The 121,896-nt window shown below is 42.8% G+C and overlaps 3 protein-coding genes, 1 long non-coding RNA gene and 2 pseudogenes across 6 annotated transcripts in view; 3 read left to right on the forward strand and 3 right to left on the reverse strand.

The window, feature by feature from the left end:
• Positions 1-3,414, reverse strand: part of TP53INP2 (tumor protein p53 inducible nuclear protein 2) — an 8,844-nt gene extending 5,430 nt beyond the window's left edge. For both annotated transcript variants that reach the window (XM_059897415.1, XM_059897414.1), the window contains exon 1: positions 3,172-3,414. The gene's annotated coding sequence lies outside the window, so the exon portion shown is untranslated. The remainder of the gene's footprint in view (positions 1-3,171) is intronic.
• Positions 3,063-6,650, forward strand: LOC132349202 (uncharacterized). The gene is made up of 2 exons (XR_009497630.1): positions 3,063-3,212; positions 6,302-6,650. It is a non-coding gene; the product is annotated as an uncharacterized LOC132349202 (long non-coding RNA).
• An 8,677-nt stretch (positions 6,651-15,327) lies between these two features.
• PIGU (phosphatidylinositol glycan anchor biosynthesis class U) lies at positions 15,328-118,272 on the forward strand. 2 transcript variants are annotated; one of them, XM_059897768.1, is made up of 12 exons: positions 15,328-15,478; positions 24,060-24,124; positions 39,538-39,597; positions 41,167-41,229; positions 45,279-45,388; positions 47,593-47,693; positions 72,154-72,251; positions 87,468-87,622; positions 89,244-89,387; positions 92,113-92,237; positions 98,627-98,769; positions 117,835-118,272. In XM_059897768.1, the coding sequence occupies exons 1-12, from the start codon at positions 15,349-15,351 to the stop codon at positions 117,946-117,948; spliced, it is 1,308 nt and encodes a 435-aa protein (XP_059753751.1). In that variant the 5' UTR covers positions 15,328-15,348; the 3' UTR covers positions 117,949-118,272. The 2 variants fall into 2 exon arrangements, with proteins under 2 accessions (XP_059753751.1, XP_059753752.1); XM_059897769.1 differs by lacking the exon at positions 117,835-118,272 and adding an exon at positions 99,566-100,134.
• Positions 31,119-31,616, reverse strand: LOC132349366 (ATP synthase subunit d, mitochondrial-like; annotated as a pseudogene).
• Positions 60,965-62,909, forward strand: LOC132349018 (heat shock cognate 71 kDa protein-like; annotated as a pseudogene).
• Positions 118,273-118,458: 186 nt separating the features above from the next.
• MAP1LC3A (microtubule associated protein 1 light chain 3 alpha) lies at positions 118,459-120,161 on the reverse strand. The gene is made up of 5 exons (XM_059896502.1): positions 119,940-120,161; positions 119,561-119,616; positions 119,375-119,481; positions 118,900-119,069; positions 118,459-118,625 (listed from the first exon to the last, which is right to left on the reverse strand). Exons 1-4 carry the CDS (start codon positions 119,977-119,979, stop codon positions 118,907-118,909), a joined length of 366 nt encoding a protein of 121 aa, XP_059752485.1. The 5' UTR covers positions 119,980-120,161; the 3' UTR covers positions 118,459-118,625; positions 118,900-118,906.
• Positions 120,162-121,896: the final 1,735 nt, after the last annotated feature.

Genomic DNA, 121,896 nt, shown 5'->3' on the forward strand with positions numbered 1-121,896 from the left:
TAACTCTAGGAAGTGGGTATAATTATTATCCCTTTTTTATAGGTGAAGAAATTGAGGCTCAGAGATGTAAGATAATTTGCCCAAAATCTCAAAGCTAGTAAGACACAGAGGATTTTAACCCACGCAGATTCCAGATCACTATACTCCATTGCCTTTGCTGGGTATCTGTCTGGATTAGGCATTTTTAACTTAGTGGCCTGGGGCCATGGTCCATGTGTATTTTTCTGAAAAGAAGGACCTTGGTTTTCATCATGATTTCCTAAATAGCGGTCCTTGACCCCAGAGATTAAGAACCACTACTTGAGCCTGTGTGGCTTGAAAAGTGCTCGCTAGCAGAAATCCCACAGAACAGCTAGCATCCTCACCCTGTGATCGCATAGGCCTCAATTGTGTCTGTCAGATGAAGATCCTATTCCCACAGGCCCTCCCCCCTCTTACTCCCTATTCCCAAGCTCCTGCTCAAGGGCAGCATCCCTAGCTAGGAGGAAGAAGATCAGGTTGCCTGGCCCCAGAGAGACAGCAGGTCAGTAAGAGCTGATGATGGAGGGAGGGAGCTATCAGACCCCAGGAGCCCTTAAGTATGAGGACTGAGGGTTTGACCAGGACTCAAGCCCTCAATCAGTCCTTCCCTCAGTGAAGATGAGGAAGGAAACCCCCTGCTCCAGGAATATAAACACCAAGCCTACCTCAGGACTAGACCTGGGCTAGGGGCTGCTGGCCAGGCCCCCTGGATGTCCCTAGAACTTGACTCTCCACATGTCCCCAAAGATAGCCAACAGTTTTGCTACTCAGCCACTTGTCACCTTCCTCTAAGGAAGTTTCCACACTTTCTATAAAACTCCCTGGGGGCATGTCCACACTTCCATTCCCTGGAGGCATTCTACTCTTATTGCTAACCCACCTGGGGTATTTCTTATGGTTGTTACTACCTCTAATCCCTGGGTATATTTTCACACTTGCCACAGAATCACCTAAACTCTATGCCCTGAGAGTACTCATACATTTGGCGGATCCACGGTGGGCTCCAGAAGGAAGTGCTGCCTGGGCGTTGGCCTCCCTGGTGGTAGATCTTCAGGGATTATGAAAGGTTGGGCCACTCTCAACTAGTGCCTGCCCAGCACAAGCCACATATCCCAGCCCATCTGTAGCCACAGGGAGTTAGTGACTCAGTTACCAAAAATCCAGAGAGTGTGGCCCCTCCTAAAGGAAGGGAAGACTGGGGCCTTGTTGAGGCACACCCTCTTTCCAAGGACCATCAAGAAAATGAAAAGGAAATTAATAGGTGTTTCAGGAGCCATGATATTCACCCAGCCCATTTTGCAAGCTGAGGATCAGAGGACATAAGTCTATCCAAAGACACACGGCTAGATGGTGGCAGAGCAGGCCTAGCCCCAGGTCACTGAGCATTCAGTCCAGAGTGAACACAGTCAGGAAGCCCTCAGTAAATCCCCCAAAATATAATGATGCAGGGGACACGGGGAAGTCAGACAGGAGTCAGACTTTGATCAAGTCACTGCCTCTCTCAGCTATAAAAGGGTCTGAGGTTCCTGGCACCAAGATTCATCCTGCATTTTCCAGAGCACCCACTGTGTACCAGAGTCTACTCTGGGCCTCCTCAAATTACAAACAGATTGAGGTAAGGGAGGCTTAGCGTGGGGGAAGCTCCCTGCCTGAGGTCACACAAAAAGTCAGTGACAGAGCCAGAACTGACAACCTCACCAGCCAGCCAGTGCCCGCCCCCTCTCATGACCACTGAGGGAGGCTCCCAGGATTTTTCTTTCCCAACCCTGCCAGCTTCCTGGTTCTTACGTTCCCAGCTCTGCTCCAGGGAGAACCGTTCCCTTTAATAACTATAGCAGCTGTGCCCGGAATAACACTTGAACCCCAAGCCACCTCTATCCCATCCAGGCCACCCTTGAGCAAAGTCTAGGCTGGGATGGGACTGCTGGTCCAGCCCATAGGCCCATCTATTTGGAAAGTCAGAGGCTCTCCTTCTCCCGCTCCTTCTCTGGTCCCTCTCTGTGAGCAGAAAGGGGCAGCACAAGCCTTGTAGTCCCCAGCACTAGGCCAGGTCAGTCCTCTCTAGCTGACAACTCTGGGGCTGGGAGGTGAAGAAGAGCCAAACAGAGGGAACTCTCACCTCCACTCCATCCCAACATTGGAGACACCCTGAGGCAGGCATTGACTCACATTTCTGTGGTCAGAACAGCTAGGAGGCAGTGATTTTATTGGGCTCGGCAACTCCAAAGAAGAGAGTGAGGGTCAGGGCCTCAAAAGGGGACCCAGTCTCCAGAGACCTCCTGGAAAAAGATCCAGGAGTGAGGAAACCTAGGAGCTCTATCAAATTTGGATGGTGCTTAGCCCAAGGTAGAGTCTTCAGTGGAAGGAGGATGTGTAACTTGTTACTTGTAATGAGCTCCTACTAGGTATGTGCCCATGGCTAATGCATCTGCTACTCACTAGGTAGGCATGACTCTAACTGGCTGCATGACCTCGAGTAAGCCATTTCCCCTCTCAGGGCCTCAGTTTCCCTTCCATGAAATGGGGTCTAAGACCCCTCGTTTGGGGGCTGGGAATGACGTCAGCTAAGGCGCTTCACACATGTCAGGGATTCGGAGAAAGTTATGATGTTAGTCCCAGGGGTGCAGAACCTGGAGCCAGAGGGAGCGGGTAGTACCACCATCTGGCGCTGCCCCAATGACCTGGATCCGAAGCTTCAGGGGCCCCTGAATTCCTGACAACCCCCTCCCCGCAGCCTAGACTCAGTAGCGCCTTCGGAACCTCTCTCAAGTCGCAAGACGAAAGTAGGGGATCAGAGGCTTGACCCCAGCTCCTGGATTAGCCCAGGAAACTGGAGGACCCTCTGGTCCCGCTGCCTTTCAGCGTCACTCACCCATAGGCCCAGCCCCGACCCAGCGCCAAACGGGTCACCGGAGGACAAGCGACCTGAGCCGAGAGGGGGTGGGGGGGCGGTGCCGGCCTTGGTGACGTCTCAATGTCATATGCAAATCGGGAGACGTCATGGTCTACCGGGCTTGCGGCAGCCAATCCGGAGACGGGAATGCTGCCCTGGCGGCCGCCGGCGGAGACAGACAAAGACCCGGGAGCTGGGGGCGCGGGGCGTGTCCCCAGGCTCCGGGAGCCCCCTGGCCAAAACCGGTCGTAACTCACCTGGAGACTGGGGCGGAGCGGCGGGCGGAGGTGGCTCTGAGGTAGTTGTGAGGCGGGGCGTCCCGGGGTCGGCGGCTGATCACAGGCGCGGCCGCATCGCGGGGGCTGGGCGGGAAGGTGGCTGGGGTACGTGTCGGACACTCAGGGCGCTGCGCTCGCCCGCGGGGCTTTGGGTCTGTGCAGCCGCCGCTGCTGGGCTCACGGCACAAATTGGAACGTTCGAACAGCTGATTGTGATGTCACAAAGGGGCCCGCCCGCCTCGCGTCACCGACCGGCGGAGCGGCGGCCAATCCCAGGTTGCGGATCCCCCCTCCCCGCCTCCTCCACGGTTCGCGGGCTAGTTAGTGGCTCCCTCCCCGGGATCCCGACTCCAATCCTAGGGGCGGCGGCCCGGAGAAGCCACTGCTGGAAGCTTGGACCCCCTACCCCTGGGCGACCCACGGACCTCTCAAAGAGGAGGGTTCCCACTCCTTCCTAAGAGATCCCCATCTTCCTGCACTCCCCCCGCATATCTCAGCGCCCTCACCTCTCGTACTGCCCCTCTTGTCCTTTCACCTGCATCCTATTTCCAAGTCCCTCAATCTCTACCCTTTTCTCAACTCCACACCACGTTCGTGCACCTCCCTCCTCCTCACCAACCTTCTCCCTGCTCTCCCTTTTCTGTCTCACCTTCTCAGCGTACGCGTTCGCTGCTTTCCCACCCCATTTTTCCTCAGCCGGGCAGGCTTGAGAGGTGGGGGACATCCCTTTCTCTGGTTCCAGGGGAGCACCCGGCAGTATAGAAGAGTTGGTTAGGCTGGCAGGAAATTTTGCGGAGTAGGACTTGGAGAGGAATTGCTCTGGGCTGAATAACCATTGAGTGCTCAGCACTGGAACGTTTACACACCTTATTAACCCATTCTGCTGCAGGGGCTGGACAGAAAAGTGACAGGACAGGGACTGGTTATTAGCCCGGATTTACACAGACGGAAACAGACAAATCTCACTGTTAGTATGTGGATTCATATTCAATAATACACTCAACAGAAACTATTGCCGCTGCCAGACCAGTAGCTGACATTTATTGAACACTTACTGAGTGCTAGGCACTGTGCTATACTACTTTATATGTGTTTTGATCTTCACAACAATCCTGAAAGGTGGGTGTTATCCTCCTTTTCCAGTTGAGGAAACAGCCTCAGACAGCCTAAGTGACTTCCCAAGGTCACACAGCTATAGTAAATGGCAGAGCCAGGATTTGAACCCATAGTTGCTGGCTCCAACTCTCTCCACTCTCTACATGCACCAGATTATCAAAACCCCAGAGCGCTTCAGCCTTCCCCGGGAGACCTGGGCACAGTCCTGATTTCCCCCAAACTTGCTGTGTGACCCCAAGCAAGTCATGTTACCTCTCTGGGCCTCAATTTCCTTTTTTTTTTTTTTTTGGCTGCGTTGGGTCTTTGTTGCTGTGCGCGGGCTTTCTCTATTTGCGGCGAGCAAGGGCTACTCTTCGTTGCGGTGTGAGGGCTTCTCATTGCGGTGGCTTCTCTTGTTGCAGAGCACGGGCTCTAGGTGCATGGGCTTCAGTAGTTGTGGCACACGGGCTCAGTAGTTGTGGCACACAGGCTTAGTTGCTCCGCAGCATGTGGGATCTTCCCGGACCAGGGATCGAACCCGTGTCCCCTGCATTGGCAGGCGGATTCTTAACCACTGAGCCACCAGGGAAGTCCCAAGTTTCCTTTCAGATATTCTTTCAAACTCTCCATCCTCAGGTTTCTTCCAATCCCATATTCTAGGCCCCCAGCATTCCCAGTGGCCTGGGAAATGCCTGAAATACTACAAATACACATCCTCAGAGTCTCCAGAGGTTCTGGGTCCTTTCTTAGTAGAGCAGGGCTGGTGGGGACGGGTCTGAGAGCTGTCCATCTGGTCCATCAGGAGGAGGGGGTGAGCTAGGCCAGAGCTTCTGCTCTGGTGATAAAATCCCAGCCTAATATCAAACCCTAGAAGGACTCCTCAGTCCTAGCAACTAGGAGAAGGATCCTGGAAATAATACCCAGAGGCTTGGCTGGGGTGTAGGGGATGTAGAGCAATGTTTTGGCCCTTGGAGGGGTGTCCCCAAAGCATCCTCATTCTTTGCAACCCTGAGTCTCTGCCCATCACATCTGCTTCCTACTAACCTCATACCCTCTCTTGACCTCTCGCTGACTTAAACTAAATAATCCCTAACATGCCTCTCTTGTCACACCACTTGCCTGCTCTAAAACCTTCTGTGGCTCCCACAGTACCATGCTCCTTAATACAGCATTTGTGGCCTTCCATGATCCAGCCCCAGTTCTCTCCAGCTTTATTCCCCTTCTTCACTTACACACACCTTGTGCTAAGTTCAAGCTCCTCATTGTCTCTTCAACTCTCTCCCACAGCCACACTTTGGCTCAAGCTCTTTCCTGGAATGCCCTCTTCAGCCCTTTCTGAATTCAGAGCTTTCCTGTCTTCAAGATTCTACTCACCCCTTCTTCCTCTAGGTAGCCTTTCCTGTCCTCACCCATGGGTCCAGAGCTACCTTGATGGGCAGTACAGTTATTTATTTGTTCAATAAATAGTAAGTCATGGTGACTAATTGTGTGTATGTGTTTTCCCAAGTAGATGGTGGGCATCCCAAAGGCAGGATCTCAGTCCATATACTCCCATCACTCAGCCTGTGCTGGGCCTGGCATAGAGTAGACTCTAATCAAAGGCTCAGCGATTAAAAGCTGGGGACTTCCCTGGTGGTGCAGGGGTTAAGAATCCACCTGCCAATGCAGGAGATATGGGTTCAAGCCCTGGTCCAGGAAGATCCCACATGCTGCGGAGTAACTAAGCCCATGCGCCACAACTACTAAGCCCGTGTGCCACAACTACTGTGGCCTAGAGCCCGTGCTCTGCAACAAGAGAAGCCACCACAATGAGAAGCCCGTGCACCGCAATGAACAGTAGCCCCTGCTCACCGCAACTAGAGAAAAGCCCACGTGCAGCAATGACGACCCAACACAGCCAAAAAATAAGAAAAAAGAAGGTTGATAGATACTGCCAAATAGCCTCTAGGATGTACCAATTTATACTGCTTGTAGGTTCATTTGTTTTTTTCTACATAAATATGTCATATGATAGGACTTCCCTGGTGGTGCAGTGGTTGAGAGCCTGCCTGCTAATGCAGGGGACACAGGTTCGAGCCCTGGTCCGGGAGGATCTCACATGCCGCAGAGCAACTAAGCCCATGCGCCACAACTACTGAGCCTGCACTCTGGAACCTGCAAGCCACAACTGCTGAGTCCACGTGCCACAACTACTGAAGCCTGTGCGCCTAGGGTCCATGCTCCGCAACAAGAGAAACCACAGCGATGAGAAGCCCGCACACCACAAGGAGCAGCCCCCGCTCGCCGCAACTAGAGGGGGCCTGCGCGCAGCAACGAAGACCCAATGCAGCCAAAAATAAATAAATAAATAAATATTTTAAAAATGTCATATGATATACTCTGTCCTGCAGACTCACATATTTCACTCAGTAACATGACACAGGAGTTCTACCTATGTCAATATACACAGATCTTCCTCATTACAAACAAAACCAAAAACCATCTTACAGTTTCCCATTGTATGGCAGAAGAAAGCTTATTTAGTTTATCACATATTGATGGACATTTGGGTGGCTTTCAATTTTTTGCTGCCACAAATAATGTAACAGTGACTCCTCTTCTATGAATAGAATAGAATCAGAGAAGTGAATTGCAAGATTGATAGATATACATACTTAACATTTCAATAGGTGCCATCAAATTGCTCTCCCACAATGTTGTACTAATTTAAACTTCCACTAACGGTGCATGAGAACCTTAGGTTTTCATCTTGAACTGGCCCCTGTGCCTTCTCCTGGATCAAAGCTCAAAGTCCCAGTTATCACTGGGATCATCCAGACCCTGAGCCCTACTCTGCAGAATCTTGAGTGGATAAGCCAAGTGCTGGGAGGAATGAACACAGAAAAGGGGCAGGCTGTCCCCCACTTGCCAGATGGTCACCCAGGTGACCTTTCCAAAGGAAAGATTACTTTGGGAGTGGGAGAAATTGAGCTCCCCTTCAATACGAGTGTCTGAGCGGAGGTTTGGTATCAACAAATGCACTGAACTTCTACTCTGGGGGGGATCTTAAGCTGGGTGTCTTGACGTAGAGATGAGTCAGACCCTGTCTCTGCCCTCTCAGAGCTTGATGCTCATGGAGAAAATAGACAAGTAAACAGACAGTGACAGTTCTAAGTATTGAGGTGGACTTCCTTTTCTGACAATATCTGGAACTTCCTGCTACATAACACATGGAAATGCTGGAAATAAAAACAATAAACATCCTTTTATTTTTTTAATTTTTTATTTTTTTATAAATTTATTTATTTTTTGGCTGCGTTGGGTCATTTTTGCTCCATGCGGGCTTTCTCTAGTTGTGGCGAGTGGGAGCTACTCTTTGTTGTGGTGCGCAGGCTTCTCATTGTGGTGGCTTCTCTTGTTGCGGAGCATGGGCTTCAGTAGTTGCAGCACGCAGGCTCAGTAGTTGTGGCTCGCGGACTCTAGAGCACAGGCTCAGTAGTTGTGGCGCACAGGCTTACTTGCTCTGCGGCATGTGGGATCTTCCCGGACCAGGGCTCAAACCCATGTCTCCTGCATTGGCAGGTGGATTCTTAACCACTGTGCCACCAGGGAAGTCCCAAACATCCTTTTAAATACAATCATTTAACACTGAATGGACCTGCAACCATTTGGGTTTTAACAGACATTTGGGGAGATGAAGGCTTGGGCTTACATGAAGTTAGGGATTGGAACTGAGACCCTTGATAAATCTAGGACACTTGAAGGGCTATACCCACAGTGAAAGTGCAGACTAGGGGAAAACAAACAAACAAACATCTGAGTACTAGCAAAGAAGACAAAAAGGATATATGTCCATCCTGACCTGGTCTTAGGATGGGGGAAAGAAACTATCTTCTGAGAATTTGAAACTGCATGCCTGCCCTTGATGAGTATGGGGTGATGAGTGTGGGGTTCATATTTACATCACCTGCATGTCTAGGAATCTCCAAGGCTGAGAAATTAACAATCAAAGGAGACCTACTCCAAAAGTATCTCTCAGATGCCTAGCAGAAACTAATGCAAATCCTCTTTGGATCTCCTCCGTGGACACCCCCCTTCTTCCCCCGGCCATTGCAGGTTACACAGAATTCCTGCATATAAAGCCCTTCTAAACAGCTGATAATCCACAAGGAAAAAACTGATGAAATACCCAAGGAAACAATCCACCATGAATAAGATTCAGTAGACACCATGAAGAGAAGAATCAGACTCCCAAGAACTTCAGGTAACAGAATTATCAGATAGTGATCATTAGAGTGCAGGTTAGAGGCAGCTGCTAAGTGTTTTGGAAGCATATAGAAAGAACTGACTCCTGGATGAAATCAAAATCTTCCTAAGAATGAGCCTTGAAGGATAAGTGGGACTTTGCTAAGTGAGGACAGATGCTGTTGGGTAGCTGGTGGGGTGTACAAAGCATAAAGTACCAAGGCAATGACCACTGATAGTTTATTTTTTCAGATGCAAATAGTGCAGAAAAGTAGGGGATGAGGCAAGAGAGGTAGGTAAGGGGATAGATCATGCTGGTCCTATGAACTGTCTCAAGAACTTTCATTCTTTTTTTTTTTTTTTTTTAGAACTTTCATTCTTCAACTAAGTGTAAAAGAAAGCCAGTGAAGGGTTTTAAGTGAGAGGTTAGTGATATTCATTCATTCATTTGTTCATTCATTCAACAATAAATGTCAGGCATGGAGAATGGTTGGAGAATGGAGGGTGGCATCAGGAGACCAGTCAGGAGAGAATAGCAGACATGTAGGTGAGAAATTCTGGTGGCTTAGACCAGGGTGGTGGCAGTGAAGATGGAGAGGAGTAGGTGGATTTGACTGATATTTAGGTCAAAGCTTGAAGGTATATAAGGGATGGGAAAGTGGGAGGTATCAGGGCTGATTCCTAGGTTTTTGGCTGAGCAACTGAAAGATTAGTGCTGACATTCACAGAGATAAGGAATTAAGGAGGAAGAGTGAGTTGTTGGAAAGAAGACACTGAGCTCAGTTTTAGATAGTTGGAGTTTGAAGTGACTTTATGATAACCAGGTGGCAATGTCTAGGAGGTAGTTTGATGCATAATGTCTGAATCTCAACAAGAGAAATCTGGAAATTTCTGAGCTGGAAATAAAGATCTGAGAGTCATCAACATACAAATGGTAACTGAAGTCAGGGAAGTATACGAGAGTCGAGAGTCCTTTGGGAGGCTGAGTTCCATCTTCTGTTGTATTGGTTAAGAGATTTTGGTTGCAAGTAACTAATGATCCAACTCAAACTGGATTAAATTAGAAAAGGAATTTGGTCGAAATGTCCATCAACAATTGCTGCAGGCAAGGCTTGATCCAGTGGCCCAAATAATGGAACTAAGATCTAGTCTTTTCTAATTTCTCCAAAACACTTCCTAGGAGTTGGCTTAATTTTTGACAGGCCCTCTCTTTGTGACCACAGTGATACTGTAAGGGAATGCCTCTGCCATGGCACCACGATGACCTTGCATGTATTCATTCATATAGGCCACACTGGCAAAGGTATGAAAAGCTTATCTAAGTCTTGGCAGAATGCCTTGTGATCCTCCCAGAACATGAGAGAATGGTAGGCTTGTAAGGCAGTGAGGCCACCTTCCACTTGCCTCCCTATCTCTCCTGGGAGGCTGCCCTGAGACGGTTTTCTTATTGCTTCCCAGGTTCTGATGAGCTATGGGGCTTTCTGCCCTCCCTACTCAGAATGGAGCTGCAGAATATAAAACCTGTTAACTGCACTCTAGGATTGGCTCCTCAGCAATAGGGTATCCTACAACCCATGTTACAATTGTTCAGCCCCTTTTGTTTCAGTGTCATCCTTTTTGGTGTGTGGAACAAGGATCACAGGAAGCTGGCTTGTTCTTCTTGCTGTCTCTGTAAATAATAAACCATTTAAATCAAAAACTGGCTCGTTGTATCTTTACTGGTAGAATCAGTCAGGCCTTAGCCTTGGCCTTGCCTTACTTTGTCTTATATGTATAAGTTACCAGCTGCTCCTGGGTCTGGGTGCTTCCAAGCTCAAACCTGCAGAAAATAAAAGGCCTATTGCTCAAATGGCTCAGTCCAAAATTCCAGAACTGAGTCTTGTTGGCTCTGATTGACCTGATCTGGGTCATACGCTCATGCCTGAACCAATCACTGTGGCTAGGGATTTGGAACGTATTGGTCAATTTAGGCCATTTAGGGCTCATTCCTGGAAATGAGTGAGAGAGTGATGTCAATCTCACTCAAATCACCTGGCTGAGAATTCAGGGTCCTGTTAGGAAAAGGGAAAGAGGAAATGGATACCAGAAAACAGTAAGCAAAGCCCACTATACCTGTCTCCTTTCCCAGAGCAGTGTGTATTTGGGGGGAGGGCATGAGGGGTCTGGATGCATAATTATGGAGGGTGTGGCTCCTGAAGAGTGATAGAGGTTCAGAGAGAAGAGGCTGGGGGAGGGAGAGCCAATCTTTAGCCTTTGGAGGCCTAGTTTGCATCTTGGTTTTCCTAACAGGATGGCTTTTGCAATAGTGGGCAGTTGTGGTAGGCGACATGAAGGAAATTGAGAGGGCTTGAGGTACTAGCTCCCGGAAACGTGTCCCCAGGGCATTATGTAAGACCAGATCTCTGGTTCCTTTTGGGCCCTTACAATACTTGGGTCCAAGCGTTGAGGGGGGAACTGGTGCGGATCTCCCAAGGGGCCTCACCAGAGACCCAGCCCAGGAGTAAGAGGCAGCCAGCATAGGAGACAAATGCCTAGAACCATGATTTCTGGGCCTGGTGCCACCACTGACTTGGTGTGCGATCCTGGGCCAGGCACTGCTCCTGCCTGGGCCTTAATTTCCCACTCTGTACGATGAACTAGACCAGATCTTTCTTACTTTTTCAATCTCAAGGATGCCTTCATTTTTCCCTACATGTCGCTGTCTTCAACTCACCCCCGCTTGTTGAGTTGTTATTGTTTTTAAGTTTTTATATAATTTACTGTCTTCTGGTGAAAAATCTGCACAAACACAGATCAAGTCAGTGCTGTATCTTTAATCCTTCCTTTCACTTTTATAGCAACCCTGACTTTTTTCACTCTGTTCTTATATTTCTTTTGCTGATTTTCTTGAGTTCTTTCCTTCTCATCCAGGCCATATCTTACAAATCTCTGTTCGGGTTGATTTCTCTTTGCATAACCCAAGAAATTGTAAAATTTATAAAAGTCTGTTGTTTTGCCACCACCAAAGTGGCTTCAAATCTGAAGACAAAGACATCTGGTGTGTTCTCTTGGTTACATCTTGGTTAGTTTTTCTCAAATTCTCTCTTAGGTACTGTTGCCTTCCTAGGATAAAGGACCACTATGACCATTTGTTTCTGCAGAAACAGTTGGTATGTCATGAACTTCCTTGCCTGGCTGGTTACTGTGTCACATAATGGTGGCTGCTCGGGACTTCCTGGGTGGCTCAGTGGTTAAGAATCCACCTGCCAATGCAGGGGACATGGGTTTGAGCCCGGTCTGGGAAGATCCCACAAGCCAAGGAGCAACTAAGCGCGTGTGCCACAACTACTGAGCCCGTGAACCACAACTACTGAAGCCCGCGTGCCTAGAGCTCGTGCTCCGCAACAAGAGAAGCCACCGCAATGAAAAGCCCACGCACCACAACAAAGAGAAGCCCCCACTCGCCGCAACTAGAGAAAGCCCGCGCACAGCAACGAAGACAAACGCAGCCAAAAATAGATAAATAAATAAATTAATTAATTTAAAAAAACATTAAAAAGAAAATGGTGGCTGTTCATCAGGCAGCCAGGGAGGAAAAAAGCCCTGTTTAAAGATTTTGTATACTCCTCAATCTGAGATTGTTGCTCTAAGTTTCTGTCTCAATTTTTTATTAATGAAAGTCTCAGACCTTTACAGGAGCCAGGGTCTGAGTGCCGGGGGTAAGAAATAGGGGAATTTGGGAAACAATGGATCAATGCTCCCTCCAAAATATTTCTTGAATCCACCCTTGAATCCTCCTGAAGTCTGGTTCCCCAGGCTTCTCTTTCACCCGGTTGAGCTCCCTCATAGCCTCCTAGTTAATTTCCTTTATGGTAAAGATGGCCAAAATCAGTTGGCTATTTGGAGTAGAAAAAAATGTACTTGATAAATTGTAACTCCATAGCCTAGTGCAGGATCTGGCAATGGTGGGTGTTCAATAAATGCTAAAAAAAAACCCTACCCAGGTGTGTGGCTTAAAGCTGGTTACTCAGAGCCTCAATTCCTTCTTCTCTAGGTAACCCATACATCATCTGGGATGTCAGGAGAGAAATCACCTTGTTTGCTCCTTTATTATTTCCCTCACTTCAATTCTCTACCCTTCCTTCTCAGCTACAACAACAAAACAACCCAACCTAACTCAATTCAACCCAACCCAAATTCCTCTCATTTTCTCACGCATAGAAGCTTAACCACAACATCTGGATCCTGGTTCTGCCACTTATTAGCTGTGTGACCCCAGACAAATGACTAAATCTCCTTGTGTCTTAGTTTCCTCATCTGCGTGTGGTGATGGGGAAATTATAGTACCTGTAGTATGTGTGTGTGTGTGTGTGAGCGTGTGTGTTTGTATATGTATAATTATATACATATATATGTATATAATTTGTATTGTAAACAGCATGTAAAGCACTTAAAATAATACTTAGCACACAATACGCACTGAATATTTGCTAGCTATTATTACTATTTTCATCTTTTTTTGCATAAACTACTGGATACCTAGGCCTTCAGGGTAATGTTTTTCAGTGTGTGGCTCCTGAACCACCAGCATCAGGATAATCTGGAGAGATTAAGAATGCAGGTTCCTGGGCTCCACCCCAGACCACAGTCTCTAGGGCAGAACTAGGATATTTACATTTAAAAAATACATTTCCCAAGTGATTTTTAAAAATTAATTAATTAATTAATTAATTTTGGGCTGCGTTGGGTCTTCATTGCTGCGCATGGGCTTTCTCTAGTTGAGGCCAGTGGGGGCTACTCTTCATTGTGGTGCACAGGCTTCTTCTTGTGGTGTCTTCTCTTGCTGCGGAGCACGGGCTCTAGGTGCGTGGGCTTCCGTAGTTGTGGCTCGCGGGCTCTAGAGCGCAGGTTCAGTAGTTGTGGTGCTCCGGCTTAGTTGCTCCATGGCATTTGGGATCTTCCTGGACCAGGGCTCAAACCCGTGTCCCCTGCATTGGCAGGAGGATTCTTAACCACTGCGCCACCAGGGAAGCCCTGTCTTTTGTCTTGTTTGTGGTTTCCTTTGCTGTGCAAAGGTTTTTAAGTTTAATTAGGTCACATTCACTTATTTTTGTTTTTATTTTCATCACTCTAGGAGGTGGGTCATAAAAGAGCTTGCTGTGATTTATATCAAAGAGTGTTTTTCCTATGTTTTCCTCCGAGAGTTTTATAGTGTCCAGTCTCACATTTAGGTCTTTAATCCATTTTGAGTTCATTTTTGTGTATGGTGTTAGGTAGCATTCTAATTTCATTCTTTTACATGTAGTTGTCCAGTTTTCCCAGCACCATTTATTGAAGCGGCTGTCTTGTCTCCATTGTATGTTCTTGCCTCCTTTGTTATAGATTAGGTGACCTTAAGTGCATGGGTTTATCTCTGGGCTTTCTATCCTGTACCATTGATCTGTATTTCTGTTTTTGTGCCAGTACCATACTGTCTTGATTACTGTAGCTTTGTAGTATAGTCTGAAGTCAGGGAGCCTGATTCCTCCAGCTCTGTCTTTCTTTCTCAAGATTGCTTTGGCTATTCGGGGTCTTTTATGTTTACATACAAATTGTATAATTTTTTGTTCTAATTCTGTGAAAAATGCCATTGGTAATTTGATAGGGATTGCATTGAACCTGTAGATTGTTTTGGGTAGTATAGTCATTTTCACAATATTGATTCTTCCAATCCAGGAGCATGGTATGTCTCTCCATCTGTTTGTGTCATCTTGGAGTTCTTTCACCAAGTCGTTCTTGATTGTGCAACCTGTTTCATTTCTTTCACAGGTCTTAAATTCCTTATATATTTATTTAATATTTTAATTACTATAGCTAACATTTAAGCACTCACCATAAGCACTTTTCATACATTAATTAACGAAGTGGTGTGCTACTTATGCTTATCAATGGCACTCCAAACTCCAGAAACCCAATTTGTACCGTTTGCCCATTTCTATGGTGTAAAGACCCCCATAGGTTGGGATTTCAAACTATCAACCTGAAGTCGCTGAATACATATAATACCATTATACAGTATTTGCCATAGTGATAATAGCAGTGGTAAATAAACTCAAGACCACAGATAAAATGAGAGTGTAGTAAAATAATTAAGAAGTGATGTGTTTTGAGTATTTATTATCTTGTTTTTTACATAACTTGTTTAATTGTAAGCTTATATAATTTAATTTTTGATAATGGCTGTGTTTAAAAGCAACTAGCAACATTTCTAAGCATTCCTCAATCGTTTCTAGCTAGCCCACAGCAAGCCAACAACCAGCACATTCTTCAGATGAGGGACCTGAGGCAGAGAAAGGTTAAGCAACTTGTTCAAGGCCGCAGAGCTAATAAATCTGTAACTGTATCCTCAGAACCCAATACAGTGCCTGGCATATAGTTTGTAGTCTATCAACAATTGTAGAATAAATAAATGAACACATATTTAATACTCTTAAAAACATAAAAAGGGAAACAAACATTAAAAACATACACACAGGAGTGAAATTAACATCTCTTTAAAACTCGCTCACAATCCTAGAACGATTACTTCCTTCACCTATCTACTTTCAGCAGCACTTCGACTCCTGGGCGCTTTTGCAATTCACCTGCTACCTTAGGAGACGTCGCCCAGCACTTTGCTACGAGCTCGAGCCGCCCGGCTTCCCGTCGTCCCGCCCTATTTCGCCGCAAGGCCTCCTGGGAGTGGTAGTCCCCAGTCTCGCAGCTCCGGCGGCAGCAGCTAGGCGCGCCAGGACACGGAACTACACGGGGCGGTGCACAGGTCGAGAGGCTCTTCCACGTCGCTTTTCCCTCCCCGCCTGCGCGCCCGCCCTAGCTATCATGGCGGCTCCCTTGGCCCTGGTGCTGGTGGTGGCCGTGACCGTGCGGGCGGCCTTGTTCCGCTCCAGTCTGGCCGAGTTTATCTCGGAGCGGGTGGAGGTGGTGTCCCCACTGAGCTCTTGGAAGAGAGGTGAGGCCACCGGCTCGAGTAGGCGGCTAGGCCCCGCCTGTGCGCTCCTGGCCTCTGTGAATGGGAGGCGGGGGCAGTGGCCGCAAGCTCAAGATTCTGGGGGAACTGACCCGCTCTCGCGTCCTCAGAGAGGGCGGGAGGGCGGGGCCTGAGAGCTGGCTGCTGAGGGGGTGGGCGTGGGACTGTGTGGTGAGGTTGGGGCACTAGGGGCCGGTCACCTGCGGGGTGGCGATATGAGGGGGTGTGTCCCACTCGGGTCCTGAGCTGAGTAGCGTGGTCTGAGGAAGGGTCGGGATGAGGAAAGGGCGTGCTGGGTGGAGTGGGATTTGGCGCGAGATCGCAGTGTGATGCTCCTCTGGGGTGTGGGATGGTGTGTGACGGGGGCCCGAGTGAGGGGACCAGTCCTGCCTAAGCGAGGAGAGTGTGTGAGTGAGCGTGCTTAGACGCTTCTTCTCAGTCTGGGACTTGGAGTGCATCTTTTCCTACTGTGTCTTTTTAGTTCTTGAAGTTCTTCATCAAACACTGTTTTACGCTGGCGCCTACAAAGAGACAGAATTTGGGCCAAAGGATCCACAGGCTAGTGGGAGAGATAGATAATTATAATCATTTGTGAAAAATGTACTTCCTTTGTACGTCCAGTTCCTCCTTTGGAGTTCTGACCCTGAAGAAGGGTCCCCTCCTTTTCCAGCTTCTTAATGCTGTGGAATTCGAGCTAACTCTTGAAGGATGCAGAGTTTGGAAAGGGAGATTAGAAAAAGGGGAGTTCCAGGTAGAAGATAAACAGGACCAAGAAATGTTGAAGGATGTGAAATGTCCGAAGTAGGGGAGTAATGGGATGGGGGTTAGGTTAGGGCCAGAGTTTGAAGATTTATTTTGAAAACTTTCTTCCTGAAGTATGGACATGTAATAAGTGTAGAGCTCAAGGAATTTTTACAAACTGTATATGCCCATATAGCCAGGACCCAGATTAAGAAACAGAACATTACCAGCACCCCAGAAGTCCCCCTCATGTCCTCAAACTTTAAATGCTAGAGTTTTGATGTTGTCCCATAGATATTTTGGAATGGCGTAATGAATGGATGTTTTATGAATAATTAGAGCTAAGTTTCCTAAAAATACTTACTATATATCAGAGACTATGGTAAGCCTCATTTTATCCTCCAGTTTTTCTTTGTGCTAGATGGTGTTATTTTCCCCATTTTACCGATGAAGAAACTGAGGTTTGGAGAAGTTAAGTAATTTTCCCAGGTTTCCCAGTTGACAGATGGTAATAAAGATAGTTGTAATTTATATGTGTGATGGTAAGAGCTTAGACTTGATATCTTTGCATATAATATTCTCATGTAATTATTTGTTGAACAAACTGAATTGTTTGTTGAAGCCACTTGTTTCCAGCTTTCTTCTGGATTCCAGAAGATCCATCCGTTTATTTGATAGTGCAACTAAAATTTATACAAATTTGTTGCTTGATAAAATGCTTGACAAAATGTGCTTCTCAGTCCAATAAAAATAATAATAACTAACACTGATGTAATGCTTTCCACATGCCAGGTACTGTTCTAAGCAGTTTAGGTATGTTAAAAAACATTTAATTTCTACAATGGCTTTTTTAAAAAAAATAAATTTATTTATTTATTTTAGTTTTGGCTGCATTGGGTCTTCATTGCTGCGCACGGGCTTTCTGTAGATGCGGTGAGCAGGGGCTACTCTTTGTTGCAGCGCATGGGCTCTAGGGTGCGCAGACTTCAGTAGTTGCAGCACGCGGGCTCAGTAATTGTGGCTCGCGGGCTCTAGAGCACAGGCTCAGTAGTTGTGGCGCACGGGCTTAGTTGCTCCGCAGCATGTGGGATCTTCCAGGACCAGGGCTCAAACCTGTGTCTCCTGCATTGGCAGGCGGATTCTTAACCACTGTGCCACCAGGGAAGTCCTCTACAATGGCTTATGATGTAAATACTATTGTTAGCCCCACTTTATAGACGAGAAAATTAAAGTACAGAGAGATTGTTACTTGCCGAAAGTCACATAGATAATAATATTATGTGACTAGCTAGCAATCTTTAGGCATGGCTGTTCCACCAGAGTTCACCATATACTATCTTGTCAAGAATAATTTTGGGGGGCTTTCCTGGTGGCGCAGTGGTTGAGAGTCTGCCTGCCAATGCAGGGGACACGGGTTCGAGCCCTGGTCTGGGAAGATCCCACATGCCACGGAGCGCCTAGGCCCGTGAGCCACAACTACTGAGCCTGCGCGTCTGGAGCCTGTGCTCCGCAACAAGAGAGGCTGCGATGGTGAGAGGCCCGTGCACCGCGATGAAGAGTGGCCCCCACTTGCCGCAACTAGAGAAAGCCCTAGCACAGAAATGAAGACCCAACACAGCCATAAATTTAAAAAAAAAGAGTATAAGCAAAAATTGTCAATTAAAAAAAAAAAAGAATAATTTTGGAACCTTTCTGTCATATTTTGGTGTTTCCTCAGCCTTTGGCCTAAAGATTGGGAATTATTATGGGCTTATCTTCCTGAGTCAGGATAGAGCTCAAACTGTTAGTGATTGTTTAGAAACCCATTTCCAATGCAGCTGTGAGAGTCAGGGTCAGGAGGAACACTTCTGATAGCACTACTTAAAAAACAAAAAACAAAAAACAACTTATTGCTAAATAAATACAGAATTAGTAAACTACGCACAGCAGTGTATTGCACAGTGCATTATGAGGCAAACACTTTTGTAACCATCATCCAAGTCAAGAATCAGAACTTTGCCACTTTGCCTAGAAGCCTTTCCATATACCCCATCTCAATCACAGCCTGTCATCCCCCTCATAAGTAACCATTATTCTGTTTTTTATAATAATGACATCTTTGCTTTCTTTTTGTCTTATTACCCAAATGAGCATCCCTAGACACTATAGCTTAGTCAAGGTCTTCAAAAAAAGTTTATGTATGTCTTTTAAGTCTCCCTTAATTTTAAAATTCCCCATCCATCTCATCCTTTTCTTTAGTATTTATCTGTTTAAGAACCTAGACCATTTGACCTGTAGAGTTTCCCATAGTTTGGATTTTCCTGATTGTATATTCATGGTACAGTATAACACATATCTGCCTGGTTTCTCCACTGCAAAATTACTATTTTCCCTTTTTATTTTTATTTTTTGGCCATGTTGTACAGCTTGTGGGATCTTAGTTCCCTGATCAGAGATTGAACCCAGGCCCTGGCAGTGAAAGCACCAAGTCCTAGCCACTGGATGGCCAGGGAAGTCCCTGTTTTCCCTTTTCAAGTAGTAAACATTTGGGGGATATACTGTGGGGCTCTGTAAACATCCTGTTTCTCTTTAACTTTTTGCCCACTACTTTTTGCATTTATAGTTTGGTCTTCCCTGCAGTAATCATTACTGTGGTGTTCTAATGGCGACTTTTCTATTTCCCTCATTCCTTCTTTTTTTGTTTTATTTTTATTTATTTACTTTATTGAAGCATAGTTGATGTATAATATTATGTAATTTATAGGTGTATAATATAGTGATTCACAGTTTTTAAAGGTTATGCTTTATTTATAGTTGTTATAAAATATTGGCTATATTCCCTGTATTGTAGAATATATTATTGTAGCTTATTTTATACATAATAGTTTATACCTCTTAATGCCCTACTCCTATATTGCCCCTCCCCCCTTCCCTCTCCCCACTGATAACCACTAGTTTGTTCTCTGTATCTCTGAGTCTGCTTCTTTTTTGTTATATTCACTAGTTTGTTGTATTTTTTTAGATTCCACATATAAGTGATATCATATTTGTCTTTCTCTGACTTATTTCACTTAGCATAATGCCATCCAAGTCCATCCATGTTGCTGCAAATGGCAAAATTTCATTATTTTTTATGGCTGAGTAGTATTCCATTGTATATATACATATGCCACATCTTCTTTATCCATTCATCTGTTGATGGACACTGAGGTTGCTTCCATATCTTGGCAATTGTAAATAATGCTCCTATGAACATTGGGTGCATGTATCTTTTCCAATTAGTTTTTTTTTTTTTTTTTTTAAATATATACCCAGGAGTAGAATTGCTGGGTCATATGGTAGTTCTGTTTTTAGTTTTTTGAGAAACCTCCATATTGTATTCCAAAGTGGCTGCACCAATTTATATTTCCACCAACAGTGTAGGAGGGTTCCCTTTTCTCCACATCCTCATCAACATTTTTTTTTTGTTTTCTTTTTGATGATAGCCATTCTGATAGGTGTGAGGTGATATCTCATTGTGGTTTTGATTTACATTTCCCTGATGATTAGCCATGTTGAGCATCTTTTCATATGCTTGTTGCCCATCTGCATTTCCTCTTCGGAAAAATGTCTATTTAGTTCTTCTGCCCTTTTTTTTTTTTTTTGGCTATGCCACACGGCTTGTGGGATCTTAGTTCCCAAGCAGGGATTGAACCCGGGCCACGGCAGTGATAGCGCTGAGTCCTAACCACTGGACTGCCAGGGAATTCCCATATTTATTTATTCAATTATATTTATATCAGTGTGAACTCATGGGTATTTGTTTTATTCCCTGGATTATAATCCATACTACTTTGGCCATTGGGACCTCTTTCAGGTTGTCTCCTTTGTCCTTTTGACATACCTCCCTCCTACTTTTTTTTTTTAAAGCACTGTATTACTTTCTGTAACCACAAGATGCTTCAGGCGTATCTTGTATTTTTCTTGGTCCAGCCCTAGAATTGACCACTTTTCCAAGGAACCCTTGTTCCTTTTATTGGATAATATCATTTAGAAACCAAGATCTGTATGCTAGGTGTGTTTATTGCTGCTGGGATGACACTGTTTCTTGGGTCCTTTAGGCTAGAAATATAAGGATACCACTTGTTTTGAACAAGCTGAATGCTTACCCTTCTTGGTATGGGAAGCTCAAAGACAATGTTTGTCTTCTACTAGATTATGCTTTTATTATCAGCCATAGGAAAAGTACATCAAGGTAACTAAATAAGAAATTCTTGCTTATCTGATTTATGAGTTAAGAGTTGAGAGACTTTATGAAAAAAAAGCAACAACACTGATGTTTTAGAATAATTGGCCATGATTAGTTAGCTTTTATGGTCAACTATTCTAAAACATTAGTTGTTAGATATCATCTCCTTGGGTCTCCAGTAAAGCTGTTAGTGAAGGGTTTAATAGTTGTGTTACACAGCAGCCTCCTTATGCGGCTCCATGAGGGAAGTTTCTCTCTGGTCCTAGGATAAGGACCAGTTACAGTTGTCTTGAGCATCGGGCTTTGTTTTATTTTATAGACATCATGAATTATGTAAATGATAGGTTTCCTTTTAGGGTGGATCTCTAAAATTTAAAGCCATACTTATGGCTCACTCATTACAAATAAGTAGTTTTTTTAAAAACAGTCTTTGTAAGTTTGATTTTGTTCTATTTACTTATTTTTGAATAGGTAATTCAGTCTTATGGTTCAAAAATCAAAGGTGCAGAAGTCTGTATGACTAAAAGGCATCTTTCCACCATTTTCCTATACCACCCATTTCTGTTTCCTGGAGGCAACAGTTTCTTATGTATATCAGTTTTCTCACATATACTTCATGCATTTATAAGCTTACACTTTATAGGTTTTTGTGGCTCTGTTTTATGTTTTTCACATTCTTTTTCACTTTTAAAATTAGTTTTCTTGTTTCTTATTAATAATTATAAAGTAATACATGCTCATTGCTAAAGACTCAGAAACTGAAGAAAAGATAAAAGAAACCAAACATCTTCTATAATTTTATCACCCAGAGATGGTCACTGTTAACTTTTTATTTGTTTGTTTATTTTTATTTGTTTTATTTAATGTTTATGTTTTGTGCTTATTTTGAGGCATTTCTCATTGAATACATATTCATTCTCTCTCAAATAATTAAAGGAATGCTGATTAATATTTAAAATAAAATTTGATCATATTTTACATGCTGTGTTATGACCTGTTTTTCATTTTAGAATATTTCATTGACATCTTTCCTTCAGTAAATATAAGGTTGACCCTTGAACAATCCAGGAGTTAGGGGCACTGACCGACCTTCTGTGCAGTTGAAAATCCAAGTATCATTTATTGTCAGCCCTCTATATACGCTATTCCTCCGTACCTTTGGTTCCTCCATATCTGAGGTTCCGCATCCACAGATTCAACCAACTGCGAATTGTGTAGTACTGTAGTATTTATTATTGAAAAAAATCCGCGTATAATTGGACCCATGCAGTTCAAACCAGTGTTAAGGGTCAGCTGTAATATACTTCTTTATTTTAACTCAATTTTAAAATAATTTTTGATTTTCAAAAAAGTTGCAAAAATAGTACATAGTTTGTTTACCCTTCACCCAGCTTCTTTTACTGTTAATATCCTACATAACCATAGTACAATGACCTAAACCAGAAAATTAACACTGATACAATACTACTAACTAATCTACAAACCTACAGGATTTTTACCAGTTGTTCCACTAATGTCCTTTTTCTGGTCCAAGATCCAATCATGACCCCGTATTGCATTTAATTGTTATGTATTCTTAGTCTCTTCCCATCTGGGATGCTTCCTCAGACTTAACATTTTTAAAGAGTACTGGCCAGTTACTTTGTCTTTCAGTTTGGGTTTGCTTGATGTTTCCTCATGATGAGATTGAAGTTACGCTTTTTGGGGAAGGATACCACATTTTTGGCATAAGGACCACAGAGGTTTTTTTTATCCCCATCTTGGTGAATCATGTCAGGAGGTACTTGATGTTGATAATGTTAACTGGTCAACATATTACTGGTGATGTTAATGTAGGTCACTTGAGTAAGATAGTGAATGCCAGGTTTAGCCACATAAAATCATTATTTTTCCCCTTGCAAATACTGTTTCCAATCATTTTTACCAACTAATTTTAGTATCCATTATTGATACTTGCCTTTCAAGATTATTACTGTGGGGTCTGCCAAATGGTGATTATCTATTTCCATCTTTCCTTCTACATTTGGTACTTATAGTTCTCTTTAAGGAAGAGTTTTCTTTTCTCTTTCACTTGTTTATTTATTCAGTTATTTATAGCATAGTATGATTTTTAACTATAAAGTGCTTCTATCTATATATCTATCCACATATACATATATGTATATACATCACAATTCATTTACATAAATCTCCATTAATGAACGTTGGGGTTTTTAAAATTTTTTAGTACTCTGAGCATGAGAGTGAACATATTTCTTTGGGCACCTGTCCAATTATTTCCATAGGATAAATTGCCCTAAGAGCAATCGTTTCTGGGGCAAAAGGCACACATTAAAAAAGTACCTGTTGGGGCTTCCCTGGTGGCGCAGTGGTTAAGAATCTGCCTGCCAATGCAGGGGACACGGGTTCGAGCCCTGGTCCAGGAAGATCCCACATGCTGCAGAGCAACTAAACCCGTGAGCCACAACTACTGAGCCTGTGCTCTAGAGCCTGTGAGCCACAACTACTGAGCCTGCATGACACAACTAATGAAGCCCATGCACCTAGAGCCCATGCTCCACAACAAGAGAAGCCACCACAATGAGAAGCCTGCACACCGCAACAAAGAGTAGCCCCCGCTTGCCGCAACTAGAGAAAACCCGTGTGCAGCAATGAAGACCCAACGCAGCTAAAAATAATAAAAAGAAAAAAAAAGTACCTGTTGCCTGTAGAAAAATTAATACAAATGTCATTCAAATAATCAGCATATGAGAGTGGCTTCCCATTTTCCTTCTCTGTGGACATTTCTCACATCTTCTAATTTGTTATCTTATTGTTTTTATTTATTTATTTTTTGGCTGCATTGGGTCTTCATTGCTGCGTGCAGGCTTTCTCTAGTTGAGGCGAGCAGGGACTACTCTTCGTTGTGGTGTGCAGGCTTCTCATTGCGGTGGCTTCTCTTGCTGCGGAGCACGGGCTCTAGGCGCGCGGGCTTCAGTAGTTGCAGCATGCGGGCTCAGTAGTTGCGGCACATGGACCCTAGAGTGTGTAGGCTTCAGTAGTTGTGGCGCACGGGCTTAGTTGCTCCGAGTCATGTGGGATCTTCCTGGACCAGGGATCTAACCCGTGTCCCCTGCACTGGCCACCAGGGAAGTCCTGTTATCTTATTGTTTTTTGGAATGGGGCAGAATATACATAAATGAAACACTTTTTAAAAAATTTATTTTTTTGGCTGCACCATGCGGCTTCCAGGATCTTAGTTCCCCGACCAGGGATTGAACCTGGGACCCTGGCAATGAAAACGCCAAGTCCTAACTATTGGACCGCCAGGGAGTTCCCAAACAAAACACTTTTTAGAGTGGCTGGAAGTTACAAGGAGATCGAAGGAAGTTTATAGTTTAATATAAAATTTTCTCATAATGAGTGCTGCCCCACAATGAAAAGAGATGCTCTGTATAGAAAAAAGTTGACCATCATCTGAAATCAAGACTTAAATTCACTCTCTGGGAATGAGGTAAAGGGGGTTAGACAAACTGTGAAGCCCTTCTTGTTCCTGGGAGTATCTAACACTTTGGTTTATGGCCAATCTGCATATGTCTCTAAAGTAAGAGTGAACTTGGATGTCTTACTTTTCAGTGGTTGAAGGCCTCTCACTGTTGGACTTGGGAGTGTCTCCGTATTCTGGAGCAGTATTTCATGAAGTAAGTGTTCTTGTTTTCTTTTTTGGGTACTAAGAGTAGTTTATAGTCACAAATGCCAAAGCCTAACTCTGTTTTGTACAAACATTTAAAGAGATCTATTTTTGAAAACCATATTTAGAAACAGCCCTTTTTTAGATGCCCTCTGCTTAAGAAGGAGGTTTCGCAATTGCAGTGGAAATGATCCAGATTAAGATTGTAATTTGAGGAAGCAGATGAGACTTCTGTAGAAGTTATCATTTTTATTGGCAAATAAATTGTAAACAGTTCCCAGTTCATGAATAGGTTATATGCTAATTGGCATGTAATTGGTTCTTTGGAACATACTTTCCCATGAAAACTGAGCCAGCAATGTTGGTTTCTTAGAAAGCCCACAAAAGCCATTTAACCCATAAAATTAGTTCTTAAGAATAGTAAAATCACTCTTAGGTCACCATCATCTCTCAACAGCTTCCTGACAAGTCTTTCCGCATTCAGTCTTGCTCCTTTACTTCTTTTTCTGCAGTCAGAGCCATCTTTCTGAAATGTGAATCTGATTTTGTCACTGTCCTGCTCAACACTGATCTCAGGATAAAATCCAAACACCTTAGGATGCATACAAAGCCCTGTGGGCCCCGCTCATCACCTCAACCACATGTCTTTCCACTTGCCCCTCCCCACTTTTATTGGCTTTATCATTTAGAATAGAAGTCTTGGCATTTTTACCCCTAATTTTTACAATTGTCTCCCTCATACGTACTTTGAGAACAATTTTTTTTGGTTCTTCTATCTAGTCTTTTTAAAACGTTCAACTTGATTCTCATGGAGATAACAACTCTTTTGCATTCATATTTCATTATCTTTGTATTACTATCTAATTGAACCATAATAACAAGAACTACTAGCAGAAACAGGTTAGGAACAATTTAAGAGACTCTTAATGAGCACACAATTCAATTATTGGGAATGGATGTGTGTGGGCATATGCAAGCATAGCCCACTAGCCAGTGGTATGTGCTGTGGGCCTTGGTCAATATGTTTTCTAGACAGACTAGGAACCCTCTGAGAGAGTTCTGACATGCTTTTATTATGCTCCAGCACCATATTCCCTTACCTATATCTTTGCTCATGTTGTTATCTTCTTATGGAGGGCCATTCTTCCTTCTTTTTGTGGTTGACTCTACTATTCAGAATTAGCTTTGGTTTTGCCTCCCCCAGAAAGCCATCCCTCATCACCTTAGACTAAGTTAGGTGTTTCTCCTATATCTTCCAAAGCCTCTTGTGCTTATCCTTTTCATGGCTCATATCATACTCTTGAAATTGCCTCTGTACTTGTTTTACCCACTGTGATGTATGCTCCTCAGAACGTGTTCTGGCACCCTTTCATCACTTATTCCTAGTGCTTAGGTCTGTATCTGCATATGTATTCCAACCCCTCCTTCCCTTCTCTATTTCATTTAACAAAGATTTGTTAAGTACACACCAAATGCCAGCTACTCTGATAGGTGCTAGGGATATAAAACAAGACACAGTCCTTGGCGTTATTATACTTGTATTTCTAAGAGAAACAGACAATAAATTAGTAAAAAAGAAACAGATTTCAGAGCAAAGAATGTTGCCAGGGATGAAGAAGTTCACTTTATCATGATTAAGGGGTCAATTCGTCAAGAAGACATAACAATCCTAATGTTTATGCACCTAATTACAGAGTTTCAAAATACATGAAGACTGATAGAACTGCAAGGAGAAATAGACAAATCCCCAAATAGTCTGAGATTTCAGTATCTCTCTGTCAATGACTGATAGAACAAGCAGACAGAAAGTCAACAAAGATATAGAAGACTTGAACAACACACCAACCAACTTGACCTCATTTACATTTACAGAACATTGCATCCAATAACAGCAAAACACAATCTTTTCAAGTATACATTTGCAAGATAAACCATATTCTGAGCCATAAAGCAAGGCTCAATAAATTTAAAAGGATTGATGTCATACACAGTATATTCTCTAACCTCAGTGGACTTAGATGAAAAATTAATACCAGAAAGATACCTGGAAAATCCCCAAATATTTGGAAACTAAGTAACATATTCCTCAATAACTCATGATCAAAGAAGAAATCAGAAGGGAAATTAGAAAGTATTTTGAACTGAATGAAACGAAAACACAACCTATCAAAATATGTGGGATGTTGCTAAAGCAGTACTTGGGGGAAATTTATGGTGTTAAATGCCTGTATTGAAAAAGAAGAAAGGTCTCAAATCACTGACCTCAGTTTCTACCTTAAGAAGCTAGAAAAAGAAGATAAACTCAAAGTAAGCAGAATAAAAGGAATAATAAAGATCTGAGAGGAAACAAATGAAACAGAAAGCAGAAAATATTGAAAGTCACAGAAACAAAGTTGGTTCTTTGGGATGAATAGTAAAATTGGTAAACATTTGGGAATGGTGGATATGTTCACTATCTTGATTGTGGTGATGATTTCATGGGTGTATTCATAGGTCAGAACATATCAAGTTGTATACTTTGAAAATGTGCAGTTTATTTTATACCAACTATACCTCCATAAAGCTAAATTTTGAAAAATATGATTTCACTTAAATGGTAAGTGTATGTAGAAAAATAAAGCTGAGTAAAAGGATAAAGAGTGATGGTCATGTGTATGGCTATTTTAGATAGTGTGTGTAGGGAAGGCACTCTGAGGAAGTGAAATTTGAATAAGAGATCTAAATGAATCAAGCAAGCCGTATGATAACCCTAATTTGGAAATGAGCTTGGCATTTGTGAGTTGCAGAAAGATGGCCGGTGTTGCTAAAGCAGAATGAGCAAAGAGGAGAGTAATAGAGATAAGCTGTAAGAAATTAGGGGTCTGATTATGTAGGACTTTTTATGGAAATGGTTAGGAGTTTGGATTTTCTATCTATCTTTTTTTCCCACTTTTATTTATTTATTTATTTATTTATTTATTTATTTATTTATTTATTTATTTATGGCTGCGTTGGGTCCTCGTTTCTGTGCGAGGGCTCTCTCTAGTTGCGGCAAGCGGGGGCCACTCTTCATTGCGGTGCGCGGGCCTCTCACTCTCGTGGCCTCTCTTGTTGTGGAGCACAGGCTCCAGACGTGCAGGCTCAGTAGTTGTGGCTCACGGGCCCAGTTGCTCCGCGGCATGTGGGATCTTCCCAGACCAGGGCTCGAACCCGTGTCCCCTGCATTGGCAGGCAGATTCTCAACCACTGCGCCACCAGGGAAGCCCCCCACTTTTATTGAGATATAATTGACATACAGCGCTGTGTAAGTTTAAGGTGTACAGCAGAATGATTTGACTTTTATACATCATGAAATGACGACCACAGTAAGTTTAGTGAACATCCATTATCTCATAGAGATACAACATCAACGAAATAGAAAAAAAATTTTTTTCCTTGTGATGCAAACTCTTAGGAGTTACTCTCTTTAACAACTTTCATATATAACGTACAGCAGTGTTAATTATATTTATCATTTGTTGTACATTACATCCTTAGTACTTATTTATCTTATAACTGGAAATTTGTACCTTTTGACCATCTTCATCCAGTTTCCCCTCCCCCTCTGGTAACCACAAATCTGATCTCTTTTTCTATAAGTTTGTTTCTTTGTTTTTGAAGTATAATTGACCTACAACACTGTGTTAGTTCCTGATACATAACACAGTGGCTCGATATTTCTATACATTTTTATTTTATTTTTAAAAATATTTATTTTATTATTTATTTATTTTTTTGGCTGCATCGGGTCTTAGTTGCAGCACATGGGGTCTTCGTTGAGGCGTGTGAGATCTTTTGTTGTGGCACAGGCTCTTCGTTGTGGCATGAGGGCTTCTCTCTAGTTGTGGCGTGCAGGTTTTCTCTATCTAGTTGTGGTACATGGGCTCCAGGGCGTATGGGCTCTGTAGTTTGCCGCACGTGGGCTCTCTTGTTGAGGTGTGTGAGCTCAATAGTTGTGGTGTAAGGGCTTAGTTGCCCTGCGGCATGTGGGATCTTAGTTCTCTGACCAGGGATGGAACCCGCGTCCCCTGCATTGGAAGGCGGATTCTTTCTTTCTTTTTTTTTTTTTTAACATCTTTATTGGAGTATAATTGCTTTACAATGGTGTGTTAGTTTCTGCTTTATAACAAAGTGAATCAGCTATACATATACATATATCCCCATATCTCTTCTCTCTTGCGTCTCCTTTCCTCTCACCCTCGCTATCCCAACCCTCTAGGTGGTCACAAAGCACCAAGCTGATCTCCCTGTGCTATGCGGCTGCTTCTAACTAGCTATCTGTTTTACGTTTGGTAGTGTATATATGTCCATGCCAGTCTCTCAGTTTGTCCCAGCTTACCCTTCCCCCTCCCCATGTCCTCAAGTCCATTCTCTAGTAGCTCTGTGTCTTTATTCCCATCCTGCCCCTAGGTTCTTTATTACCTTTTTTTGTTTGTTTGTTTAGATTCTATATATATGTGTTAGCATACTGTATTTGTTTTTCTCTTTCTGACTTATTTCACTCTGTATGACAGACTCTAGGTCCATCCACCTCACTACAAATAACTCAATTTCGTTTCTTTTTATGGCTGAGTAATATTCCATTGTATATATGTGCCACATCTTCTTTATCCATTCATCTGTTGATGGATACTTCGGTTGCTTCCATGTCCTGGCTATCGTAAATAGAGCTGCAATGAACATTGTGGTACATGACTCTTTTTGAATTATGGTTTTCTCAGGGTATATGCCCAGTAGTGGGATTGCTGGGTCATATGGTAGTTCTATTTTTAGTTTTTTAAGGAACCTCCATACTGTTCTCCATAGTGGCTGTATCAACTTACATTCCCACCAACAGTGCAAGAGGGTTCCCTTTTCTCCACACCCTCTCCAGCATTTTTTGTTTGTAGATTTTTTTGATGATGGCCACTCTGACCGGTGTGAGATGATATCTCATTGTAGTTTTGATTTGCATTTCTCTAATGATTAATGATGTTGAGCATTCTTTCATGTGTTTGTTGGCAATTTGTATATCTTCTTTGGAGAAATGTCTGTTTAGGTCTTCTGCCCAATTTTGGATTGGGTTGTTTGTTTTTTTGATATTGAGCTGCATGAGCTGCTTGTAAATTTTGGAGATTAATCCTTTGTTAGTTGCTTCATTTGCAAATATTTTCTCCCATTCTGAGGATTGTCTTTTCGTCTTGTTTATGGTTTCCTTTGCTGTGCAAAAGCTTTTAATTTTCATTAGGTCCCATTTGTTTATTTTTGTTTTTATTGCCATTTCTCTAGGAGGTGGGTCAAAAAGGATCTTGCTGTGGTATATGTCATAGAGTGTTCTGCCTATGTTTTCCTCTGAGAGTTTGATAGTGTCTGGCCTTACATTTAGGTCTTTAATCCATTTTGAGTTTATTTTTGTGTATGGTGTTAGGGAGTGTTCTAATTTCATTCTTTTACATGTAGCTGTCCAGTTTTCCCAGCAGCACTTATTGAAGAGACTGTCTTTTCTCCATTGTATATCCTTGCCTCCTTTGTAATAGATTAGTTGACCATAGGTGCATGGGTTTATCTCTGGGCTTTCTATCCTGTTCCATTGATCTATATTTCTGTTTTTGTGCCAGTACCATACTGTCTTGATTACTGTAGCTTTGTAGCATAGTCTGAAGTCAGGGAGCCTGATTCCTCCAGCTCCGTTTTTCTTTCTCAAGATTGCTTTGCCTTTTCGGGGTCTCTTGTGTTTCCATACAAATTGTGAAATGTTTTGTTCTAGTTCTGTGAAAAATGCCATTGGTAGTTTGATAGAGATTGCATTGAATCTGTAGATTGCTTTGGGTAGTATAGTCATTTTCACAATGTTGATTCTTCCAATCCAAGAACATGGTATATCTCTCCATCTATTTGTATCATCTTTAATTTCTTTCATCAGTGTCTTATAGTTTTCTGCATACAGGTCTTTTGTCTCCTTAGGTAGGTTTATTTCTAGGTATTTTATTCTTTTTGTTGCAATGGTAAATGAGAGTGTTTCCTTAATTTCACTTTCAGATTTTTCATCATTAGTGTATAGGAATGCAAGCGATTTCTGTGCATTAATTTTGTGTTCTGCTACTTTACCAAATTCATTGATTAGCTCTAGTAGTTTTCTGGTAGCATCTTTAGGATTCTCTATGTATAGTATCATGTCATCTGCAAACAGTGACAGCTTTACTTCTTCTCCTCCAATTTGGATTCCTTTTATTTCTTTTTCTTCTCTGATTGCTGTGGCTAAAACTTCCAAAACAATGTTGAATAATAGTGGTGAGAGTGGGCAACCTTGTTTTGTTCCTGATCTTAGTGGATGGAAGGCGGATTCTTTACCACTGGACCACCAGGGAAGTCCCTATACATTTTTAAATGATCACCATGATGAGTTTAGTTGTCATTTGTCACCATACAAAGATATTATGTAATTACTGATTATATTCCCCATGCTGTACATTTCATACCTGTGACTCATTTAATTTCCTTTTTTTTTTAATAGAATCATGGATTTTTTTTTCAAATTTATTAATTTTTTTGGTTGCGTTGGGTCTTCATTGCTGCACATGGGCTTTCTCTAGTTGCATCGAGTGGGGGCTACTCTTCGTTGTGGTGTGCGGGCTTCTCATTGTGGTGGCTTCTCTTGTTGCGGAGCACAGGCTTCAGTAGTTGTGGCACGTAGGCTCAGTAGTTGTGGCTCACGGGCTCTAGAGTGCAGGCTTAGTAGTTGTGGCACTCGGGCTTAGTTGCTCTGCGGTATGTGGTATCTTCCTGGACCAGGGATCGAATCCGTGTCCCCTGCATTGGCAGGCGGATTCTTAACCACTGCACCACCAGGGAATTCCCTCATTTTAATTTTCAACTGAAAGTTTGTGCCTCTTAATCTCCCTCACCTATTTCTCTCCTCCTTCACCCCTCCCCTTTTTCTATCTTTTAATATAACTGTTTTTAATGTCCAGAGTTTGTAATATGAGGGCCACCGCTTTCTCCCATACTCAAATTGATAAATTCTCAGTTGGCTGGTGAGGCCAGTTGGGATACTTCTTGTCTAATTTGGTTTCTAGGAAGACTTCATTCAAGGCCTTAATGGTTACTGATCAAATGGAATTGTGTATGTCACCAGCTTTCTCATATTCCTTAATCCTGGCCTTTGAGAGAGACAAAAACTCAGCACAGCATTTGCATCTTTTTCTTCAGCATCCACCTGGACAGTATATTTATGCTCTGGCATGAGAATCTTCAGGGCATTAAACTTCTTTTCAAAGTCATCTGCCAAGCCAGCTTTCACCACATTGGCCTTGTAGTAAGCCTAGTCATAGCAGGTAGATTCTCAGGTAGAGTAGCCAACCTGGAGATGAGGGTCTCATTCCAAGATTTCAGGGAATTAGCAGTGGCCTTTGGTCTTGGGGTATGATCTCCCCGAAAGCTACCCAGTTAGCAGCTTCCATTGTAGACTTTCTCCCTCTTGGATCACTTGCTCTGGGGTAAGCCATGTCATGACCAACCTTAAGGAAGCCTTTGTGATGAACTGAATATTGCTGCCAACAGTCAAATGAGTAAGCTTGGAAGCAGATATTTAAGCTCTTTTAGATATTGCAACCTCAGTCGACAGCTTGGCTGCAATCTCATGAGAGACTCTGTGCCAGAACTATCCAGTTAAGCCACTCCTGGATTCCTGACTCTCAGGCACTATGTGAGATAATAAATGTGTGTTGTTATAAGCTATTCAGTTTTTGGACAGTTTGTTTCACAGAAATAGATAACTAAGATACCTAGGGAGGGAATTAACATAAAGAATACCAGGACCTAGAGCACTCTAATACATCAAGGTTGGGATGGGGAAGAGGAACTAGCAAATATAGCTGAAAAGGAGGAAAATCAAGGGAATGTTCAGAGACGCTAGATGACCATGTAATTGCTTAAGGAGGGAGTAAAAACTATGTCAAATGCTATTTCAAGGTTGAGAAAATTTAGATTGAAGATTGATGATTAATTTGCCAAAATTGAGACTTTGGAGACTTTGGCAACAGTAATTTCAGTGGCGTATAGGGACAAGAGACTGATCGAAGTACATTGAGGGAAAGATGTGGAAAGACAGAGTATAGACAACCTTTTTGAGGAGTTTTACTCTAAAGGAGGGCAGAGAAATGGTATGGTAGCTGGACGGAGATGTCTAGTGAAGATTTTTAAAATATGAGGATCTGCATATTTGAATGCTTATGGGAATAAGTCTATGGATAAACAAGTTGATGATGTAAGAAAGAGGATTGAATGAGCAATGTCTTTGAGGAGGCCAGAAGGAATAGGATCACCAGTTCACAGGTGGAGGATTTGGTTTTATTTATTTACTTATTTATTATAAATTTATTTATTTTATTTTTGGCTGCGTTGGGTCTTCGTTGCTGCGTGTGGGCTTTCTATAGTTGTGGTGAGTGGGGGCTACTCTTCATTGTGGAGCACAGGCTCTAGGTGCACAGGCTTCAATAGTTGTGGCTTGTGGGTTGTAGAGCGCAGGCTCAGTAGTTGTGGCACACGGGCTTAGTTGCTCGTGGCATGTGGAATCTTCCTGGACCAGGGCTCGAACCTGTGTTCCCGCATTGGCAGGTAGATTCTTAACCACTGCGCCACAGGGAAGCCCAAGGAGGGTTTGGTTTTAGATAGGAAGAAAGGAAGTTCATCCATTGTTAATAAGAGAAAAGTAGAGAATATAGATATAGATAGAGGAAGTTGGTCAACTGGGTAGTGGGAAAATAAGATGGTTCTCATTTAATTGCTTCTCTTTTCTCAGTGACATAAGAAATGAGATTGTCGGCTACAAGTGAGAACTGGAGAGGGAAGTTGGAGGTTGAGGAGAGGGGAAAATGTGAAATAATCCTTTCAGAAAGAATATGTCAAATGAATAAATGGAAGAGCTATATCTAGCCACTTAACCATCATTTAAAATGTTTTTTCTCTGGGAAAATGTTTTCTTGGATACAGTGAGGGAGCCTAGAATACATTCTTACGCCTCATCGCGTGCGTGCGTGCGTGCGTGCATGTGCGTGTGTGAAGGGGGATAAAGGCCGGAGGTAGAAATTTCTAGCTACTAGAAGCATGTTAACTCTCTATACCTGTCTAAGATAACCCCGTTAGGACTGTTAACCTGTAAAATTCTGAATTAAGGGGCAAGAACAGTTGCTTCCCCTGAGCGTAGTGAGTATGACTTCAAACTCAGAGTCCCTTGCTCCTCATTCCTGAATATGGGTTAATTTGCTTGTAAGCTGGGCATTCATAAATCAAGAGCTACCTATATTTTAATATAGTTTCTCTAAGTAATAAAACACTATAAAGAAATAAAATTATATCAAGCCAAATGAAAAGCATACTTTTGGAGAGAAAGTTAATCGCTGCTTTGTATTGTTTCTTTCTTAATCTTTAGCAGATTTTATATCTATTTCTTAAGGAAAGGTAAGAATATGTGAAAGTGGAGAAGAAAAATATGCACAGGAGAGAAAAAAGTAGTTTAGCAACCACAGGTTAGATTTTATGACTGCCTTCAACAGACGTTTCTGTTTTCTGTGTTTAGTCAAGTACTGATAGTAAAATTGTGAGTTTATCCATATATACCCTACCCTGACTGGGAGTAGTCACCTAAATGGAGATGTAGCATAAAGACAAATTATATTCAGTGCATGCTTCTCTATAATAGTATGATATGCAGTTAAACTAACTACTGTGTACATGTTAGTTCATTACGGAAATGAGCCCAATTGCTGATAGACTTTTTGGGAACAGTTTGTTCTGTTATTTCTGAGACCTATTTAGTGCCATTCTAAACTATCTGAAGCATCAAGACACTTTGAAAGCAGGCTATTGGTAATATAAATATCAAGTTGCTACCTCTTACAAACAAAGATAAATGCAAAAAAGAATCCATTAGTAGATAGTTGTAAAAGTTTAATTCTTTTAGAACTTTGAAAGTCAAAGCTGATTTCCCTATTTTCAAAACGAGGTAAAAAAAAAAAAAAAAAAAAACGAGGTAAAAAGTTGATCTCAATTAGCTAACATATTGAGTTTTACTGTATGCTAGGCACTATGCTAAGTACTTTGTGAATATTACCACTTAATTCTCCCAAGAACCCTGTGAAATAGGTCACTATACTTATTTTATAGCTGAGGAAACTAAGGCTCAGAGGGGAAGACAACTTACCCAGAGGTACATAGGTGGAACCTGGTTTTAAACCTGAGTCTGACCCCAAAGCCTCGTTCTTTCTACCACACTAGCATGATCTCATGAAAAAACCTGTCAATAACCTTTACAGTATCATAAGACACATTTTTACAAGTGGTTGGGAGTTGGGAAGAGGTGCTTCTGAGTCACCAGCATGGGCTCACTAAAACAAGTCATGTACTTTCCTTCTGGTGTGGTGGATTGGTGAACTGGCTTGTAATAGCAGACCAATTATCCTGCCTAGAACAACTAGAAAAGCAGGAGGAATACAAAAAGCATCTGTTTGATGGCATTGGAAAGTAGCAAGATAACCAGGACTTGAGGGGCTGAGATCCCAGAGTTGAAATTGCAAAAAGTAAGATCGATAGTCTGAGCTGCTTTCTCCTTGATATATTTACCAATTTGTAAGTGGCACAGGCTGAGGGGGCAGAGAAAGAGAACAGAAATTGGATGGTAAGAGGCTACAGATCTAAGCAGAGCTCTTGGCAGTCTAATGGTGCTGGGGAAATACAAATTCAAGTGCACTTCCAACCAAGGTGGTAGGGCTCTGGCAAAGGACTTGGCTTCTAGTTAGGTGCTCTAAAGGACTACACTCAGAGAATGAGGGTAGACCATGTATAGACTAGTCTTACAAAGACTGAAGCCAGCATCTAATCAGCTTAACCCCTAATTAGATTAAGGTGATACAATTCTAATTATCAATACTTGCCAGAAGCTTAAAGAAACCCTTACTGGAAGAAAATCCAGAACCTCTACAATTTCTTTTGCATAGTGTCTGTCATTCAATTAAAAGTTACCAAGCATAATAAAAGATAGAAAAAAATACGCACTAAAAACAGTCTCACAGGTGATCCAGATATTGGAGTTACCAAACTTGGACTTTAAAATGACTGTGACCAGTGATTGGTATGTTAAAAAAATAAGTGACAAGATAGTGAATTACACCAGGGAACTGGAATATGTAAAAATGATCAAAGGGAAATTCTAGAGCTAGAAAACATAATAACAAATTAAGAATGCAAAAGGCAAGGTTAACAGCAGATTACACAAAGCTGAAGAGAGGATTAGTGATCTGGAAGATAGAAAATAACCATACTGAAGCTTGGAGAGAAAAGGATAGAAAACAGAGGAAAAAAAAGCGATCTATGAGATACAGTAAAAAGGTTTAACATACATACAAATAGAGTTTCAGAATGGGAGAAGGGACAGAATGAGGAAGAAACAATATTTGAAGAGATTAGTGGCTGAAATTTTTTTAAACTTATGAAATATTTCAATTCAAGAAATTCTGGGGGCTTTCCTGGTGGCGCAGTGGTTGAGAATCTGCCTGCTAATGCAGGGCACACGGGTTCGAGCCCTGGTCTGGGAAGATCCCACATGCCGCAGAGCAACTAGGCCCATGAGCCACAACTACTGAGCCTGCGTGTCTGGAGCCTGTGCTCCACAACAAGAGAGGCCGCGATAGTGAGAGGCCCGTGCACCGCGATGAAGAGTGGCCCCCGCTTGCCACAACTAGAGAAAGCCCTCGCACAGAAACAAAGACCCAACACAGCCAAAAATAAATAAATTAATTAATTAATAAAAAAAAAAATGAAACTCTGTAAACCCAAGCAGGGTAAATTCAAAGAAAACACACATCATGATAAAACTGCTCAAAACCAAAATAGGTTAAAAGCAGCCAAAGAGGGACAATTATCTTTAAAGAGAAACAAGATGGAAACTAACTTTTCAACAAAAATGAAGGAATCCAGAAGACAATAAAAAGGTATCTTTACAGTGCTGAAAGAAAATATCTACTGACATAGAATTCTATACTAAGTAAAATATCTCTAGAAATAAAGGCAAAATAAAGAGGTTTCCAAGCAGATAAAAATTGATAGCATTCATTGCCAGCAGACTCACATTTAAAAAAATATAAAAAGGCAGAAGGATTATGATCCTTGACAGTCTCATGGAATATAGGAAGGAATAAATAACAATGAAAAAGGTAAATATATGGGTAAATCTAAATAAGTATTGACTGATAAAACAATAATAATAATGTATTTTGGGTTTAAAATATATGTAGAATTAAAGCTATAACAACAATAACAGGAAAGGCTGAGAGTAGCTATATGGAGTTTAAAGTATTCAGAGGTCCCTTTATTGTTTAGGAAGTGGTAAAAGTAATCATTTATATTATACTTTAATTAAACTCAAAGACATATGTCATAATCTATAAGTTAACCACTCAAAGAATACTAGCTAAATGTATAACCAACAAGCTAATAGAGGGGAAAATGGAATAATAAAAAATAGTGAAGCAAGCAAGAAAGGAGAGTAAAACAGCATAGAGAAAATGGGACAGATGGAAAATGAAATAGTAAGACAGTAAACTTAAACACACATATATCAGTAATTACATTACATGTAAATAGACTAAAATCCAGCTAAAAGATAATGATTATCAGATTGGGTTAAAAAAATAATTATATGTTGCTTTTAAGAAACACATTTTAAATATATTAGGACACACAAAAAAGTAGAAAGTAAAAATACAGGAGAAGACATATCATGCAAACATTTTCCCAAAAAAGCTGATGTAGCTATACTAATATTAGATAAAGAACACTTAAAGGCAAGAAACATTGCTAGAGGTAAAGAGGATTATTTTATAATGATAAAAAGATCAACACCCAGAAGATACAGTAATTCTACACATAAATTCATCTTACTACATAGCTTCAAAATATATAAAGCAAAAGTGACATGACTAAAAGGAGAAATAGACAAATCCACAGTCAAAGAGGGAGATTTTTAACTATCTATCTCAGTCACTGATATAGCAAACAGACCAAAAAATCAATAAGGACATAGCAGAGTTGAATAAATCCTTAACAAACAACCTAGATGTCATACATAGAATATTACACCCTTAAATGTTAGTATGCACATTCTTTTCAAGTGTTCGTGGAGCACTTATCAAAATTGACCATATTATGGACCACAAAGCAAGTCACAACACATTTTTTTTTTGGCGGTGCCGTACGACATGTGGGATCTTAGTTCCCCAACCAGGGATTGAACCCATGCCCCTTGCAGTGGAAGCTCAGAGTCTTAACCACTGGACTGCCAGGGAAGTCCCCACAACACATTTTAAATGATTGAAATAATACAGAGTATTTTCTGTGACCACAATAATAAATACATTACAAAAATATAAAAAGAAAACAGAAATAATTTGAAATTACACTATAGTCTCAATTAAAGAAGAAATCTCAGGGGAAATTATTTTGAACTGAATGATGTTGATAAAACAACATATCAAAATTTGTATGATGCAGCTAAAGCCATACTCAGAGGAAAATTTATTGCTTTGAATGAATATACAGTTGACCCTTGAACAGCACAGGTTTGAACTGCACAGGTAGGTCCACTTATATGCAGATTTCTTCCAGTAAGTACATACTGCAGTACTGTACAGTCTGAGGTTGGTTGAATTTGAGGATGCAGAACCATGGATATGGAGGACCAACTGTAAAGTTATACTCAGATTTTTTACTGCATGGGGGTTAGCACTCTCATGTTGTTCGAGGGTCAGCTGTTTTAAGAAAGAAGACTAGGACTTCCCTGATGGTGCAGCGGTTAAGAATCCACCTGCCAATGCAGGGGACATGGGTTCGATCCCTGGCCTGGGAAGATCCAACATGCCGCGGAGCAACTAAGCCCGTGCACCACAGCTACTGAGCCTGTGCTCTAGAGCCCGCAAGCCGCAATTACTGAGCCCGCGTGCTGCAACTACTGAAGCCCGCACACCCTAGAGCCCATGCTCTGTAACAAGAGAAGCCACCGCACTGAGAAGCCCGCGCACCTCAACGAAGAGTAGCCCCTGCTCGCCACAATTGGAGAAAGCCTGAGTGCAGCAACGAAGACCCAACACAGCCAAAATAAATAAATAAACAAAGAAATAAAAAAAAGAAGTCTAAAAATCAGTGATCTAGGTATCATCAGAAAAAGATAAAGCAATTATCCCCAGAAGAGTTTGAAGAATTGTGTATTGTAAAGTTTAGAAATTAAAGAAGTATAATAATCATTAAAGCCCAAAGTTGGTACTTTGAAAGACTAATAAAATTTAGAAATCTCTGGCAAAATTTGTCAAGATTAAAAATAAGAAGATGCACATTACCAATATTGGGAATGAAAAAGGGAACATCACTATAGTTCCTGTAGACACTAACAAATAAAATATTATGAACAATTTTATGCCAAAAAAATTATAAATTTTTGTGAAATGAACAAATTCCTAGAAAACCACAAGTTACCTAAACTGGCTAAGAAAAAAATAGCAAATCTGGATAATGTTTTATCTGTGAAAGAAATTGAATCTGTAATTTAAAATCTTCTCTCAAAGAAAACCCAGGTTGACAGAATTCAAAAAGAGTCATGTACCAAAATGTTCATTGCAGCTCTATTTACAATAGCCAGGACATGGAAGCAACCTAAGTGTCCATCAACAGATGAATGGATAAAGAAGATGTGGCACATATACGCAATGGAATATTACTCAGCCATAAAAAGAAACGAAATTGAGTTATTTGTAGTTAGGTGGATGGACCTAGAGTCTGTCATACAGAGTGAAGTAAGTCAGAAAGAGAAAAAGAAATACCGTATGCTAACACATATATATGGAATCTAAGAAAAAATATATATATATATAGTTATTTTTCACCAAAAAAAAAAAAAAAGAAAGAAAACCCAGGTTGAGATGGCTTCATGGTGAGTTAATTTTCCCAACTGTTTGAGGAGGAAGTAACACTAATCATATAAAACATCTCAGAGAACAGAAGAAGGGAAAACATTTTGCATTTTATTTTATGAGTTCAGCAATCCTGGTCCATTATGGAGTTTCCCGTGCGTATTACATACGTCTTAAAACTAAAATTCACCTCATACCTTTACTGTGTAAACAGCTCTTCACCAGGTATTTAACATATATTAGATTTTGTTTATTCTCTTTATTCAATTCAGCAGATAGTCCCAGTGGCACAAAATGATTCAAGTGATGCTAAATAATTCTCCCTCATATGTACGCTGGCAAACTAACATAGAACAGTATTCTAGGAAAGAAAGAGATTTTTGTTGACAGAATAGCCTCCTCCCCACCCCCTACTCTGGAAGCTGATAACATTAACATTTAACTTAATGTATTTGTTTTTCTCCTGCAGACTCCATTAATAATATACCTCTTTCATTTCCTGATTGACTATGCTGAATTGGTATTTATGGTAAGTAACCTTCCACATAAAATCAATATGTATGTATTTTTAATTTTAGAGTCTTTTTTTAAATAAATTTATTTATTTTACTTTTGGCTTCGTTGGGTCTTCATTGCTGCACGTGGGCTTTTCTCTGGTTGCAGCGAGAGGGGGCTACTCTTCGTTGAGGTGCGCAGGCTTCTCACTGCAGTGGCTTCTCTTGTTGCGGAGCATGGGCTGTAGGGTGCACGGGCTTCAGTAGTTGCAGCATGCGGTCTCAGTAATTGCGGCTCACAGGCTGTAGAGCACAGGCTCAGTAGTTGTGGCACACGGGCTTAGTTGCTCCGCGGCATGTGGGATCTTCCCGGACCAGGGGTCGAACCCATGACCCCTGCATTGGCAGGTGGATTCTTAACCACTGCACCACCAGGGAAGCCCTAATTTTAGAGTCTTTTATCTTCTTGTTTTTAAGGGAAAAAAATCTATTTTAGGAGCTCAGGAGTTTCTCAGAACATAAAAGCAAAAAGCTATCTTAAATGTGAATTCATGGAACTGTGATAGTATTATGGATGTGTGAGGAGTAGTCTCTGGCATCTGACCAGTTCCAATTCCTTATACTTTTTTTTTAAACATTGCTTTTTTAATTTTATTTATTTATTTAGTTAGTTAGTTAGTTAGTTATGGCTGTGTTGGATCTTCGTTTCTGTGCGAGGGCTTCCTCTAGTTGCGGCAAGCGGGGGCCACTCTTCATCGCGGTGCGTGGGCCTCTCACTATCGCGGCCTCTCTTGTTGTGGAGCACAGGCTCCAGACGCGCAGGCTCAGTAATTGTGGCTCACGGGCCCACTTGCTCCGCAGCATGTGGGATCTTCCCAGACCAGGGCTCGAACCCGTGTCCCCTGCATTGGCAGGCAGGTTCTCAACCACTGCGCCACCAGGGAAGCCCCCTTATACTTTTAAAATTTGATTTCTGGACTATGTAGTCTTGAATTTCTAGCTTCAAGGTTCTATGATTGGCTTTAATTGTGGTGCCAGTATAGAGGGCATCCTGAATTTCCTAAGCATTCTGCCAAGACATTCTGTGCAGAGGACATAGACCAGATGAGACTTTAAGGGCAAGAACCTTCAAAATTGAGAAAACAGGGCTATGTTTTGAGTGTAGTAATTTGAAACACTTGCCTAATCTAGAGTTGAAAATCTGGGTCAAGTAGGAGGTCCACTGAGGTCTTCATTAATAATTATAATGGCTGTGGCTTGTTGAGGGCTTACTGTGTGCTAAGTACTTGACCTGCATCAGGCCTGCAAAGCAGTGGGTATTATTCTCATTTTATAGAAAACTTAACTAACTTGCGATTACAGAGCAGATGTGGGACACCAAACTGATGTAAGCCTCAGTGGGTCCTAGTCCTCAGAGTTTTCTGGTCAGACCTCCCTGAAGAGGCTTTATCTTTGTAGTCAAAGTGAGGGTTGAGGTTCTACCTGAATGTAAGAATTCAGTACTGGATAGTCCATCACCATCCAAAAACTCCAGACTCTGGCAGCATTCCATTACTCCTGTACTAATTAGGTTCATTTCCTTTTATTTCTCTTTCTCTTGACAGATAACTGATGTACTCACTGCCATTGCCCTGTATTTTGCAATCCAGGACTTCAATAAAGTTGTGGTGAGTAGTCAGTGGGTGGGACAAAACCAGTGAAATTTGGTAGCCTGCTGATCTCTGTTATCACAAAAAAATCAAAGGTTGTGTACTTAAAGATCAGCTGTCTTAAAATCCTAAGAAGTGGGAGTGAAGCTTCTGGCTTGTTCAGCCATCCCTGGAATGACCAAACCCAAACCAATAAGACAGCTTTACTAATAGATATAGAAAGGTCAGCTTAATCTTTGTGGCTTAATATCTACTCACCTATCCAGGTTCAGACTTTTTGGAGCAAATGGAGTTGAACTACTGTTATACTAATGAAGACCCTTAAAAATCTTCCATTCTTTTCACCAGTTTTTCTTTCCAAAAGAAAATGAATACAGTTTTTAACTCACTGTCTTATGCCCATCCAAGGTAAAACCGGATTCCCAATGTAGTTTCTATTTCCCTGCAGAGAGCAATCTTAATTGGAAAATTTGGCATGTATTAAATACCTATTGAAAACCGTATGTAATAGCCAAGGAGAATTGTGTAGTGGGACCATTCTCATTTTCCTGGGTTCTAAGAGACTTAACAGATTAACCATGTGTAGTATCCATGTAGTTATTTTAAAAATTGTCTGCAGTTCTCATTGACTGGCTGGGAGCCACTGAGAGGATTTAGACTGGGGTGAGTGAAGGCTGCATTCCATTGGTGGTGTCTGTTTGTGGTTCATTTTCACTTCTGTTACCGAGTAATAGAACCAGAATTAGAAGTCTGCCTTTCTGTGCACTGGTCATCAGTAACATAAAGTGGGTGAATTCTGGAATTTTAGACCTCAAAGAGATTTTTAAAATATCTGGACTGAGGGTTCTTAATTTGGGGTCCATTTATAGGCTTAATGGGTCTATAAAGCCCTTGAAATGGTATGAAAAATTGTGTATGTGCATATATCATTTTTTCCAAGAAGTAAGTCCATAGTTGCTGTCAGTGTTCAAGGAGTCCTTGATTCCCCCCCTTAAAGGATTAAGAACTACATATTAGAGACTTAACATCACTAAGACCAGGGAGTATACATCTTAAGCTAATGGAGCATTTGTGACAACATGGGTGAACCTTGAGGGCATTTTGCTAAGTAAAATAAGTTAGACAGAGAAAGACAAATACCGTATGATCTCACTTATATGTGGAATCTAAAAAAGTCAAACTCATAGGAATAGAGAGTAGCTTGATCGTTGCCAGGGGCTGGGGGGTGAGGGAAATGGGGAGATGTTGGTCAAAGGTACTAACTTCCAGTTGTAAGATGATTAAGTTCCAGGGATCTACTGTGCAGCATAGTAACTCTAGTTAACAATATCGTATTGTATACTTGAAAGTTGCTAAGAGAGTAGACCTTAAATACTCTCACCACACACACACACACACACACACACACACACGTAGTTATGTGAGGTGATAGGTGTGTTAACTAACCTTATTGTGGTAATCATTTTGTAATATATATGTATAATATATCCAATCATCATGTATACCTTAAACATATACAATGTTATATGTCAATTATATTTCAAGAAAGCTGGAAAAGAAAAGAAAGGAAAATTTTAGGGCTGATGTAAAATGCTTTAACAGGATTCCCTAGAAGGCCAGAGATGAAATAACTGGGCATGAGATTTATAAGCAGAGGAATTCAGAAATAAAATAGCAGTGGTTATTTTCTTCTCCCAAGGTAGTTTGTGTATGTAAACTCCAGTCTTTTTTTTTTTTTTTTAAACAGAATCTTTCAACTTTTTTTTTTTTTAATTTTATTTATTTAAAAAAAAAATTTTTTTTAATGCTATTCTTCTCTGCTTACATTCTTTTTATGTATGTATGTATGTATGTATGGCTTTGTTGGGTCTTCGTTTCTGTGCGAGGGCTTTCACTAGTTGTGGCAAGTGGGGGCCACTCTTCATCGCTGTGCGCGGGCCTCTCACTATCGCGGCCTCTCTTGTTGCGGAGCACAGGCTCCAGACGCACAGGCTCAGTAGTTGTGGCTCATGGGCCCAGCCGCTCCGCGGCATGTGGGATCCTCCCAGACCAGGGCTCGAACCCGTATTCCCTGCATTAGCAGGCAGATTCTCAACCACTGCACCACCAGGGAAGCCCAAATCTTTCTGTTTTAAAGTATTTTGGAAGATTGGGGTTACAAGGAAGTATTCTTTCCCAGTTGGCACAGTGTCACCTTTGCCCAGGGCCTACACATCCCTGTTTAACTGCCTGCATCTCTTACTGTAGTCCTGCTGGCTGTCTTCCAGCCTGGGGAATGGGCCTGTATTCCCATCTGTCTCTCTGGCTGCTCCTGGGTGAACTCCCTGTTTCCTTTTAACAGCTTTCTTTGTGGATCTCACACCCTCCAGGTGGCCTTCTTTTTGCAGTAGAACTCCAGAACCCTTAGCTAGTGGGGCCTCCATCCTTCCACCACTGCTGCAGCTGTCCTCATTAACTGCTTTGTTTGCTAAGCCAGCCCCCTTCTCTCTAATAAAAACACCTTAGTTTATATTTTGCCCTTTTAATTAAATAACCCCAGCTGTGAATGGCAGCATAAACCTTACTGATGATAATTCCCACCACTTAACTTGGACTCCCAGAGATGATCAAAGGGAGGCTTTTGAAGTTTGTTCAGGTTTTTTGATTAAGCCTCTACCTAAACCTCTGGAAGAAATCTGTGGTTACCTGTATTTCTGTGATGATCCTGGGATTTTCTTTTGAACTGAAAGATGGCTCTTAAAAAAATTTTTTTTAGTTTAAAAATTTAAATATCCAAAATATCTAAGACATGCAAAAATATATAAAGAATAATACATACTGTGAACCTATTTCAGCTTAAAAAATAAAACATTTTACATATAGTTGCCTCTCTCTGATACTTTCGTCTCCTTACTCTCCTTCTCTCCAGTTACCACTGTTCTGAATTTAGTGTTTATCATTCCCACACATGGCCTTAACTTTTTGTGCATTTGTAAATATACCTAAGTAACATATAGTGTTATTTTGCATGCTTTTAACTTTATGTAAATGGTGTAATGCAGTATTCTGTTGCCATCTGTGTTTTCATCCTTAAATCTTTAATCACACACTACTTTGGCTTCTCTGAATTACTGTGTTTTATAATAGGTTGCAGCATTGATTTTATACTATCTAAGATCATTAAATCAGCAGGGCTACCCATTTGGGGTTCAGAGGCTTTTTCTATCTGTAGTGTGACCCATGTTTGCTTATAGGGTTGCCTAACTTTTTTTCATTCTGGAACACACCCATGAACTTGTTGGGACACACACAGGGGAAGGCAAGAGCTTTCCACCCCCATCTCACTCCCTCTAAATTATCCAGCTGCCCAGCCACACCCAGCCTTCCTCCTCCTTCTCTTCATCATGGTCATTTCCCACTTCCTCTGTGGAAGTCAAAAACTTGAAACAGGAGAGCTCGGAAGAAAACCCAGGACACTGTGACATTCAGGGGATCGTTCCACTTTGCATGAAAATATTTCGCCTTGATGGAACTTTGGAATCCTTAGGCCACTGATGATAACTCTTAAAAATGACTAAAAACTGCTTTGCCATTCAATCATTCATTTAGCCATTCAACGGATATTTATTGTTTGCTCACTGTGCCAGGTATTGGCAAATAAACATGGTCTCTGCCCTCATGGAACTTATAGTATAGTGAAGGAGAAAGATAGTCAGTCACATAAATAAATCAAAAAGTTCTAACTGTGAACAGTGTTATGAGATTTTTACAGTCAGGGCAGTGAGTGTGCCTTCCTGAGGAAGTGACGATTTAACTAAGATCTAAAGATTATGTGTGAGTTAACTAGGGAAAGAGAAGAAGAGGTTGTTTGTTCTAGGTTAAATGCAAAGACCTGGGAGCAGGAGGGCAGTGGCACGTTCATGGTGCTTGAACCCAGAATGTGAGAGGTGTGGGCAGCGGGTGTGAAATGACCCTGGAGAGGTAGGGCCAGGTTAGGCAGGCCACGTGGGCCATGGAAGAACTTTTGTCTTCATCCTAAAAGCAATGCGAAGTTATTTGTTTCATGTGTTTTGTCTTTTTTTTTCCAGTTTAAAAAGCAGAAACTCCTCCTAGAACTAGACCAGTATGCCCCAGATGTGGCCGAACTCATCCGAACCCCTATGGAAATGCGTTACATCCCTCTGAAAGTGGCCCTCTTGTAAGTATTCTCTGACAAAACAGGGCTCAGTACCAACGAATATGAGGAAAATCTGATGAGACTTTCTCATGTTGTTTGTTGTATTTTTGGAGATTTGCAGTCTTAGTCATCAAGTATCTGCTATAGTTCTGTTGCACAACTGGGGTTCTGGCCAGGAAAAGAGACAGAGCCATCCTGTCTCTGTTGGGACAAAGCCTCACACAAGCACACGCACAATCGACCCTTCACAAATGCTTTTTCACTCGATGCTGATCTGGTTCCAGCCTCCTTGTAACCAGTGTTTCTAAAAAAAAAAAAAGTTTTCCAGTTGTGATATATGGATTGCATAAAATTCTGATCTTTATGCAGCAGTTATTTCAAGCAACTCCTATGTTTCATGTACAATTTAGTCTCCCGTTTGTAGTTCAGAAAACTGAAGAAAAGTACCAAACAGACCCATCCCAGCTGGATGACCAGTATGAGAGAGTGGAACTTACTGAGGCTCTATGAAAGAATTCTCCAGGAGTACCAGTGCTGCCTGTAACTTTAATTCTTTCAGGTTATTCCTGTTTATATTCCTGAGATAGGCAAATGGGAATAATTATTCAGTCAACTAATAATAAATGTTAATAACATACTAGTTCCTAAGGATACACAGTAAAACAAGGCAGACAAGTTTCCTCATGGAAAAACATGACCTTAAAGCTTCAGATTTAGAAGGGGCCTTATGAGGACAGTTTATTCAACCCTTTGCCTTGTGTGTGACTCTCCTATTCAGTATTCCAGATAGGTGGCTGCGTAGCTGCTTCTTGAACATCACCTGCTATTTAGAAATGGCTTTTTTTCTCCTCCCACCAAACACATTTGAGGTATCGGTTCATATCTATGTATTTCAGAAATATTGGTGGGAACTACCTAATAGAACCAGAGGTTTGGCAACATTATGAATCCCTTATGGACTCCTATGTCTCCAGGGGGTACTTTTGTAATAGCAGCAGCCATTTCTTTAAAGGTTGTAGAGCAAGCCTATCTGTAATTGCTGAAAAAAAAAATCAACAATTTCTGGGCCTTTGGCTTTAGAACTGCTAATCTTACAGCTCTGAGAGGTATTGGATTTAAGGTCTTTATTTGCGCATAATAATTATAATCTCTCCCTGAGACACTGGTATGTTTCTTCCTATCTGATAATCAGAATTATGTAACTGGTCTCCCTTTTCACTTTGTCTGCCAGGAAACTCAGAGCCAGATTTAAAGCTGATTATTACAGTGTTGTAGAAGACCCATTTGTTCTTCTTTCCCTAGCCTTTACTTTTTCCTTTTATTTATGCTTTCCCTGGTCTTGATTCTTTATTTCTATTTTAATTTTGCTCTCACTTTTTATTATCTGTTCTCATTTGAGCTGCCTCAAATCTTTTGTGGAAGCAGGATAAAAATAAATAAAAACACAGTTATGACTGTATAAGATTTCCCTATTCAGCATTTCAAATTTATTTTTTCAGTCCATTCCTTCCCACCTCAGGAAAAGACTGTTTCAGTTTAATTCCTTCCCAGTGGAAGTTCAGGTTGTCCTGTGAAGTTCAATGGCCACTAGCTTACTGAATTCAGCAGAACTTATTCTGCCCTTTGGGTCTGGCTTGGTGGATATAGCTTGGCTGCCAAGAGGACTAAACTTAAGCTGCTCTCACCTCTTGAATGGGGTAGCCTATGTCAGAGGTTAGGAACCTGATTGAGGAAACAGTACTTTCCTGGTTTTCAGAGATAACTGTAGCCATTCCTAAAATATATGGCTCTGTGGGAATTGGTAGAATTTTTATCATTTTTGAAGCCTGAAGTAATAAAAAATGTAGGCTTATTGCCAGAAAGACCTGATTTTGAATGTATTTATTAGCTTGTAAAGCCTTAGGCTACTTAACCACTGAGTCTCAGTTTCCTCATCTGCAAAATGGGAATGATGTAATAGCTGGTTTACAGGATCCGTGGTGATGAAATATGATGGTTTTCCATATAACACATAGCACAGAATAGGCAGTGAATGTTCAGTGCCTTTTACTCACTGGCCACAACCCCACTCCATCCTCTTTTACTTAGGAAAACTTATTTCTAAGAAGTTGCCTTCCCTTGAGTATGGTTTTAGTAAACCTCTTGAACTTCCTGGCTATGGTGGCCAGGACTCCCTGGTCCTTTGACCAGGATTACTAATGCCAAATATGTGTGTTTTTCCCCAGCTATCTCTTAAATCCCTACACGATCTTGTCTTGTGTTGCCAAGTCTACCTGCGCCATCAACAACACCCTCATTGCTTTCTTCATTTTGACCACGATAAAAGGTAAGGCCCCAAAGGAAAGTACAAAGTTCAGTCCCTAATTTGTGCAGGCTTTTGTAACACTTATGCTGTGGATTTAAAAAAAAAAAATACAACACTTAAAAACATTTTTTAAAATTACACAAGTAATTTTATAGAAAATTTAGGTAAGCCAAGAGAAAAAAATTAATTAAAACATCCTGAAATTCTACCACTCAGAGAGTCACTGTTAACATAGTTTAAACAAAAAACAAAAACTTCTAAAAGGCTTACAATGAGAATAGCAGTGTTCTGCCCCTTTCTTCCCATCCCTAGTTCAACTTCTTTGAAGGAACTACTTTTTTTTTTTGCTAGTATTTATTTCCATATTTCTAAATAAGACCTTGTATTGCTGTTTCATGAATGATAAATTTTAGACATTATCTATTGTATTCTTATTATGGGAGATAAAGATTTAGCTTTCTTTTACCAATATCTTCACTTCCCCTTTACCTGGTTTTCCTAGAGAAGTTATGTCACAGCTTTGATTAAATCAGTAGTTGGTACCTATATTTTATGACAGTATATGTATTATTCACTGTTGGGAAAAGTAATAACTATGGTTATTTTTTCTTTCTTGTACAACCTTTTATTTTTTCTGAGGTTAATAATTGTGGGTTTTTTGCTTGTTTTTGTTTTTGTTTTGCTTTATCTTTCTGTACCAATCACTTTTTTCCCCCTAATTGCTCTGCTAGATCTTTCAAGTGCCTAACAATACAGGCATACCTAAGAGATATTGTGAGTTTGGTTCCAGATCACAGCAATAAAGCAAATATTGCAATAAAGTGAGTCACACGAATTTTTTGGATTCCCAGCACAGATAAAAGTTATGTCTACACTATACTATATTCTGTTAAGTATGCAATAGCATTATGTCTAAAAAAATGTACATAGCTTAATTTAAACATACTTTATTGATAAAAAAAATTAGCCCCTAATAAGAGAATCAGCCCATCCTTTGAAGCTTTGAAGCCAGGCATTGACTTCTCTTTTCTAGCTATGAAAGTCCTAGATGGCATCTTCTTCTGAAATAAGGCTGTTTCGTCTACATTGAAAATATGTTGTTTAGTGTAGCCACCTTCATTAATTGTCTTAGGTAGATCTTCTGGATAACTTGCTGCAGCTTCTACATCAGCACGTGCGACTTCACCTTGCACTTTTATGGTCTGGAGACAGGCTTCTCTCCTTGAACCTCATGAACTAATCTCTTCTAGCTTCAAACTTTTCTTCTATAGCTTCCTCACCTCTCTCAGCCTTCATAAAATTGAAGAAAGTTAGGGCCTTACTCTGGTTGAGGCTTTGGCTTAAGGGAATGTTGTGGCAGGTTTGATCTTCTCTCCAGACCACTCAGACTTTCTCCATATCAGCAATAAGGTTGTTTTGGTTTCTTATCATTCATGTGTTCACTGGAGTAGCACTTTTAATTTTCTTCAAGAACTTTACATTTGCATTACCACTAGGCTAACTGGTGCAAGAGGCCTAGCTTTCATCCTATCCCAGCTTTCGACGTGCCTTCCTCACTAAGCTTAATTATTTCTAGCTTTTTTAAAAAAAATTTTAAAAAATTATTTATTATTTTTGGCTGCGTTGGGTCTTCGTTGCTGCGCGTGGGCTTTCTCTAGTTGTGGCAAGCGGGGGCTACTCTTTGTTGCGGTGCGCAGCCTTTTCATTGAAGTGGCTTCTCTTGTTGCAGAACACGGGCTCTAGGTGCACGGGCTTCAGTAGTTGTGGCACACGGGCTTCAGCAGTTGTGGCATGTGGGCTTCAGTAGTTGTGGCTTGCAGGCTCTAGAGCGCAGGCTCGGTAGTTGTGGAGCATGGCCTTAGTTGCTCCGCGGCATGTGGGATCTTCCTGGACCAGGGCTCAAACCCGTGTCCCCTGCATTGGCAGGCGGATTCTTAACTACTACGCCACCAGGGAAGCCCTATTTCTAGCTTTTGATTTAAAGTGAGAAGTATGCAACACTTCCTTTGACTTGAACACTTAGAGACCATTGTATGGTTATTAATTGGCCTAATTTCAATATTAGGAAGGAATAGGGAGGCCTGAGGAGAGGGAGAGAAGTGGGGGAACAGCTAGTCTGTGAAATAGTCAGAACACAGACAACACTTATCAGTTGTTTGCCATATTATGGGCATGTGGTGCCCCCAAACAATTAAAAGAGTAATATCAAAGATCACAGATCACCATAACAAACATAATAATAATGAAAAAATTTGAAATATTGCAAGAATTACCAGAACATGACACAGAGACACAAAGTGAGCAAATGCTGTTGGAAAAATGGCTCTGATAGACTTACTTAATGCAGGGTTGCCACAGATCTTCAATTTGTAAAAAACACAATATCTGCAAAGTACAGTAAAACAAAGTAGGTCTGTAGTTTTTAAACAAATGCTTAAGTACATCAAATAGTTTATTGGTTCCATTATTTTTCTGGAGATCTGCCTCACACATCCTTCATCCTGTACCAGTCTGTCCTGGTTGTTGTGTGGTCTTGATGCAAAGCTGTCATACTGGAACGTTTCCTTATAATTCTCTTGTATTGTATCCCTTCTTTCCTAGATTCCTTTTTTCGTTTATTGATTTTTTTCCTTGGTTTTGCTAAAGTACTTCCTCTAGTAGTTTTCTAAGAAAGGGTGTGTGAGATACATATTTTGAATCATTCCACACATGAAAAAATGTGCTTTTCTAACTTAGCACCAAATTAATAGTTGGGGCAAGGTATAGAATTCTAGATCAGAAAAAATTTTCCTTCAGAATTTTGAAGGCATTGCTTCACTGTGTTCTAGCATCCCGGTTGCTGTTGGGCAGTTTGAAGCCACTATATGTAACCTAATTTTTTCTTTGAAAGATTTAAGATCTTCTTTTTATCCTCAGTATTTTGAAATTTCATGATGCTATGTCTACTTGGTTCTTTTTTCATTCATTACTGGGTACTTGGTAGGCCCTTTCAAAATAGAGACTAGTGTCCTTTAGTTCTAGAAGATATTCCGGTACTGTTTTTCAAATTCTCTCTCCTCTCTGTTTTCTCTGTCCTCTCGTTTGGGATGCCTATTGGATATTGGACTTTTTGGATTGATCTAATTTGTATGTTTTATTTTCTATTGATTTAAGTTCTTTCTTGGTCTCCAGTTGTTTCTTTGAAGCATCATTATTATTTTATCACCACGATATTCTCTCTTATCTCTCTGAGTTTTCTTGGTTTTGTTTTTGTTTTCAGTTTCCATTTGTTCTAAGCATAATCTCTTTGTCTTCCTGGATTCTCTCCCCCCTCCCCACCCCGCCTTTCTTTTTCTGTTTGTCTTGGGCTCTGTCTTTCATATGGGTAGATTTTCTCTTATTTATGGTGATCCTTGGCTGTCTGCTTATTATTTAAGAATGTCAGAAGGATGGGGTATGTAGGGGTATTCACCTGGCTGCACATAGTTGAGGTGAGACCTGGGGTTCTGGCTGGTCTGTATACAAACGTTCAGCTTGATTCTCATCTCTGTAACTTACCCCCACCTGCCATAGTATCTGATACCTTCAAGGTGCTGGATCTCTCAGAAGTTGTATGGGGTGAATTGGCCTGATTTTTATTGGTATTCCTCTCTGCAGGCCATTGAGCTGTAATTTCTTCCATATTGCTCAATCATTTATCCCTCTTCCTCCTGCTTTTAATGTTTCCACTATTATGTTAAAATTTATTTTGCTATAGTCTCTTCTGTTAATTTGTTTTTAAGACTATTTTTAATGCTTTATTGTCATTTTAGTGAGGTTTTGGAGGGAAAGATGATATACATGTGATTAACCTACCATTTTTCACTAGAAGTCTATTAGCATTGGAGGTATATATTTCCAGATTTTTCCCTCATTTTTCTTTTACACTTTTAAATATTGTATCAGTTAACTGTCGTCACAAAAATGTTATTTGACAAAGCACTCCAAAACTCAGTGGCTTAAAACAACAATACGCATTTACTTAGCTCATGTGTCTGTAAGTCAGATAGGTGTCAGCTGATCTAGGTTGGATATGGCTAGACAGTTTGTTGGTTTCATCGGGGCTCATTCATGCATCAGCAGCTGACTGTAGTTGGCTCATCTAGGCTGGGCTGTTTGCCACATGTCTGTCATCCTCATGGACCAGGGGACTAATTTAGGCATATTCTTCTCATAGTGATGGGAGAGACACAACTGCGAACAAGCCCAATGAGGCTTGAGCTTTTGACGTTTCTGGTTGTATCACATGTGCTTATATTGCATTGATCAAAACATAACACATGGCTGATCTCAGGGGTGGGTATTTCCATCCTGTCCACAGTGGGGGGACACTGCAAAGTTATATGGCAAAGAGCCTGGACATAGGGAGGGGTTAAGAATTGGGGCCAAAAATACAGTCTACCACGTCAGTAAACATTTAGTCTGTCATTTTTCATGGCTGCTTACTGTTCCATTGTGTTGATGAATAAATAGAAATTCTTTAACCAACTTATACTATTAAATATCTAGTTAATTTCCCAGTTTTCAGCTGTTTAAATAATACTATAGTTGATTTTCTTTCTTTTTTTTAATTTTTAATTTTTAAATTTTTTTGGCCGCATCATGCAGCTTGTGGGATCTTAGTTCCCAAACCAGGGATCGAACCCGGGCCACGGTAGTGAAAGTGCTGAGTCTTAACCACTGGACTGCCAGGGAATTCCCATACAGTTAATTTTCTAATATAATTTCTAACAGTAATTGTCACACTCATGTTCAATTATTTTCTTACTCTAAAGTCCTAGAAATAGAATTATTGTGTCACTGGGTGTATACCTTCTTTAGGATTTCTGAAATTTATCACTAAATTGCCTTCAAGAGTTTTACCAACTTATACTCTCATAAGAAGTGTATGAGAGCTCTTATTTCCCTACATTATTGCTGAATAGTTTGCACACTTAGGAAATAAAGACTCAAAAGTTGTACATAGGACCTTTTACTTAGAGTTTACTTACCTTTTCTAGGGTGGCACATGGGAATGACTTAGGTCTTCATAAGACATTGCTTCGCTTGGAGTGGTTGTAGTTAGTCTTTCTGTAGGTCATTTAGTTTAACTTATTATCAAGTTACTTGAAATGACTCTTTGCTGTCTGTGAACATCCCCTGCCTCAGTTCCTGTTTCCAGAGTGTCCAGCTCAGGTAGACTCATTTATCAAGGTGCCTGGTGTCCATTAAAGTAAGGACTGTATGAGGCAGCCTGGCAGAAGGGATTGAGCACTGGCCTTTGGAAATGTCACCTTTAAAATAGCCGAGCACAAAGGTAGAAAGACTAAAGACATGCTCTCTGAGGTGTGTACAATGGAAGTCTCACACAAAAATGTAAAGTATGCCATTTTAAGAACATCTTTCAAAAGACCCTTTAAGTCAATGGAACGATTTTGTTTGGGGGAAAAAAATGTAAAAAAGTTATACGTAACTCCTTTGCAGCCACATTGTTTTTGGTTCCACAGAAAAAAATTTTTTTTATTATGTCACTCTAGATTTCTGTCAAATGAATTTTATGAACATTTTTGTAATATTGTATGCACAGTTTTGTTTTAATTTTATTACTTGTTTCATATGAATCATGAATGACATTAGTCACATTTGTTAATTTCTTTACATCAAAATTTAAGTTTTTAAAATTTTAAGAGTAGTTCAAGTACTTGGTAAAAATAAAAGAAATTCAAACATATGAAATGGGAAGTAAAAGTCTTTTATCATCCCACCCTACCCCACCTCCACTTCCATTCCTCAGGTATATTTGTCATGGGGTCCCAGGCCTTCCCTTTTGCTGGACACTTAAGTTATTTTCCATTGTTGGCATCTGTAAGTAGAGACCGTTGCAAGTAACATTTCTAATCTGTTAAAATATTTGAAGAATTCTATTTTAGTTAGGTCTCTGAACTATTCTCTTTGAATATATTAGTAATCCCTATTAGCAGTATATACAAAGTTCAGTTATAGAATCTGCAGGTCATATTTCTATATTTCACATTTGTACCACATAATTAGATATTTAATAAAATTCATGAAGGAATAATTCACTCTTTATTTAAAGAAGAAAACAGTTGGGAGAATTCACAAAAGAAGGGATCTAAATGACTAAAAACTATGAAAAAATATTCAACTCCTTAGATAACTAATAAAGAAAAGCAAATTGAAATAACAAAGAAGTGGTTTTTTTATTCCCTTTCAAATTGGCAAAGATTTTAGAAGATAATTGTCAGGTCTGGCAAAGTGCTATCAAACTGGCATTTTCCCACATGGCAAGTTGACTTGTAAATTAGTACAGACCTCTTGGGAAGCAGTTTGGCAGTAGTTCAAGTGTTTGTTCTTTTGATTTATGAATTTTAATTTTGATAACCTATCCTGAAGTAGTGCAGAATTACAGACCAAGCTTTATGATGCTAAGTCATTAATTGCAGGATTATTTATAATGATTAGAAAAATTGGAAAATACTTCAAAGTAGAGAGAGGAATGGCTAAGTAAAACATGGTTTGCCCATGTAATTAAAGAAAATACAGTTTATCCATGCACATGATATTTGAAAATAATTGTAAGTTATGTGAGGATACATTTATTTTTTAAAAGCTGAATACAAAATTGTGTATTTTAATAAAGTATAATCTCAACTATGTTAAAACTATAACACAAATAGAAAGAGATTCCAAAAGAGTAATAATTGTTTCTGCAGAGTAAGTTCATGAGTAATTTTTATTTCCTCCTCATATCTGTTTTTTCCCAAAGTTTCTTCAATGAGCACATAATTTAAAATAAATTAAATTTATTGATAAGAAGATAGGGACAGTGGAAGTAAACTAGGTACCTCTCTCCCCAGACTTCCGTGGAGCAGGTGCCCCCACAGAAGGGAGTGGCCTCATTTGCTTTGTCCCCTTGACTCCTTCTACTTGCCCTCCTTTGACTTCCTTTGTGGCAGCCCAGGGTTGCCTGGGACACTCTGAGAGCCACAGGCCAGGACAAAGCCCAGACCATTGTATTGTGATGTCCTTGTTGGGGTGTTGGCCAGGAAACTCAAGTCTGTGGGCAGGGTTGATGTTCGTTTAGTGGAGCAGCTTGGGTTTTACTTCAAAGGTTGGGGCTTTGGTGAAGGAGCTGATTAAAATACTCCATCCCTCTGAAGTCATCTTCATTAGGCTTTCAAAAGGAAAACAAACAGATGTTAATAGGTACTCCTGCTTATTCACTGTTGGTGTTTGTCAACAATGAGATGCTCCAGACTAGAAATTCTTGAGGTTTGCCGCCCAAGGACCCTTCTGACTCTCCTTATTCCACCAAAAGAGGCCTGGGTGACAGGACTTGCTTCCCAAGGAAAAAGAAGAATCAGTACTATCCGAGGTGGTTCAGAGTAAGAGCTCAGGCTGCTGTGATGTCAGACAGATGTCAATGAAAAAATGTTACCTGCAAAATCAGTAAACAAATGTGTCACAGCCCTCAAGCCATCACATTACAGCTGCCCCTATGATGAGCCCCGAGGGAACTCAGGATAGAAACAGGATGCTCCCCATCTAGAGGTCAGTCACTGCAGCCACCCCTGAAGGTGCACCCTGAGGAGACTCAGGATGAGAAAGCACAGGCCCAGATAGCTGAGGTGCATATCAAAGGAATGATTTCAGAGAGCCCAGACGCTTGCATCTTCCCATACATAGAAAAGCGCTAAATTCCTTAACTTGAGATACCTGGTTTTCTCTAATTAACAGTAATCTTTTGATGTTCCGACTACATGGTCTTTGTTGCAAAAACTACTATATATCTCGGCTCCTCTCTTACCTCTTTGGAAGCAGTCTCTCAGAGCTATCTGAGATACTGTGTCCCAGGCTTAAGTCCTCAGTTTTGTCCACCAAATAAAACATAACTCTCAACTTTTAGGTTGTGCATTTTTTTTTCAGTCGACACAGATCTCATAGCTAATCCTAGTTCTAGCACTTCCTGGCATTATCACTGTAAGCAAGTCACTTAACTGTTTAGGGCCTCAGTTTCCTTGTCTATAACATGGGGACTGAAACAGTCCCTACTGCATAGCGTAAATGTAAAGAATGAATGAGATGAGGAGAAAATAAAAAATGAATGAGATGGTGCATGTGAAACACTTAGCATAGTGTGGGAGCATGAACTAGATGCTCAGTAAATGATGGTGTTGATTGTTACTCTTGATAATATTTAAAGATATTAAAAGATCCCTCAGGACTTCCTCTTGGGAGAACACCAGAATCACAACTAACTGCTGAACGATCATTGACAGGAAGACACTGGAACTCACCAAAAAAGATACCCCACATCCAATGACAAAGGAGAAGCCACAATGAGATGGTAGGAGGGGTACAATCATAATAAAATCAAATCCCATTACCGCTGGGTGGGTGACTCACAAACTGGAGAACAATTATACCACAGAAGTCCACCCACTGGAGTGAAGGTTCTGAGCCCCACGTCAGGCTTCCCAACCTGGGGGTCCGGCAATGGGAGGAGGAATTCCCAGAGAATCAGACTTTGAAGGCTAGCAGGATTTGATTGCAGGACTTCGACAGGACTGGGGGAAATAGAGACTCCACTCTTGGAGGGCACACAAAGTAGTGTGCACATCAGGACCCAGGGGGAAGGAGCAGTGACCCCATTGGAAACTGAACCAGACCTACCTGCTAGTGTTGGAGGGTCTCCTGCAGAGGCAGGGGGCGACTGTGGCTCACTATGGGGACAAGGACACTGGCAGCAGAAGCTCAGGGAAGTAATCCTTGGCGTGAGCCCTCCCAGAGTCCACCATTAGCCCCACCAAAGAGCCTGTAGGCACCAGCCACCAGTACTGGGTCGCCTCAGGCCAAACAACAAACAGGGAGGGAACTCAGCCCCACCCATCAGCAAACAGGCAGATTAAAGTTTTACTGAGCTCTGCCCACCAGAGCAACAGCCAGCTCTACCCACCACCAGTCCCTCCCATCAGGAAGCTTGCACAAGCCTCTTCGATAGCCTCATCCACCAGAGGGCAGACAGCAGAAGCAAGAAGAATTAGAATCCTGCAGCCTGTGGAATGAAAACCACATTCACAGAAAGATGGACAAAGTGAAAAGGCCAAGGACTATGTACCAGATGAAGGAAGAAGATAAAACCCCAGAAAAACAACTAAATGAAATGGAGATAGGCAACCTTCCAGAAAAAGAGTTCAGAATAATGATAGTGGAGATGATCCAGGACCTTGGGAAAAGAATAGAGGTAAAGATCGAGAAGATGCAAGAAATCTTTAAAAAAGACCTAGAAGAATTAAAGAACAAACAGAAATGAATAATACAATAACTGAAATGAAAAATACACTAGAAGGAATCAATAGTAGAACAACTGAGGCAGAAGAATGGATAAGTGACCTGTAAGACAAAATGGTGGAAATCACTGCTGTGGAACTGACTAAAGAAAAAAGATTGAAAAGAAATGAAGACAGCCTAAGAGACCTCTGGGACAACATTAAACACAACAACATTCGCATTATAGGGGTTCCAGAAGGAGAAGAGAGAGAGAAAGGACCCGAGAGAATATTTGAAGAGACTATAGTCGAAAACTTCCCTAACATGGGAAAGGAAAGAGCCACCCAAGTCCAGGAAGCGCAGAGAGTCCCAGGCAGGATAAAACCAAGGAGAAACACGCCGAGACACATAGTAATCAAGTTGAGAAAAATTAAAGACAAAGAAAAATTATTAAAAGCAACAAGGGAAAAATGACAAATAACATACAAGGGAACTCCCATAAGATTAACAGCTGATTTCTCAGCAGAAACTCTACAAGCCAGAAGGGAGTGGCACGATATATTTAAAGTGCTGAAAGGGAGGAACCTACAACCAAGAATACTCTACCCGGCAAGGATCTCATTCAGATTTGATGGAGAAATCAAAAGCTTTACAGACAAGCAAAAGCTAAGAAAATTCACCACCAAACCAACTCTACAACAAATGCTAAAGGAATTTCCGTAAGTGGGAAACACAAGAGAAGAAAAGGGCCTACAGAAACAAACCCAAAACAATTAAGAAAATGGTAACAGGAACATACATATCAATAATTACCTTAAATGTGAATGGATTAAATGCTCCAACCAGAAGACACAGGCTGGCTGAATGGATACAAAAACAAGACCCATATATATGCTGTCTACAAGAGACCCACTTCAGACCTAGGGACACGTACAGACTGAAAGTGAGGGGATGGAAAAAGATATTCCATGCAAATGGAAATCAAAAGAAAGCTGGAGTGGCAATACTCTTATCAGATAGAATAGACTTTATTTTTTTTAAAAATAATCAGGCCAAGTTTATTGAAACTAGACTTCATTTTCAAACAAGTTAATCTTGTGATTAATCTTTTTTTTTTTTAAATAAAGCCATTTCTTTAGTTTTTAATTTATTTATTTTATGGCTGTGTTGGGTCTTCGTTTCTGTGTGAGGGCCCTTCTCTAGTTGTGGCAAGCGGGGGCCACTCTTCATCGCGGTGCACGGGCCTCTCACTATCGCGGCCTCTCCCGTTGCGGAGCACAGGCTCCAGACGCGCAGGCTCAGTAATTGTGGCTCACGGGCCCAGTTGCTCCGTGGCATGTGGGACCCTCCCAGACCAGGGCTCAAACCCGTGTCCCCTGCATTGGCAGGCAGATTCTCAACCACTGCGCCACCAGGGAAGCCCCAAATAGACTTTAAAATAAAGACTGTTACAAGAGACAAGGAAGTACACCACATAATGATCAAGGGATCAATCCAACAAGAAGGGCTTACCTGGTGGTGCAGTGGTTAGGAATATGCCTGCCAGTTCAGGGGACACGGGTTCTGACCCTGGTCCGGGAAGATCCCACATGCCACGGAGCAGCGAAGCCTGTGAGCCACAACTACTAAGCCTGCACTCTATTGCCCGCAAGCCACAACTACTGAAGCTCTTGCGCCTAGAGCCCATGCTCCGCAACAAGAGAAGCCACCGCAATGAGAAGCCCACGCACTGCAAGGAAGGGTAACCCCTGCTCGCTACAACTAGAGAAAGCCTGCACGCAGCAACGAAGACCCAACACAGCCAAAAATAAATAAATAAATTTATAAAAAATATACAAGAAGAAGATATAACAATTATAAATATACATGCACCCAACACAGGAGCACCTCAATACATAAGGCAAATGCTAACAGCTATAAAAGAGGGAATCAACAGTAACACAATAGTTACTGTCGTAACTATTGTAATAGTGGGGGACTTTAACACTTCACTTACACCAATGGACAGATCGTTCAGACAGAAAATTAATAAGGAAACACAAGCTTTAAATGACACAATAGACCAGATAGATTTAACTGATATTTATAGGACATTCCATCTGAAAACATCAGATTACACTTTCTTCTCAAGTGCACACAGAACATTCTCCAGGATACATCACATCTTGGGTCACAAATCAAGCCTCAGTAAATTTAAGAAAATTGAAATCATATCAAGCATATTTTCCAACCACAACGCTATGGTTTATTAGAAATAAATTACAGGGAAAAAAACATTAAAAACACAAACACATGGAGGCTAAGCAATACATTACTAAATAACCAAGAGATCACTGAAGAAATCAAAGAGGAAATAAAAAAATACCTAGAGACAAATGACAACGAAAACACAACAATCCAAAACCTATGGGATGCAGCAAAAGCAGTTCTAAGAGGGAAGTTTATAGCAATACAATCCTACCTCAAGAAACAAGAAAAATCTCAAGTAAACAATCTAACCTTACACCTAAGGGAACTAGAGAAAGAAGAACAAACAAAACCCAAAGTTAGCGGAAGGAAAGAAATCATAAAGATCAGAGCAGAAATAAATGATATAGAAACAAAACAATAGCAAAGATCAATAAAACTAAAAGCTGGTTCTTTGAGAAGAGAAACAAAATTGATAAACCATTAACCAGGCTCATCAAGAAAAAGAGGGAGAGCACTCAAATCAATAAAATTAGAAATGAAAAAGGAGAAGTTACAACAGACACCACAGAAATACAAAGGCATCCTAAGAGACAACTACAAGCAACTCTATGCCAATAAAATGGACAACCTGGAAAAAATGGACAAATTCTTATAAGCTTCCAGGACTGAACCAGGAAGAAATAGAAAATATGAACAGACCAATCACAAGTAATGAAATTGAGACTATGCTTAAAAATCTTCCAACAAACAAAAGTCCAGGACCAGATGGCTTCACAGGTGAATTCTATCAAACATTTAGAGAAGAGATAACACCCATCCTTCTCAAACTCTTCCAAAAAATTGCAGAGGAAGTAACACTCCCAAACTCATTCTACAAGGCCACCATCACCCTGATACCAAAACCAGACAAAGATACTACAAAAAAAGAAAATTACAGACCAATATCACTGATGAATATAGATGCAAAATCTTCAACAGAATACTAGCAAACAGAATCCAACAACACATTAAAAGGATCATATACCATGATCAAGTGGGATTCACCCCAGGGATTCAAGGATTCTTCAATATATGCAAATCAATCAATGTGATACACCATATTAACAAATTGAAGAATAAAAACCATATGATCATCTCAATAGATGCAGAAAAAAGCTTTTGACAAAATTCAACATCCATTTATGATAAAAACTCTACAGAAAGTGGGCATAGAGGGAACCTACCTCAGCATAATAAAGGCCATATACGACAAACCCACTGCAAACATCATTCTCAATGATGAAAAACTGAAAGCATTTCCTCGAAGATCAGGAACAAGACAAGGATATCCACTCTCGCCACTCTTATTCAACATAGTTTTGGAAGTCCTAGCCATGGCAATCAGAGAAGAAAAAGAAATAAGAGGAATACAAATTGGAAAAGAAGAATGAAAACTGTCACTGTTTCAGTTGACATGATACTATACATAGACAATCCTAAAGATGCCACTAGAAAACTACTAGAGCTAATCAATGAATTTGGTAAAGCCGCAGGATACAAAATTAATGCACAGAAATCTCTTGCATTCCTATACACTAACAACGAAAGATCAAAAAGAGAAATTAAGGTAACAATCCCATTCACCGTTGCAACAAAAAGAATAAAATACCTAGGAATAAACCTACCTAAGGAGGTAAAAAACCTGTACTCAGAAAACTGTAAGACACTGATGAAAGAAATCAAAGATGACACAATCAGGTCTCATTGAACATGGCAGCAGCTTTCCAGATTGCTGTTTTCTCCTCCAGCAGACCCAGGCCTGCGCTCCAGCAACCATGTCTAAGGGACCTGCAGTTGGCATTGATCTTGCGCCACCTATTCTTGTGTGGTTATCTTCCAGCACGGAAAGGTGGAAATAATTGCCAGTGATCAGGGGAACCGAACTACCCCAAGTTATGTCACCTTTACTGATACCGAATGATTGATTTGTGATGCTGCAAAGAACCAAGTTGCAAGAATCCCACCAACACGGGTTTTGATGCCAAACGCCTCATTGGACAAAGATTTGATGATCTGTTGTCCAGTCTGATATGAAGCATTGGCCCTTTATAGTGGTGAATGATTCAGGCAGGCCTAAGGTTCAAGTAGAATACAAGGGAGAGACAAAAAGTTTCTATCCAGAGGAGGTGTCATCCATGGTTTTGACAAAGATGAAGGAAATAGCAGAAGCCTACCTTGGGAAGACTGTTACCAATGCTGTTGTCACAGTACCTGCGTACTTTAATGACTCTCAGCATCAGGCTACCAAAGATGCCGGAACTATTGCTGGGCTCAATGTACTTAGAATCATCAACGAGCCAACTGCTGCTGCTGTTGCCTATGACTTATACAAAAAGATTGGAGCAGAAAGAAATGTGCTGATCTTTGATTTAGGTGGTGGCACTTTTGATGTGTCAGTCCTCACTATTGAGGATGGAATCTTTGAGGTGAAGTCTACAGCTGGAGATACCCACTTAGGTGGAGAAGACTTTGACAACCGGATGGTCAACCATTTTATTGCAGAGTTCAAGTGCAAGCACAAGAAGGGCATCAGTGAGAACAAGAAGGCTGTCCGTCGCCTTCATACTGCTTGTGAGCATGCTAAGCACACTCTATCTTCCAGCACCCAGGCCACTATTGAGATTGATTCCCTCTGTGAAGGAATCGACTTCTATACCTCAATTACCCGTGCCCGATTTGAAGAACTGAATGCTGACCTGTTCCGTGGCACACTGGACCCTGTGGAGAAAGCCCTTCGGGATGCCAAGCTAGACAAGTCTCAGATCCATGATATTGTCCTGGTGGGTGGTTCAACCCGCATCCCCAAGAATCAGAAACTTCTACAGGACTTCTTCAACGGGAAAGAACTGAATAAGAGCATCAACCCTGATGAGGCTGTTGCTTATGGTGCAGCTGTCCAGGCAGCCATTCTATCTGGAGACAAATCTGAAAATGTTCGAGACTTGCTGCTGTTGGATGTCACTCCTCTTTCCCTTGGAACTGAAACTGCTGGTGGAGTCATGACTGTCCTCAAGAGCAACACCATCATTCCCACCAAGCAGACGCAGACCTTCACAACCTACTTGGACAACCAGCCCGATATTCATTCAGGTTTATGAAGGTGAGCGTGCCATGACCAAGGATAACAACCTGCTTGGCAAGTTTGAACTCACAGGCATACCTCCTGCCCCCTGTGGTGTTCCTCAGATTGAAGTCACTTTTGATATTGATGCCAATGGCATCCTCAATGTCTCTGCTGTGGATAAGAGCACAGGAAAAGAGAACAAAATTACCATCACTAATGACAAGGGCCGTTTGAGCAAGGAAGACATTGAACGCATGGTTCAGGAAGCAGAGAAGTACAAAGCTGAAGATGAGAAGCAGCGGGATAAGTTGTCTTCGAAGAATCCTCTTGAATCCTATGCTTTCAACATGAAAGCTACTGTTGACGATGAGGAACTTCAAGGCAAGATTAATGATGAGGACAAACAGAAGATTCTTGATAAGTGTAATGAAATAATCAACTGTCTTGATAAGAACCAGACTGCAGAGAAGGAAGAATTTGAACATCAGCAGAAGGAGCTGGAAAAAGTCTGCAACCCCATCATTACCAAGCTGTACCAGAGCTCAGGAGGCATGCCAGGAGGAATGCCAGGAGGAATGCCTGGGGGCTTCCCTGGTGGTGGAACTCCTCCATCTGATGGTGCCTCCTCTGGGCCCACCATTGAAGAGGTCGATTAAGCCAGCCTAGCATAGATTTAGCATTGTTCCACAAAACATTGAAGGACCCAAATTTATAGCAAATTCCATGGCAGTTTTAAAGTTGAGCTGCTGTAATAAACTCGGCATTCTTGATACTTGAACATGGAATATGTGCACAGGGAAAGGAAATAACATTGTACTTTACAAGCACTGTATTGTAAGTGGAAAATGCAATGTCTTAAATAAAACGGTATTTAAAATTGGCACCATAAAAAAAAAAAAGATGACACAAACAGATGTAGAGATATACCATGTTCTTGGATTGGAACAATCAATATTGTGAAAATGACTGTACTAGCCAAAGCAATCTACAGAGTCAATGCAATCCCTATCAAATTACCAGTGGCATTTTTTACAGAACTAGAACAAAAAATCTTAAAATTTGTATGGAGACACAGAAGACCCTGAATAGCCAAAGCAATCCTGAGGGAAAAAAACAGAGCTGGAGGAATCAGACTCCCTGACTTCAGACTATACTACAAAGCTACGGTAATCAAGACAATATGGTACTGGCACAAAGACAGAAATATAGATCAAATGGAACAGGATAGAAAGCCCAGAGATAAACCCATGCACCTATGGTCAACTAATCTATGACAAAGGAGGCAAGGATATACAATGGAGAAAAGACAGTCTCTTCAATAAGTGGTGCTGGGAAAACTGGACAGCTACATGTAAAAGAATTTAATTAGAACACCATACACAAAAATAAACTCAAAATGGTTAAAGACCTAAATGTAAGACAGGACACTATAAAACTCTTAGAGGAAAACATAGGAAGAACACTCTTTGACTTGACATAAATCACAGCAAGATCTTTTTTGATCCACCTCCTAGAGTAATGGAAATAAAAACAGAAATAAACAAATGGGACCTAATGAAGCTTAAAAGCTTTTGCATAGCAAAGGAAACTATAAACAAGATGAAAAGACAGCCCTCAGAATGGGAGAAAATATTTGCAAACGAAGCAACGGACAAAGGATCAACATCCAAAATATATAAACAGCTCATGCAGCTCAATATCAAAAAAACAAGCAACCCAATCAGAAAATGGGCAGAAGAACTAAATAGACATTTCTCCAAGGAAGACATACAGATGGCCAAGAGGCACATGAAAAGCTGCTCAACATCCCTAATTATTAGAGAAATGCAAATCAAAGCTACAATGAGGTTATCACCTCACACCAGTTAGAATGGGCATCATCAGAAAATCTACAAACAACAAATGCTGGAGAGGGTGTGGAGAAAAGGGAACCCTCTTGCACTCTTGGTGGGAATGTAAATTGATGCAGCCACTGTAGAGAACAGTATGGAGTTTCCTTAAAAACTAAAAATAGAATTACCATATGACCCAGGAATCCTACTACTGTGCATATACCCAGAGAAGAACATAATTCAAAAAGACACATGCACCCCAATGTTCATTGCAGCACTATTTGCAATAGGCAAGTCATGGAAGCAACTTAAATGCCCATCGACAGATGAATGGATACAGAAGATGTGGTACATATATACAATGGAATATTGCCATAAAAAGGAATAAAATTGGGTCATTTGTAGAGACGTGGATGGACCTACAGACTGTCATTCAGAGTGAAGTAAGTCAGAAAGAGAAAAACAGATATCGTATATTAACACATATATGTGGAATGGTACAGATGAACCGGTTTGCAAGGCAGAAATAGAGACACAGATGTAGAGAACAAATGTATGGACACCAAGGGTGGAAAGCAGGTGGTGGGGAGTGGTGATGGGATGAATTGGGAGATTGGGATTGACATATATACACTAATATGTATAAAATAGATAACTGATAAGAACGTGCTGTATAAAATAAAATAAAATAAAATAAATAAATAAAAGATCCCTCAGGATTGACAGGGTCTTCCTGAGCTTTCTGTTGTTTTTGGTTTTTTTTAATTTATCTATTTAATTTATTTATTTTTGGCTGCGTTGGGTCTTCGTTGCTGTGTGCGGGCTTTCTCTAGGTGCGACGAGCAGGGACTGCTCTTCAGTGTGGTGCACGGGCTTCAGTAGTTGTGGCACATGGGCTCAGTAGCTGTGGCACGTGGGCCCTAGAGCGCAGGCTCGTTAGTTGTGGCGCATGGGCTTAGTTGCTCCACGACATGTGGGATCTTCCTGGACCAGGGCTCAAACCTGTATCCCCTGCATTGGCAGGTGGATTCTTAACCACTGTGCCACCAGGGAAGCCCCTTCCTGAGCTTTCTGGAGAAAACTGGGAGAAGGTTAAAATGAGAGGTTCTCTTCCTGGAGCGCAGCCCTGGAAGAACATGGCAGAGTGATGAACCTGAGCTCTGATGAGCCCATCACTTCCATATGAGGTTCCTCTGCGGTAAATGAGGCCTTACCCATGAAGAGAGTCTTAGAGGACCCAAAGGCCCAAGGACCCTAGGACGAAGGAGCCTGGGGTTTTGTCAGATCAGCCGAAAACCTGCTGGTTCTAGTTACCTGTGCTGTAGCCTCAGGCAGATCACACAGCCTCTAGAGCTTCAGTTTGATCCCAGAGATAAGATCTGCCTCATGGATTAGTAGAGGAATAAATAAGAAACACAGAATGCTTAGCATGATTCCTTAGCAAAACCCACTCAACAAATAGTTGCTCTGCTTATTGTGATTTTTATGGTACAGCCATAGATTGAGAATCAAGAAGGTAGCATAGTGCTGCAGTTACAGATTCGGGGCTCTGGAATGAGACTGTCTGGGTTCAAATTCTATCACCATTCATTAGTTTTGTGACCCTGAGCAAATAAAGTCTCTGTCCTTCAGTTTACTTATCTGTGAAATGGGGATAGTAATTTTATCCGCTCCATGGAGTTATTGGAAGGACTAAATGACTTAATACATGTAAAATGCTTATAGTCGTGGCTGGAACAGAGTACGTGCTCAGAGAATTGTCATCATCATCATCACTGATGTGGATGGACTACTCTGAGAAAGCCTGTGCTGTTGAAAGAACACTTGGCAAGGAGTATAGAACACTGGGCCAGGCCCTAGCCCCTCCTCCTGCCCAGTAGTCTTGCTTGCTCTCAGGCCCTAGTGCAACTTCCTCTTCTGAGTGTCCTGGGAGACCTCAGCCCTTTTGACCACATTCCAATCTGTCCCACTGCCTGTCCTGGTACAGGTCCCTGTCTGTAACCCAGTCTCTGCTCATTCTACTTGAATTCCTTATCTTGAACCAGTTTCCATAGCTCCACCTCATCTACATTCCTGCTCTGTCCTGTAGCTCTGCCACCCACCCAGGCCCAGGTCACTTCAAGGTACAGTCCCTGGGGGCAGAGTGTTACCCCAGGTCTTGCCCAGGCTTGTGGCCGCCATGCTGACACCAATAGAGAGTTGGAAAACATATTCAAAGCTAGATTGGATAGATAATGAAATTCCCTGATACTGTAGCCAGTGCACACATACATTTGACTGATTTACTTTATAAATTTATTTGTTTGTTTGTTTCTTTAATTTTTGGCTGTGTTGGGTCTTCGTTGCTGCATGCGGGCTTTCTCTAGTTGCGGCGAGCGGGGGCTACTCTTCATTGTGGTGTGCGGGCTTCTCATTGCGGTGGCTTCTCTTGTTGAGAAGCATGGGCTCTAGGCACGCAGGCTTCAGTAGTTGTGGCACGTGGGCTCAGTAGTTGTGGCGCACGGGCTTATTTGCTCTGCGGCATGTGGGATCTTCCCAGGCCAGGGCTCAAACCCATGTTCCTTGCATTGGCAGGCAGATTCTTAACCACAGCACCACCAGGGAAGCCCTACTTTAGTATTCGTATGATAAGGCCAAAGACTAGAGCTTGTATAGGAAACCTAGTGACTGAGTATCTGGGCCATTTTAGCAGATAAATGGTAGATTATATCTTTTTTTGGTAAAATTCACAGTCTTCTTGGTATAGTTCCTCCTGGTTAGCTGAGCAGGATGCCCTAGCTCTTGCCCAAATGAGGCTGCCACTTCAGGCATTATTTGAGATGTCATGTCTAGGCTTGTAGACATGTTTTTGATTGACTGTGCAAGCTAAGCCTTCCCTGATCCAACCCCTACCTACCTGCTTGCTGAGACTTTTTAGATTATAACTTTTTTGTTGAAGTATAACACATACACAGAAAAGTGCACATTAAGAAACAGGGATGTTACCAACATCCACAAAAGCCCCTTTTTCACCCTCTTCCAGTCACTCCTTCCAACTCTGTTTTGCCATGTTGAGCCAATTACAGTCTCTGCCCCTCCACCCCCAGCACACCATTCTTTCCCTCGCCCTCCTGCCTGTGCACATGCTCTTCCCTTGGACTGCCGGCCTCACCTACTCATTGTTCAAAACTCAGGTGTCAGCTTCCCCTGATGCGCTCCGAATACTTCCTTTGCACTTTCCTCCCGTATTTTGTCATTGTTTACTTGGAGCTCCCTGAGGACAGAGACTGTCTGAGTCACCAGTCTCCCGCACCCAGCATGGCTTGGCATAGAGCAGACACTCCAGAAATGTTGGTGTGTTGCATGGTTCATCTAAAATATCTGAAGACACCTTTTACTTTTTTCTTCCCTGACCCTGCCCCAAGCACATCGCCTCCTTCTGCCTTCCTAACCCATTCTTCTTGCCTCTTCTAGTTTTTTAAAAAAACATGCCAGCCCTGTCTGAGTCTCTTGTGTGCCTCCATCCTCCCCCTCACTTTTGCTCAGACTGTGCATGTGCCCCATCCACACCTGCCCCAGCATCCCACACACCAGGCTCCTGACTGTTGCAGCACCATGTTTCTGCCCCCAGACCAGAGGCCTCAGCCATCTGATAGTTTACTCCACATTCTCTGTGCTGGCTCCCTACCACAAGTCCTCAACTGCTGTTCTGCAGGCTCTGTTTTATTCAAGAGGCAGATTTATTTTGTGCTTTGCCCATGTTTCATTACTCTGTGTTTTTTTGTTTCAGTTATTTTTAAAAATATCTTTATTGGAGTATAATTGCTTTAAAATGTTGTGTTAGTTTCTGCTGTACAACAAAGTGAATCAGCTATATGTATACATATATCCCCATATCCCCTCCCTCTTGAGCCTCCCACCTGCCCTCCCTATCCCACCCATCTAGGTCGTCACAAAGGACTCTGTGTTTCATACTTCATAAGTTTTCCTTCCTCAAGAACATTGGTTTCAACCAGAGTTATGATGGTGATCATTTCACAAGATGTACACATAGCAAATCATTATGTGTATACCTGACTAGTGGGAGTGTGAGAGTGGGAGGGGCGTTGAATAGCTGAGGTGTCTGGGAAGATGCTGATGCCACTTACTGGTAGACTAGCAGAAGGAACAGATTCTTCCTTCCTAATGGTTTCATCCAAGGAAGGAAGGTTGCTTCTTCCTGATCTTGGGAGCAAGTATTCTAAAACTCACAAGTCCATTTTTTAGCTAGGAGCTGTTTCTTCTCTCTTGGACCTTATAAATAGTTAGCTGCTCCAGACAAGTAATTACTGATCTCAGGCAATTAGGGCAGGAGGTGGCTGTGTTTATTTCACTCCCTGGTGTCTCCTGGGGGAGAGAGAGGTGAAAGTCATGTGTTTGTTTCCACCACATTTGTAAGAATGGATGGAACTGGAACATTATCCCTCCTCTGTTAACAGACACATGGGCCTCTTCTCACTCCCACCACCACCAATCTCTGTAGAAAACAGTGTTAAATTTAAAAGTTCTTTCCAGCTTTTCCCCTCTCTTTGCTGGTTTCCTCCAAAATATCATTCAACTTTTTGGCCTAGTCAAGGAATTCTGAGTCCACCCTAGCTGTTGGGCTCCAGAATAGCACCTTTCCCACCACTGCCATCTCCCTGTCTCAGAGTTGACCCAGTTCTGGTTCGAGGTGTGTGGGGACCTCTGCTAGTAGCACAGCTTGGCTGGGCATGATCTGTCCCTGCTCAGTCATATTTACAAGTACCCTGGATACAGAACATCATGTTGGCACTAACCAACGTGATGAAATAGCCCATCCCATAGAGTTCTGTCCTTGGTCTTTTACTTCTTCCTTTCTCTGCCTTCCACTTTCTTTCAACCAGGAATTGTTTCTAGCTGGTGAGTTTCCTTGGTTTGAGGGATGGAGGACTCAAAGTTCTTTTCTCTCCACTTACTCTTCTATGAAGTAGTCACATTCATAACCCTCCCTCTTCCAGGGTGGCTCTTAGATGTTTCAAGTACAGATCTTCCTTGACTTATGCTGGGGTTATGTCCCAGTAAACCCCTCGTAGGTTGAAAATATCCTAAGTTAAAACTACATTGAATACACCTCACCTACTGAACATAAGAGCTTAGCTTAGCCTAGCCTACCTTAAATGTGCCCAGAACACTTACATTAGCCTACAGTTGGGCAAAATCATCTAATACAAAGCCTATTTTATAATAAAGTGCTGAATATTTCATGTAATTTATTGAATCTGTACTAAGAGTGAAAAACAGAATAGTTATATGGGTACAGAACGGTTGTAAGTGTATCAGTTGTTTAACCTCGTGATCGAGTGGCTGGCAGCGAGCTGCGGCTGCAGCTGCCCAGCATCACGAGAGAATATGTACTGCATACCGCTAGCTTGGGGAAAAAAATGAAAATTCAAAATTAGAAGTATGGTTTCTACTGAATGCATATTGCTTTTGCACCATCATCAAATCTAAAAATCGTTAAGTCAGACCACTGTATATACACCACTTTGGTGGGCAAAAAAGTCCTATGGAACATCTGCTTCTGTTTGTCTCGGGAGCTGGGTTGGGAGAGGGTAAAATTCCCTGGACTGAGTGGAGTGAATAATTCCTTCTTTTATGAAACACCATTGAGAAGATGTCTGTTGTTTTCAGTAAAAGTTGACCCCACACTAATAAGAGTGACCATGAGCACTGTTACTTGATGAAATATTATCATTATAGATACCAGCCTTGGACCATCAATGGAACTCTACTGATTTCTGGGCCACTCTAAAATCTCTGTGGTAAACTGGGTTTCTCTAGCCTTGATTTTAGGGTACTCTGTTGTCTTAAACCATCTGAAAGGGAATAGCTACTTGTTTTTTTTAAAAAAAGATACCATTTTTTTCTTACATCCATCTAGTTTTTTTTTAATTGAAGTATAGTTGATTTACAATGTTGTATTAGTTTCTGCTGTAGAGCAAAGTGATTCAGTTATACATACGTATATATCCTTTTTCATATTGTTTTCCATTATGGTTTACTACATGATATTGAATATAGTTCCCTGTACTATACAGTAGGACCTTGTTGTTTATCTATTTTATGTATAGTAGTTTGTGTCTGATAATCCCAAACTCCTAACTTATCCCTCTGCCACCCCCCTTTCCCCTTTGGTAACCGTAAGTTTGTTTTCTATGTCTGTGAGTTGTGTCATATTTTAGATTCCACACATAAGTGATATCATATGGTATTTGTCCTTCTCTTTCTGACTCACTTCACTTAGTATGATAATCTCTTGGTCTATCCATGTTGCTTCAAATGGCATTATTTCATTCTTTTTTATGGCTGAGTAGTATTCCATTGTGTACATATACCACATTTTCTTTATCCATTTATCTGTCGGTGGACATATAGGTTGTTTCCATGTCTTGGCACTATTACATAGCAGCACTATTGTAAATAGTGCTGCTATGAACATGGGATGCATATATCTTTTTGAATCACAGTTTTCTCCAGATATATGCCCAAGAGTGGGATTACTGGATTATATAGCAGCTCTATTTTTTAGTTTTTTAAGGAACCTCCATACGGTTTTCTAGTGGCTGCACCAACTTACATTCCCACCAGTCGTGTAACAGGCTTCCCTTTTCTCCACACCCTTTCCAACATTTGTTATTTGTAGACTTTTTAATGATGGCCCTTCTGACCAGTGTGAGGTGGTACCTCATTGTAGTTTTGATTTGCATTTCTCTAATAATTAGCGATGTTGAGCATCTTTTCATGTGCCTGTTGGCCGTCTGTGTGTCTTCTTTGGAGAAATGTCTGTTTAGGTCTTTTGCCCATTTTTTGATTGGGTTGTTTGTTTTTTTGTTATTGAGTTGTGTGAGCTGTTTGTACAATATATTTTGGCAATTAATCCCTTGTCAGTCGCATTGTTTGCAAATATTTTCTCCCAGTCCATGGGTTGTCTTTTTGTTCTGTTTATGGTTTCCTTTGCTGTGCAAAAGCTTCTAAGTTTGATTAGGTCCCATTTGTTTATTTTTGCTTTTATTTCTATTGCCTTGGGAGACAAGATATCAGTTTTTTTCTTATGACAAAAACAAAGCATATTTATTACAGGAAGTTTAGAAAATATGGAGAAACAAAAATGAAAAATCATCCATAATCCAACCACCCAGAGAAAAACACTGTGGAATCTGTGGCCTAGCCTTTTAGTTTAGGGGTTTTTTATGGCCACACCACGCATCTGTGGGATCTGAGTTCGCCGACCAGGGATCGAACCTGGGACCTCAGCAGTGAAAGAGCAGAGTCTTAACCACTGGACCACCAGGGAATTCCCACCTTTTAGTTTTTCTAAAAATGTATTTATTCATTTTTTAAAAAAGGGGTTATAGTATGTATCTCTTTCATGATCTTCAATTAATAGATTGTGATAAACATCTTTCCATGTCATTGAAAATTCTTTATAACATCATGTTTAATAATTCTGCAGTGGTCCATTTTATGTAGGGAATAGGAACATTATTAATAAAAATTAATATATTTTAATTTGAAAAAATAATAAACATATGGCCTGAAGAGAGTGCATAAGGAAGGGATGTTATAAAAATAGTGATGGGGTGTTGCAACAAACAAAAGCATACGTTTCACAGCTCTGAATCACGTAAGCAATAATTGTAGGCTTAATCAATTGGTAAGTTAAATAGGACATGGACGTTAACAGACTTGATTCCTTTATTCATCATCGGGCTAAAGTTTTGTAAAATCTTTCTGGGTCTGAAAATTTTACAAGAAATATACCTGTGGTATCTCAGGTTACTAAAGGTAAGTGGTTTTGACTTCCTTGGTTTCCTTTCATCAGAAATCAAGCCAAGATCCTTCCACTCCTGTGAGTTTGCATAGCATCTTATGCACCAGGAGATATTTGACAGGTGATTATTTGAGCAGTTATGGAACGTTTCTTGTTCTGGGGAGTCGCTGAGTCTAATCCTAATTGATGTGGATTATTCCTGGATTATTCCATATATTTATTTCTTTTTACATTCCATATATTTATTTCTTTTTACAGGTAGTGCCTTCCTCAGTGCTATCTTTCTTGCCTTAGCAACATACCAGTCTCTTTACCCACTCACCTTGTTTGTCCCAGGACTCCTCTATCTCCTCCAGGTAAGCACTTGCTGGTCAGAAGCCAACACTCAGGTGACATTTAATACATGGCCTGTTCTCTGCTTAGGGGAGAGAAGGGCAAGGCACAATAAAGGCAATAGGACTGGGTCCCCAATTCACATTTGCTTGCTTCTACTTGAAAACGCAAAGAAACTTGACTAACTTTAAACAAAGTGGACCTAATGATCATTATGTTCTAATTATACATATCATTGCAAATGTATCAGTGCGTTTCATTTTCATGTTTGTAATCGGGATCTACCAACCATCTTGCATTCTCCTTTCTTCACCTAATATTCACAGATCCTTCTCTGAGCCCATTTAACTATTTTTTATAACCACACTCACCTCGTAAGGTTCTTGCATGGATGAAATGTAGTGGGTGCACCTCTTGCAATGTTTGGACCATAGTGGGTGATCAGTAGTTTAATTGAAGAATACAAACTGCTGGCATTTACTGAGAACATACTACATGTCAGTCACTATGCTGAACACTCTATAGGCATCTTCTCATTTCAACCTCAGAAGAACTTTATGGGGTAGGTCATATTATTAGCCATATAATAATCTAGTATTAGCCATATTAGACACATGAATTGCAACTGGAATGTAGGGCGGTTTAGTCACTTGCCTGAGGTCACACAGCCAGCAAGTGACTGCCGAGAGGTGAGCTTGGGTGGTCTGACGCAAGAGCCTGCTCTCTAACCTTAATCTGTTTTTTCTACTCAAATAAGAATACACACATCTCCTCAAGAGCAAGTAACTGCTTGCAGGTCCTGCATGGTCCAAATCCATTCTTAGAAGAGAAACATTTCTTGAAGGTATGGAGGGCAATGCCAGGAGTCAAACCAAGAAATGTCTGCTTTCAGAGCCCTTGTTCTTAATTATAAACACTGTTGCTGAAACTGAGTGTATACCTCCATTTATTGAAATAGACCATGTACTTGTCATTTTAAGTGACTTCATATATCTTTGTGTTGATGTTGATGTACACAATGATACATGTTTAGCTTGATCTTTCTCCTATTTGGGGAATTTGAGATGTGCCCTAGTTGTCACTAATACAAATAGTATAGACATTTGTTTTTAAGTTATTTCCTTAAGGTGTGTTCCTCCAGCTGAATCATTGGATCCAAAGGTGTGAGAAGTTTTATAGTTCTTATGAGGCAAGACCAGAGTGTTCACCAGAAAACCAGAGCCAATTTGCAGTGCCGCCCACCATCAGTATCTGAAGTGAAGTGAACCACTTCCTCCCAGGTCGCCAGCACTGGCTTTTCAAATTCGATTTATGATCGCTAATTTAATAGATGTACCATCATACTGTGAAGTTATTTTACTTTGATTTTCTTTCTAGATTCTTGTTGAATGCAAACATTTTCCCACGTAACAATATGCTGTTGGTATTTTCTTTCTGGCTTCATATTTACAGTTTATTCTTTAGAAAGTCCGAGCACCAAGAAGAATGCATGCAACCAAATTTTTGTGCAACTATTTGTTAAATACATACTATGAAAAATATGTTTACTCATACACATGAACTGACCAAAAAATTTTAAACTGTTTGTTAAGCCAAATACTAAATACTACCTTAAGTAAAATAGCTTTTGTTTAAAACTCAAGGAAATTTTCCTCCTGACAACAATGGACAGTACAACTGAGTCATGAAATCAAGCAGCTCAACCAGTCACTTTATTCAGTCCCTCCCTCTACCAATATGTACTGAGCGTCCCAAGTCCAGTATGCTAGACACTATGGTAGACTCTGCAGATAAAAAGCAATGGAAGGTTATGGAGCTGGGAGTGCTGCAGGAAGACTGCTCTGGCAGCAGCCTTTGTCATGGAGTGCAGTGAGGAGGAGCTGAGGCTGGGAAAGGTTAGGCCACTCTATTAGATCGAGTCAGAGGGCTTGGTCGGGGGCCCAGACCAGTGTCAGGGGAAGTGGAGAGATGAGGGACTAGATGCAGAATTCTAGGGAGTAGAATTGGCTTTGCTGGCAGCCGTATATATGTGGTGAACAGGACTGGAAAGAGTGAGATGAGCTTCAGGACCCATTTATGTAGAAATTACAATCCCAGCCCATACTATATTTACATGTTTTTATATAAGTATATGAAGTGGCCTTGAAAGGCAGTAGGGCCTTGTGAGTCATGGTAGTGTATTTGGAAAGTCAATCCAATCACATCCAGGAAATAAACCCATTTGTTTAAATATGAGGGAGGGAACAGAAGGGGAAATTATCTTTAGGTGTGAGTTTCTCACAGAGACCCATAGGCTCCAAGGAGAGAAACTAGAACTAATGGGTGGGAACTACAAGGAGCCCAGTATAAGGCAGTTCTGGGATAGCATAGGATGCCTCAAGTGAGGTGAGTTCCCTGTGAATCAGAGTGTTTAGGCCACATACTGAATTGCCACATATTGGAGAGTTGTAGCAAAGCTGTAAGCGTCAGCATGGGTAGCTAGACCTGATAGTCTTAAAAATCCTTTCATTCCCCAAATTGAATTGGATTTGATAACCACAAGGAAGTGATAACATCTGCTCTTGCCGTTACATTTTTCTCAAGAGTTTTCAGAGCCCTCTGTAGGCATATACATCCCTCTAGGAAAGGTTATGTAATGTACATAAGAGCACAGGCTTGACTGGGACATCTTAAGATGGAAAGCAAAGTAATCTTAAAGACTAATGGTACTATATCAAAAGAACAATGGAACCAGCCCAAAGGGGCTTCTACTGGCTAAATTTAGTATATTCTGAGCATCAAAAGAATAATTACTGCAAGTAATTGTAAAACACTGAATAAATAAGAGTCTGTGTGTCCATAGTGATGCTCAGAAAAGGGGCAAGGAGAGAAAAAATGCATGTGCCATCATTAGATATGGCTATTTTTATCAATTTCTTGCTCTGAAAATCAATACTTAAATGGAAAGAACTAAGCAGTTACCCTTTCTTTTTATTTTTTATTTATTTATTTTGAAAATTTTATTTATTTATTTGGTTGTGCCCGGTCTTAGTTGCTGCAGGTGGGCTCCTTAGTTGTGGCATGTGAACTCTTAGTTGCGGCATGCATGTGGGATCTAGTTCCCTGGCCAGGGATCGAACCTGGGCCCCCTGCATTGGGATTGCTGAGTCTTAACCGCTGAGCCACCAGGGAAGTCCCATACCCTTTCTTTTTCAAAGGAGCTATAGTTCTTCCCTAGCTAATGAAGGAAAGTTCTTTACAGAAAATTGCCAGCTTATAACTGTAGAAGGAAGGATAGAATAGTAAATCATCAGTGAAATTATTAAATCTAGCAAAGATCATCATTGGACGCTAAAGTCATTAGATGAAAGATTTTTGGAGAACAGAATATTTGCATTTGCATGGTGCCAAAATAGTACCCCCCTCCCACCTCTAAATTATTTGCTAATAGCAAAGGGAAAAGTAAATCTTTATAAAGGAGTGCTCTGGCAGTCACCACCGTAACCAGGTAATCTAGCTCAGCATCACTTACGGTGGAACGGCCTGGCACGATGTGCTTCATGATGTGCTTCGTGATGTGATGCAGTACAAAGTACACAACATCAGCTCCAAAGTATTTTTACCCAGAATGTTAACCTTCATTAAGCCTTTAGATCTGACTTCTGGTTTTTAGGAAGTACAAGAGCAGAAGAACAAGTTAACTGATACTGTGAGGAAATAAATAACCAAAATACAGGACAATCTATAAGACAGCTGGTCTGCTTCTCTTCAAAAAATCAATGTCATACAAAAGAAAAAGTAAGGGGACTGTTATAGATTAAAGAGACAGTAACTGACTGGAATGGGTGACTCTTGACTGGATTCTGGTTTGGAAAAAACAGTTATAAAGGATGCTTGGGGGATACTCAGAATATTTTGAAGATAGATTAGATATTAGATGATGATAGGAAATTGTTAACTTCTTGGATGTCATAATAGTATTATGGTATATAGGAGTATGTCCTTATTTTTAGGAGCTGTATGCAGAAGTCTTTGGGGGAGAAGTGTCATGATGTGTAGAAAATTCATACACACAGAAAAGTTTATATATGGCAATGTGTTATGGTTTAATCTAGATGACAGACATATGGTTGATTATTGTATTATTTTTTCAACTTTTCTGTGTGTTCGAAAATTTTACAATGAAAAGGAGAGACATTAGAATACAGGCCCTGAAGTTGTCTTGGCTTGTATTCTGCTTAGCTCCGTGACCCTGGGAAGTGATTACTTAACTTCTCTATGCCTCAGTTTCCTCATCTGTAAAATGGAGATAATGCAATAGTAGCTACTGCAAAGGGTTAATACATGTCAAGTATTTAGAACAGTATGATACAAATTCAGTAGATATTAGTTATGGTTATTAGTATTCAAATGTTCACAGAAAGGACATGGTTACCAGTGTGGAGATACGTGGGGTGATAGGGGGAAGAGAAAATAATTCATTTTCTAGAGTCAAAGGAACTGTAAACATTAGTTTGTACTTACCCCTTTGACACTACAAATCTGCCTCCATTCTGCTGGTACTATTTCTAGAGGGTACAAAAGGCAGGTGGTAGACAAGCTAACGTCTGATCAGTGCCAAAGGCAAAGCTGTTTTTCTCTTCCCTACATGAGACACAGAAAGGCTTCATGATCAAAGGCAGGGGATGCTGCATCTGGCTCCCTGGTGAGTCACTTCTGAGAATGGTAGTTTGAGCCCATCTGGTCCCTTCCCCCAACTTTACTCTTCCTCTGACCTTGGCTTATGGCCTAGTTTCCAAATTAGAGAGAAGCTTAAAATGTTCTGATCTGATAGCATGCAGAATACAATAGCCCTAAAGTGCACAGGACCAAGAGGCTACAGTGAAGGATACGCCAAGTGCACAGGACCTCGAGGCTGAAGCTGTGAAGCTGGCAGAGGGAGGTGCATGCAGTCAGGGAAGTTTCTAGTCCCCTCCTTCCTTTTGCTTGGGATTCCTTAGATGGTTTGAGGTCCTTATTTTCTTTGAAAGAACAGAAACCAGGGTGAAATAACCTTGTGAGTGTTCTTATGGTTTTTGCTTTAATCTAATCTGACCTCTCGTCTTTGAACTGAAAAAGTTAATTCTGTGATTTCTATATTTCTGGAGCTTGGAGCAGGTCACATGATACTAGCTTGCACTAAAGAAGCCAAACCCAACCAGGTCTTTCGTGCCAACTGGGCCCTTCCCCAGGCTTTCTTTGGGGCCTTATTTAGCATTTTCACATCTTACTCCTTCTTTCCCCAGCAACGTTCTGTTAGCTCTTCTGCTTCCAGGAGGGGGCCAAAGCAGAGGTGGCAATGCTCTTACCTTCCTTTCTTTTTATTTATTTATTTTATTATTTATTTTTGGCTGCATCGGGTCTCAGTTGTGGCGCACAGGCTCTTTGTTGCAGCACGCGGGCTTCTCTCTAGTTGTGGCTTTTGGGCTCCAGAGCACGTGGGCTCTGTAGTTGCGACGTGGGGACTCTCTAGTTGTGGCACACAGGCTTAGTTGCCCCACCAGGGATCAAACCTGAGTCCCCTGCGTTGGAAGATGGATTCTTAACCACTGCACCACCAGGGACGTCCCCCTTTCTTTTTAGAACAGGTAAAAATGAGGGTAAGGGGTTGATCATGCATTTGCAATAAACTTTTTACCAGTTTTATTGCCTCTAGTGTACCTAATCATATAAAATGTATCTCCTGGGTCTCATTCTGATATTCTAAGAGTTTAGATATAAAAACTTCTGTTAGATTTCAACTCTCTTTGAGAGTTTTTTCTGATAACTGACTTTTTCCTTTTTGCACCATGTCCTAGAAAGAAAATTGTTTCTATATAGAAAATGCTTTTCTCCCTAGTACTTTAGAGAGTTGGTGGGGGAGGGAGATAATTATACATTTCTCCTCTTCCTTATTATAGTTTGGCTTTTCCTGAAGCAATCTGAGAATTTTCTTACTTCTCTAAATATTTTTATGTGTTAGCAACAATGTGACTTCTGGGATACAACTACACACTGGTTTAATTTTTCAGGTTGAGTGTGCACATAGCCCATGGACCACATCTGTCCCACAGATGTGTTTTCTGTAACCTAAGTGTTTATTTTATTAGTTGTCAATGTTTTTAAAATTCATGTTAAAATTTATATTTCTGGCTTCTTTTGAAAAATTGGAAGGTCTGTCTCCTTTAGTTTACCTCTTCAGTTTACCACAATCCCTATGCTTCATCTCAATCACACTTCACTCATTTGTTACCTGCCTGGCTCCTTTAGGTATTTGAGTGTGTGTGTTTGTGTGTGTTTGTGTGTGTGTGTGTGTGTGTGTGACTGTGTCTGTGTCTGTGTTTATATCCACTAAAAGATCTAGAAACAATGACCAACCCAGTATCAGTGGTTACCCTTGGAGCTCAGATTGTAATCTTACTATTTTTACCCATTAAAAGAAACTAGGGTTTCTTAGAGAAATGGCCGATGCTATCTTTAGGTCAGGAAATGTACAGGATGATCCTGTAATGTTGTGATACCAGATAACAAGGAAACTATCAAAGACTCCTGTGGAATCTAAAAAATAGTACAAATGAATGTATATGCAAAACAGAAACAGGCTCCCAGATACAGAAAACAAACTTGTGGTTACCAAAGGGAAGAGGGAAGTGGCGAGGGACAAATTAGGGGTATGGAATTAACATGTTTTATGTATTTTGTATTTTATTTTTACAATAAAAAGTTTTTAAAAATTGATCTGAATGTTAAAGCACCATTCTTCCAACCCTTCTACTTACATACTTTTCATTTTAAGTCAACGTTTGCTATTGAGCAAAACAGGTAGGTGAAATGAATGCTCAGTCTGTTCACTGGGAAATTTGCAATGTGGACCTCTAGATTAAGTTTGGCTCTAGGGTTTGTAAATAACAGGCCATCAAAGGATTGCCTGAGTTTCTCTTCTTAAGAATTTCAGGGGCTTCCCTGGTGGCGCAGTGGTTAAGAATCCGCCTGCCAATGCAGGGGATAAGGGTTCAAGCCCTGGTCCGGGAAGATCCCACATGCTGCGGAGCAGCTAAGCCCGTGAACCACAACTACTGAGCCTGCGCTCTAGAGCCCATGAGCCACAACTACTGAAGCCCGTGTGCTACAACTACTGAAGCCCGCACACCTAGAGCCCGTGCTCTGCAACGAGAAGCCACTGCAAGTAGAAGCCTGTGCACTGCAATGAAGAGTAGCCCCCACTCAATTAAAAAATACTTAATTGCTAAAAATTGCTAACCATCATCATCTGAGCCTTCAGTGAATCATAATCTTTTGCTGGTAGAGGGTCTTGCCTCAATGTTTTGTTTTGTTTTCTTTTTGATTTATTTTTTAAAATTTAATTTATTTTTTTATACAGCAGGTTCTTATTAGTTCTCCATTTTATACATATTAGTGTATACATGTCAATCCCAATCTCCCAATTTATCACACCACCACCACCAGCCCCCCCAGCGCTATCCCCCCTTGGTGTCCATACGTTTGTCCTCTACATCTGTGTCTCAATTTCTGCCCTGCAAACTGGTTCATCTGTACCATTTTTCTAGGTTCCACATATATGCGTTAATATACGATATTTGTTTTTCTCTCTCTGACTTACTTCACTCTGTATGACAGTCTCTAGATCTATCCACGTCTCTACAAATTACCCAATTTCGTTCCTTTTTATGGCTGAGTAACATTCCATTGTATATATATACCACAACTTCTTTATCCATTCATCTGTGAATGGGCATTTAGGTTGCTTCCATGACCTGGCTATGGTAAATAGTGCTGCAATGAACATTGGGGTACATGTGTCTTTTTGAATTATGGTTTTCTCTGGGTATACATGCCAGTAGTGGGATTGCTGGGTCATATGATAATTCTACTTTTAGTTTTTTAAGGAACGACCATACCGTTCTCCATAGTGGCTGTATCAATTTACATTCCCACCAACAGTGCAAGAGGGTTCCCTTTTCTCCACACCCTCTCCAGCATTTGTTGTTTGTAGATTTTCTGATGATGCCCATTCTAACTGGTATGAGGTGACACCTCATTGTAGTTTTGATTTGCATTCCTCTAATAATTAGTGATGTTGAGCAGCTTTTCATGAGCTTCTTGGCCATCTGTATGTCTTCTTTGGAGAAATGTCTATTTAGTTCTTCTGCCCATTTTTCAATTGGGTTGTTTGTTTTTTTAATATTGAGCTGCATGAGCTGTTTATATATTTTGGAGATGAATCCTTTGTCCATTGCTTCGGTTGCAAATATTTTCTCCCATTCTGAGGGTTGTCTTTTCGTCTTGTTTGTAGTTTCCTTGGCTTTGCAAAGGCTTTTAAGTTTCATTAGGTCCCATTTGTTTATTTTTGTTTTTATTTCCATTACTCTAGGAGGTGGATCAAAAAAGATCTTGCTGTGATTTGTGTCAAAAAGTGTTCTTCCTATGTTATCCTCTAAGAGTTTTATAGTGTCCGGTCTTACATTTAGGTCTCGAATCCATTTTTAGTTTATTTTTGTGTATGGTGTTAGGGAGTGTTCTAATTTCATTCTTTTACGTGTAGCTGTCCAGTTTTCCCAGCACCACTTATTGAAGAGACTGTCTTTTCTCCATTGTATATCCTTGCCTCCTTTGTCATAGATTAGTTGACCATAGGTGCATGGGTTTATCTCTGGGCTTTCTATGTTGTTCCATTGATCTATGTTTCTGTTTTTGTGCCAGTACCATATTGTCTTGATTACTGTAGCTTTGTAGTATAGTCTGAAGTCAGAGAGTCTGATTCCTCCAGCTCTGTTTTTTTCCTCTCAAGGCAGCTTTGGCTATTTGGGTCTTTTGTGTCTCCATACAAATTTTAAGATTTTTTTGTTCTAGTTCTGTAAAAAAATGCCATTGGTAGTTTGATAGGGATTGCATTGAATCTGTAGATTGCTTTGGGTAGTATAGTCATTTTCACAATATTGATTCTTCCAATCCAAGAACATGGTATATCTCTCCATCTGTTGGTATCATCTTTAATTTCTTTCATCAGTGTCTTATAGTTTTCTTCATACAGGTCTTTCGTCTCCTTAGGTAGGTTTTTTCCTAGGTATTTTATTCTTTTTGTTGCAGTGGTAAATGGGAGTGTTTCCTTAATTTCTCATTCACATTTTTCGTTGTTAGTGTATAGGAATGCAAGAGATTTCTGTGCATTAATTTTGTATCCTGCAACTTTACCAAATTCATTGATTAGCTATAGTAGTTTTCTGGTGGCATCTTTAGGATTCTCTATGTATAGTATCATGTCATCTGCAAACAGTGACAGTTTTACTTCTTCGTTTCCAATTTGTATTCCTTTTATTTCTTTTTCTTCTCTGATTGCCATGGCTAGGACTTCCAAAACTATGTTGAATAATAGTGGTGAGACTGGACATCCTTGTCTTGTTCCTGATCTTAGAGGAAATGCTTCCAGTGTTTCACCATTGAGAATGATGCTTGCTGTGGGTTTGTCATATATGGCCTTTATTATGTTGAGGTAGGTTCCTTGTATGCCCACTTTCTGGAGAGTGTTTTTCATAAATGGATGTTGAATGTTGTCAAAAGCCTTTTCTGCATCTATTGAGATGATCATATGGTTTTTATTCTTCAGTTTGTTAATATGGTATATCACATTGATTGATTTGCATATATTGAAGAATGTTTGCATCCCTGGGATAAATCCCACTTGATCATGGTGCATGATCCTTTTAATGTGCTGTTGGATTCTGTTTGCTAGTATTTTGTTGAGGATTTTTGCATCTATATTCATCAGTGTTACTGGTCTGTAATTTTCCTTTGTTGTAGTATCTTTGTCTGGTTTTGGTATCAGGGTGATGGTGGCCTCATAATATGAGTTTGGGAGTGTTCCTTCCTCTGCAATTTTTTGGAAGAGTTTGAGAAGGATGGGTGTTAGCTCTTCTCTAAATGTTTGACAGAATTCACCTGTGAAGCCATCCGGTCCTGGACTTTTGTTTGTTGGAAGATTTTTAATCACAGTTTCAATTTTATTACTTGTGATTGGTCTGTTCATATTTTCTATTTCTTCCTGTTTCAGTCTTGGAAGGTTATAAGAAGTTGTCCATTTCTTCCAGGTTGTCCATTTTATTGGCATAGAATTGCTTGTAGTAGTCTCTTAGGATACTTTGTATTTTTGCGGTGTCTGTTGTAACTTCTCCTTTTTCATTTCTAATTTTATTGATTTGAGTCCTCTCCCTCTTTTTCTTGATAAGTCTGGCTAATGATTTATCAATTTTGTTTCTCTTCTCAAAGAACCAGCTTTTAGTTTTATTGATCTTTGCTATTGTTTTCTTTGTTTCTGTATCATTTATTTCTGCTCTGATCTTTATGATTTCTTTCCTTCTGCTAACTTTGGGTTTTGTTTGTTCTTTCTTTAGTTCGTTTAGGTGTAAGATTAGGTTGTTTACTTGAGATTTTTCTTGTTTCTTGAGGTCGGCTTGTATAGCTATAAACTTCCCTCTTAGAACTGCTTTTGCTATGTCCCATAGGTTTTGGATTGTTGTGTTTTCATTGTCATTTGTCTCTAGGTATTTTTTGATTTCCTCTTTGATTTCTTCAGTGATTTCCTGGTTATTTAGTAATGTATTGTTTAGCCTCCATGTGTTTGTGTTTTTTACGTTTTTTTCCCTGTAATTGATTTCTAATCTCATAGTGTTGCGGTTAGAAAATATGCTTGATATGATTTCAATTTTCTTAAATTTACTGAGGCTTGATTTGTGACCCGAGATGTGATCTATCCTGGAGAACGTTCCATGCACACTTGAGAAGAAAGTGTAATCTGCTGTTTTTGGATGGAATGTCCTATAAATATCAATTAAATCTGATCTATTATGTCATTTAAAGCTTCTGTTTCCTTATTTATTTTCATTTTGGATGATCTCTCCATTGGTGTAAATGAGGTGTTAAAGTCCCCCACTATTATTGTGTTACAGTCGATTTCCTCTTTTACAGCTGTTAGCAGTTGCCTTATATATTGAGGTGCTTTTATGTTGGGTGTATATATATTTATAATTGTTATATCTTCTTCTTGGGTTGATCTCTTGATCATTATGTAGTGTCCTTCCTTGTCTCTTGTAACATTCTTTATTTTAAAGTCTATTTTATCTGATATGAGTATTGCTACTCCAGCTTTCTTTTGATGAGAAAGAAAGGACGTGCTCTCACTCCCTCTTGTGAGAACACCAGAATCACATTTGCATGGAATATCTTTTTCCATCCCCTCACTTTCAGTCTGTATGTGTCCCTAGGTCTGAAGTGGGTCTCTTGTAGACAGCATATATATGGGTCTTGTTTTTGTATCCATTCAGCAAGCCTGTGTCTTTTGGTTGGAGCATTTAATCCATTCACGTTTAAGGTAATTATCGATATGTATGTTCCTATGACCATTTTCTTAATTGTTTTGGGTTTGTTTTTGTAGGTCCTTTTCTTCTCTTATGTCTCCCTCTTAGAGAAGTTCCTTTAGCATTTGTTGTAGAGCTGGTTTGGTGGTGCTGAATTCTCTTAGGTTTTGCTTGTCTGTAACGCTTTTGACCTCTCCATTGAATCTGAATGAGATCCTTGCTGGGTAGAGTAATCTTGGTTGTAGGTTCTTCCTTTTCATCACTTTAAATATATCATGCCACTCCCTTCTGGCTTGTAGAGTTTCTGCTGAGAAATCAGCTGTTACCCTTATGGGAGTTCCCTTGTATGTTATTTGTCGTTTTTCCCTTGCTGCTTTCAATAATTTTTCTTTGTCTTTAATTTTTGCCAATTTGATTACTATGTGTCTTGGCATGTTTCTCCTTGGTTTTATCCTGTATGGGACTCGCTGCGCTTCCTAGACTTGGGTGGCTATTTCCTTTCCCATGTTAGGGAAGTTTTCGACTATAATCTCTTCAAATATTTTCTCTGGTCCTTTCTCTCTCTGTTCTCCTTCTGGGACCCCTATAATGTGAATGTTGTTGCATTTAATGTTGTCCCAGAGGTCTCTTAAGCTGTCTTCATTTATTTTCATTCTGTTTTCTTTATTCTGTTCTGCAGCAGTGAATTCCATCATTCTGTCTTCCAGGTCACTTATCCGTTCTTCTGCCTCAGTTATTCTGCTATTGATTCCTTCTAGTGTAGTTTTCATTTCAGTTATTATATTGTTCATCTCTGTTTGTTTGTTCTTTAATTCTTCTAGGTCTTTGTTAAACATTTCTTGCATCTTCTCGATCTTTGCCTCCATTCTTTTTCCGAGGTCCTGGATCATCTTCACTATCATTTTTCTGAATTCTTTTTCTGGAAGGTTGCCTATCTCCACTTAATTTAGTTGTTTTTCTGGGGTTTTATCTTGTTCCTTCATCTGGTACATAGCCCTCTGCCTTTTCATCTTGTCTGTCTTTCTGTGAATGTGGTTTTTGTTCCACAGGCTGCAGGATTGTAGTTCTTCTTGCTTCTGCTGTCTGCCCTCTGGTGGATGAGGCTATCTAAGATGTTTGTTCAAGTTTCCTGATGGGAGGGACTGGTGGTGGGTAGAGCTGGGTGTTGCTCTGGTGGGCAGAGCTCAGTAAAACTTTAATCCGCTTGACTGCTGATGGGTGGGCCTGGGTTCCCTCCCTGTTCATTGTTTGGCCTGAGGTACCCCAACACTGGAGCCTGCCTGGGCTCTTTGGTAGGACTAATGGCAGACTCTGGGAGGGCTCATGCCAAGAAGTACTTCCCCAGAACTTCTGCTGCCAGTGTTCTTGTCCCCACGGTGAGCCACAGGCACCCCCCCGCCTCTGCAGGAGACCCTCCAACACCAGCAGGTAGGTGTGGTTCAGTCTCTCTTGGGGTCACTGCTCCTTCCCCTGGGTCCCGATGCACACACTACTTTGTGTGTGCCCTCCAAGAGTGGAGTCTCTGTTTCCCCCAGTCCTGTCAAAGTCCTACAGTCAAATCCCACTAGCCTTCAAAGTCTGATTCTCTAGGAATTCCTTCTCCTGTTGCCAGACCCCCAGGTGCGGAAGCCTGATGTGGGGCTCAGAACCTTCACTCCAGTGGGTGGGCTTCTGTGGTATAAGTGTTCTCCAGTCTGTGAGTCACCCATCCAGCAGTTACGGGATTTGGTTTTGCTGTGATTGCACCCCTCCTACCGTCTCATTGTGGCTTCTCCTTTGTCTTTGGATGTGGGGTATCTTTTTTGGTGAGTTCCAGTGTCTTCCTGTCGATGATTGTCCAGCAGCTAGTTGTGATTCTAGTGTTCTCACAAGAGGGAGTTATCGCACGTCCTTCTACTCCGCCATCTTGGTTCAGGCTAGCCTATTTCTAGCTTTTGATTTAAGTGAGAAGTATGCAACACTTCCTTTGATTTGAACACTTAGAGGCCATTGTAGGGTTATTAGTTGGCCTAATTTCAATATTGTTATGTCTCAGGGAATAGGGAGGCCTGAGGAGAGGGACAGAGACAGGGGAACAGTTGGTCAGTGGAGCAGTCAGAGCGCACACATTTATCAAAAGTTCGCTGTCTTGTGTGGATGCAGTTCATGGTTTACCAAGGCAATTACAAAGATCACTGATCACAGGTCACCATAACAATAATAATGAAAAAGTTTGAAATATTGCAAGAATTACCAAAATGTGACACAGAGATATGAAGTGATCAAATGCTTTTGGAAAAATGGTGCCCATAGGGTTGCCACAAACCTCCAGTTTGTGAAAAACACAGTATCTGTGAAGTGCAATAAAGCAAAGTGCAGTAAAATGAGGTGTGCCTGTGTTATAACTTTGTTTTCTGTTTTCACAGATTCTACTCTTACTTTTATTATTTCCTTCCTTTTTTTGAAGTGTATTCTGTTCTTTTTCTGATATCTTAAAAAGGATGTTTATTTATTTTCAGGCTTCTATTCAAATATGGTTAATATGGTTGTATGTTTCCTCAGAGTACTGTTTTATCTGTATTACCTGAATATTGACATAAGGTATTTTCATAACCATTAATTTCTTTCTTTTTTTTTTGGCTGTGCTGTGTTGCTTGTGGGATCTTAGTTGCCCGATCAGGAATCGAACCCAGGCCCCCAGCAGTGGAAGCACGGAGTCCTAACCACTGGACTGTCAGGGAATTCCCTTATAACCATTAATTTCTAACATCAAAGCTATCTATTATCATTCCTTCTTTGACTCCTGAGTTATTTGCAAAAGTGTTTAACACTTTCCTAATGTATTTTTAGGTTATCTTTTTATTAATGATTTTGAGAAATTGCATTATGGTCAGAGAATGGGGTCTGTATGATACAGATTCCTTAAAGTCTGTTGATATTGCTTTATGGCCTGATTCAGATATGTGGTCAGTTTTTATAAATGCCCCAAAATGTTTTAAATGAATGTGAATCCTCCAGGTACACTGTTTTATAAGTGTATTTGTCTTTTTTTATATATATAAATTTATTTATTTTGTTATTTTATTTTATTTATTTATTGTTTTTGGCTGCGTTGGGTCTTCGTTGCTGTGCGCGGGCTTTTCTCTGGTTGCAGCGAGTGGGGGCTACTCTTTGTTGCAGTATGCGGCCTTCTCATTGTGGTGGCTTCTCTTGTTGCGGAGCACGGGCTCTAGGCGAGTGGGCTTCAGTAGCTGTGGCACGGGGGCTCAGTAGTTGTGGCTCGTGGGCTCTAGAGCACAGGCTCAGTAGTTGTGGCACACGGGCTTAGTTGCTCCATGGCATGTGGGATCTTCCCAGACCAGGGATCGAACCCATGTCCCCTGCATTGGCAGGCGGATTCTTAACCACTGCGCCACCAGGGAAGCCCGAGTGTATTTGTTTTTTAAGATCTTTTGTGAACAAATTCATGAACTGTACTATTCATATTTCTACTTCATTACTGATTTTTGTCTATTAGATCTACCAGTTATCCACTGATGATGGATTTGTGTATTTTTCCTTTGTAGCTCTGTCCATGTTTGTTTTATATACCTTGCGACTGTTTTATTAGGTACCTGCCAAGTTTAGAGCTGTAATATCTTTCTGATGAACGTTTTATCATGATAGAATATCTTTATCTCTGCATTACTTTTTACATTAAAGTCTATTTTACTGGTAATAATAACCAAACTAATTTTCTTTTGGTTAGTGTTTACCTAGCATATATTTTCAATCCTTTGATTTTCACCTATTCTGTGTCCTGTGTTTTCCAGGAGGGATCTTGAAGTTTAGTCTGATAACTGCTGTTTGTCCTTGAGATCCTTAAATGTACCATTCTGCCTTCTCTCCCAGCGGCAATACATACCCGTGAAAGTGAAGAGCAAAGCCTTCTGGATCTTCTCTTGGGAGTATGCTATGATGTACTTGGGAAGCCTGGTGGTAATTGTTTGCCTCTCCTTCTTCCTTCTCAGTTCCTGGGATTTCATCCCTGCAGTCTACGGCTTCATGTAAGTAATGACCTCATTAGAAAACCTCTGGAAGCTAATTTAGTTTTCACAGCTCCATCTGGAATTAGAGGGAGAGCAAGCACAGGTAGCATCTAGAGCAGTGGTCCTCGAACTTTAGTGTGCCTCAGAATCACCTGCAGGGCGTCAACACCCAGATTGCTGGTCTCCACCTCCAGAGGTTCTGATTAAGTAAGTCTGGAGTAGGGACCCCAGAATTCGCATTTCTAATAAATTTTCAGGTGATGCTGATGCTGCCCGTGCAGGGAACACTCTTTGAGGACCACTGGCTCGATCTAGTGCAATTAAAGAACACTCTCTGGGAACATCCAAAGCAACCACCAGCCTCTGACTGGGAGGTTTTGATTCAATCCCAAACAGGAATGGATGTATTCCTCTATTGCAAGAGGGTCTCCAGCAGTTTTAAAACAAAGCCACCTTCAATATGTCAGACTTTTAGAGAAAATCAAAATGGGTTTGCAGAATGAATTCTGCAGGCACTTCCACATATTCTGTCTGTGGTTTGCTGAGGAAGATAACTGCCCAAGCCTGAAGGAACTCACAGCTCAGTGGGTGATAGACACTTAAACCTGCCAGGGTGGGAAAGGGATCTGTGGCAGGCTCCCCTTTGGGATTCTGGGCTGCTTATTTGTGTTAAATCCTGACTGAGCCTAACAATGACTTAGTAACCTTCAGCTTTTCATGCTCTGCCTCAGATAAGAGTTTGTAACGCCGATGAAAAGCTTTTCCTAGTTTTCTGCTGGTCCACAGATTGTGTTCTTTACCTCATTTCACAGAAAAGGAAATGTAGTTACAGCAGGAAGCAAAGACTTGCCCTGGGTGGAGGCCTTCGTCAGAGAAATCTGACCATGAACTATTGCCTCTCTCTCCCTTTCCATGCTTCACTTGTTGTACTTTTAAAATTGTGAATTGACATCAGTTTCAACCCCGTATATATTTTTTAATGTAATGTAAAAATTTTAGAACAGCCAGAAGTGCAGCCAATCTTTATCTGATATAACTAGACAAAAAGTTTTCCAGTTAAACCCTTATTTCTCAAACAAGGTCTGGGATCCTAGCCAGAACCTGGCAGTGGTTCCTTGGGCCCCTAGACGTCTCACTGCAGTGTCAGGCACTCAGTCTTCTGGCTCCTGCTGTGGGCATGTGGAACAAGAATGGGCAGGAACAGGATCTTTGACCTTGTCTTCCAGACAAGTCTTTAGAATGCTCAAAATAGGTATTGTTTATTTCAAACCCATTCCTCTTCCGCTACAGTGCTGGGTACTCCTGGTTTTGAGCACATATATCTTGGGCAGTAAAAGAGGGGCTGGTCTTTTGATTTCTAGCACGAATCCCTGCCTTGTCTCAGATCTTTGATGCGTGCCAGAGTTTGGTTCAGGCAGTATTTTTTATGGGTTATTATTCTCTTTGTCTCTGCCCCTTGTTTTTGTTAATTACCTATATCCCGGTTGCCTGGAGAGCCCCTCACATCCTGATCTCTGTGGAGACAAAGTCATCCTTGACTGCCCAGCAGTGACCAAAGCCTTCAGGAGAAAACCAGGTCAAAGCAGATCATTCATAACTTTGCTGTGTTTTTTCTCTCCCTTTTTTATCTTTATTCCAGACTTTCCGTTCCAGATCTTACTCCAAACATTGGCCTCTTCTGGTACTTCTTTGCAGAGATGTTTGAGCACTTTAGCCTCTTCTTTGTATGTGTGTTTCAGATCAACGTCTTCTTCTACACCATCCCCTTAGCCATAAAGCTAAAGTAAGTGGTTGGACCTGCTGGGTTTTTGTCCACAGAGTCATTTGTAGCTTTACAGGTGCCCTTCAAACTGGCAACATCTGCTATCAGGTTTGTGCCATTTTTGCCCAGGGAACCCTGCCCTCAGTCGCTTCAGTGGCTGTATGCAGCAATAGAGTCACACATGAGTACAGGGTGCAGAGACAGTGCTTTGGAGCCCTATATTTCCCCTGGCCTCACTTTGGGGTACTTGAACCCACATTGCTGCTGAGCCCAGTCCCTGTTTTAGACAAGAGCAGTGTTGGGGTGTGGAAGGTATCCTTGAAAAAAGTGGATCTTTTTGGGTGTTCATCAGCATCCCAGTGACAGTTTGCTCAAAGGGACTCAGGATGTATTAGTCGGGAGGCTGGCTACCTGCAGCTCTGTTTAATCATCTGATCAGTTTCCCTCAAAAGGGTTGCCTATAAAGCTCTCTTCTGCAGTGTAAGAGGGCTAACATGTGTTGTCCATCCCACCTTTCTAGGCTTTTTGACATATATTCATGCCTAACCCTTCCAGCACCTCTTGGAGGTAGGCATTTTGTTATTACCACTTCCATTTTATAGTTGAGGAAATTGCCGTTCAGAGAGGTGGAACAATTTTCCCAGAGTCACACAGCCAGTAAGCATGGAGCTGGGATTCAGACCCAGGTTTGCTTGGCTCCAGAATCTATGCTCAGTCCCCTGCACCATGCCAGGCTCCTGAGAGAGATCACTTATAGTAGGTCCCAGAAATGGTTCTATTATCCTAGCTTCAGAGAAGGGAAAACAGGCACCAATAGGCATAGATATGCCTGTGTGGTCCAGGGAGGCTGGAAGAGTTTGATTTAGATTTTAAGAGCTTGAGTTCTCTGCTCTAACCTTCCTGCCATTCTTCATGGCCAGTGAACCAATGCACATGGTTCCTATTCTATAAAAGCTCAGAGTTGATGTTTCCTTCCCATGACATAGCCTTGGCCTAGTATCTGACACAAAACCATTCTTCCTTGGCCCGGCAGGCTCCAGAATTCTGGCAGCCTTACTCAGCCGAGCTCTCCAGCTGTATGTGGTCCACATTTCCTGCCCTTGTTCTGGTCAGGCCCAGCCACTGGGCTGAGAGAAGCAGGGAGCCCGGAGCACCTTTCCTCACTCTGTGTAGCCAGCTCTCCAGCAGCTTCTGTTGTTGGCACGTGAAAGGCCACAGATAGCTCCTGGGTAGACAGTAGCACTACCATCTTGTGACACCCTCCCCTCCACCCCATCCCGGCCAGGGCCTCAGAAGATATGAAGATACCTGACCTCCTCTGCAGCTGCCCTCCTGTGCCTGGATATGAAGTTCCACTCTGGCCCCTGCAGTGCCAGCTTTGTGAGAACAGGCCCTCCAGGGCGCCTCTCCCCAGGCACTGTTGCAGGGGGTTCTGGTCTCCATGTTTTTTGGCACTACATTGTCACTAGCCTTTTCATAGGAATGGTGCAGCTGTTACCAGCTACCTAAGAAGCCCGAAGCCAGTGACTTGGATTAGCTTTAGGAAGATGCTCACTGAAGTAGCTGGACCCTTCCTAGAGGCTACAGGACTACGTGACTTTGCCAAGCTGAGTTTCTGAGTCATTTGCTATATAGTGTTTGGGTGTGTACACGTTTGTCTCCACATCTCAGATTTACACCCATTGAGTCACCCTGACCTTTGACCTGCAAGAGGAGAATGCCATGCCATTAACCTGAAGAAAACCTTCATGAGCTGGATATCCAGGTCCTGTGTGGAAGTAGGCCACGTGCATGTTGTTTAGGTGTAGCTGAGCAGGGTGCACACCTCGCTTCTTCCTGTTGGCTTCCCTTCAGCACTTGGTCAGCTCTCTGAGGAGCACAGGAGACTGAGTTCTGTCTCACCCTCCCTGATCAGAGCTGTGATCCTGCTGGGCACTCAGGAGAATAGCACTGATGGTGCTTAGGGGTTCTGGAGACAAACAGCTCCATCACTTACGAACTCTCTTATCTTCTCTGAACCTGATTTCCTCAGCTGCAAATGTGGTGACAGCATTGCCTATCTCGAGGGGTAGTTGAGGTATAGTGAGAATCGCATGTAATGATGCAAGAAAAGGGCCTAGCACAGAACTTTGCACAAGTGAGGGTTCAGGAAATGGTAGCCAGTGTTACTAGCTTAAGGTAACAAGAACTCCAATTCCAGCCCTTAAGAGCGAACAGCTGCGTGCAGTTCTCAGTTCTCTTTCTGGAAAGGAGCTCATCATAGCTAGAGATCTGTAGCCCCCACTGACCCTGTTGTCAGAGAAACAGAGCATCAGCAAGGAGGCACCTCTTGCCCTGGGTCCAGTGTTAGAGGGGCCTCTGGCATGGGTGGCTGCCTGATAACTCTGACAAGCAGTCATTTAAGCCCAGTAATAAAGGGCAGTGACTTCATATGTTCTCTTCCCCGGCAGCTCCTGGCGGAAGGCCCAGAGCTGGCGGGGGTGGGGCTTGATCGAACCGTCTCTGTGGGCTCTTTCTCTAGTGTTTGCTGGGCTCTTCTCACCACCTCTGGGCATCTCTGGGTCCCTGCAGTTTTCTGCTCTGCTGCTTGGCCCGGCCCCATGTCTTGTGGGTAACAGAGCCAATGCCTCCATGAAGTCCCCTGGAGAGTGTTTTTGGGTTTCAGGGATGGGTCAGGAGTCTCTGGGCTGGGCCTGGTCCCTGACCGATCTTCCTCTCTCTGCCTGTCTGCCCTGTCTTACCCCAGGGAGCACCCTATCTTCTTCATGTTCATCCAGATTGCCATCATCTCCATCTTCAAGTCCTACCCGACAGTGGGGGATGTGGCCCTCTACATGGCCTTCTTCCCTGTGTGGAACCATCTCTACAGATGTGAGTACTCCCACCTCTCACCCCCTGGTGGCAGATTTGTGTCACCTAGCCCCGGATGAAAACAGCCAGGGAAAAAGGAATTGATAGGCATTGGCTGGGCATCTGCTGTGCTGGCAGCACCAAGAGAGAGACAGTGACATGAGGCACAATATCTGCCTCCTAGATGCTACGGACTAGTGATAATAATGCTAACATTTATTGAGTGCTTACTGTGTACCTGGTCACTGTGATCCTAAGAGTGTTACATGCATTAGCTCATTTTATCTTCATACCAGACTTTGAGGAGAGTATCCCCATTTGCAGATGAGAAAACTGAGGTACAGAAAGGTAGAGCCACTTGTTCAAGGTCACATGACTGGTAAGTAGTATAGAAGGGCTGGCATTGGAATCCAGATGTGTGATCCTCCAGCCAGCACTGTCCAGTAGGGCTTTCTGTGATGATAGAAATGCCCTATGTCTGCACAGTCCAATAGAGTAACCACTAGCGTGACTGAGAAACAGAATTTTTAATTTAAATTAAATTTACGAAGCCACACATGGCTAGTGGCTATCGTGTTGGACAGTGTGGCACTAGGCCTTGGCTTACCATTTCCCAGTGCTGCACTGAAAGGTCCATAGAAGACAGACGGGCAACACCAGACTTCCTACCTGCTGTGAAGACCCCTTTAAGCTGTAACCATCCCTTCCCCAGAAGACGGCCTAGCAGTGATCTGGTTGTGCTTTCTAGTATTTCCTAGTGTTTCCCTGAGTCGGGCTCTTCGCCCTCTGTGTGGGTTCTTTTCAGTGTTTGTGGGCTCCCTGAGGCTAGGCTCATGACTCACTTGCCTCTGTGTCCCCAGCACCCGGGATTAAACCTGACACACAGAACAGCTCAATAAATGTTTGTGGATGGGTTTTTATATATATATATATATATATATATATATATATATATATATATATGTATATATATATATATATATACACATATATATATATACATATATATATATATAATTTTTATTGGAGTAGAGTTGATTTACAATGTTGTGTTAATTTCAGTTGTACAACAAAGTGAATCATTTATACATATACATATATCCACTCTTTTTTTTAAGATTCTTTTCCCAGATAGGCCATTACAGAATACTGAGTAGAGTTCCCTGTGCTATACAGTAGGTCCTTATTAGTTACCAGTTTTATATGTAGTAGTGTGTATATGTCAATCCCAATCTCTGTGGATGGGTTTTTTAAACCTCCCTAATAAAGAGGCAGTGCCAGTGACCCAACACCACTTGATTCTCTAAAACGGGAAGGGAGCTGTTGAACTTTCCTTGCACAGCAAAATATCAGGAATGAACTCGGGCAGGGCAGGCTTCAGAGGAAGTAAATCTTTGTTGTTGTTTTGGAGCTGCTGGGTGTCAACCAGGAAGTGAAACTGACCAGCTGCTAGAAAGAAACCTGTCTGTAGGAGTTGGCCTCTGAGCACAGGTAAACAGGTGAGTGGGCAGGACAAGCCAGGCTGCTCCTCCAGGTGACGCCTGGTGGGGCAGTGACCAGATGACCAGACTGGAAGCAGGAAGTAGCATCTTCTGTCTGTGGCATCCTCATTGCACAGACAAGAATCACCCAGTCCAGTGGGCTCAGAGTCAGCTTGGCAAGTCACAAGAGCACAAGACATGTGAACATACCCCAGTTTGTGACAGGGTGGGTCTTGGGGATGTTGATTCTCTTTCCCCCAAAACAGAGTCCTTTTTAGCTGTCTCTCCCACACAGGGCATTTCCCCCCGGTAAGATCTTTCATCCCATATTGCTGAACACAGTCTGGAGCCAGATCACCTTGAGTCTGAATCCTGGCTTTCCCATTACTAGCAAGTTATTTAACCTTTCTGAGCCTCCCATTATTTCATCTGTCAGATGGGGGGAATATCTTTCATGAGTGTTTTAAGTTTGAGAAAAAATAAATGTAAATAGCACCACATTTATTAGCAGTAGTAATAATTACACAGAGGGGTCTCCTGCATAGTTTCATGATCAAAGCTTCAAGCTCAGTAGCCAGTCATTCAGAGTCATTGAAATAAACATATTTTTCAAAACTTGAAATGAACTATTTTATGCCCTCTGGGATGATGAGGCACAAAAAAATAAGGATGGGGTTTCCGGAAACCTGGATGAGCTAGTAGATGCTGTTGCTGGCTGGCTGGGCAAGTTCAGCTTGTCTGAAAGTCCTGCAGAGAGTGTTGGCTGCCACCCCTGGAGGTGCAGCTCCTGCAGCAGAGAATACTCAGGCTTCGAGTGTCTGTTTGGGGCATGACAACTGTGAGTCATTACATTCATGCGGGAGCGTCTTCAGCCTGGTCCTGTGGACATGTGAGTGGAGATTTTGTGAAGTCTTTATGCCTAGGTTGAATATATTCAGACTTTTAATGTGGTTAAGAATTCAGTTTAAACATGAGTTACCAGTGCCAACATGCCTGCTTACACATTCACCATTTTATTTTCCTGTCCTGCTCAGTGGGGAGAAGAGGCACGTGGGCCCTTCCCTGAGTGCAGGTCCCAGATACTGGGACTCTGCGGTGCTTGGGGCCAGGATGAATCATACAGACACACAATTGCAGTGTTAGGGAACAGCCTGCTGGCAGAACCCGTGCCAGCCTGCAGTGGTCCAGCTCAAAGAGCCAGTTACCAAAGGGATGGATTTTGTGAGTGTGTGTGTGTGTTTTGTTTTTATTAAACTATTGTATAAAGATAAAAGAATATTGATTTTAAAATGCTCATTAATTATAAAAAAACAAGAATACAATAAATTCCCGTGTACCCAGCACCTAGTTTAAGAAAAGAAACATCACCACGTCCTTTGAAGTCCCTAAATCCCCTCTGTGCCCCTCTCGATGACACTGGATTCTTTCAGTGGAATTTTATTTCTGAATGCCTGAGGCTCAGAGAGGGAAAGTGACTTGCCTGAAGTTTCAGTTTGTCAGTGGTGGAGCGACAGATCTGACGAAGTCACCCCGTGAACTTGGTGGGGAATCTGATTCCATCTGGCCTAGCACGTCTGATGAAGGGTGAACCCTTGGGTCTCATCAGGCCCTGGTCATCTCTGACATCTCCGACACCTCCTGGTGCCTGGAACAAGCCGTCCTGGGCCCCAGGTCCCTGGCTCCGTCTGCTCTGGCATATACCTGTAATCCTCTGCCCTGTCATCCAGCAAGAGTGAGTAGCAGCTCCCCAGTCCTGCAAAGGTCACCACAGGCCAGAAGCCAACTGGATGCTGGTGACAGTTCCTCCAGGCACATGGGAATGTATCTTCACAGCTTTTTGTGATTGCACCCAGGAGCTGCATGTGAACCTCTCTCAGTCTCTGCACTTGGTCACCTTCTTGTCACCCGGTCTGAAATCCAGAGTGGCTAGAGGCATGGAACAAAGACCTACCTGCACTTTCAGGCCACAGGAGTTTTATATTAGGAATAGTGTATATTCTTTTCAGCAAAATAATTTCCAGGGGATCAGAAAGAACCACTGAGAAATGTAAATAGTGATGTTGGAGTGGAGGAATGGTAAATAGATATGTTCTTTCTTGAGGTTGTAACACTATTTAATAATAATAACAATAATAATAATTCTCAGTGCACACATCCCTTTTCCCAGACTTCTGTTTCTGGGAGCAAGGACAAGGCTTCCGAGAGGTCTCAGAAAGGCTTGAGTCAGGGCTTTCACCTCTCAGCTTTGAAAACCCAGAATTGTGGAAATTTCAGATCAGAAAAGAGGACCTTGCAAGCTCTCCAAGCCATGTTTCCAAATTGTAGGATTTCACAGACCACTAACATTTCAAAAAATTCTGGTGACAGAGTTGCCAACTTTTTATTTTGCTGAAGATATGAAAACAGTCAACTACTAGCCATTCATCCCCATTTCATAAAGGAAAATACTTTTTAACAACAGCAACAGGCAACAAGACACCTATCATTTCTCAAGAAAGAATGAAGCTTAAGTTGAAAACATTCAGCTTTAATAAGAACTCTGAACTACCTTCTCCTTATTCTCACTGTGACACTGACCAGTGAAGTCTCTGTTGCAGACGATTATGGGCCTCTTATTTGGCAAAGGTCTGCAGCTGTAATCCAGTGGTTCACAGCCTTGGCTGCATATTGGAATCACCAGGGAAGCTTTTAGAAACCAATATGGGGTACTTCCCTGGTGGCGCAGTGGTTAAGAATCCGCCTGCCATTGCAAGGGACACGGGTTCGATCACTGGTTCGGGAAGATCCCACATGCCGCGGAGCAGCTAAACCCATGCACCACAACTACTGAGCCTGCGTGCCACAACTACTAAAGCCCACGAGCCTAGAGCCTGTGCTCTGCAACAAGAGAAGCCGCTGCAATGAGAAGCCTGTGCACTGCAACGAAGAGGACGCCCTGCTCGCCGCACTGCTCGCCGCAACTAGAGAAAGCCCGTGCTCAGCAACAAAGACCCAAGGCAACCAAAAATAAATTAAAAATTAAAAAACCAATATGGATGCCTGGGCCCCACCCCTATAGACTCTGATTTTCTTACTCTGGGTGAGGCTCCCCAGGTTAGTTCATTTTACAGCCAGAATTGAGAACCTTCTCTGTAATCCAGTCCCCTTTCCAATGCATGAACCCCAAGTATAGCATTTCAACCAAGTCATTGTACAACTGAGACAAGAGACCTTAAGGTTCGGGGGTTTCCCCATCTCTTAAATATTCCAAAACTCTGACTTGGGAGAAGGGATTTCCTGAAGGTCAGGATCAGAGACGGGAAGGGAACTTCTATTCACTAAGTGCCTGCCGGGAACCAGACCTAAGGTTTTTTTTTAAAGTGGTAATTTTTTTAAAAAGATATTATTTTAATTAATTAATTTTAAATAATATTTATTATTTTATTTAAAAATATAATAAAGTGTAAAGAAAGAAACAATAATAGTATATAATCCTATTGTCAGATATCCCCTAGTGAATTAAACGGAAAAAAAAAAGTACAGTGTGATAGGCAGAATAATGTCCCCTCCTTGCCCCCCACAAAGATGTCCATCTCATAATCCCCACAACCTGTGACTATATCACCTTACATGACAAAAGGGCCTTCAGATGGGGAGATTATCCTGGGTTATCCAGGTGGGCCCAGTGTAATCACAAGGGCCTTTAAGAGTGGAAGAGGTAGAGGCAGGGGGTATATGGGAAATCTTTACCTTCTGCTCAGTTTTGCTGTGAACCTAAAACTGCTCTAAAAACTAAGGTCCAAAGAAAAAAAAGTGGAAGAGGGAGGCAAAAGAGGAGGCCATAGTGATACAATGTGAGAAGGACTTAATCCGACATTGCTGGTTGAAGATGGAAGGGGTCATGAGCCAAGAATGCAGGCAGCTTCTACATGCTGCACAGGCAAGCAAATGGATTCTCCCCTAGAGCCACCAGGGCCTGTGGACTTCTGACCTCCCAAAATGTAAGATAATAAATTATATTGTTTAAGCCACTAAGTTTGTGGTAATTTGTTACCATAGCAATGGAAAACACACAGTAATACATCTGTGCCAGCTTTTCCACACAACTTGTTTAATTCATGGAACGCTCCCATGAAGTAGGCATTTTAGCCCTATTTTAGAGATGGGGAAGCTGAGACTCTGAGAAACTTGGTGGCAGAGCAGGAATTTTCACCAAAGTCTCTCTGAGGCCGAGGCTGTGCCCCACTATCAGGCTGCCTTCCCCCCAGCGGAACTCAGCCTGCCTGCCCGCGGACCACCCTGTGTAGCAGGTCCTCCCTGGAGCTTTAGGGGGAGCTTTCTCCCTGGCGGGATTCCGCATTCCTTCCGGGGGTAGGAGGTGAGGTTAGAGAGGGAGGGTGTCAAAAAGAGACTTTTAAATCATCTAAGAAAGAGTGAGGGACATTTGAAGAGCAAGGCAGGAGACTTAAGACATGAATTGAGGAGAATGGAAAATGTATTCCTAAGACCCAGGGCTGTGGCACCATGGAGATACTGAGAGGTTCATGCTGCCATTTCCATCCATGATTCACTGGTCAGATAGCACCCTGCTTGGGGTCAGGAGAGGAGTTACTCTTGGACACCCCAGGATTGGGGGTCAGAGGGCAGTGTCTTGCTGAAGCGCCTCCTTGCAGTGCCCAGAGGCATTCACAGCGTTGCCGACTAGCCAGGCGAGCCCACAGTGGGAGGTAGAGTCCAAATCTAGGACCTCTCGCCAGCTTTGGGTGTGAGGAGCCATTGCCAAGGGTCTGAGGTCTGCATCTTGGCGCCCCGGTGCCTCTGAGTTTGTGTGTGTTGGGGAGGGGCTACACCACGCTTTTCATGGGCCACTGTGTCCTGCAGGGCCGTCACTGCCAGGAAAGGGCCCCAGTGAGAGTCAGCACTGGGCTAACTGACCGTCTGTCTTTGCAGTCCTGCGAAACATATTTGTCCTCGCCTGCATCATCATCGCCTGCTCCCTGCTCTTCCCTGTCCTGTGGCACCTCTGGATTTATGCAGGAAGTGCCAACTCCAATTTCTTTTATGCCATCACACTGACCTTCAACGTTGGGCAGGTAAGAGTCAAGGGCAGCACAGGGACAGGGATTCATTTTGTAGCCTCAGACATTCGACCTGGGCCCTGGGTTCTGCCAAATAGGGTTTTGGATGAGAATGAGATCCCATAGAGAAGGTAGGGCAGTGAGAGCAGCAGGGGAAGCTGAATTTGGCTAACGTTTATTGCCCTGAATTCTCACAGCAAGCCTGTGAGACAGTGTTACCCGTATTTTACAAATGGGAACCAAGGCTCACAGAGGTTGTCGATTGCCCAAGGTCATTGGAGGAGCCAAGAACCAAATTCAGAAGAAGGCTCAGTTTCTGAGGCCACCCCCTTTCTGTAATTGCCTGGGCTGCGCGGCCCCTGGAGTGAGTGCAGCGTGCGAGGGCTGGGGGAGGACAGGCAAAGGGGAGGGGAGACTTTCCAGACTTTGGAGCAGCAAGAGCAAAGGCAGAGAGATGAGAAATAGTTTGATCTAGCTGCTGGGTACGTCTGGAGCAGAAACTGTGCAGCTGGGAGTAGCAGGAGAGGAGGCTGAGGGGGTCCCAGAATGAGAAGTACCAGCAAGGAGCTCCGACCCTCCTCTGGTCCAGGGAGAGCCTCTCCCTTGGTGCCATAGGACAGTGGTTCTCAGCATCAGAATCACTGGGGGTAGCTTGTTAAAAAATGCAGATTCCCTGTTAATATGTTTTAAATCCTGTGGTTATGTTACAACTGTCACAATTACATGGCTTTGATTGTTAAAAAAAAAAAAAAAGCGCAGATTCCCTGATCCTGCTCCCAGGCACAATGATTGGAATTTGTGTTTTTAACAGGCTCTCCAGAGATTCTGTTGCAGGTGGTTTAGCAAACTTCTCTGAAGTCCCCTCATCCACTGTGCTGCGTTCCCTCATGTCAGCTCTGTCCTAATTGTCGAGTCAAGGTCTTATGAGAATCACTTGTACCGTTTACCATTTCAATTGTCATTGGCACAGCCTGGCATTTCCTGTGCATAATGGACGGGATGGGAAGCAAGGCTCGCCTGAAAGACCAGTGATGCCAGGGAATAATCCCCAGGGAGATTCTTGCCTCCAAGGTTAGCTGCTGGGAAAAAAGAAGGGAGTTAGGGCTCTTGCAATGACTGATGGGTCTGGTATTTCCTGCATGGACATTTCTGGACAACTAATGTCCAGTCTAGCTATTTATCTTGGTTTGTGCACAGCAGGAAGAGAGATGGAGGAGGGCGCTGTAGCCTGGATAGGACCAGGCCAGGGGGTCTGTTCTGCTGTCACACACACAGGTTACTGATGGCAGATGCTCAGCCCCTCCTACCTGTGTCCACGCAAACAGAAATCTGCAGGATGCAACTTAGTACCTTGAATAAATCCAAAAGGTTGTTCTGGCTCTTCTGTCTTGCTGAAATCCCCTTACTTTTCCTTTGAAAGTGATGACTGGCATGTGAGGGCATTGGGCCTGCCCTGGGCCTCTGGGCAGCTTGGCGAGCTCCACTGAAATAGTCCACAGCTTGCTGTCAGGTCATGAGTGTTGAGTGTGGGTCAGGAATACAAGTTGCAGTGATTAGGAAGTATCCATGGAACTTGCCAGATAACAGCTTTTTTACCTAGGGCTGCCTTTATGTGAAAAGGCTTTCTGAAATTGGCATGAGAGATGTTTGCAAGTTAGTTGTCAGGTGCCATCAAAGGCAGGAGAAAAAAAAAAGGCAGGAGAAACTGAATTGTTGGAAAAAGGGGGATGGGGCTGGGGGTGGGGACCAAGGCCAAGTAGATGGAGGGTTTTAGTGGCTGAGCTATAGAGAAAAACCAAGTTGATCTCTTGGCATTGTCCTTTATCTTTTTCAAAAATCTCTTTAAAATGTATTTTTAATCATACAAATAACACATGAATTCATTATTGCCAGGGAAAAGAAGTCAAACAAAATAGAAGCATATGGAATGAAAAGTAAAGATTCGCCTGGGTACCATACCTTTCCACCCTAGGGCAGATGTGATCGTTAGAATCGGTTTGGTCTGTGTCTTTGCAGACTTCCTCTGTGCGTTTACAGACAGCTGAGTCCATATGCGAACACAAAGACATCCCACTCTAAGTACTGTTCTTTGACTTGCTGTTTTTCACTTAATGATCTCACCTTGAGATCATTTTTTTTAACAGCTCTGTGATATCCCTCCTGTGGTAGGATGTCCTGTGATTTTTATGACTGGGTAGGCCACTACTGATAGACATTGAGGTTGCTTCTGGTGATTTCACTATTATAAATGGAAGAGCCCTGCATATCCCTCCACATACTCTTGTATACACATGCCAGTATTTTCTCAGATAGATTCCAGGTGGTGGGATTTGCTGGGTCAGAGGGCATAAGCATTGTACGTTTTGGCAGATTTTGCCAAGTTGCCCTTCAGACAGGTCATACCAGCCTCCAGACCTCCCAGCAGCGGGCCAGGTGCCTATAAGCTGGCAGTTTGTTCAGACATCCAGCACACCTGTGTCATCGGCCTGCTCGGGTCTGGCTTTGTGCTCTGAGCCAGAGACAATTCTGTTGGGTCAAATGCTTTCTGGGACTGCTGGCTTTGGTCTTTGTTGCTGCTGCTGCCAGATCACTAAAGGGGTATATCAGAGAGGGGCACTTACTCACCAAGGCAGTCACTCGAGTCACATCCTCGTCCTGGAGCATTAACTGAGCTAGAAGAGCACCCCTCATCATGAGGGTTATACTACCCCAGCCCTCCGGCCTGTTGGGAGCCACAGAGTGCAAATAGACATTTAGAATTTTAGTTAAATGTCACCTCCCCAGAGAGACCTTCTTTGGGGTTTCCCCACCCCACGGTCTCTTTCTTTGCCTCCTATCTGTTTCCTTCACAGCACTTACCCAATTTGCAACTCCACATTATTTACCTGCTTCTCTCTCTGCCTCTCCCACTAGCGTGTGAGCTTCATGAAGGCACAGATCCGCCTCTCCTACCCACTGCAGGGTCCCCAACCACCTGATCAGTGCTTGGCACAGAGCAGTTGTTTAGCAAATATTTGTGGAATGATTGAATGAACCAAAGAGAGCCAGGGAGAACATCATGTGATTAATGGCCAAATGTGGAGAGTGTAACCGCTGGAGGAATCCAGAGGCAACAAGATCACCTTCCCTGTTGAGTGGTCAGAGAAAGCCATAGGGATGAGGAATAGGAGCTGGGCCTTCTAGACTCAGAGAGGGGAAGGGAGAGAGGGTCTAGGAAGTGGGCAGGATGGGGGCCAAGTCACCCCTACTGGCTAATGTCAAGGGATGGCAGCTCTGTCCCCAACCTTTCTCTCACTTCTGCCAGAACCTGGTCTCTTTGGCCAGTGAAGCCCCTGCATGTCATCCACAGCCCAATCCAGCGCAGCTTCCGTCTAACCTACAGTCATTGCTTCCGGTGAGGCGTGTGGCGCTCAGAGTGTGTCCTCAAGCCCCACAGCCTGCTCTTCTCAGCTCTTCTAGCTGCAGCGGTGCCTTTTAGTCACCTGGTCCTTATTCTCCCCTCCCTGGACAAGACAGATCAGAGCTGTCCTGGGAATCAGATGAGTACAGATTTTCAGCAGGCGTCCAGAGTCAGGCTCATCATTGCTGGGTCCGCAGCTGAATGTAGAGAACATCTCGGCCCGGAGATTTTAAGTCCTGCTCTGTTTGAGTCGGTCAGTTCCGTGCTTCATAATAGAAAAAATCATCAGTAATTTTTAATGACAGTGGCAGGTAAACCAGTGACTTAGGCCCCATCCTTCCTCTGGGGCCATTAAATATTTTTCTGTGCTTGTGGCACAGATCATTTGCTAATTATAATTGTGCCTGAGAGTCAGTAACCAGGAAATGACAACAGTAAACCATCCATAGATGCATAGGGTGTGTGTGTCTCACACGTACATGTGAGAGAGAGAAGGAGAAGGCAGGATTAGATGGATTGGTTGACCGTGGTCCCCCCCCCCAACTCCGTCACTGCGTGACCTTCAGCAAGTGATTGAACCTCTCAGGGTTGCAGGTGATAACCCCACCTCTCGGGGGTAAGAGGATTTGTGTGTTGACACATGTTGACATGGGAAGTAGCTTGAGCAACGTGCTCGTCAAATACCCAGAGCAAATTCCTAAGGAAACATTCAGGCCTGGAAACCGAGGGAAGGAGAACAATCCTCCTCATCTTTTTTTTTTTAAACCCTTTTCTTCTGCACGTCAGAGACCAGCAGAAAGATAATGGTCATCTAGGATTAGATGTAAACAAAAAGGAATGTTTAAAATTTAGCTTTATTAAGAGTAAGGTAAAATGTCCCACTTACCCTAATTCAAGTTAAAAACAGGTAACATAAGGAAATCTTTCCCTAAACTTATAATTAATAGTGGCTCATGTTTAAAGAACTCTTACTAGGGACCAGGCCCATGTGATCCCTTTAATCTTTTGGATCCTGTGCTTGTCCAGCCTTCTGGACCTTTCCTTGTGTGTTGACGTGACCTCGTCTGCTCATGGAGGAGGAGTTTTATCTGTGTGTGTGCTTTATTGTTGGCAGCATGATGAAAGTATGACTTTTTTTCCTTTTAATGGAACGTCTCCATGCTCTCTCCTTGTTGGAACACGAGAGGAAGCTCCTTCCTGTTTCAGTCCTGCATGTGCAGACTCACCACACCTGATGTAGCTACTCCCCTACTGACAGCCCTTCAAGTTGTTTTCCTTTTTTTTATGATGATGTAGAATTGACTTAATCCTCATAACAGCCCTCTGAGGGAGGCACTGCTATTATCATCTCAGATGCGAATGAAGCAGCTGAGGCTGGGAAGTCACGCAGTTGCGGAGCGGTGTGTTTATTGATACCCTGTTTCTTGTGCCCTCTCAGTAGACTGTGGGTTCCACTGGGGCAGCCCCCAGGCCTGTCTTGTTCACGACTGTATCCCCAACACCCAGAAGAAAGGAATGACCAGAAACCACAATTTCTAACCAATGATCTCACACAAAATTGCACATAGACCGTGACCTCCCAGTTCCAGTCTCTGTGTTGGTCAGAGCTGGGCCTGTGGCAGGTCCTCCTGCTGGATTCCTGGGGGGTCAGAGCCAGAACCCCCTTCCACTCTCATCCAGGCCCCAAGAGCCCCACTCCTGCTCATGTCTGCCTCCAAAACAGACTCCCTGGTGGCTCCCCTCTGCTCTTCCCAGCAGGGCCTGGATCGCTCCACAAGCTGCTGCCTCCTCACTCCCGACCCCGTCCTTGTGGTGCAGACCCATAGATACTGGGCTGGCCCTGCTTTGGCTGTTCTGCCCTGAGGTCTGGGCACCAACCCTCTGGCACGTTGGGCCCCGCTCAGGACTTGCTCGTTCACTCCAGCGCAAGTGAAACCGCAGTCGTGTCTCCTGGAATTACGTCTCCATTAGCCTGGTGTGTCATTCTCGGGAAGGGACCAGTGAGGAAATGCGTGGGGACGTGTTGGGCAGATCGCTAGTGATTCAGTGGCGTGGAGCCCGCATTTGTGGACAGACAGGGGGTAATTTCAGGTTCATTCCCGTGGGTTGTGTATGGCCCTAGCTGGAAGATTTGTTCCTCCTGACATGAGGTGCCAGTGGCCCAGGCTGGAACACTCGTCCTCATCCAGCTGGATGTGCATGTTTGCTTTGCTTTTCTTAGCTGGTGGCATTTTGTCGAGGTCTTAGTTCATTCCTTTGTCCCTCCCGTCCTCAGACTTTTAGCTCAGCACTCAGCATCCCAAGCTTGTCTCTCCCAGGCCCTTCCCAACTCCCTCTCCTACCCCCACAGCAAGAGTGACGTGAAAAGCCCAAGCTAAACACAGGGGGTCAAGGCCAGCAGGAAGGCCTGGGCTTCAGTGGCCCGAACTCCACAATGACTCTCAGCCCCATCCCTGCCCAGCTCACTGGATCTCAGGCGAGTCACATAACTCCTTGGACCTCATTTATGGATTTGCAAATATTGGTTTGGCCAAAAAGTTCGTTCGGGTTTTTAGGCACTCTGCTAGGGGTGAATGAGACACAGTCCTGCTTCCAAGGAGCTCACCATCTGTGGGAGAGAAAGAAAAGGAAACAGGCAGGGCCAGGGCAGCGTGATCGTGCTATAAACGGGGTAAACTCGGCCTGGGGAGCTCAGAGCTGGCGGTTACGGAAGCTTCGGGGGCGGGGGGAGGCAGCCTCTAAGTGGAGTCCTGAGGGACGTGTAGGGTCAAACCAGGTTCTAGGTGGTAAGACTTGGGGGTGAGAGAGCCCGTGAGTGAGCTGGTGTGGAAGGCAGTTCTGTAGGACGGGCACATGCCACCTGATAGGGAATGAGGCCATTTCAGGACAACAGTGGTCAGAGCCACAAGGCCCTCATGGGCCTCGTTGTCTTGAGGACCAGGCTGAGCTTTCGGTTTTAAGTGAAGACAACTGAGATCAGATTCATGCTCTGGGACTTCCCTGGCGGTCCAGTGGTTAAGACTCTGCGTTCCCAATGCAGGGGGCCCGGGTTCCATCCCTGGTCGGAGATCCCACCTGCTGCACAGTGCTGCCAAAAAACAATAAAGATTCATGCTCTGCAAACCTCCCTCTGCCAGGAGGGGAAGAGGTCAGGGCTTTGAGCTGGAACCTGGAGCACAGGGGGGAGGCTGTTTGAACCTGGTGAGAGGGGCTGGTAGCCTCTGTTTCCTCAGCCTAGAAGGGTGGTTGTGAGTGGGGAGTATGGAAGTGAGTGGGGAAAACTTGTATGAATTGAAAAGTGCCACCTAGATGATAATTGCCTTCATAGCCAGCTATGATCTTACTTTGCGACCTCCCAGACCCTGAGGCTGAGATCTAGTGATTTCCCTATTATTTTGCATCTTTAGAGCTAGAGAGTGGAGGTCTGTTTCTCCACCATCTCCTCGCACGCATGTCCATTCAGGCCTGAGTTGGCAAGTCACACCAAAGCCCCATCCAGCTCCACAGGTCAGCCGTCAGCCCCACTTGCTCCCAGTTTCCTAGATCCCAGGCAGCAAAGGGCAGAGGATGCAGCACTCTGATTGCCAGTGGTGACAACCACGTGAGTTCTCCCAGTCGTGGGCTGTCAAGTGTCAGCATCTCCAACACAAGCAAGAGACCGGGGGAACCGGGACATGCCTGGGGAGACAGCACCTGCTTCTCCAGGGCCCTGCAGCCCAGGGGCCAGTGTCGGCCGTGGCTGCGATCCCGAGCCCTGTGGCTTCTAGACACACTGCATTAACAGCCTTGCTAGCTCTGTTGTCTCGGACGCTTGTTTCGCCTTTTCTCAAGAAACTCTCTCTCCTTGGCTAAGTGACAGAGGGTGGATACGAAGCGTGAGCATGGGGCCGTAGCAGGACTCGGCAGTGTGGGTACAGACCCCTGAGAAGGGCGTGGGGGTCAAGGGAAGGGCTAGGCTCCGGGCCTCACACAGGCAGGATGGGCACTGCAGCCTAAACGTGGTCACTTACTCCTGGGTGACCCTGGGCAAGACCCTAACCTCTGAGTTTGCTCATCTCGAAGTGGGGCTTATGAGCCCTACCCCAGGGTGTTGTGAAGATTCAGTGATGTGCTTTTTGTTAAGGGACCCGGCCCAGGGCAGATCCTCAGATGTTGGTTTCTCCATCTCTCCTCACTCCCACCCTGTGGTGGAGCGTGTTCTGACCATTTCATTCCACTTCTGATCTACCCCTCTCTGTCCCTGGCCACCCTTTTATCAGCTGCCCCATTAAATCTTCATCTTCTGGGAATTCCCTGGTGGTCCAGTGGTTAGGACGCGGCGCTTTCACTGCCAGGGCCTGGGCTCGATCCCTAGTCAGGGAACTAAGATCCTGCAAGCTGCACAGTGTGGTCAAAAAATAAATAAATCTTCATCTTCGTCATGGCCCCAAGGGGAGCCTGGAGCCCTCATGGCTGCCAGTGAGAGGAATGTGGTCTGACTGAGCCCTGGGAGGGGATCAGCAAACTGCTCCCAAGACGCCAGCCCCATGCTGGGTCTGGGGCCACAGAGCTGGAGCAGATGCCACCCCATTTGGTGGGGAGGCCAATGGGAAGTGACTTTGCTTCAGGGGTCGCATAACTGAGTGTGGAGTCGGGGAAGACTCTGGGTGTGGGAGATGGCGATCTTGCCTCTCCAGGGATGAGAAGGAGCCCTTTGCGGGAAGGGTCGTCCCAGCCTGCGGGCAGGGCATGGGCAGAGGCACCAAGGTGTGGCCACACAGCTTTTGCAGGACCAGGCTGCGTTCAGGGCTACGGGGACCCGCAGGTGTGGCGCAGGGAGAGGGGAGCACTGGAGGCTGCTGAGCAGGCAAGTGACGGGCTCTCGTGGTGTGTGTGTGTGTGTGTGTGTGTGTGTGTGTGTGTGTGTGTACGATCCCTCAGGGACCAGGAGGATGAGGGAGGCCTTTGAGCAAGAGGGGGCAGTGGGAGGGAGAAAAGGGGGCTGAGCTGGAATTCTGAGGAGGGGAATTGGTGGAACCTGGTGGCTGATGGCGATAGAGAGGCCGAAGGGCTCAGCCACTGTCGGTGAGGGCAGCTTTGAAGAATGGGCTGCTCCGAAAGTATCCCTAGAGTAGGGAGGCTGTCCAGCAGTGTGGGTAAGCGTGCAGTGTCTGATGCCAGATGGTCTGGGTTCAAAGCCTGCCTCTGACACTTGCTGGTTGTATGACTTTGGGCAAATTACTTGAAGAACCTTTGTTTCTTCATCTATAAGATGGAATAATTATAATGTACCTATTGTGAAGGTTTATTGCAAGGATTAACTGTTTTAACACATGTAAAGTGCTTAAATTAATGCCTGAGTATTATCAGCATTTTTATTAATAAGAAGAAAATGTAATAATGGACAGCATTTATCAGAGCTAGGTGTTTTTCTCTTTTCTCTCAGAGACCGACCATTAGAGTTATAACTACTAACTACCCTAGAAAGCATTTAGTCCCTAAAATCATGTAATTTTCACTTTCATATAATAAACTGAAAATTCTACAACTAGGTTTGCTTTGTGTTGTTTTGTTTTTTTGTTTTCTTTTTTTTGGCCTCACTGCTTGGCTTGCAGGATCTCAGTTCCCTGACTAGGGATTGAACCCGGGCCTCGGCAGTAAAAGAGCCAAATTCTAACCACTAGGCCACCAGGGAACTCCCCACAACTAGGTTTTTTTATACCATAAAAACATTTTTCACTTTTGTTTTCAAATTAAAACCATTAAAAGATTAAAAAAATAAAATAAAGAATGGGCTGCTCTTCAGGTCTCTGAAAGCACAGAGGGACAGAGCAAGGACTAGGGGAGCCATCATTGTAAGTAATAAACTAGAGTTTATCACTCATTTTACAGATGAGGAAAATGCTGCTTAGGGAAGGGGAAGTGACTTATACAGGGTCACACAGCCACTAACTTGCCCATGCTATTTCCACTGCTTCTTTCCCAACTTTCCCTGCCCAGATTGGGCAAAGTAGTGCTGAGTCTGCAGATGCTGTGTTGGCTGAATCCCAGGGCCTCTGGGAAATCCTTTCTCCTCAACCCAAATGGAAAGCCTCTAGGTCAGAAGAGGTTGTCTCAGCCAGCCTGTGACCGCTAGGGACTTCCCTCCGAGAGAGTGAAACCTCCTCAAGACCAGTGTGTCCCCAAGATGCCCTTTCCCTGGGGACAGGGGCAGGGCACCAACTCAGGACTAGTGACTTTCGGTTCCAGACAGACCAAGCCAGCACGCAGGGCTCTTTCCTTCCATGCCACCCTCCCCTGATACTTTATTATGAAAAGGTTCACACACACAGCAAGGTTGAAAGATTTAACCTTGAACACCTGTATACCTACGACTTAGACTCCACCATTCACATTTTACTATACTTGGATAATCACAAATTATCCATTTCTCAATCCATCTTATTTTTGTAATGTACTTCAAAGTGAAGTATACACATCAGTACATTTCCTGTCAGATATGTCGGTATGTATATCATTAACCAGAGCTCCATATTTACTTATATTTTTCTTATGTGAAATTTGTATACAGTGAAAAACACAATGTTTTTCATTTTTTAATTGAAGTATAGTTGATTTACAATGTTCTTTTAATTTCTGCTGTACAGCAAAGTGATTCAGTTTTACATATATATATACTTTTTTTTTGGCCGCTGTGCAGCATACGGGATCTTAGTTCCCTGACCAGGGATCAAACCCATGCCCCCTGCAATAGAAACACAGAATCTTAACCACTGGAACACCAGGGAAGTCCCTACATTCTTTTTTTATATTCTTTTCCAATATGGTTTATCACAGGATATTGAATATAGTTCCCTGTGCTATACAGTAGAACCTTGTTCATTCACTCTATATATAATAGTTTGCATCTGCTAGTCCCAAACTCCCAATCCATCCCTCCCCCACCTCCCCCCCCCTTGGCAACTACAAGTCTGTTTTCTATGTCTGTGAGTCTGTTTCTGTTTTGTAGATAAGTTCATTTGTGTCATATTTTAGATTCCACATATAAGTGATATATGGTATTTGCCTTTCTCTTTCTGACTTACAAATGGGTATTATTTCGTTCTTTTTTATGGCTAAGTAGTATTCCATCATGTGTGTGTGTGTGTGTGTGTGTGTGTGTGTGTGTGTGTATACATATATATATGTATATACCACATCTTCTTTATCCATTCATCTGTCGATGGACATTTAGATTGTTTCCATGTCTTGGCTATTGTGAATAGTGCTGCTGTGAACATAGGGGAGTGTGTATCTTTTTTTTTTTTAACATCTTTATTGGAGTATAATTGCTTTACAATGGTGTGTTAGTTTTGTGCTGTATAACAACATGAATCAGCTATATGTATACATATATCCCCATATCCCCTCCCTCTTGAGCCTCCCCCCTACCCTCCCTATCCCAACCCTCTAGGTGGTCACAAAGCACTGAGCTGATCTCCGTGTGCTATGCAGCTGCTTCCCACTAGTTATCTATTTTACATTTGGTAGTGTATATATGTCAGTGCTACTCTCTCACTTCGTCCCAGCTTACCCTTCCCCCTCCCCGTGTCCTCAAGTCCATTCTCTATGTCTGTGTCTTTATTCCTGTCCTGCCCCTAGGTTCATCAGAACCTTTTTTTTTTTTTGATTCCATGTATGTGTGTTAGCATATGGTATTTTTTTCTCTTTCTGACTTACTTCACTCTGTATGACAGACTCTAGGTCCATCCACCTCACTACAAATAACTCAGTTTTGTTTCTTTTTATGGCTGAGTAATATTCCATTGTATATATGTGGCACATCTTCTTTATCCATTCATCTGTCGATGGACACTTAGGTTGCTTCCATGTCCTGGCTATTGTAAATAGTGCTGCAATGAACATTATGGTACATGTCTCTTTTTTTGTTGTTGTTAGAAAAACATTTATTAAATAATTTAAAAATCTGCCTGTTTGATTTGAATCTTATTCAAATATGTAGTTTTCCCTGGGCACCCATTCAACTACATGTATTACTTGCACTTAGGTCTGGTTGACTGAAAGAATCAGAGTGGAGGATGGAAGAGGAGGCAGTGATGTAAACAAAACAGAATGTTAGGTCTCCCTCAAATAAATATCTGAGTAGGTGGTCCAAAGTTGGTATCATGTTCCATAGTATCAGGAACTCAAGCTCCTTATTTCTCATCGTTTTAGAAAGCATGGCTCCAATGGTCTAAATGGTAACATTTACAACTGAGGTGATTTGGTTGGAGAACAGCTAACACTTCACACATGCTGTCTCATAAGGAAGTTTCCCAGAGGCTGCCACATGACATTTCTGCTTAGACTCCACTGGCCAAAACTTACTCACTAATTGCAAAGGAGCTTGGGAGATACAGTAAGCATTTATTTGGTAGTACTTCCCATATGGCAATCACTGCTCTTAACTCCAGTGATCCACTGTTCTGATAACAGATCTGTTCTCTCTTTTTCTCTTTTTCTTTTATAAATTTATTTATTTATTTATTTTTGGCTGTGTTGGGTCTTTGTTGCTGTGTGCAGGCTTTCTCTAGTTGCGGTGAGCGGGGGCTACTCTTCGTTGCAGTGCATGGGCTTCTCATTGTGGTGGCTTCTCTTGTTACGGAGCATGGACTCTAGGCACGTGGGCTCCAGTAGTTGTGGCACTCAGGCTCAGTAGTTGTGGTTCGTGGGCTCTAGAGCGCAGGCTCAGTAGTTGTGGCACATGGGTTTATTTGCTCTGCGGCATGTGGGATCTTCCTGGACCAGGGCTCAAACCTGTGTCCCCTGCACTGGCAGATGGATTCTTTTTTTTTTTTTTTAACATCTTTATTGGAGTATAATTGCTTTACAATGGTGTGTTAGTTTCTGCTTTATAACAAAGTGAATCAGCTATACATATACATATATCCCCATATCTCTTCCCTCTTGCATCTCCCTCCCTATCCCACCCCTCTAGGTGGTCACAAACACCGAGCTGATCTCCCTGTGCTATGTGGCTGCTTCCCACTAGCCATCGGTTTTACATTTGGTAGTGTATATATGTCCATGCCACTCTCTCACTTTGTCCCAGCTTACCCTTCCCCCTCCCCATGTCCTCAAGTCCATTCTCTAGTAGGTCTGCGTCTTTATTCCCGTCCTGCCTCTAGGTTCTTCATGACGATTTTTTTTTTTAGATTCCATATATATGTGTTAGCATACGGTATTTGTTTTTCTCTTTCTGACTTACTTCACTCTGTATGACAGACTCTAGGTCCATCCACCTCACTATAAATAACTCGATTTCATGTCTTTTTATGGCTGAGTAATATTCCATTGTATATATGTGCCACATCTTCTTTATCCATTCATCTGTTGATGGACACTTAGGTTGCTTCCATGTCCTGGCTATCGTAAGTAGAGCTGCAATGAACATTGTGGTACATGTCTCTTTTGGAATTATGGTTTTCTCAGGGTATATGCCCAGTAGTGGGATTGCTGGGTCATATGGTAGTTCTATTTTTAGTTTTTTAAGGAACCTACATACTGTTCTCCACAGTGGCTGTATCAATTTACATTCCCACCAACAGTGCAGGAGGGTTCCCTTTCCTCCACACCCTCTCCAGCATTTATTTATTTATTTATTTATTTTAAAATTTATTTATTTATTTATTTATTTATTTATGGCTGTGTTGGGTCTTCGTTTCTGCGCTAGGGCTTCCTCTAGTTGCGGCAAGTGGGGGCCACTCTTCATCGCGGTGCGCAGGCCTCTCACTATCGCAGCCTCTCTTGTTGCGGAGCACAGGCTCCAGACGCGCAGGCTCAGCAATTGTGGCTCACGGGCCTAGTCGCTCCGCGGCATGTGGGATCTTCCCAGACCAGGGCTCGAACCCGTGTCCCCTGCATTGGCAGGCAGACTCTCAACCACTGCGCCACCAGGGAAGCCCTCCAGCATTTATTGATTGTAGATTTTTTGATGATGGCCATTCTGACCAGTATGAGGTGATACCTCGTTGTGGTTTTGATTTGCATTTCTCTAATGATTAGCAATGTTGAGCATCCTTTCATGTGTTTGTTGGCCATCTGTATGTCTTCTTTCGAGAAATGTCTATTTAGGTCTTCTGCCCATTTTTGGATTGGGTTGTTTGTTTTTTTTGATAATTGAGCTGCATGAGCTGCTTGTATATTTTGGAGATTAATCCTTTGTCAGTTGCTTCGTTTGCAAATATTTTCTCCCATTCTGAGGGTTGTCTTTTCATCTTGTTTCTGGTTTCCTTTGCTGTGCAAAAGCTTTTAAGTTTCATTAGGTCCCATTTGTTTATTTTTGTTTTTTATTTCCATTTCTCTAGGAGGGGGGTCAAAAAGGATCTAGCTGTGATTTATGTCATAGAGTGTTCTGCCTATGTTTTCCTCTAAGAGTTTTATAGTGTCTGGCCTTACATTCAGGTCTTTAATCCATTTTGAGTTTATTTTTGTGTATGGTGTTAGGAAGTGTTCTAATTTCATTCTTTTACATGTAGCTGTCCAGTTTTCCCAGCACCACTTATTGAAGCGTCTGTCTTTTCTCCACTGTATATTCTTGCCTCCTTTGTTATAGATTAGTTGACCATAGGTGCGTGGGTTTATTTCTGGGCTTTCTATCTTGTTCCATTGATTTATGCTTCTGTTTTCGTGCCAGTACCATATTGTCTTGATTACTGTAGCTTTATAGTATAGTCTGAAGTCAGGGAGCCTGATTCCTCCAGCTCCGTTTTTCTTTCTCAAGATTGCTTTGGCTATTTGGGGTCTTTTGTGTTTCCATACAAATTGTGAAATTTTTTGTTCTAGTTCTGTGAAAAATGCCATTGGTAGTTTGATAGGGATTGCATTGAATCTGTAGATTGCTTTGGGTAGTATTGTCATTTTCACAATGTTGATTCTTCCAATCCAAGAACATGGTATATCTCTCCATCTGTTTGTATCATCTTTAATTTCTTTCATCAGTGTCTTATAGTTTTCTGCATACAGGTCTTTTGTTTCCTTAGGAAGGTTATTCCTAGGTATTTTATTCTTTTTGTTGCAATGGTAAATGGGAGTGTTTCCATTTCTCTTTCAGCTTTTTCATTGTTAGTGTATAGGAATGCAAGAGATTTCTGTGCATTAATTTTGTATCCTGCTACTTTACCAAATTCATTGATGAGCTCTAGTTGTTTTCTGGTAGCATCTTTAGGATTCTCTATGTATAGTATCATGTCATCTGCAAACAGTGACAGTTTTTCTTCTTCTTTTCTGATTTGGATTCCTTTTATTTCTTTTTCTTCTCTGTAGACTTTTTTTTTTTTTTTTTTGTAGACTTTTTAATGATGGCCATTCTGACCAGTGTGAGGTGATACCTCATTGTAGTTTTTTTTTTTTTCAAATTTTCGTGTCCAGATGCATCACCTATGGATCTTGTTTTTTTTTTTTTTTTTAATAAATTTATTTATTTAATTTATTTATTTTTGGCTGTGTTGGGTCTTCGTTTCTGTGCGAGGGCTTTCTCTAGTTGCGGTGAGTGGGGGCCACTCTTCATCACGGTGCGCAGGCCTCTCACTGTCGAGGCCTCTCGTTGCGGAGCACAGGCTCCAGATGCGCAGGCTCAGTAGTTGTGGCTCACGGGCCTAGCTGCTCCGCGGCACGTGGGATCCTCCCAGACCAGGGCTCGAACCCGCGTCCCCTGCCTTAGCAGGCAGATTCTCAACCACTGCACCACCGGGGAAGCCCCTCATTGTAGTTTTGATTTGCATTTCTCTAATAATTAGCGATGTTGAGCATCTTTTCATGTGCCTTTTGGCCATCTGTATGTCTTCTTTGGAGAAATGTCTATTTAGTTCTTCTGCCCATTTTTCAATTGGGTTGTTTGTTTTTGTGTTGTTGAGTCCTATGAGCTGTTTGTATATTTTGGAAATTAAGCCCTTGTCGGTCACATCATTTGCAAATATTTTCTCCCATTCTGTAGCTTGTCTTTTCATTTTGTTTATGGTTTCCTCTGCTGTGCAAAAGCTTGTAAGTTTGATTAGGTCCCTTTGTTTATTTTTTATTTTATTTTTATTGCTTTGGGAGACTGACCTAAGAAAACATTGGTACAATTTATGTCAGAGAATGTTTTGCCTGTGTTCTCTTCTAGGAGTTTTATGGTGTCATGTCTTATGTTTAAGTCTTTAAGCTATTTTGAGTTTATTTTTGTGTGTGGTGTGAGGGTGTGTTCTAACTTTTGATTTCATGCAGCTGTCCAACTTTCCCAACACCCCTTGCTGAAGAGACTGTCTTTTTCCCATTGTATATACTTGTCTCCTTTGTCAAAGGTTAATTGACCATAGGTGTGTGGATTTATTTCTGGGCTCTCTATTCTGTTCCATTGATTCATATGTCTTTTTTTGTGCCAATATCATGCCGTTTTGATTACTGTAGCTTTGTAATGTTATCTGAAGTCTGAGAGAGTTATGCTTCCTGCTTTGTTCTTTTTCCTCAGGATTGCTTTGGCAATTCTGGGTCTTTTATGGTTCCATATAAATTTTAGGATGATTTCTTCTAGTTCTTTGAAATATGTTATGGGTAATTTGATAGGGATCACATTAAATCTGTAGATTGCTTTGGGTAGTATGGCCATTTTAACAATATTAATTCTTCCAATCCAGGAACATGGGATATCTTTCCATTTCTTTGCATCATCTTCAATTTCCTTTATTAATGGAAAAACACAAATCTTAATGCACATTTCCTGAAGCCTTCTTTCACTCAGCAAGATATTTTTGAGGCTCATTCATGTTGTTGCATATAACAGTAGTATGTTGCTTTTTAAAATAAACTTTTAAATTTTGGAATAATTTTAGATAGTACAGAGAGTTCTCATATGCCCCCCACCCAGTTTCCCACATTTTTAACATCTTATATTACCATGGTATATTTGTCAAAACCAAGAAACTGACCCTGGTACATTACTACTAAGTAAACTCCAGATTTGATGTGGATTTCACCAGTTTTCCCTGTACTGTCTTCTTTTTCTCCCAGGATCCAGTCCTAGGTACCACATTACACTTAGTTGCCACGTCTCCCCCATGTCCTCTGCTCACACTCTGTCTTTCCTTATTTCTCGTGATGTGGACAGTCTTGGGGAACAGTGGCCAGGTATCCTGTAGAGTGTCCCCTCTGGGTTTGTCTGATGCTTTTCTCATCATGAGGCCGCGTTTTAGGTTTTTGGAATGCTCAGGCAGTACACACTAGCCACGCTTCATGCCGTTTACCCTTCATCATTTGGTTAAGATAGCGTTTGCCAGGCTTCTCCAGTGCACAGTTACTATTTTCTCTTTCCCTGTTCTTTGGAAGTGAGTCACGAAGTCTAGCCTACCCGCGGGGGCAGGGGGTGGGGAGTGGGCAAGAATTAAGCTCCACCTCCCAAGGGGAGAGTCTCTACATATATTATTTGGAACTCTTTTGTTAGGATTCCAAAAGGAATTCTCCCTTGTTTATTTATTTACTTATTCAATCATTTATCGGCTGATTGTTTTTAATTGGATTTTTATTTTTATCAACATAACATGTATACATAATTTACCAAGTTAAGGCTTACAAGGAAAAAGAATAGCTCCCTAAGGTCCTATAGTTATTTGTTCTGATGCGTCTAGATTGTATACTTACTCTACTATTTCTTGATTTTTTTTCCATTTTATATTAAGTCGAACCATGTGAAATTGTCAATACTCAACCGTTTTTGATCTGCAAAATTGGCAGTTTCATATGGTTCAAACTAATAACCTAGTGTTTTGACTTCCTATTTGACCAGCTGATCGTGTGTGACATTGGAGTTGTTTTGTTGTGAACTGTGACTTTGCACCTACCCCTCATCTGACCTGGCTCGGGGATCAACCCCCAGCAGCTCCAGGCTCCGCCTCCTCAGACTTGACACCTTGGGCCTGGGTGAGAAAGGGGCTGCAGCGGGTGAGGGCAGCCTTTGCTGTGGTAACTACACCCCATGGGCAGCTGCGGCGCAAGGCTTCAGGGGCTCCCTGGGCTCTCTGCTCTGACACCCTCAGTGGCAGAGTTCTGGGCCCTTAGCACACTGGGCCCCAGGTACATTGCCTTGCAGGGTTATAGCCACTAGTCCAGCTCTCCCAGTATAGCCTTAGGCCAACTGTTGAACCCTTTGTGCTTCAATTTCCTCATCTGTAAGGTGGGAACCATCAGCCTTCCAGATGGATTCCTGTGGTGGCAGAATGGCAGGTCCTTGTCCTGAGGCCATGGTGTGGGTTTGCTCTCTTTCCTGCACAGTGTGAGAGAGGCTTCCCAGAACAGGGGTCTGGGGGTCAGAGGCTGAGATGCCAGGCTCAACCTCTGTCTTGCTGTAAGGCCCTAGCCAGGTGCTCCCCCAGCTCTGGGCTTACGTCGCCCCATCTGTGCCAAGGTGATTGGTGATGATAATCTGAGAGGCTTGTAAGTGCCTGAAAACTGGTGGTATCTGCAGTGGTGAACCCCTCTCCCCGCATCCTTCTGTAGGCCTGGGCCCTGGCCCTCCTGTTCCAGGCACTGGAGGTCCTGGGAGCTTGGGATGAATAGAATTGTAAGACTGCGGGCCCAGTGTTTGGGGGACCTTGGCAAGTCCCTGTTCCCCTCTGCGCCTCAGTGAGGGGGATGGTGGGCTGAGCTGCTAGGGCCCTTTCTATTCTGAGGCCCAGACAGAAAAGACAGACCAAGCTGGGCACAGACACCATGGTGGCAGAATCACTCAGGGACCCTGCCCAGGCCAGCGGAGGAGCCACAGTCATCAGGCAGTCTCACAGATGAATGTAAAACTGCAATTTGGACGAGTTTGTGCTACCAGATAAAAGTTAATGGGACCAAGAACCAATCTAGGGTGTGAGGGAGGGCTTCTCTGTGGAAGTGATCCTTCCTGAGGCCTGAAGGGCAAGCAGGTGTTTACTAGATGAAAGGGGAAGAACATTCCAGGCAGAGGAAACAGCAAAGAAAGATCCTGCATTGGAAGGGAACAGGCCAGTGTGGCTGGAGCTGAGTGAGGTGGAGCACGGCAGAGGCTGAAGCACGTACACGGGCAGGGACCAAGTGCAAGGCCTTAGAGCCCCAGAGAGTTTGATCTTCACCCTAAGAGCCATGGGAAGCCTTTAGAGGACCTTAAGCTGGGAAGTAACATGACCAGATTTGTCTTAAAAAGCAACCGCTGCTGCTAGGGTGGGAGGTTTGAGATCAGGAAGCCCAGAGAGGAGACCACTGTTGTTCAGATGACAGTGGCTTTGTCCAGGGTGGTAGCTGCGGGGACAGGGAGAAATAGAACTGACAGGCTTGGTGGCTTGGCGTATGGGAGGAGACAAGTCTGTTGATCCTGTGGCCTGAACACCTGGATGGAAGAAGGGGGATATGGGTTCCCAGTGGGAGAAGCAGGTTTGATAGGGGACTTGGCTGGGGTGGAAGGGCCAGTGGGCACCCAGGAGGTGAGACAGAGGAGCACCAGTCTGGAGTTCACAGGCCAGGGCTTGGGATGGAAGTATAGACCATGGTAGGAGGAGGAAGGGCAGTAGGGCAACTTCTGAGGTGCCAGTGAGACCTTGAAGGGTGGTGTAGGCCCTGAGGTGCAGGGTCCCTGGGCAGGGTCTCCCCAACACCCACCTAGCCCCTCAGAGATGCAAAGTTCAGGGAGAGGTATCATGAAGCTTCTCACATCTCTCTCCCCCCAGATCCTGCTCATCTCTGATTACTTCTATGCCTTCCTACGGCGGGAGTACTACCTCACACATGGTCTCTACCTGACCACCAAGGACGGCACGGAGGCCATGCTTGTGCTCAAGTAGGCCTGGCTGGGCACAGGGCTGCACGGACTTCAGGGGTGAAAGGGCCAGAAGCTGGGCCAAGCCCTCTAACCAGAGTTGCCAGCAGGGAAGTCCTGGGCAGATGAGGTTTGAGTCCAGGGTCACAAATATCTGGTACCAGTGAGGAGCCAAGGCTGGCAGCAAGGCCTGTGGGGAGTAGCCAGGAGCATCTCCACTTGGACTCCCCACTTTGTGGCTCTGCACACCAAGGAGCACCCCCTCCCAAGCAGGAAAGGGGAAGAAGCAGATGAGCAGGGTTTGTTAGGTTGTGGCTACTGAATAAATGTTTTTTGTTATGAAAACGTCTACCCTGGAACCACACTGCACTCCTGGAAGGGGTGGGGTTGGCCCCTAATACCACCATGGTGCACTACACCCAGGCGTGGGTTTCCCGAATGAGCTCTGAGTCCACAGAACATGGGTCTGCGCACCGGCCAGCTGAGAATGGTGTAGGGCAGCCCTCCCCACTCCCCAAGCAGCTGGAGGCAAAGGGCCAGGCAGGCCTGAGCAATCTTTATTCTGCAGAGGAACAACGACCACAGATCCATACACCATGTCAAGACTGGGTGAGCCAGGGGCCAGTCCTTCAGGGGTGGGCAGGTCCAGGCATGGGCAGCACCTCAGGTCAGGGAGGGACAGATGGGCAGACAGGCAGGGGCCTAAAAAAAAAGACAAACCACACAGAGCAGGGGTGCTAGGGGCTGCTCCCAACCTTCCCCCATCCCAGCCAACACCCAGAGGGGCAACCCTAACATGACTAGGCCAGGATCCACCCAGGGGCAGGGTAGGTGCGGTTGGTGCCCCCTGGCTAGGACGTGGCATCCCCGCCCAGCCCACCAGGGGCAGGGGCAGAGGCAGCTCAGTTCAGGTGCCAGGAGCTCCCTGGGCAGAGCCTGACAGGGCCCCCCCACTCCCAAGCCAACCCCCCCCTACTGCTGGCTCAGAAGCCGAAGGTTTCCTGGGAGGCGTAGACCATGTAGAGGAAGCCGTCATCGTCCTTCTCCTGCTCATAGATGTCGGCGATGGGCGTGGACACGCTCACCATGCTGTGCTGGTTCACCAGCAGGAAGAAGGCCTGCGTGGGGTTCAGCTGCAGGCGGCGCCTGAGGTGGACGGGAGGGCAAGCCAACCGTGAGGGGCCTGGCTGTTGGGCGAGTGTAGCCCTGACCCGCTCCCCAAAATGATCCTAATCCTCCACCTCACACCCATCCCAAGCCCTTCTAGAGGCTCTCACCTCTGACCGGACACTGACCCCAGCCCTGACCTTGACCTTTCCCAACCTCCCCACAACAGGGACCCAGCACCCGTTCCCGTGCCCCACCCCCACCCCTTCCTTCTCAGAAGGACCCAGCCCCCTGCCTGACCCCAGCTGGACCCAATCCCCCTCTGACAGCTGCTGCCCGCGCACCGGATGATCTTGACCAACTCGCTCATGTTGACATGGTCCGGGACCAGGAACTTGGTCTTGTCCAGGACAGGCAGCTGCTTCTCACCCTTGTAGCGCTCGATGATTACCTGGGAGCGGGGCGGGGGATGCGTGAGCCCGAGGCGGGGCCTGGGCCGGGCGGGGATGGGAGGGGGCGGTGGAACTCACCGGGATTTTGCTGGGGTGCTGCTCGCGGATCTGCTGCACCTCTTTACAGCGGTCGGCTGCAGACAGCAGTCGGGGATGAGGCCGGGCCGAGGTCCTCCTCGCGGTTCCGCCCCGCCAGTGCCCGAGGGGCGGCCCCGACCCCGCCTCCCCGAAGCCCCCGCCCCCGGAGCCGTCGGGCCCTAAGGCCCGGGCACAGGGCCGGGATGCGAGGCGGAGGCCCCGGCCCAGGCCCCAGCCTGCTTCCCATCCCGAGGGTCCAGCTCCAGCCGAGCCTGACGTCACGGAGCTGACGTCATCTGCAGCAGTCGGGTCGGTCGGTCAACACCCCCCAGCCCCCACGCCCCCACCCCGCGCTCGCAGAGCGCCCGCCGGGCCTCACCAAAGCTCCGCCGCTGCTTGAAAGGCCGGTCTGAGGGCATCGCGCCGGCCCGGCGGGGCGCGCAGGCCGGGGCTCTGGGGCGCGCGACGCGGGGATGTGGCTGCGGTGCGGGGGCTCCGGGGGCTCCGCGCCTCGCGCTCAAGGGCTCCGAGGCTCGCGCTGAGCCCGGCGACGGAGGCTCGGGGAGGTAACTCGCCCGGCTGACGTCAGGTCACAACATTCCTTAAAGGGGAGGCCGGCGCGGCGCTCCCATTGGGCCGACGCAAAGTCCGCCCGCCCGGATCCGTGACGTCACGGCGCAGAGAGCTTGGATTCCCGGCCCAGCGCCGCGAAGGGGCGGGGGCTCCCAGGGCGCGTCACAGTCCCGTGACGTCACGGCCTGCGCAGAGGTGGGCTGGGCGGGGTGCGGTGGGCTGGGGTCCTCTCCCTGAGGTCCGGGCTGAGGGGAGACTAGGAAGCCTGCGAGACCATTGGGAGAGCAGGCTCGCAGCTCTGGCGGCGGGGAGAGCGGGGGGCCAGGCTGCAGCACAGCATCCTTCTGTTCCCACTGTCACTAAGTCATCTGACAGCGCTCACTCAGAGTCTGTTCCGTTCCAGGAACGGTAGGAGGCACTGGGGATGACAACACTAAACCAAACGTCCTCGCCTTCGTGGAGCTCATGGTTAGAGAAAGAAAAAGGTGGTGGTCGGGGTGGGGGCGGGGATAAAACATGAAGACACTTGGAGCAAGACACTAAAAAGGAGCATAAAGGTTTTAGAAGGAATTTCTAGAACTGAAAAATAGAGCTATCGAAATTCGAGTCTCAAAGGATGAGGCAAGAAAGCCAATTAGATACAGCAGAAGAGAAGATCACTGAACTGGATGATAGAGTGGAAGCCATTAGCCAGAAAACAAGCCAGATGGAACATATAAAAGAGGAAGTGACAGGAATGGTAAGGTGAGAAGAATAGGTTCAATCAGCGTTCCAGAAGGAGAGAAAAGAATGTGGGAGAGGCAGTTCCTGAAGCACTTCCACAATTGATTAAAGACCAGGATCCTCACTTAAAATCCAGAACCGAATAAATAAAAATAAAATCTCATCCAGACACTTTGTAGTGAATTTTCAGAACTCTAAAGAGAAGAAATTAGACAGAAAAACGATTAGTTTGTGGAGTACAGAGCAAGGAGCACAGGACACAATAACAGGACTGGAGAGGGTAATCAGAGTTTAAGTGTTCTAAGAAGCTTCATTTATTTGAGAGGAGGAGAATAAAGATAATTGGTAATTATCTGGCTTTGTAAAGTCAAGTATGTATTTCAAACACTTCAGAGAGATCACTAAAAGAATAGAAGGTTTAACTGCCAATGCACAAAAGAGAAAAGTTTAGTAGAGGGTATTAAAATATAATTGAAGGTAGAAAAGGAGAAAAAGGAAGCAAAGTGAAAAGAATGGTACATAAATGGTACAAAACCAGAGGTAGAAAATGTTTTACATTCATCTATTAAAATAGAGATGAACAGATTGGCCAAGAAAAATAAAATGCAGGTCTATGCTGTTTACAAGAGGACATTTAAAACCTAAGGGCACCAAAAGTAAAGAGTTGGAAAAAAAAGTGTATACTAGAGAAAAACTAACCAAAAGATATACCCATAGCAAAATCAGACAAAATAGGCTTTAAGGCTAGAGACATTATTAGTGATAAAGAGGGTCAACACAAAATGATGAAAAGAACAATTTTCTAAGAAGATATAACAATTTTGAACTTGTATGTTAGAGGTTAAAAAAAAAGGCTGAAAGTGTATGAAGCAAAAGTGACAGGATACAAGGAGAAATTGCCAAGTCCTTCATCACAGTGGGAGATTTAAAAACTTTTTCAGTAACTGATAGACCAAACAGCCAAAAAAAGGATATAGAAGATTTTAATACCATTAATAATTCTAATCAATTGACCCTGGTAGAACCCTGAACCCAATATG

The sequence above is a fragment of the Balaenoptera ricei genome, chromosome 15, assembly GCF_028023285.1.
Source record: "Balaenoptera ricei isolate mBalRic1 chromosome 15, mBalRic1.hap2, whole genome shotgun sequence".
NCBI lineage: Eukaryota > Metazoa > Chordata > Mammalia > Artiodactyla > Balaenopteridae > Balaenoptera > Balaenoptera ricei.

Bases quoted from the DNA above. Each gene is read 5' to 3' on its own strand.
- MAP1LC3A (XM_059896502.1), bottom strand. From the start codon at position 119,979: ATGCCCTCAGACCGGCCTTTCAAGCAGCGGCGGAGCTTTG. The intron at 119,482-119,560 runs GTGAGTTCCACC...CCCCGCTCCCAG, and splicing joins AGCACCCCAGCAAAATCCCG to GTAATCATCGAGCGCTACAA. The intron at 119,070-119,374 runs GTGCGCGGGCAG...CGTCCACCTCAG, and splicing joins GAGTTGGTCAAGATCATCCG to GCGCCGCCTGCAGCTGAACC.
- PIGU (XM_059897768.1), top strand. From the start codon at position 15,349: ATGGCGGCTCCCTTGGCCCTGGTGCTGGTGGTGGCCGTGACCGTGCGG. The intron at 24,125-39,537 runs GTAAGTGTTCTT...TTTCTCCTGCAG, and splicing joins CTGGAGCAGTATTTCATGAA to ACTCCATTAATAATATACCT. The intron at 39,598-41,166 runs GTAAGTAACCTT...TTCTCTTGACAG, and splicing joins ATGCTGAATTGGTATTTATG to ATAACTGATGTACTCACTGC.